The sequence below is a fragment of the Esox lucius genome, chromosome 12 (assembly GCF_011004845.1).
Source record: "Esox lucius isolate fEsoLuc1 chromosome 12, fEsoLuc1.pri, whole genome shotgun sequence".
In the NCBI taxonomy this organism is placed as follows: Eukaryota; Metazoa; Chordata; class Actinopteri; order Esociformes; family Esocidae; genus Esox; species Esox lucius.
In genome coordinates, this window is record NC_047580.1 from 34,142,569 (window position 1) to 34,286,548 (window position 143,980).

At 44.6% G+C, this 143,980-nt stretch overlaps 2 protein-coding genes across 2 annotated transcripts; both read right to left on the bottom strand.

The window, feature by feature from the left end:
* Positions 1 to 16,327: 16,327 nt before the first annotated feature.
* xkr7 (XK, Kell blood group complex subunit-related family, member 7) lies at positions 16,328 to 86,985 on the bottom strand. Its single transcript, XM_034295738.1, has 4 exons — positions 86,095 to 86,985; positions 28,063 to 28,262; positions 18,418 to 18,605; positions 16,328 to 18,191 (listed from the first exon to the last, which is right to left on the bottom strand). Exons 1-4 carry the CDS (start codon positions 86,715 to 86,717, stop codon positions 17,406 to 17,408), a joined length of 1,797 nt encoding a protein of 598 aa, XP_034151629.1. The 5' UTR covers positions 86,718 to 86,985; the 3' UTR covers positions 16,328 to 17,405.
* Positions 86,986 to 121,478: 34,493 nt separating this feature from the next.
* sox18 (SRY-box transcription factor 18) lies at positions 121,479 to 125,715 on the bottom strand. Its single transcript, XM_010897148.5, has 2 exons — positions 124,901 to 125,715; positions 121,479 to 124,152 (listed from the first exon to the last, which is right to left on the bottom strand). Exons 1-2 carry the CDS (start codon positions 125,286 to 125,288, stop codon positions 122,816 to 122,818), a joined length of 1,725 nt encoding a protein of 574 aa, XP_010895450.2. The 5' UTR covers positions 125,289 to 125,715; the 3' UTR covers positions 121,479 to 122,815.
* Between the last annotated feature and the right edge of the window lie 18,265 nt (positions 125,716 to 143,980).

The window sequence follows — 143,980 nt, forward strand, 5'->3', positions numbered from 1 at the left end:
GGATTCCCCAGTCAGAGCTGGCAAATGTGGCTTGGGAAAGGGAAGTTTGGGGTCCCCTGCTGGAGCTGCTGCCCCCGTGACCCGATACCGATAAGCGGATGAAGATGAATGAAATAATGAATGTTTATGTAAGGTCATACACTTCACAATACACGTCAGAACATGAAGCCATGATGTCCAAGGAACCTTCCGTAGATCTCAGAAACAGAACTGTGTTGAAGCAGATGGAAGGTTATAAAAATTTGCTAAAGCATTGAAAGCTTCCCAGGAGCACTGTGGGCTCCATCATTGTGAAATTGAAGAAGCAATGACATTGGTCAGAGATTGGATAGACAGAAGACACTGAGTAAAAGGCATATAATATGCTATCTGATAGACTCTGAGAGCGTGAGGAAAACTATTCTCTGGTCTGATGAGACCAATATCAAACTATTAGGCTTGAATGCCAGTCTATAAGGCTGGTGAAAACAAGGTACCGCTCTTCACCTGGCTAATACCATCCCTACGCTGAAGCATTAGTGGAGGGACCATCATGTTGTGGGGATGCTTCTCCACAGCAGAGACTGAGAGACTGGTTTGGATTGAGGTTAAACAGAATAAAATACAGGTAGGTCCTTGAAGAAAACCTTATACAGAGGGCAAAGGACCACAAACTGGGGCATAGATTATATTTTCAGCACAACAACGATCTGAAGTACACAGCCAAGACAATGCAGCAGTGGCTTCAGGATAAGTCTGTAACTGTCTTTGAGTGGTCCAGCCAAACCCTAAACTTAAACATCTGTGGGTATCCTTAAAGATCACAGTTTACTGAAGCTCCCCATCCAATCTGGCAGAGATTGACAGGAACTCCAGTTAGGAATGGGGAGATCTGCCCACATCCAGGTGTGCAAAGCTGGTGGAGACATCGAAGAAGACTGAAAGCTGTGATTGCTACCAAACGTGCTTCAAGGTGCTAATCAATTATAAAGACACTCTATTACACAAGAAAAAAAATGAATTCTTATTGAAAACCTGGTACATTTCCTGTAGAAGTAAAATAATTATTTGGCTAGAATTAGGATGTGTCTTCTTAGTTTATCAAACTGAAAATGTAACTAAATAAAAATTTTATGTTGCAAAATGCTACATTTTCTGTTTTGGAACAAAGTATTTGAATGAAGACATGCCCTCTACAGATCATTCTAATGCTATGTTTTTCCCTGCTTCAGATGCGAATGAGAAATATCCAATCCTCCCGACCTAAATCATACTGCTGTGACCCAAATGGAGATGGATCAGCGTGTGATTAGGAATGTACTCTCAGAACTCACAAGCCTCATCTCACATGTTCAGGATGCAACCCATTGCTTACAGTTTTTGCTGATTGCTTACACACTGAAAGTGAATGCTTAGACAAAAGCATCAAAACCATAACTTTTGTAGCCATGCCTTAAACAAAGGCACCAAAAGTACAAACACATTTTCTGCTTTGCTCTTTATTTACAATTCTGCAACACACTTTGCAAAACACTACTTCTTACATTAGACACTTAGACGTTCAAGAATGAAATCTCTTGCAATCATTGGGAAAAACATACCTGAAATTAGCAAAATCCTCCCACACACACACACGAAAACACTTATACATTAATTGAACTAGTCTGACCCTAAGCACTACAAATATACCTCAGGTAAACTCTCCCATTTTGTGAGATCGTCACAAACATGGACGCAATGAGAGGAAGAGGAAGAGAGAGAGAAAGAGAGAGAAAGAGAGAGGAGGAGTAGGAGGAGGACGAGGACAAGAACAAAGAAGAACAAATACATATTTCCGCTGACATTAGGGCCACTTTGGTGAACCATGTCAAAAATCATGACCTGAAGATGGGGGAGGCAGAGAGTCTTTAGTGAACCATGTCATAAATCATGACCTGAAGATGCGGGAGGCAGAGAGTCTTTGGTGAACCATGTCATAAATCATGACCTGAAGATGGGGGAGGCAGAGAGTCTTTAGTGAACCATGTCATAAATCATGACCTGAAGATGCGGGAGGCAGAGAGTATTTGGTGAACCATGTCATAAATCATGACCTGAAGATGGGGGAGGCAGAGAGTCTTTGGTGAACCATGTCATAAATCATGACCTGATGATGGGGGAGGCAGAGAGTATTTGGTGAACCATGTCATAAATAATGACCTGATGATGGGGGAGGCAGAGAGTCTTTGGTGAACTATGTCATAAATCATGACCTGAAGATGGGGGAGGCAGAGAGTCTTTGGTGAACCATGTCATAAATCATGACCTGATGATGGGGGAGGCAGAGAGTCTTTGGTGAACCATGTCATAAATCATGACCTGAAGATGGGGGAGGCAGAGAGTCTTTGGTGAACCATGTCATAAATCATGACCTGAAGATGGGGGAGGCAGAGAGTATTTGGTGAACCATGTCATAAATCATGACCTGAAGATGGGGGAGGCAGAGAGTCTTTGGTGAACCATGTCATAAATCATGACCTGATGATGGGGGAGGCAGAGAGTCTTTGGTGAACCATGTCATAAATCATGACCTGATGATGGGGGAGGCAGAGAGTCTTTGGTGAACCATGTCATAAATCATGACCTGAAGATGCGGGAGGCAGAGAGTATTTGGTGAACCATGTCATAAATCATGACCTGAAGATGGGGGAGGCAGAGAGTCTTTGGTGAACCATGTCATAAATCATGACCTGAAGATGGGGGAGGCAGAGAGTATTTGGTGAACCATGTCATAAATCATGACCTGAAGATGGGGGAGGCAGAGAGTCTTTGGTGAACCTTGTCATAAATCATGACCTGATGATGGGGGAGGCAGAGAGTCTTTGGTGAACCATGTCATAAATCATGACCTGATGATGGGGGAGGCAGAGAGTCTTTGGTGAACCATGTCATAAATCATGACCTGATGATGGGGGAGGCAGAGAGTCTTTGGTGAACCATGTCATAAATCATGACCTGATGATGGGGGAGGCAGAGAGTCTTTGGTGAACCATGTCATAAATCATGACCTGATGATGGGGGAGGCAGAGAGTCTTTGGTGAACCATGTCATAAATCCCAACCTGACGATGGGAGAGGCAGAGAGTCCAGCCCAAGCTGAGTCTCTACACGGTAGGATCCATCACACAGATATTTAGACTGGAGAACAGGGAGGTCTTCAACTTTCTACACTAGACTGTACCTATGTAATTGTTGCGTATCATTCTGCATCACAGTACAATACTATGTAGTACTACAATACAGTTTTACCCAGTTGGGAGACTGGGCAGAGCTCAGTTGCATCTATCATCCAAACATCTAGAAATGAGAACCGGTAAGTTACCTGCCATCTATGCTCTTTATGTATGTATACAGTTGTATACTGCAGTCCGACACATCAGTAGACCTATGTTTCTCTGTGATTCTTGGCATTGAAAGATTATAGATTATTTTAGCTTACTGTAACCAATCATATCATATTTGTGGATCTAATGCAGAACTGAGAGACGGCCAGGCCATGGTGGAAGACACCGACTGTTCACACCAGAACAGGAGACCGCTATTTTGAATTTGGTGGTGGCAAACAATACCATTAGACTATCCAGTGCCACTTAATTGCAAACCACACAATATTCAATAACATTCACCAGGTGGGCTTGTCTACATGGGGTTGTGGATTACCATGCAACCAAATCCGAATAAAACAGGTCTAGAAGGGTGCCATTTGAACAAAACTCAGAGAGGGTTTAAGAACAGCGCTTTGAATATGTGAAAGTAAGTAATATAGTAATATATTGTGAATACACCATGTGAATGTCTCTGGACGGCGTGGAGGGAATATCACAGTGTGAACGTCCCTGGACGGCGTGGAGGGAATATCACAGTGTGAACGTCCCTGGACGCCGTGGAGGGAATATCACAGTGTGAACGTCCCTGGACGGCGTGGAGGGAATATCATAGTGTGAACGTCCCTGGACGGCGTGGAGGGAATATCACAGTGTGAACGTCTCTGGACGGCGTGGAGGGAATATCACAGTGTGAATGTCCCTGGACGGCGTGGAGGGAATATCACAGTGTGAACGTCCCTGGGCGGCGTGGAGGGAATATCATAGTGTGAACGTCCCTGGACGGCGTGGAGGGAATATCACAGTGTGAATGTCCCTGGACGGCGTGGAGGGAATATCACAGTGTGAATGTCCCTGGACGGTGTGGAGGGAATATCACAGTGTGAACGTCCCTGGACGGCGTGGAGGGAATATCATAGTGTGAACGTCCCTGGACGGCGTGGAGGGAATATCACAGTGTGAACGTCCCTGGACGCAGTGGAGGGAATATCACAGTGTGAACGTCCCTGGATGGAGATATGTTGTCATCTGGGACAACGTGAGATTCTACTGGACTGATCCGGTCCGCAACTGGTTCATTGGCCACCTACAGTTTATTGACCAATCCCACCCACCATATTCCATACCCAAACTGAGGAGTTTTTCCGGGCATAGCAACTTGTCCCTGTCCTTGTCCACCTGGTCATACTTCTGACCTAGTCTAAAATCAAATAGACTCTGGATTTAGCCCAGAGAAATGTATTTATTATTCCAATTGGACTCTTAATATCTCACCCGGCACAGCCAGAAGAGGACTGGTCACCCCTCTGAGCCTGGGTCCTCTCTAGGTTTCTTCCTAAAATTCGACCTTAGGGAGTTTTTCCTAGCCACTGAAATTCAACACTACTGTTGTTTGCTCCTTGGGGTTTAAGGCCGGGTGTCTCTGTAAAGCACTTTGTGACAACTGCTGTTGTAAAAAGGGCTTTATAAATAAATTTGATTGATTGATTGAGCAACAGAAGGTTACTGACCGCAATCCCCTCACACCTAAGCCTCTTCTCCAGGCGATGGAGGATGCATGTGATGAAGTTGTGGGGGCTGTGGGGGCTTTCGGAAGCCGGATCCGTCACTCCAGAAGATTCTTTCCCCACTGTTTAACCAGGGAGAACATCGCTTCTGATCTAAATGAGACGCTGTGGCTAGACCAAAATAGGAGACAGGATGCAGCCTAATTTCTATTTTCTTAAATTTCGCACGTGTTTTTATCTTTTTGTGTTTGGAGTTTAGAAAGAATGGGCCAATTTCACTTTTGTGCAGAAAACACGTTCTCTTACTGAATGTTATTCCTGGTTTCCTCTTGTTGGGTATGGAAAGCACTACATACAAACACATGTGTTCAAAAATACTGCGTTTTGTAAATAAATGACTAGTTTTTGTTACTGTTTTGTATTTGTGTGTTTATTTACAATTGTGCTCATAAGTTTGCATACCCTAGCAGAAATAGTGACATTTTGGCATTGATTTTGAAAAATGATAGATCATTCAAAAATATGAAGCCATTTATTATCACATAGTTTTTTGGCTCCTTTTTAAATCATAATGATAACAGAAACCACCCAAATGGCCCTGAACAAAAGTTTACAATCCATTGAATGTTTGGCCTTGTTACAGAGACACAATGTAACACACACAGGTGAAAATGGCAATTAAAGGTGAATTTCCCACACCTGTGGCTTTTTAAATTGCAATTAGTGTCTGTGTATAAATAGTCAATAAATTTGTTAGCTCTCATGTGGATGCGCTGAGCAGGCTAGATACTGAGACATGGGGAGTAGAAAATAACTGTCAAAAGACCTGCGTAACAAGGTAATGGAACTTTATAAAGATGGAAAAGGATCTGAAAAGTTATCCAGAGCCTTGCAAATGCCAGTCAGTACTGTTCAATCACTTATTAAGAAGTGGAAAATCCAGGGATCTCTTGATACCAAGCCAAGGTCAGGTAGACCAGGAAAGATTTCAGCCAAAACTGCCAGAAGAATTGTTCGGGATACAAAGAAAAACCCACAGGTAACCTCAGGAGAAATACAGGCTGCTTTGGAAAAAGACGGTGGAAAGAGACGAAAGCTGCGCATGGGACGCTCTTGGACTTTCCAGCACGACAATGACCCTAAGCACAAAGCAAAGTTGACCCTCCAGTGATTACAGTAGAAAAAGGTAAAGGTTCTGGAATGCCCATCAGAGTCTCCTGACCTTAATATCATCAAGCCACTCTGGAGAGATCTGAAACGTGTGGTTCATGCAAGACGACCAAAGACTTTGCATGACCTGGAGGCATTTTGCCAAGATGAATTGGCAGCTATACCACCTGCAAGACTTCAGGGCCGCGTAGACAACTATTGCAAAAGTCTGCATGCTGTCATTGATGCTAAAAGGGGCAATACACAGTATTAAGAACTAAGAGAATACAGGGGTTAGTTCATTTTGTTCTTTGTTTCCATTTGGGCCATTCTGTTATGACCTGCAGTTGAATGTGAATCCCATAAGAAATAAAACATTTGTTTTGCCTGCTCACTCATGTATTATTAGTTTTTTTACAATGTTACATATATCACCAATTCTCCAAGGGTATGCAAACATTTGAGCACAGCTGTATGTCTATTTGAGTAGGTATACATTATATTTTACAACTGGCTGCAGTGTAAAACTGACAGTGAAAAAGGCATGAACCCACTGATGCGATGTTCATAGTAGTGTTTCGTGTTGAACATATCTGTGTGTTGTTTGTTGGTAGACAGATCTATTCATATGATGCATGTGTGTGTCATTTGGTTGCAAACTATTTTGAATGCAGTGTTTGCTTTTGCTAGAGATTTGTAGAGTTTTGCATTTTCTGTTTTTGATGAATATGATGTAATCAATTACATCATATTCTGGCATTTTCTGCAGAACTGACAGACAACCTCCAGAGCGTGGAAGGCAATGTCTGCTCACCTATGAACAGGAACTGTCTATTGTCAGTGGTTCACCAACCACAATAACTTCAATAACTTGTATTCTTCACCCCTTACTCCCCATTTCTCAATCCGATTGAGGAATTGCTTTCAGCTTGGCATTTTGTTTTCAGCTTGTCCACCAACCACACGCCCTCCTGCCTCTTCTACAAGCATTGGAAGAGGCAGGCGGAGACATTGAGGTGGGGTCACTCCAGGGTTGGATACGGAGCGCCGGACGATTTTCTCCTCGTTGCCTAGCAAGGGATGACATTGCCTGTGATGTGGATGAGGTGATGTGGCCAGACACTAACAGAGGGCGGTATCCATGAACCATCCACCCCATCCCTGACAATGCCATTTTTTGTTTACCGTTGCCCTGTAATTTTACTGTAATTATTTTTGTGTCTGGGAGTTTACAGTAACATTTTGTATTGATTATTGTACTCTAACTCTTTTCTATGTGTGTGTTTTTTGTTGTAAAAACCTGCGATGGCAAGAAATAAGCTGCATGTATTGTTTTTCTGAAGCCTTTCTATTATGTGTTCATCAAAATGTGAAAAGATGTACTGTACTGGAACAATCTTTCACAGAATCCTATATGAGAAAATTCAAAAGGTATACAAAGTACTAAAGACCTCAGTCTGTTGCATGTGTGTATCATTCTGTTTCAAACATGCCATTTTGAAAAAAGATTGTTTTGGAAGTGAGATGTTTATCTCTTATTTGGCTTGTGTGTGGAGTTTTGACACAATGAGCCAAATTCCGCCCCAAGTGTGTAAACAATCGCATAAGACTGCAATATCTATAGCTATCTATAGTTGTATACACCCTACCTAGTGTAATATGTACCCTAGGGTCTGTTGAATACACCCTACCTAGAGTAATATGAACCCTAGGGTCTGTTGAATACACCCTACCTAGAGTAATATTAACCCTAGGGTCTGTTGAATACACCCTACCTAGAGTAATATGTACCCTAGGGTCTGTTGAATACACCCTACCTAGAGTAATATGAACCCTAGGGTCTGTTGAATACACCCTACCTAGTGTAATATGTACCCTAGGGTCTGTTGAATACACCCTACCTAGAGTAATATGTACCCTAGGGTCTGTTGAATACACCCTACCTAGAGTAATATGAACCCAAGGGTCTGTTGAATACACCCTACCTAGAGTAATATGAACCCTAGGGTCTGTTGAATACACCCTACCTAGAGTAATATGAACCCTAGGGTCTGTTGAATACACCCTACCTAGAGTAATATGTACCCTAGGGTCTGTTGAATACACCCTGCCTAGAGTAATATGAACCCTAGGGTCTGTTGAATACACCCTACCTAGAGTAATATGAACCCTAGGGTCTGTTGAATACACCCTACCTAGAGTAATATGAACCCTAGGGTCTGTTGAATACACCCTACCTAGAGTAATATGAACCCTAGGGTCTGTTGAATACACCCTACCTAGAGTAATATGAACCCTAGGGTCTGTTGAATACACCCTACCTAGAGTAATATTAACCCTAGGGTCTGTTGAATACACCCTATCTAGAGTAATATGTACCCTAGGGTCTGTTGAATACACCCTACCTAGAGTAATATGAACCCTAGGGTCTGTTGAATACACCCTACCTAGTGTAATATGTACCCTAGGGTCTGTTGAATACACCCTACCTAGAGTAATATGTACCCTAGGGTCTGTTGAATACACCCTACCTAGAGTAATATGAACCCAAGGGTCTGTTGAATACACCCTACCTAGAGTAATATGAACCCAAGGGTCTGTTGAATACACCCTACCTAGAGTAATATGAACCCTAGGGTCTGTTGAATACACCCTACCTAGAGTAATATTAACCCTAGGGTCTGTTGAATACACCCTACCTAGAGTAATATGTACCCTAGGGTCTGTTGAATACACCCTACCTAGAGTAATATGAACCCTAGGGTCTGTTGAATACACCCTACCTAGTGTAATATGTACCCTAGGGTCTGTTGAATACACCCTACCTAGAGTAATATGTACCCTAGGGTCTGTTGAATACACCCTACCTAGAGTAATATGAACCCAAGGGTCTGTTGAATACACCCTACCTAGAGTAATATGAACCCTAGGGTCTGTTGAATACACCCTACCTAGAGTAATATGAACCCTAGGGTCTGTTGAATACACCCTACCTAGAGTAATATGTACCCTAGGGTCTGTTGAATACACCCTGCCTAGAGTAATATGAACCCTAGGGTCTGTTGAATACACCCTACCTAGTGTAATATGTACCCTAGGGTCTGTTGAATACACCCTACCTAGAGTAATATGTACCCTAGGGTCTGTTGAATACACCCTACCTAGAGTAATATGAACCCTAAGGTCTGTTGAATACACCCTACCTAGAGTAATATGAACCCTAGGGTCTGTTGAATACACCCTACCTAGCGCAAAAATAATCAGATTTCCATAAAAAATCCAACCTGACATACCACTGCAATCTTCATTCCAACATTTGAATGCTGTCTGCCAGTTTCCTGCTATGGACAATGTACTGATCCTCCAACGGTTGCAGTTCCTCTGTCATTCATTACCGGCTACAGAGGTTTGGTGTCAGCCGTCACTACCCCCTTTTCATTCTGGAACAAACAATGTCAATCACAGGAACAGGCAGCTGCCAGGATAATCAGCACTTGTGTGAGCGCATGTTTGAGTGTGTTTTTGTGTGTCTGCATTTGCATGTGTGTGTGTGTGTGTGTGAGAGAGAAAGAAAGAAAGAGAGAGATTGTATTTGCACGTGTGTGTGGGTGTGTTTTCATGTGTTTTCTTGTGTCTGTTTTAATGTGTGTGTGTATTTGAATGTTTGTGTGTATTTGTGTTGGTGTGTGTGTGAGAGAGCTTGTATTTGCATGTGTGTGGATGTGAATTCACATGTTTTCTTGTGTGTGTTTAAATGTGTGTGTGTATTTGAATATTTGTGTGTGTTTGTGTTGGTGTGTGTGACAGAGCTTGTATTTGCATGTGTGTGTATGTGTATGTGTGTATGTGTGTGTTTATGTGTTGGTTTGAATGTGTGTGTAAGTGTGTGTTTGAATGTATGTGTTTAAATATGTGTGTGTTTTCAAATGTGTGTGTTTCAATATGTGTGTGTGTTTTCAAATGTGTGTGTTTGAATATGAGTGTGTGTGTGTGGGTTTAGGGTTGTTTTTAACCCCAGGTCACACAAGTGGAACTAACGACAGGTCAAACTCATCCCTCTGTCTGAAGAGGGGTGTGTGTTTTGTGTGTGTGTGTACGTGTGTGTGTATGTACGTGTGTGTGTGTGTATCGGCAGTTACCACACCGACACAGACCAAGGGACCAACCTAACGATCGCCCTGCAGTTACCAAGGAAACCGCAGGAGAAGATGGCACATTTGTCTTGGAGGGATCTGGCATTCCTTCCTCTTCTCCCTTTTCTTCTCTTCTTTTCTGTCTCTTTCACTCTTTCCCTTTCTCTTGCTCTCCCTCTTTCTGTCTCGTTCTCTCTTTTACTGAGTCTGTCTTACTTGCTCTTCCTCTGGCTTTCTTTTTCACAATCTCATCCCTCTCTCTTTCTGTTCCTCTAATTCCGTCCTTGTATTCCTCGGTAGCTCTGTCTATGTGAAATATACTTGCCTGCTGGGTCCTGTTCACCTCAGGACCCTGCAACAAGAACAGAGAGGAGAAACTGGACTATAGACTCATATTATCAGGCTGCTCTGTGAGAACCCAGGCTGATATAGATTAGACTCATGTTATCAGGCTCCTCTGTGAGAACCCAAGCTGATATAGACTTGTTTTATCAGGCTGCTCTGTGAGAACCCAGGCTGATATAGAATAGACTCATGTTATCAGGCTGCTCTGTGAGAACCCAGGTTGATATAGACTCATGTTATCCAGCTGCTCTGTGAGAACCCAAGCTAATATAGACTTGTTTTATCAGGCTGCTCTGTGAGAACCCAGGCTGATATAGACATGTTTTATCAGGCTGCCCTGTGAGAACCCAGGCTGATATAGACTTGTTTTATCAGACTGCCCTGTGAGAACCCAGGCTGATATAGACTTGTTTTATCAGGCTTCCCTGTGAGGACCCAGGCTGATATACATTAGACTCATGTTATCAGGCTGCTCTGTGAGAACCCAGGCTGATATAGTCTCATGTTATCCGGCTGCTCTCGGAGAACTCAAGCTGATATAGACTTGTTTTATCAGGCTGCTCTGTGAGAACCCAGGCTGATATAGAATAGACTCATGTTATCAGGCTGCTCTGTGAGAACCCAGGCTGATATAGACTCATGTCATCCAGCTGCTCTGTGAGAACCCAAGCTAATATAGACTTGTTTTATCAGGCTGCTCTGTGAGAACCCAGGCTGATATAGACTTGTTTTATCAGGCTGCCCTGTGAGAACCCAGGCTGATATAGACTTGTTTTATCAGGCTGCCCTGTGAGAACCCAGGCTGATATAGACTTGTTTTATCAGGCTTCCCTGTGAGAACCCATGCTGATATACATTAGACTCATGTTATCAGGCTGCTCTGTGAGAACCCAGGCTGATATAGACTCATGTTATCCGGCTGCTCTGTGAGAACTCAAGCTGATATAGACTTGTTTTATCAGGCTGCTCTGTGAGAACCCAGGCTGATATGGACTTGTTTTATCAGGCTGCTCTGTGAGAACCCAGGCTGATATAGACTTATTTTATCAGGCTGCTCTGTGAGAACCCAGGCTGATATAGACTTGTTTTATCAGGCTTCCCTGTGAGGACCCAGGCTGATATACATTAGACTCATGTTATCAGGCTGCTCTGTGAGAACCCAGGCTGATATAGACTCATGTTATCTGGCTGCTCTCGGAGAACTCAAGCTGATATAGACTTGTTTTATCAGGCTGCTCTGTGAGAACCCAGGCTGATATAGAATAGACTCATGTTATTAGGCTGCTCTGTGAGAACCCAGGCTGATATAGACTCATGTTATCCAGCTGCTCTGTGAGAACCCAAGCTAATATAGACTTGTTTTATCAGGCTTCCCTGTGAGAACCCAGGCTGATATGGACTTGTTTTATCAGGCTGCTCTGTGAGAACCCAGGCTGATATAGACTTATTTTATCAGGCTGCCCTGTGAGGACCCAGGCTGATATACATTAGACTCATGTTATCAGGCTGCTCTGTGAGAACCCAGGCTGATATAGACTCATGTTATCTGGCTGCTCTCGGAGAACTCAAGCTGATATAGACTTGTTTTATCAGGCTGCTCTGTGAGAACCCAGGCTGATATAGACTCATGTTATCCAGCTGCTCTGTGAGAACCCAAGCTAATATAGACTTGTTTTATCAGGCTTCCCTGTGAGAACCCAGGCTGATATGGACTTGTTTTATCAGGCTGCTCTGTGAGAACCCAGGCTGATATAGACTTATTTTATCAGGCTGCCCTGTGAGAACCCAGGCTGATATAGACTTGTTTTATCAGGCTTCCCTGTGAGAACCCAGGCTGATATACATTAGACTCATGTTATCAGGCTGCTCTGTGAGAACCCAGGCTGATATAGACTCATGTTATCCGGCTGCTCTCGGAGAACTCAAGCTGATATAGACTTGTTTTATCAGGCTGCCCTGTGAGAACCCAGGCTGATATACATTAGACTCATGTTATCAGGCTGCTCTGTGAAAACCCAGGCTGATACAGATTAGACTCATGTTATCAGGCTGCCCTGTGAGAACCCAGGTAGATATAGACTAATGTTATCCGGCTGCTCTGTGAGAACCCAATCTAATATAGACTTGTTTTATCAGGCTGCTCTGTGAGAACCCAGGCTGATATAGAATAGACTCATGTTATCAGGCTGCTCTGTGAGAAACCCAGGCTGATATAGACTCATGTTATCCAGCTGCTCTGTGAGAACCCAAGCTAATATAGACTTGTTTTATCAGGCTGCTCTGTGAGAACCCAATCTAATATAGACTTGTTTTATCAGGCTGCTCTGTGAGAACTTTTTGAACTTGATAGCGTTTGACCTTCATTGGGCCATGTCGTTTGACCGTCACTGTGTCATGTCTTTTGACCGTCACTGTGTGTAGTACTGTAGAGAATGTGTGTGTAGTGCTGTGGAGAGTGTGTGTAGTGCTGTGGAGAGTGTGTGTAGTGCTGTGGAGAGTGTGTATATTGCTGTGGAGAGTGTGTGTGTAGTGCTGTGGAGAGTGTGTGTAGTGCTGTGGAGAGTGTGTGTGTAGCGCTATGGAGAGAGTGTGTGTAGTGCTGTGGAGAGAGTGTGTGTAGTACTGTAGAGAATGTGTGTGTAGTGCTGTGGAGAGTGTGTGTAGTGCTGTGGCGAGTGTGTGTAGTGCTGTGGAGGGTGTGTGTAGTGCTGTGGAGTGTGTGTGTAGTGCTGTGGAGAGTGTGTGTAGTGCTGTGGAGAGTGTGTGTTGTGCTGTGGAGAGTGTGTGTAGTGCTGTGGAGAGTGTGTGTTGTGCTGTGGAGGGTGTGTGTAGTGCTGTGGCGAGTGTGTGTAGTGCTGTGGAGGGTGTGTGTAGTGCTGTGGAGTGTGTGTGTAGTGCTGTGGAGAGTGTGTGTAGTGCTGTGGAGAGTGTGTGTTGTGCTGTGGAGAGTGTGTGTAGTGCTGTGGAGAGTGTGTGTTGTGCTGTGGAGGGTGTGTGTAGTGCTGTGGAGAGTGTGTGTAGTGCTGTGGAGAGTGTGCCTTGAAGATTCTTGGGTGACCTTGTTTAGGGAGCAACTATTGATAGATTAGGTCACACCTCCTGCCTCCCTCTTCCTGCTGTCTCCCAAACTGGAGGAAAAGTCGCAGGCCATTACCCGTCATGTCATTGGCTACTGCAACCTTTCCCCCAACACACACTCTCTTTCCTTCACTCTCTTAAAATGTCCAAATTGCAATGGGCTTCAACACATTTTTTTTTTGAAAGAAGGTATACAATCTCAAAGTACGCATTACACACAAGTGTTACAAAAGGATTAAGACATTTCAAGTGTTATATTATCAATTCTGCACAGTATCTGTGGCAGCCTCCCCTGATAGCAAGGTCATGGTCACTGAGTCTGTATGCAACCAACACCTTTCATCATTTTGGGTAGGGAACGGTTGTAAGCTAATCCACCCCTGTAAATTTTGATTGCGATTTTGAGAGTAAATGTGTTTTGAACACTTTGTTACAAAATGGTTATAAAACAAGACAGTCAAGAAGCACCAGATCATCGGCCAACAGCAGACATTTGATTTTGGGGTCCAGAAGAGTTCTGCAGACTGCCAATTCATTCATATATTTTTCTAAAGAGTGGGGCTCAAGCTAGATGTTCGTCTTGCCTTGCCTTATTATTATTCATACAAATGGACTTAAAAATATTCTTTGTTGTTCTCTTGACAACCCTTTTTGTTAATCGCTGGTCGTTTGGGTGTGTGCTTTACTGCCATCTCCAAGGCAAGTGGCAAATATAAAAGCTACGGCATAAATAAAAAAGTAAGATAAACAAAAATTTTTTTTTTTTATAAATATTGAAAAAAGGATAAATTCATGTTATGGACTGTGGTGTGTGATTCTGGTCTAGCATATCATGTGGGGCCGACAGTAAAAACCTAACAGATTGGTCCCAAACAAGGTTTTGTTTGCAGGTCCCAAAAATGGAACAAGGCTATTCCCGGCTTAGGGATTTGGTTTAAGGTAAAACTACAATTAGGGTTAGAGAATAACATGCTGTCTGTACACTGAAGTCTTTATAACTTTGTGATATTTAAATCTGATTCTGTATTAATATTAAGTCATTAAAATGTGTGCTGAGTAGTGCAGAGACTCATCTCATTCTCATGGCCTGTTTGTCATTGACTTGCTTTTTATTGTTTGAGAAAATTACTGGCTGGAAAAAAGGGACATGAAATAAACAATGTTTGGTGCATTTCCAAAAGTGATGCAGAGGTGGAAGAACAAAACCAAGTGAAAGAGAGAGAGAAAGAAAAAAGAAAGAAAGAGATGGAAAGAGAGAAGACTAATACGAGAGAGGTTGAAGACATTACAAGTAAAACCTAAAACATAACCACCGGCCGTTCCAATTCCCAATCCTATTCAAGCTTCAGAAACGAAATTACAAAAACAAATGTAAAACAAAATTGTTTTATATGATCTTGGTGCTTTGATTTTCTCTCTCAGGGGAGAATCTGTTGATCCAAGTCTTTAGATTAGGGCTGGGTTTTGAGGATTATAATTCAAAAATTACTACAGAATTCGAAACAAAAAAATGCAGCCTAAAACTAAATAATTAAAATCATTCCAGCAGAAGATATAGGGGAAAACTCAAGATGTCCTGAAAGCCAAGAATGAAAATGTCTAACTATTTCCTTTTATAGCAATTATCCAATTTCCCAAGATAGGTGTGTAGGGGAGGTGTGTATGTGCTGTTTTTCTGCTCGGAGATCACTCAAACTAGGACAGTCATGTTTGGATGTCAGAAAATCACATCTGTCTCCTAATCCCTCGTCCCAGTCCCAGTATGGCTGTATACTGGTCTTTATCAGACAGTTTCATCCCAAATGTGAATACATTTCTGATGGTGAACTGAGACCTCAGGCTGGTATAAGCTCTGTGTGCCAGGGTCAAAGGAAACCACAGCTGTAGACAAACGTAGAGCAATTAACTAAATGAGCAAACGCATTGGACGGCATCCTGGTTGCAAAGACCTTGTGAGAAATGGCAGTATTTCTATGTGAAAACCGTTACACTGGGCTATGGGCTGCTTCGTCACCACATCACAACTGCTCCCAACCCCAGTAGCCATGACGACACCTCTTGCGCCTGTCAAGTGACAACACTCCTAGTGACAGCTGTCATTCATGGGGGTGCTCGGGCACCGTCGCCCCTGAGGAAATCGGAACGTTCAAACCCTTTTGGTATTTTGGGGGTGACATGTGCTGCAGGGAGAGGACTTCTGTTGGTGACTACTGTGTTAGTCTCCTCACTCCAGGAGCAGCTATTGTTCCCAGTCTGCTCCACTGTAATTATGACCTCAATAAGCTTGTCAGTCATGACCACAGGTGAAACTACTCAACCATCATTAAACAGGTAAATCTGTATATACCAGTGTGTGTGTATATATATACACGTTAAAAACATCCTCTGTGTTACTGTAACTCTGAATGTCGATTTTTCTTCACAAAACCCAGTGTTATTTAAATCCCACCGGAGATTGTTAACATCAGATATAAGACTTAATTGGTTACTGGAAAAAACAACAACTCCAAGTGTGTATGGTTGTAAAGGCTGTTCAGTCAGCCGTTTTACTGGGGTATTTTACCAACTACATGTGTATCACAGCTTTGCATTTTTTTGTCTTTGAATAAACCTTTTATCTGCTTGTTCTCTCTAGTGATAGAAAAGCGGCATAACCAAATGACCAGTCAAGCAAACAAACACACATGCAAACACTCTTACACGCACGCATTAACACACTCGTGCACACGTACACGCACACGTACGCATGCACGCACACACCCACCGACACACAGGCACACACACACACACAGACACACACACACACACACAGACAAACCTAAAATACTATTACCCACCCAGAATCGGAATCTCTAGTATATACATATCATGAATAAAAAACAAATATACATTTATATATATTATGATTACACCTCGATAAGAAACATTATCAAAGACATGGCCACTGATCGAGAAAACAATATAAAAATATAAAAAAGAAACAGAAAGAAACAATAAATACATACATATTGTTTATAAGGTAATGGATGATTGAATTAGCTAAACTCCAAGTTTTTAACAGGCCTCTTTCACAGCACTGATACTTAACTAAAACCTTAACACCAAGGTTTCAACCAAACCACCTCTGAGTCCTCATTTCAGCTGAACGGTGAATAGAATCTTATCAGTGTTTATACATGACCATCATTGTCATCATCATTATCATCCTGTTCATCATTATCATCTTTATCACAATCGCCATTATCATTACCGTCATTATCATCACCGTCATTATCATCACCGTCCTTATCATCACCGTCATCGTAATCATCATTGTATAAAGTTGAATATCAGGATCATTATTTACAGAATTGCGTTCCCTCTTTTATTGTGTCATCTGTGTTTTCCCAGTGCTGAGAGACACGTTCCGGCTACCATCCGATACAGTTTTCCATTAGGTCATAGATGACCTAACCCGAGTTCTGAATCTCCCACCCTTGAACTCGGCCACAGGCTTCTGCAGGACTCACAGGAAGTGACACTCAGCAATGGTGAGTTACACCTGCACATGTCATATACGGGTACATACTGGGTCTCCAGTAGATTCTATAGCCACAAAGTAACATGCCACAGCCACAAAAATGTATTCCACATCGACAAAGTCAACATGTTTTTGAGTCTTAATTCAAGGGTTAGGTTAAGCACCACGGTTTGTACCTTCACCTTGGTGGTGAGTGGGCCCCCTGCTGACCCGGTGGAGGTAGCGCAGCTATGTTACATTATAAGGTGGTCCGCTCGTCGTCGTCCCAGCCCACAGAGGGAGCAGGCGGAGTGGTGAGGTGGGCGACGCCCCCCGGTGGCAGGCGTGGAGCACTACACGGTAGTCTCATACTCCATTACCTCTTTGGCGCTGCCGAGGCTCCGGTACTGGATTCTGGGCGTCACCGGCGACGTGTTCTCCAGGACCAGGATGGTCTTTCGTAGCCGCCGGTCGATGAAGTGCGCGTCCCAGGCAGGGTAGCTCTTCCTGGGAAGGTCAATGCGGATCACCGGCCCCTCGGTCCTGGAGGTCCGGGCGGCCAGCGCCATGGAGGTGTGGGTAACGGACCGGACCTGGAACACCGCCAGATCGCCCGGCACCACCTCCCCTCGGTCCGCCCCGCCGGTCCTAGTCAGGGTCCTGGGGGGGGAGGTGATTACATCCGGAGGGGGGAGTGGGGAGGCCTCGGCCGGGGTCACGCAGGACTCTACCATCACCCCGCCCTCCTCCACACAGCCCTTCCACTGGGCCCCGAACACTGGGCCGTCCGGGTGGAGCAGACAGTAGTAAACGAACATGAAGAACATCCCGAGGGCGTAGCTGCAGACCACCACACACACCACAATGAGGGCGTAGAAGTCGGAGGTTTGCGGCCCGCGGTAAAGGTACCACGCCGCGATGAGGGACACGTTCTCCACCAGGGACACGGAGTAGTAGAGACACATCCGGAATCGGGTGCGGCCCGCCTTCACATTGAACCAGCAGAATATGTAGATGATGCCCACCACCATGTTGTAGATGATCTCCTCCCACTTGGACATGCAGAAGTCCGTCTCGCCCTGGATGACCCAGAACGTCATTATGCACCAGTGGGTCACGATGAAGATGCCAAAGTAAAGCTGCAAGGCCCAGACGGACAATGGTTAACTTTCTGAACATTTCCAGTTTCCTTTTCTACAGAATCCCATCTGGAGGGAAAAAAGCAGAATAACCAGGAATCCTCTAACTATGATTTGTGAAAACAGAATATAAACCCTTTTTGGGCAGGATAAACCTAGCCATATGTACAGCCTCTGTGTAACTGTGCTTTTGTCAATACGGGTTCTGGACGGCGTGCCACATCACCTGGAACACAGAGGCAAAGAGGGCGAAAGCGATGGTCCGTGCTCCGATGGTGAAGAAGTGCCAGAACATCTGGACGATTACAGCCTTGTAGGACATGGGAAGCTTATCGTCCCTGGAGTCCCTGAGCGTCTTCTGATAGGATGCTATCATCCACGCCAAGGAGACCAGCGAAGCAGAGGCAGACAGGCCTGGGGGGGGGGGGGGGGAGAGGGATGAGAGAAAGGATTAGAAGGAGAAAGATAGCTGTGAAGAGAGGGATTTGGAGGGGGGGTGAGAGTGCTCCAGTTCTCTCATCCAGGCTGGAGAGACCTAGGAAGAGAAGGGAAAGGATGAATACATGTGAATGACCGAAGTTGGATGGAGAGCGGATATTCTGACTTTCATAGTCCTTAGAGCTGGATCAAATTCCCTGACTGTTACACACACACACACAAAGACAGAGACACACAAAGAGTCACACAAACACATAGTCCTGACCTCTGACCTTGACATAAACGTTATACCTAAAATTAACCAAACCCTAATGCTGAACCCTAACCTGTAATGCCTAAACTAAACCCTACCCCTAATTGGAATTTGCACCCTAAACCAGGATGTACAGTTTTGTCCTTGTGGGGAGATCCCCACATTGTAAATTTGTCATGTTTTGCTTCCGCCGAATTTTAGTCCCCAGGAGGTAGGTAACACATGACAGACAGAAACACACATAGAAAAACAAACAAATAAACAAACACACAGTTACCGGAAAAGTTTACTTTTGACTAATGCGTGTGGCGTAATCTCCTACATTTAAAAATTACATAAAAAAATACATTTTTGAGTTTTGCTTTTCAGTTTTTCATAACTTTTGATGTGATTAATTTCTAATTGGACATGGGATTAAATTATTAAAATTTTCCAAAATTAATATTTTATCAAGATAAATGAATTCTCCCATCCCACTGCCTTTGGCACCCGGCAATGAGCTTATTAATATTTCCACAACTTCAACTGAGAATAATTAATCCAAAAAAGGACGATAAATCTCAGACAATCTCAGACAGGGAGGGAGATGCACGTTTTTAATAATGTAGCTAGCTAATTGTTCAAAAGTCATGTCAGAAAATAGAAATATAGCAGATGACAAGAACATTAAAAACTATTCAAAGACAATAACATCAACAGTAATGATAATAATTTGTAAAAATTGCATCACGCTTTTCTTACACCAAAAGTAGTAAAAATAAAAACAGTGACAACACAGAGACAACCCACAGACTGTTTTTCTTTGAGAATCCTAAGACTCCTCCCATGTTCTGTCTATGTATCTCTCTGTGTGTATGTCTGTCTCTGTCTGGATATGTCTGTCTCTGTCTGGATGTGTCTGTCTCTGTCTGGATGTGTCTGTCTCTGTCTGTGTTGAAGGTGTCTAACCCGACAGACTGGGGTTTGTTGGTTAGGAAGTCCAAAGAGAGACGGATATCCCCACACAGAAATTGAAACCTATTTCCAACTTAAGGGTTATGTTTAGATAAAGGTTAGGTTTAGATTGTGGTTAGGTTTATATAGGGGTTATGTTTAGGGCAAATCTTACAATTGGGATTTACTGGATTTACTCTTGGGTTTCAATATTAGAGGTTTGTCTTATGCATCAGAGTTAGGTTACATTGAGGTAAAGAGGTTATGTTATAGTTTGGTTAAGATAGGGGTTAGGTTTAGATAGGGGTTAGTTTTAGATAGGGGTTAGGTTTAGATAGGGGTTAGGTTTAGATAGGGGTTAGATTTAGATAGGGGTTAGGTTTAGATAGGGGTTAGGTTTAGATAGGGGTTAGGTTAAGATAGGGGTTAGGTTTAGATAGGGGTTAGGTTTAGATAGGGGTTAGGTTTAGATAGGGGTTAGGTTTAGATAGGGGTTAGGTTTAGATAGGGGTTAGGTTTACCACGGAGAAACAAATGTGGTTTGTCAGTGTCTGTCTCTGTGTGTGTATGTGTGTATGTGTGTGTGTGTGTGTGTGTATGTGTGTGTATGTGGCTGTGTGTGTATGTGTCTGTGTGTGTATGTGTCTGTGTGTGTATATGTCTGTGTGTGTATATGTCTGTGTGTATCTGTGTATATGTCTGTGTGTGTATGTGTCTGTGTGTGTATATGTCTGTGTGTATCTGTGTATATGTCTGTGTGTGTATGTGTCTGTGTGTGTATATGTCTGTGTGTATCTGTGTATTTGTCTGGGTGTGTCTGTTTGTGTGTTAGCTACTTATTTAAATAATATCAGGAGGATCAGCTAGGAGGCTGTGAGATAAAGGCTGTTTAAACACGATCAGCCTGGGATCATTTGGGTCGTACTCATGGATTTGTCTCTGATTAACGGAGGAGGCGCTAAATATTTGTCTTTAAGAGAAAAGCTGATCTCTGAAAATGAATGAAATACATTCATTTAAAGCTGAGACTCTCATGACCACATACATGTAAAAATGATTTGTTATTTGAAGCTCACAATTAGATGCAATGTGTCCGTCTTCCTTTTGTGTCATTTTAACAGATGTTAATCTCCATAGAGACATATAGTAGTGAGTTCATATATTTTCATTGCTTTGGTCGGTTGGTCTTTTCATTGGTCTGTTGGACTGATTGTTGGTCTATTGGTTTGTTAGTTGGTTCAGATGGTTGCTTGGTGTATTGTTGCTTATCTGTTGTATATGTTGCTTGGTGTGTTGGTCTATAGGTTTGTTCATTGGTTGGTCTGTTGCTTGGTGTGCTGGTCTGTTGCTTGGTGTGCTGGTCTGTTGCCCAATTTGTCCCATCCAATCAGAAACAGGAATGTGGTAAATAATGTGTTTGTTAATTTGTTGTCATCCGATCAGAAACATGGATGTCCTCATATATTTGTTTGTCATTGGCTCCCATCCGGTCAGAACCAGGAACGTGGCAAAATGTTTTGTAGCATCACGCTATCACATTTTTCCACCACAATCTCATGTGATTTTGTCCTTGTCAGTCATTCTCTCCAAGCGAGGCCGAGGATGATGTGTCGTCATCAATGTTTTCTCAGTGTCCTACTCCCAGAATTGTCCTTCTAATCTTCGTTCTGTACGCAGGCAGACTTGTGGCGCTCTCCATGATGCTTGATTCAATTAAGATAGTCTCTCTCCTCGCGGGCACGCTCGGTCAAGGCATATCGCAGTCAGTGTGGAGGAGAAGTGTGTGTCTCTGTCTGTTGTCTGTGTGTGATAGTCACAGTGTGTGTGTGTTCGTCTGTCTGTGTGGGAGAATGCCAACGAAGCACAAGCAGACCCAAGCAGGGCGGAGAGCCGAGGACAGCAGAGAAAAAGTGGTGACTAAAAGCTTCCCGACTCTGTCTGGCCCGTGGCTAATTAAGAGATTCTGGCATCAGGATCAGATCCCAGTGGAAGTATGTGTGTCTGTTTGTTTCAGCTATTTGAAGAAAGGTTCTTAACTCACTATGAGATGGAGTCACCCACTCAAACATTCAGACTACAGAGAGCTGTAGAGGGTACCACTTTCAGCACTTTTACAAATATCATCCTAGGAATAGTGTTCCTTATGTATTCAGTATCTTAAACAAGTTCAATAGGACAAGCTGTTTTGGAGAGAATTAACTGAGATGTGAGTTATCCACAGTTCTTGGAAAAATCTCTAGAAAGGAAATTAATCGGGAAGTGTGAACAAGACGGCCTTTACATTGTCTTGTGCTCACTAGGAGATGATTAGGTTCTCCGTGCTTCAGCTTCCAAATGCCCCACCGACAGGTGTTTGTGACCATGGGACTAGTGGGTCAGAGAAGGCCAGTGGGGGGTCCGACAGGAAGGCCTGGGGTCAGAACGCAGAGAAAAGAGAAAACCCAGCAGACACACACGAAACAAATAATTCTGCGTACAGCCGGGCCATGTTAGAGCCATCTGGTGTGTTACCACAGCCCGTTTTAATGTTTTTGCCAGACCGCGTAAGCAGAGCCAGCGTAGAAGAGTGAATGTCTCTTATTGAGTCTGTCCGACTGACTGACTGACTGACCGGCTGAGTGCCAACCCCCTGTTAAATAGAGTTGTGGTTAGAGACACAGGCTCCGGAACATCAGGTCGCATGTGGTGGATATTAGGATTTGTTCAGGATAGACAAAAACTTAGCTGGCTACAACCTTCAGTAGCTACGTTACAGGAAGCCTAAAATGAAACTCTGTACTGTTATATTGCGACTGTTTCTGGTGGATTTTCGAATTATGTCTCCGGATTTGTTCAGGGTAGACAAACACCTCGCTGGCTACACGATTCTCTCGTCTTTTCACTTGACAAAAAAGTCAGTTATCATCACCTTTATTGATACAGTAGTTATTGTATCAATGTCTTTCACGAATGGCTAATAAGCTGTTAAAACAGCCAGTGACAAAAGCCATAGAGTTCATAGATGCTATTTGTGGTGGAGGTAAACTTAATTAGAAACGTTACTCAGTTTAACTCTAGTTAATGGTGTGTAACAAAATATTCAAACTTGGTGTGATGTTAATGAGTGAAAATTATATAATGTGAAGAGGCTATACTAATGCCCCGCACGTGTGCAGTTTGGTGGCATGGTGCTTGATGACAATGCCTTTCACGTGGGTGACCCAGGTTCGATTCTCAAGATTCTCAAGACAACTAAGCTTGCCTGTTTTCTTGTTTATTTAGGTCCATGCTCATGTGATTTTGGAAGGAACCGGCAAGGTGTTTGATATTCTGTGAGGAAACACTAAAAGAGGTTTTATAAAAAATTATCCCTTTATAATGACAGTCCCTCCAGGGGCTTAATAGTATATACTGTATACAGTAACACAGGTTGAACCTTTTTTGACTGTTATTCCAGCACTTCAGATTTAAAATTATGGTGAACCATTTACAGAGCAAAGCATATATTGTACAGCCTCCTCCAAAGGTAGTGTTTTGTACCTGCATATTCTTTACATACAAGGTGTGCCGTGTGTAGACATCACCAGATGCCAGGAAACCCCAGTGAACCTCTGCCAAGCAGCAATCCTCAGGCTTGTCTTTAACATATGAAAGCCACTCTCAGTTGGATTCAGATTGGGTAACTGACTTAGCCACTTTTGGCCCAGGAAAACTCCTTGGCAGGGTGTTTGGGATACTGTCCTGCTGAATATAGTATTGTCAAATGGGTTTGGATGCATTTGGTGGCAGCTTAGTAGACAAGATGTTTCAGTACACTTGGGAATTCTTCCTGCTACTGCTGTCAGTAGTTTTGTCGTCAATGAAGACAAGTGAGCCAGTTGCAACCATTCATGCACAAGCCCTTCCAGCTCTTCTCCATTTTACTACATTGTTCAGTTATTCACTGTAGAGGACCTCCTTGGTCTATTATCATTTGCCTTGGCTGAGCTTGCCACTAGGTTCTTTGTGTGCCAAACAGTTAATTTTGGCACGCATAATGTTTTGTATCAATTTATTTCCGATTTGTCCGCCTCATGATGGCCATCTTGACAGACATTAACACTTCTTTTGACCTTGTGTTCAGACACCAGCAACAGACATCGGCAGCAGGCTCCCATATACATGCAATATTAATGAGCAAGGTTCCCACTGAGTACAATTACTTAATTCTCCAGGAAGTACCTTCCTACATGACAAGGGACAGCGACCGGTAACCACAACAACAGAGATAACTAAAATTATCGACATGGGACATGGTAAATAGCCATATGAATATGTAGTCATGCAAAACAAACATGAAGCAGAAATTGATTAATCCAAGTTAGAAATTTGAAAACAATAATATTTATTGTTAAACATGGCTCTTTAAACTGATATAGTTCGATTGATCAAGCCCTGCTATTGGACGTACTCTGATGACATGGAGCTGTGCAGACACCATGCCTGAGCCTGTTTGATTGACAAGGAGGAACCGGGTCTGGGGGTCAGGGTTTACAGACCCGGTGTTGTTATTTAGGGGAATGGTCTCTGCGCGACTTAGGGTCGAGCTGAAAAGCGTATTGACAGGTCTGTATTTGTGTGTGGTGTGAGATGTTTGTGTAGGAGGTATAGCAGCACACCATGTGTTTTTATGGGGGTTGGGTTGTGTGTGTGCTGGAGGTGGGTGGGGATTTCTTAATGTAATGTAGGCTTATTAAAGAAGGATAAAACATCTAAATCTCTCCCTGCCTCTCTCTACTTTTCTCTCCCTCTGCCTCTCTTTATCTCTCTCTCTCCCTGCCTCTCTCTCCCTTTCTCTTCCTCTGCCTCGCACTGTCTCAATCTGTCTCCCCATCTCCCTTTTCCTCCAACACCTTTTTCTCTCTCTGTGTCCGTCTTTCACTCTCCATTTGGCTCTCTTGCTGACAATTCAATTTGAAAAATATTCTTTGTTGCCAAAGCAAGTGGACATTTTTTTAATAAAACATAATAATTGAATAAAAACAAAATGTTAAAACAAGTCTGAAGTTCACAAGTCTTACAAACAAAAGGATAGAGGGATTTACATTATTAGCTAAAGTGAAACAATTAAACATGGGAAAATAAAGAGATTTAGTCAATATTAGTCATGTTTACAAAGATGTTTTTGCTCCATTGGTTATACTTTTCTAATGGCAATGATTGCACAAATATTTATCAATGCTTGATTGAATTTTTATATTTCTGTGAGTCTGTATGATCTGATGGAAAGATGTGTCTCTACTGTGATCATACATTTGGCAGATTAGGAAGTGCAGCTCAGATTCCACCTCATCGTTGGTCAGTGTGCACATAGTCTGTCCTTTCTCTACAGCTAGTTCTGCCTTTCTCTCAAATGTTGTGGTCAGTCACGATGGTCAGGTATTCTGCCTCTGTTTAGGGCAAAGTAACATTCCAATTTCATGTGTTTTGTTGTTAATTCTTTTCAGTATGTCAGTGTTCTCTTTTCCCCCCTCCTTTTTTGGTTTTGGGTTATTTGGTCTAATTGCGTTGCTCGTCCAGGTCTCGGGGGGGCCTGTTACCGTCTCACTCTCTCTTTCAGTTAATTACAGATTAACCAGTCAGTGGTTCCTCAAGATGATCACCCTCTAATGACCAGCAAAGTGTGTGAGTGTGTGAGTGTGTGTTTGTGGAGTGTGAGAAAAAGGTGTGTGTGTTTTAGACTGTGTGTGTGTGTGTGTGTGTGTGTGTGTATGTGTGGGCGTGTGTCTCAGGGAGGGAAGGAGAGTGTGTCTCCCTGTCTTGTGGTGATGACCTCATAGCCTCCAGCCAATGGACTCAACATTAATGACTCATTATACAGGGATATTAGGAAGCTGCTTCACTCCTTACAAAGGACATGGAGGACGTGAGAGGGAGAGACACAGAGAGGGAGAGACACAGAGAGGGAGAGACACAGAGAGGGGGAGAGACAAAGAGAGGGAGAGACACAGAGAGGGGGAGAGACACAGAGAGGGAGAGACACAGAGAGGGAGAGACACAGAGAGGGGGAGACACAGAGAGGGAGAGACACAGAGAGGGAGAGACACAGAGAGGGGGAGAGACACAGAGAGGGAGAGAGACACAGAGAGAGAGACACAGAGAGGGGGAGAGACACAGAGAGGGAGAGACACAGAGAGGGAGAGACACAGAGAGGGAGAGACACAGAGAGGGGGAGACACAGAGAGGGAGAGACACAGAGAGGGGGAGACACAGAGAGGGGGAGAGACACAGAGAGGGAAAGAGAGGAAGGGATGGATGGATGGAGAGAGAAATAGAGGAAAAGAAAAAAAGAGAGGAAGGGAGACGGTGAGGAAAAGGGAGAGGAGGACAAAGGGGGAGAGAGAAAGAGAGACAGCGTAGAGACTGAGAGAGTAGAGACTGAGAGAGTAGAGACAAAGAGTAGAGACTGAGAGAGTAGAGTGAGAGAGTAGAGACTGAGAGAGTAGAGACAGAGTAGAGACAGAGAGAGTAGAGACTGAGAGAGTAGAGACTGAGAGAGTAGAAACAAAGAGTAGAGACTGAGTGGAGACAGAGAGTAGAGACAGAGTAGAGACAGAGAGAGTAGAGACAGAGTAGCGACAGAGAGAGTAGAGACAAAGAGTAGAGACTGAGAGAGTAGAGACAACAAGTAGAGACTGAGTGGAGACAGAGAGTAGAGACACTGAGTAGAGACAGAGAGAGTAGATACTGAGAGAGTAGAGACAAAGAGTAGAGACTGAGTGGAGACAGAGAGTAGAGACAGAACAGAGACAGAGAGAGTAGAGACAGAGTAGAGACAGAGAGAGTAGAGACAAAGAGTAGAGACTGAGAGAGCAGAGACAACGAGTAGAGACTGAGTGGAGACAGAGAGCAAAAACACTGTGTAGAGACAGAGAGTATCCTTAGTCTGAGGGCAAACAGCTGACAAGAGAGCTAGGTGATATGGACACAAAGTCCATACTGCAATAAATGTAACAACAACACATTTTTATCACTAATGCACACTATAGTTTAATATCAGCAAAATGCATGCTTTAACTGGTGGGTAGGCTGTGAGGATTTGGTTTCCCAGATAAAGACACAGATGCAAGATTACACAAAAAAACAGAGAACAAAGGGGATGGGTAGAGAAGTGAGAGAGCTGGAGAGGTGCAGGGAGAGAAAGAGAGATGAAGAGTTGGAGAACGGGAGAGAGAGAGTGTTTATCATGTTATCATTATCATTCTCTTGATAATTGTTCTACTAATTGTCCTGTTGACAGTCTTAATTAACATTATTACTTTAATGATGTTATATTGTAAACATATCATTATTTACAGAGAAAGCTTTGGAAAAAGGTATATACTGTTACATCATCACAATAAAAATAGAATAATTTAATATATTAAGAGAGAGAGAGAGAAAGAAAACATTACAAAATCTCGAACTAAACCTCAACGGCATTTGTCTCTAAACACAGACCACTGTGACTGGTAAAAAATGTCAAGTAAAAAAAAACGGACAACAAACAGATTTAGTTACAGTCGCACAGCCTGTCCAGAGTCTGGTCATCACAGGCATACCTGGCTGCCAAAACAGGACCGGTTGTGCTCATTCTCCACTTAGGGAGAGGCAGATTGAGACCTGCATTTCCTATTACACAGTGAAAAATACCAAGACCTAAGAGAGACTTTATAAAAGCAAATTGAAACACTACCTTACCCTAAAAGGAGAGTACAGTACAGCGTCAGATCACCTGACGACAGTGACAGACCTAAAACAAAAAATAGTGACTATGCATGGACTCTGCTCTTGCCATCGATATGCAGACCTGGTTCTTGAGAAAAGGCTAGATGCACATAAATGACGTAAGGAGGTGGAGACTGTAAACATAAACACCATGGACAGCTAATAAAATAACACAGAATATGTTTTTTAAATGGTAAATGCCTCAAACCTTTTGAAAGGGGGTAACATTTATATTTATAAAATGTCGTAATTCCATTTGTTCTTCTTTATTTTATCACTGATATTTTACACTTTTTTGTAAAGCAATGCTTCACGTGTCAATAAATGTCAAAACAAGAAAAAAACAAGAGGGAAAGAGATAGAGGGAAAGAGATAGACACAGAGGCAGAAAGTGATGGAAGAAAGAAAGAGAGAGCAAAAAACAGAGAACTACAGAGAGGCAAATAAAGAGAGAGAAAGGAAGAGGAGAGAGAGCGAAAGAAAGGGAGTGACAACTACACACACACCCCCCAGGCCACTGACCCTGCAGTGGTAGAACCTGGTTTCCGTGGATCATGATGCTGAGCTGTAGCACCAGTTGCGGGGCGCTCTTCAGGAAGGCCTCCAGCAGACGCAGCATGTTGATGTCAGCGCACTCGAACATCAGCCGCCAATGGAAAGGTCGGTGGGCGTGGTCACCATGCCAGCGGCTCTGGGCGCCCAGGTACAAGGTGTGGACGTACCTGCAGGGAGGGAGGACGAGTCCATTTGTCATGGCGACCGATCGGTCAATCATTAGATTGATAAGACCACTGATTGTTCAGCTGATCGGCGAAACCAACTCACAGAGCGTCCTAAGAGAAGCACTACGAGTTTAAACAGAGATTTACAGGACAAACATGACAGGAGAGGGTAGAGGAGATGACTAGGTACTATACCAGCTATCATCACGATGTCAACCAGAGACACTCTGTCAGGAAGACAGGAACCAACAGTGTTTAACAGCTTCCTCTGAATCATGTTGGTGAAGATAAACCATCTGATCACACGACGGAGGAATCGGTCGTCTGCCCCCTAGTCAAGTCTCAACACATCTGACGAACACATCCATCACCAATCACACCTCCTAGAATACCCGATGCATATGGCAGCGGCTGAGCGCGGGAACTACTTCCCTCCTAAGTTGTGCCACTGAATTTCACTAAGACTAGTGGGCAAAAAAGGGCAAATATACGATAAAGACAATCTGGATTCTCTTTCTGTCTCTCACACTCTCGTTTGTCTCTATCCCTCTCTCCTCCACGGTCTCTCTCTCCCCTCCATCTCCCCTCAATCTCCCCCTCCATCGGGCCTCCCCCATCTCTCCTTCATCTGTCCTTTCCATCTCACCCTCTCTCCCCCTCCGTCCCTCCCATCCATCTCCCCCTACATTTCCCCTCCTCCCTTTCCCCTACATCTCCCCTCCTCCATCTCTCCCTGTTTATCTCCCCCTCCATCCCTCCCCTCCATCTCTCCCTCTCTCCCCCTCCGTCCCTCCCATCCATCTCCCCCTACATTTCCCCTCCTCCCTTTCCCCTACATCTCCCCTCCTCCATCTCTCCCTGTTTATCTCCCCCTCCATCCCTCCCCTCCATCTCACCCTCTCTCCCCCTCCGTCCCTCCCATCCATCTCCCCCTACATTTCCCCTCCTCCCTTTCCCCTACATCTCCCCTCCTCCATCTCTCCCTGTTCATCTCCCCCCTCCATCCCTCCCTCCATCTCTTCCTCTCCCCCTTAATATCCCCTCCCCCTCCCCCCACACGTCGCTACATTCTCGTAAAATCCTATTTTAGGAGGACAGGATTCACAGTTTATGGATCAATGTAGTGGTTCCACTGGACTAGTTAAAGACGCATCCAACACTTTTTTGAATAACCAAAAAGAAAGAATAGTCTCTATCGTACCTCAGACAGCCGTGATCACATGGGGCACATACATGACATTTTGCAAACAGTGGCCAAAAATCACGGACTGCATCTTTAACCGTTCAAGGGCACGTCAATCAGTTCCACAATGCCAGTTAAGCCCAATCAAGCACTACTGCAAAACAATACATTATGAATTGGAACCCTGGTCTGGTGAAAAGAGCGTGCATGTGTGTGTGTGTGTGTGTGTGGAGAGATCCAGGTATGTATGTATATATGTGGGGACCTGAATTCCCTAGGAGACAGTAAAACCTGAATGATTTCTGGATTTCAGGTCCTTACAAGCATAGAAACATAAACAGGTATGTGTTTGTACATATGTGTGTGTGTGTATATGGCTATGTGTGTGTTTGTACATATATGTGTGTGTATGGCTGTGTGTGTGTTTGTACATATATGTGTGTGTGTGTATATGGCTATGTGTGTGTTTGTACATATATGTGTGTGTGTGTGTATGGCTGTGATTGTGTTTGTACATATGTGTGTGTGTGTGTGTGTATGGCTGTGATTGTGTTTGTACATATGTGTGTGTGTGTGTGTATGGCTGTGTGTGTGTTTATACATATGTGTGAGTGTGTGTGTGGCAGTGTGTGTGTTTGTATGTATGTGTGTGTGTTTATACGTAGGTATGTGCGTGTGTGCATATATGGCTGTGAGTGTGTGTGTGTGTGTGTGTGAGAGAGAGAGAGAAGTGGGACACAGAGATGCGAATTGGTCTATAAATACTGTCTCTTCCGTCGTCTCGTCTGGTCTGATCAAAGAGCAGTCTGGGACCTCATGTGGTTTCCCCCATTGGTGTGTGTGCGTGCGCGCGTGTAAGCCTCTTGCAGAACATGGAGCAGCTTGCTCATTAGCAGTGATGTCATCGCACAAGAGTTGCTGCTAAAATACTGAGACAACACCTTTTGTAACACCGCTATAACACCCTGATGAAACACTTCTCAAACAAACTGAGACAACCCTATGGAAACACACTGACATTACACCTTTGCAACACCCTGAGACAGCACCTCTGTTACATCCAGAGACAGAACCTCTGTTACATCCAGAGACAGAACCTCTGTTACATCCAGAGACAGCACCTCTGTAACACCCAGAGACAGCACCTCTGTTACACCCAGAGAAAGCACCTCTGTTACATCCAGAGACAGAACCTCTGTAACACCCAGAGACAGCACCTCTGTTACACCCAGAGAAAGCACCTCTGTTACATCCAGAGACAGAACCTCTGTTACATCCAGAGACAGAACCTCTGTTACATCCAGAGACAGAACCTCTGTTACATCCAGAGACAGCACCTCTGTAACACCCAGAGACAGCACCTCTGTTACACCCAGAGAAAGCACCCCTGTTACATCCTGAGACAACACCTCTGTTACATCCAGAGACAGCACCTCTGTTACATCCTGAGACAACACCTCTGTTACATCCAGAGACTACACCTTTTCTGTCAGCACACTGAGACCAGACTTTCGTAACACACAGAGGCAAAACATACACAGTGACGGTGAAGTTGAAGTACCCAGCCAAAAGACCAAACCCCTGCTAAAGCTGTCACACTCTCATGAAACCCCTTTTTACTTCATCAGACTGGATCTCTCTTCACCTCTCTTCTTCTCTCTCTTCTCCTCTCTTTTCTCCTTTCTTTTCCTCTCTTCTCCTCTCTTTTCCTCTCTTCTCCCCTCTTTTCTCCTCTCTTATCCTCTCTTTTCCTCTCTTCTCACTTCTCATCTCTCTTCTACTCTCTTCTCTTCTCTCGTCTCCTCTCTTCTCGGCCTTTGTTTAAGTCAGCAGCTGGTGTCATTATGCAGCTGCCACATAGGATTATTTTGTCCCTCACCAAGTTCTAGTTAACCAAACGCTCCAGTGTTTTAGACTCAGCTGACTGGCTTGTCAGATAATCAATGAGCGGTGTGAAGAGAAGCGTCCGCCGTTCTCAGGGCTGAGGCTGCACAGAACCCAGAATCCTCCCTGTTCATACACTGGTGGAAACATTTAATAACATTTTCATATTTCAATCAGCCAGAATGTTTTGATTTACTCAATAGAGAACATCATTCTAGTCTTACAGAGAAATTCACAGAGGAGAGACAGAAAGAGTGAAAAATATAGAAGGGAGAAATGAAAGGACAGAGGGAGAGGAAGGAAAGAAGAGAGAGAGAAAAAAGAAGGAAAGGAAAGATGGGATAAACGCCCAAAGAAGGCTCTGCATGAGAAAACCAAAGTATTCTCAGAGTAGGCCTACAACACAAAACCTCAACTAATGCATGCAGAGTTGAATGATCATCAAAATAATCATCAAGATCCAGAAGAAAAACTACTACATTTCACACTAATTTAAAGGAAAGCGACACTGAAACCTTCAACAACAAAGTTCTCCTCCACACAGAGAAGAGTCAGCTTGTTTTGGGGCTCTGTTTACAAACTCTAACAGACCCCAACCAAATCATGAGAGAACAAAAAGAGAACTATTTGCCCTCGACAGAGAACCCAGCGGCAGAATACCTGACCACTGACCGACCAGAAGTTAAGAAAAACCTTGACTATGTACAGACTCAGTGAGCATGGCCTTGCTGTCGTGAGATGCCTCGGAATAGAAAATAACCTTAACTGGAAACTGAGCTGCACTTCCTAAACTCATGACAAATGTATGACCACATCAGAGACACATATATCAGTCAGATCACACAGATCCCAAATTAATTTGAAATCAAACCCAAAGTTGATAAACCACAGTATCGACAGCTTTGTGAATCTGACCAACACTGATGTCATTCACAATCTCTTGTAACAATTTGTGTGGTTTTACGACACTACATAGCTTATTACGTAACATCCTCAATGCATTTGCCCTTGTTAAAATGTGTGTGCCTTGTTATTAATTACAGCCTTCTAATTTTTACAAATGTTTGCCCTGGCAATAAAGCCTTTGAAATTGAAATGAAAATGAAACAGAGTCCCACTTCAGCGATGTCTCACTGGCAGTTGTCATCCTGGTTTTGAAGGTTAACACACAAACATGGTTGTCTTGCTGTCGTGGCATTCCGGTGAGTCCATGTGCCTGAATAAGCGCCGGTGAGTTGAATCGAGGTAGAACGCCGGGGAGTGTGTTCTTTACGCCTTAGATTCCGGTTAGACTTCCTGGTTGAGAGAGCAGCGCGATAAGAACGAAAACAGATGTCGGATGTGCTTTGTAAAACACATCTCAACATCAACAGTCCCGGGTACGCTGGGATGAAGCCGAGCCCTTGTGAAATTGGGGAGGATAACAAGGTTAAAGCAACCAAAAAAGGTAAAGAATACATTTAATTATGTGAAAAACAAAGACAGACAGACGAAAGGAGAAGGGGAGAAAGTGAACAAGAGACAAAAGGAGAGAGGGAGTTAGAGTTAGTAGATGCATGTTCCCCTGTGTCCTGTCTGTCTGTTTGGGTCTGTCTGTCCAGTCTGTCTGTTTGGGTCTGTCTGTTTGGGTCTGTCTGTTTGGGTCTGTTTGGGTCTGTCTGTTTGGGTCTGTTTGTCCGGTCTATCTGTTTGGGTCTGTCTGTCCGGTCTGTCTGTTTGGGTCTGTCTGTTTGGGTCTGTCTGTCCGGTCTGTCTGTTTGGGTCTGTCTGTTTGGGTCTGTCTGTCCGGTCTGTCTGTTTGGGTCTGTCTGTTTGGGTCTGTCCGGTCTGTCTGTTTGGGTCTGTCTGTTTGGGTCTGTTTGTCCGGTCTATCTGTTTGGGTCTGTCTGTTTGGGTCTGTCTGTTTGGGTCTCTATGGAAGTCTTTGTGTCTCTGTCTATTTTCATCCTTCTGCCTGTCTGACTGCCTGTCTGTCTGGCTTGCTGTCTGTCTGCCTGGCTTGCTGTCTGTCTGCCTGGCTGTCTCTCTCTCCAACTGTCTGTCTGCCTGGCTGTCTGTCTGCCATTCCGTCTGTCTGCCTGGCTGTGTCTCTCTGTCTTATCCTTGTCTGATGTATGTGAAGCACGAGTCTGGCAGAACTGCAGTGGAGCCGTCAGCCCGTGGATGATTGACAGGCCTCCTACCAAGGATCCTCTGCCTTCTGTGAAGCCTGTCATTCAGACAGTCTGTCAATTATAGAGCTGTCTCACACAGACGCACACACACAAACACACAACACAGCAAAGTTCCTACAGTTCAAAATGCGTCTTTGCTTCAGATCACACAGTAAATGTGGCAGCTAGAGGGCTGGAACACTTCTGGTTTTAATAGTCTTTTTCCAATCAGGGACAAACTCAGAGCTGCGGCACCAGGTGAGACACATGACGCACCGGGCAGAAACCTAAATGACAAGCGTTTCGGCCCCTCCATCGGGTCCACGCTGACCGACGCCCGGGGATCGAACGTCCCGCCAAACATTTAGCCGTGAGACCCGGAGTCGTTCAGACGCTCACAGCACTACCGCAACACAGCCTCAGTCTGTCCTTCAACCCACGCCAAGTCCCGCCCACCGGGATGTCTGTCACTCAACCCAGGCCAAGTCCCGCCCACCGGACCGTCTGTCACTCAACCCACGCCAAGTCCCGCCCACCGGGCCGTCTGTCACTCAACCCACGCCAAGTCCCACCCACCGGGCCGTCTGTCACTCAACCCACGCCAAGTCCCACCCACCGGGCCGTCTGTCACTCAACCCACGCCAAGTCCCACCCACCGGGCCGCCTGTCACTCAACCCAGGCAGGCAGCAGAGGCCGCTCCAGGCTGAGGCGGTTCCCCCAGCAGACACCAGGGCTTAGAGGCGGAGGGGGTCCCGTCATCCCCCTGCTGATGGATGGGGGAGATGAGAACGTACAGGTGGCAGCTGGCTCGGATCACGGCGTGACAGCTCTCTCCCCCCTTCACGTCTCCGTACCTCCCATCTCCTCTCTCTCACCCTTCACGTCTCCGTACCTCCCATCTCCGCTCTCCCCCCCCCTTCACGTCTCCGTACCTCCCATCTCCTCTCTCTCCCCCCTTCATGTCTCCGTACCTCCCATCTCCTCTCTCTCCCCCCCTTCACGTCTCCGTACCTCCCATCTCCTCTCTCTCCCCCCTTCATGTCTCCGTACCTCCCATCTCCTCTCTCTCCCCCCCTTCACGTCTCCGTACCTCCCACCTCCTCTCTCTCCCCCCCTTCACGTCTCCGTACCTCCCATCTCCTCTCTCTCCCCCCTTCACGTCTCCGTACCTCCCATCTCCTCTCTCTCCCCCCCTTCACGTCTCCGTACCTCCCATCTCCTCTCTCTCCCCCCCTTCACGTCTCCGTACCTCCCATCTCCTCTCTCTCCCCACCTCTTCCTCACTCTGTTCACCACAGCATCCCTCTCTCTCTCTCTCACCACCTCCTCCTCTCTCTTTACACCTCCTCCCTCTCTTCACCTCCTCTCTCTCACTTCATCTCCTCCTCTCTCTTTACACCTCCTCCCTCTCTTCACCTCCTCCCACTCACTTCTCCGCTCCTCTTCCTTTATTCACCTCTTCATCTCTTCATCTGTCCCAACCCCTTCACTGCGCTCTTCCTCTTCCTCTTCCCTTGCTGTAATGGCTAGTGTGGGTGAATGTCATGGACAGATGAAGGGGTGGGGGATAACGAGGGGGAGTGACTAGTGTGTCATTAAACGCACATTTATCCACATTAAATCTGAATGAAGATGATTACTTTGTCTGGAGGGAGAGATGACTGAGTTATGAGAGGAGAGAAGGACGAGACAGAAGAAGAAAAGGGGAGGAGACAGAGGAGGGGAATGGGAGGTGAGGGAGGTGACAGATAAAGAGGAGAGAGTGTTGGATTCACATTGGTGCAGTGCCAAGGGCCCTGCTCAAAATGACTGATACCATATCTTAATTCAAGACAGTTTCACACAGCAGGAAGAAAATCCAGCAGCAAAATAAAATGATTTTGTAGAAAATAATTATTGAAAATGTTTTGTAGGAGTTGATAAATGCTTTTTCCGGGCAAATCAAGTATGGTGAAAGACCCAGAGAGGAGTGAGGAGACAGAAGAAAGAGGAGTTTATTTGTGGTGCACCAGCAACAAGGGGAATTTTCAGGGTTAAAACGAAAAAAGGGTTTGAAACTTCAATCAGAATTTTGTTAAATGATCAAATACACTGCTCAAAAAAAATAAATAAGAGAACACAAACCACACATGAACAAGATATATTAAAGATTTAAATCTTTACTGTCCATTGTGCAATTAGTTGAGAACAAAATGGGATAACAGCAAAATTGCCAACCGATTGAGGGCTGGATTCAAACTCACACCTAAAACCAAAGTAAACAATTGAATTCACAGGCTGTTCCAACTTGAATTTCATCATGACAACTCATAATGTGACTCAGTAGTGTGTGTAGCCCCGAAGTGCCTGTATGCACTCCCAACAACGTCTGGGCATGCTCCTGATGAGACAGCGGATGGTGTCCTGGGGGATCTCCTCCCAGACCTGAATCAGGACATCATCGAGCCCCTGGACAGTCTGTGGCACTACTTGGTGGCGTCGGATGCACCGATACATAACGTCCCAGAGGTTTGGGGAACGTGAGGGCCAGTCAATAGCATTAATTTCTTCGTCATCCAGGAACAGCCTACACACTCTGGCCACATGAGGCCAGGCATTGTCCTGCACCAGGAGGAACCCAGGGCCCACTGCACCAGCGTAAGGTCTGACGATGGGTGGTGAGTGTTTGAAATGGGGTGGTGGGAAAATGAGCATAATATTTTATTACCAAGTAAGAATTAGTAGGAAAATAACATTAAATGGCATCCAGGTCGTCACTGAAAATAAACTGTCCTGCTCCGGGATTCACAGGCTGTTTTCGTCCGGGCCGTGGAACACTGGACCAGCTCTATACCCTCTACAGGGTGTTGGAGGGTTCATGGGAGTTTGCCCAACCAATCCACATGTGTTTTGTGGATTTGGAGAAGGCATTCGACTGTGTCCCTCGCGGCATCTTGTGGAGGGTGCTTGGGGAATATGGGGTCCTGGGTCCTTTGCTAAGGGCTGTCAGGTCCCTGTACAACCAAAGCAGGAGCTTGGTCCGCATTGCCGGCAGTAAGTCAGACTTGTTCCCAGTGCATGTTGGACTCCGGCAGGGCTGCCCTTTGTCACCGGTTCTGTTCGTAATTTTTATGGACAGAATTTCTAGGCGCAGCCAGGGGCCGGAGGGTGTCAGGTTTGGGGACCACACAATTTCGTCGCTGCTCTTTGCAGATGATGTTGTCGTGTTGGCCCCTTCTAACCAGGACCTTCAGCATGCGCTAGGACGGTTTGCAGCCGAGTGTGAAGCGGTGGGGATGAAAATCAGTACCTCCAAATCCGAGGCCATGGTCCTCAGTCGGAAAAGGGTGGCTTGCCCACTTCAGGTTGGTGGAGAGTGCCTGCCTCAAGTGGAGGAGTTTAAGTATCTAGGGGTCTTGTTCACGAGTGAGGGAAGGATGGAACGGGAGATTGACAGACGGATCGGTGCAGCTTCTGCAGTAATGCAGTCGATGTATCGGTCTGTCGTGGTGAAGAAAGAGCTGAGCCGCAAGGCGAAGCTCTCGATTTACCAGTCAATCTACGTTCCTACTCTCACCTATGGTCATGAGCTTTGGGTCATGACCGAAAGGACAAGATCCCGGATACAGGCGGCCGAAATGAGCTTTCTCCGCAGGGTGGCCGGGCGATCCCTTAGAGATAGGGTGAGAAGCTCGGTCACCCGGGAGGAGCTCAGAGTAGAGCCGCTGCTCCTCCACATCGAGAGGGGTCAGCTGAGGTGGCTTGGGCATCTTTTTCGGATGCCTCCGGAACGCCTTCCTGGGAAGGTGTTCCGGTCCCGTCCCACCGGGAGGAGACCCCGGGGAAGACCTAGGACACGCTGGAGGGACTATGTCTCCCGGCTGGCCTGGGAACGCCTCGGTGTCCCCCCGGAAGAGCTGGAGGAAGTGTCTGGGGAGAGGGAAGTCTGGGCATCCCTGCTTAGACTGCTGCCCCCGCGACCCGGCCCCGGATAAGCGGAAGAAGATGGTATGGTATGGTATGGTATGGTATGGGATTAGAACCAGCTACCTTTCATCACTTGGCCCAACACTCTGGACCACAAAGCCAGAGCTTCTCAAACTGGCACATCAACCTGGACCACAAAGTCAGAGCTTCTCAAACTGGCCCAAAACTCTGGACCACAAAGCCAGAGCTTCTCAAACTGGAACATCACCCTGGACCACAAAGCCAGAGCTTCTCAAAATGGCACATCACTCTGGACCACAAAGCCAGAGCTTCTCAAACTGGCACATCACCCTGGACCACAAAGCCAGAGCTTCTCAAACTGGCCCAAAACTCTGGCCCACAAAGGCAGAGCTTCTCAAACTGGCACATCACCCTGGACCACAAAGCCAGAGCTTCTCAAACTGGCACATCACCCTGGACCACAAAGCCAGAGCTTCTCAAACTGGCACATCACTCCGGACCACAAAGCCAGAGCTTCTCAAACTGGCACATCACCCTGGACCACAAAGTCAGAGCTTCTCAAACTGGCCCAAAACTCTGGACCACAAAGCCAGAGCTTCTCAAACTGGAACATCACCCTGGACCACAAAGGACCACAAAGCCAGAGCTTCTCAAACCCAGCCCGACGCCGGTCCACGGAGAAACGCCTGTCGGTCCGAGTCATATCATAGCTAATTAAGTTTACTGCAGGGATGACTCCTTCATAGAACCAGAGTTACAAAAGTAAAGGTCAAAGTTGGCAAATACAGATTGCTTTCTATTTCAGTACAATTAATTAGAATCTTGACACTAGCCTTTAAACGGTCTGAGCCATTAGCAGTTACAATCCCTTAAGTTAAAGGCAGGACTCCCAGGAACACGCATGTGTCCCTCTATGATGGCCACAAGCCATGTAGGACATATTAAAAGGGACTCCGGAAAAATCGGTCAATTATTTCTTAATGGTCTTCCCTGATGTTTTCATTAACTTCCCCAACCATTCTGGAACAAGTCAGTCACTACAAACCACAGACCTAAATCCTTCAGATATACATTTGGCTTACCTACCTATACATATTGACATGTATTCATTAACATTACGGGAGGAGGCTAAAGGCTATATCTTTTTGGAATCACCTGATAGCCCTAATGCTTCTCGAAATAGAGAATGACATTGCTTGAAGGACCATATTTTACAGAAAAATACATTGTGTACTCTGGGTAGTACAAAATAAAAGTTCCTCTTGTTTCTAACGAAGATGTGATGGTCAAACTTATTTTTTTCTTCACACAAGCGGTTCCCAGAGGATAAGGCCCAGGGAGCAGACACCAAAAACATTTGAGGAAGGCCGCAGTAGGACAGCCTGCTGCCTCAGGGAGAGAGGGGGAGGGAAAGAGAGGGTAGGGGAGAGAGAGAGGGGGAGGGTGAGCCAAGCACCGTGCCCTATCCCACCTGGACAACAGGAACACCTAATGAGAATGCGTTCATCATCCTCAGGTGGGAGGGGTAGTGATGAACATACCCACCGTGATGACCTTTAACCTCCAGGGTCTAAGCCAAATCCTGTACGCCCGATTCACCTATGACTGTGTGAACAACACCACACCGTAGTGGAAAGGCTGGTGAACAACACCACACCTTAGTGGAAGGGCTGGTGAACAACACCACACCGTAGTGGAAAGGCTGGTGAACAACACCACACCGTAGTGGAAAGGGCAGGTGAACAACACCACACCGTAGTGGAAAGGGCAGGTGAACAACACCACACCGTAGTGGAAGGGCTGGTGAACAACACCACACCGTAGTGGAAAGGCAGGTGAACAACACCACACCGTAGTGGAAGGGCTGGTGAACAACACCACACCGTAGTGGAAAGGGCAGGTGAACAACACCACACCGTAGTGGAAGGGCTGGTGAACAACACCACACCGTAGTGGAAAGGCTGGTGAACAACACCACACCGTAGTGGAAAGGATGGTGAACAACACCACACCGTAGTGGAAAGGCTGGTGAACAACACCACACCGTAGTGGAAGGGCTGGTGAACAACACCACACCGTAGTGGAAAGGCTGGTGAACAACACCACACCGTAGTGGAAAGGGCAGGTGAACAACACCACACCGTAGTGGAAGGGCTGGTGAACAACACCACACCGTAGTGGAAAGGGCAGGTGAACAACACCACACCGTAGTGGAAGGGCTGGTGAACAACACCACACCGTAGTGGAAAGGCAGGTGAACAACACCACACCGTAGTGGAAAGGGCTGGTAAACAACACCACACCGTAGTGAAAGGGCTGGTGAACAACACCACACCGTAGTGGAAAGGGCTGGTGAACAACACCACACAGTAGTGTAAAGGGCTGGTGAACAACACCACACCGTAGCGGAAAGGCAGGTGAACAACACCACACCGTAGCGGAAAGGCAGGTGAACAACACCACACCGTAGCGGAAAGGCAGGTGAACAACACCACACCGTAGTGGAAGGGCTGGTGAACAACACCACACCATAGCGGAAAGGCAGGTGAACAACCAGGACTCACTGGCAGGCCAACGGACCATATAAGTACCTGTTCAACGCATCAAGGGAGGAAGGCATTGCTCCTGCCTGTTTCAAATCCTCCATCACCTTTCCAGTTTGAAAAAAACACTACGTGTCCAGTCTGACCTGCATCCCTCGTTCCATCATAAAAATGCTTAAGCGCCTGGTCGTGTTTCCCCCGACAACATCTGGGGAAGTCTCCCTGGACCAAGGACAGCAGGACTGTGGACGATGCCATGAGAATAGGCTTCCACAACCTCCACTGAACACACAGTGAATGCTTTTGGACAGTTATTTGATTCTGGGGATATTTATTGAAGCACTTTGGATTGGAAATGATACAATGAATGAGGCCAAATATCAGGCTGTCAGATATAATATGGGGGCATTATCATCCACACTGGACAGAGATACTGAGAAGAAAGAAAAGGAGTGTGAGATAGGATACTGATGAAGAAAGGGAGAGAACAGACAATCAGGAGAAGAGAAAGGCATTCATCCCCAAAATCCATCTCATCCTAAACCACGACACGTAATCAGAATCTTTTCGCCGTCTTGTGCCAAACCACCCCTTTAAACATATCACAGAGATCAGCATGTTGTCAAACCACCCCTTTAAAAAGATCACAGATATCAGCATATTGTCAAACCACCCCTTTAAAAAAGATCACAGAGGTCAGCATGTTGTCATACCACCCCTTTAAAAAGATCACAGAGATCAGCATGTTGTCAAACCACCCCTTTTAAAATTTCACAGAGATGTCAGGGAGTTATCAAACCACCTCTTTAAAGAGATCACAGATCAGCATGTTATCAAACCACCTCTTTAAAGAGATCACAGAGAGGTCAGCGAGTTATCGAAGAATACGGAAATGAGGTGCAGAAGGATCAGGATATATTCATACTGCACCGACTCCTCTGAATTGTTTGGGCTATAAAATATTCAATCTGAATGACTCCTGTGAGTTGTTTGAGCTATAATATATTCAAACTGCATGACTCCTGTGAGTCGTTTGAGCTATAATATATTCAAACTGCATGACTCCTGTGAGTCGTTTGAGCTATAATATATTCAAACTGCATGACTCCTGTGAGTCGTTTGAGCTATAATATATTCAAACTGCATGACTCCTGTGAGTCGTTTGAGCTATAATATATTCAAACTGCATGACTCCTGTGAGTCGTTTGAGCTATAATATATTCAAACTGCATGACTCCTGTGAGTCGTTTGAGCTATAATATATTCAAACTGCATGACTCCTGTGAGTCGTTTGGGCTATAATATATTCAAACTGCATGACTCCTGTGAGCATTCTGGCAGTGGAGGAATGGATCCAAGCAGATGTAAGAAAACAGTAAAAAACACTTGTAAATACCTCTAAGGGGTTTTTCCTGAAGGGATGTAAAGCTTAAGACATCACACAAACATTGCTGAGCTCAAAACACATTTGCCCAGTGTCTTGTCAGCAAACGTATTGGCTCATAACTCTGAAATATCTTCACTGAGCACTTTGCCGACAGCCCTTCAGGACCAACATCCTGCTGGTATTAACAGCCACACCTCTCCCAGCTCTTCTCTCCTTCCTGTCTTCCCTCAACAGGAAGCCAAGTTCTGATCTGCTCATGGAGAGCTACTGTTAGTTGAAACCTGCTGCTATGTCAGTTCCACAGAGACAGTAAATGTAGAAGCTAGCTAGCTTGCGCTCTCTCTCTCTCTCTCTCTTTCTCTCTCTCTCTCTCTCTCTGATTCAAAAGAATATTGACATGGTCAAAGTATAGAAGTCGAAAAACAATGGCAAAACAGGCAATGATAATATTTAGCTGTTTTCATTATTAACAAATACTGAGAGTGGTACTACAGCATCATACTAAAATGGCAGGGCGCTCATGTTGGAATGGCTGAAAAGCCTCACGGCGTGACACTGGCTATCTCTCGGATAGTGGCAGGAGGCCATCGATTTGAATGTCAAACATACACATTGAGTATTTTCAGCTAATACATTTTAGATTTTTTCTTCCTCTTTTATGGTTTCAAATCCATTCTAGTAAGTCAGAGGTTCGGGAGAGAAAGCTTCTCTTGGGTCTGGGTATTTGTGACAGGAGTAACAGGAAATGCACCTCTGTCTCAGCCTCTCTCTGAGAGCAGAGGGAGAACAAGCAGTTCTCTCTGGGGAACCAGGCCCAAAAGCTACAAATATTTTATTTTTGTTTGGTCACAGTCTGTTTGGGGCAGATTGCCTGCTTTGGGTTAACAGTGGTTTTTGAACTTGGCCTGAGTACTAATTGGATGTGGGAAATGCTGATTTCTTGGCATTTCAAGGCTTTATAGTGGTAGTAGTGAGGGTCACGCTTGTTTCTCCCTGTCTGTCTCGCTATCTCTCTTTGTTCCATGGGGGGAAGAAATTACCCAAATCTGCAATTATAAGTATACATTACACACAAGTTCCAAAGAGGACGAAGACATTTTGAATGTTATATTATAGGCCACATAAAGTCATCACAGAATTTGCAAATAGTTGCGGGTGAATGCCAAGGTAAAATAAATATTGATTAGGGGTTGTGTTTACAATGGCATTTGTGCTCCACTGATTTCCTCCCCCTCAAGACAGTGGGTCAAAATCATGCTGCTGTGATTGGACATTGCAGTTTTTCACCGAGCCAATATGGGAGTTTCTCTATGTTTGATTTGATTTCAAAAACTTTGTGGGTCTGTTTGATCTGAGGAATATATGTGTTTCTTATGCGGTCTTTCTCTCTGTTTCTTTTCTCTCTCCCTGTCTCTCTCTTCTCTCCTGCTGTCTCCTCTCTTTCTTTCTTTCCTTCTTTCACTCTCTTTCACCCCAAGCGTCTTTACAGAACAACTAAAGCCAAACACAGCTTCGTATTACCAAACTGATTATAGAAGTTAGCTTGTGAGACTTTCATCAACTACACAAAAAGGGATCCTTGGGTTATTTAATTATTGTTCCCAAGCTCCAATAATCCCTGCTGTCAAATGTCTGCGTGCAAGGGAGGAGCCATCATGGTAATCTACATTTTTGGTTGTTCCTGACTCACGACCATGCAGGACCCAAACAGGTCATCATCATTCTCTACACTAGAGACCTCTATCATTCTCTACACTAGAGACCTCTATCATTCTCTACACTAGAGACCTCTATCATTCTCTACACTAGAGACCTCTATCAATCATTCTCTACACTAGAGACCTCTATCAATCATTCTCTACACTAGAGACCTCTAGCGATCATTCTCTACACTAGAGACCTCTATCATTCTCTACACTAGAGACCTCTATCATTCTCTACACTAGAGACCTCTATCAATCATTCTCTACACTAGAGACCTCTATCATTCTCTACACTAGAGACCTCTATCATTCTCTACACTAGAGACCTCTATCAATCATTCTCTACACTAGAGACCTCTATCATTCTCTACACTAGAGAACTCTATCATTCTCTACACTAGAGACCTCTATCATTCTCTACACTAGAGACCTCTAGCGATCATTCTCTACACTAGAGACCTCTATCAATAATTCTCTACACTAGAGACCTCTATCATTCTCTACACTAGAGACCTCTATCAATCATTCTCTACACTAGAGACCTCTATCATTCTCTACACTAGAAACCTCTAGCGATCATTCTCTACACTAGAGACCTCTATCAATCATTCTCTATACTAGAGACCTCTATCATTCTCTACACTAGAGACCTCTATCAATCATTCTCTATACTAGAGACCTCTATCATTCTCTACACTAGAGACCTCTATCAATCATTCTCTACACTAGAGACCTCTATCATTCTCTATACTAGAGACCTCTATCATTCTCTACACTAGAGACCTCTATCAATCATTCTCTACTTGTTCATTATTACCCCCCCCCCAGCAACCCACCAACATATACGAGTAGCAACTATTTCACTTTAATGACTGACCACTTATGTAAACAGTGCACACACACACACACACACACACACACACACACCCTCCTTGACGCTGTTAATTACAGAACACTGGGCCAGTGTGAATGTCCGCGTGTTTCACAGGTCATTAGACGTTCACCAGCCCGGGCTTCGTTTTGACAGCACACCACCCGAAGGGGAGAACTACAACTAGTGGAAAGAGAAATCACTTGTCTGTGTTTGTGACGGGCCGACCCCTCTTCTCAAGTAAAACATACATGAAGTGGTTAATCCCGGCGAGGAGTGAGGGAGGGAGGAGTGAGTGAGGGAGGAGGGAGTGAGGGAGGAGGGAGTGAGGGAGGAGGGAGTGAGTGAGGAAGTGAGGGCGGAGGGAGTGAGGGATGAGGGAGTGAGGGAGGAATGAGTGAGGGAGGAGGGAGTGAGGGAGGAGTGAGTGAGGAAGGAGTGAGTGAGGGAGGAGGGAGCCGTTCCAGATCCTGTCCAGGCATAATGGATTCAGGACTCTGAGGGGTGGGGGTGCCTGGAGTAGAGCGCCAAATTGAATTTGGCCACCCTGGCTGCTATGGTTACGGGCGATGGGATGTTGGCGCCGTTGGGAGGGATGTCTGTAGGATGTATCTGTACACAAAGACAACTTGGTGTTTATGTGGTTCACTACCCAGGGCAACACTCCTCCTAGATACTCTAACCTCCCTCTTCTCTTTCTATCCTCCCCCTTTCCTTATAGATACTCTCTCTAACCTCCCTCTTCTCTTTCTATCCTCCCCCTTTCCTTATAGATACTCTCTCTAACCTCCCTCTTCTCTTTCTATCCTCCCCCTTTCCTTATAGATACTCTCTCTAACCTCCCTCTTCTCTTTCTATCCTCCCCCTTTCCTTCTAGATACTCTCGCTAACCTGCCACTTCTCTTTCTATCCTACCCCTTGCCCCTTTCCTCTTTCCTCTGCCAATGAGGAAGCCTCTTCATAAACCTTGTCTCCCCATTGCTCCCCTTCCTGTATCTTCTTTCCCTGTCTGTCCACTTCCTGCCTGTCCTCTGACCATTGTTCCTCTCCTCGTCTTTTCTTTTCCTGTCTGTCCTCTCCCTGTCTCTCCACTTCCTGCCTCTCCGCTCCCTGTCTCTCCTCTCCCGGTCTCTCCTCTGCCAATATAAAACCCTCTTCCAGGCGGCAGTGAAAGGGCTTAATTAAACAGAACTAATGGAGACTGGGCCAATCCCTGATAGCAGTTCAGCCTCCTCCCATCCTGTCTTACACCTGATGTTCCGATGTTGCCGTCACGCCCTCATGTGTGCTGATGTGGACGAAATTACAGATACATGTGCCTCATCCGCGATGTCGTTGTTTGTAATCAATGTGTTTGTTTTACAACCTTGTATCTCTCAAACACACGGACACGCGAACGCACACTGGTTTAGTTCCATGTGAATTATCAGTCTCTCCTGCAGCCACGGCCCACAAGACCGTTCAGCTGAGAAGTGTGTGTTTGTCCCATTAATTAACCTCATCTGCACTGGCCTCTATGGAAGACACTCTGGTGAAGGCTCTTCCAACCATACTGGAGATCAAATCACTCCTGACCTCTCCCTCACTCCTCCCACTTTCATCAAATCAAATGTAATTTCTGAGGTATGCACTTCACGTTGGGTATTTATCGTAATCATCAAAATTAACTTCATCATCAGACACATACATGACTTGGTTGCTCAAATCGGCTTTCAAACGCCTCTGTAGACTCCATTGTGAACTCTGAGGAATTGATGCATTGGCCCCCACCAGTCTACCACTAGTCCACTGATGTCCCCCACCAGTCTACCACTAGTCCACTGATGTCCCTTCTACCAGTCTACCACTAGTGCACTGATGGCCCCCACCAGTCTACCACTAGTCCACTGATGTCCCTTCTACCAGTCTACCACTAGTCCACTGATGTCCCTTCTACCAGTCTACCACTAGTGCACTGATGCCCCCCACCAGTCTACCACTAGTCCACTGATGTCCCTTCTACCAGTCTACCACTAGTGCACTGATGTCCCCCACCAGTCTACCACTAGTCCACTGATGTCCCCCACCAGTCTACCACTAGTCCACTGATGTCCCCCACCAGTCTACCACTAGTCCACTGATGTCCCTTCTACCAGTCTACCACTAGTCCACTGATGTCCCCCACCAGTCTACCACTAGTCCACTGATGTCGCCCACCAGTCTACCACTAGTCCACTGATGTCCCCCACCAGTCTACCACTAGTCCTCTGATGTCCCTTCTATCAGTCTACCACTAGTCCACTGATGTCCCCCACCAGTCTACCACTAGTCCACTGATGTCCCCCACCAGTCTACCACTAGTCCACTGATGTCCCCCACCAGTCTACCACTAGTCCACTGATGTCCCTTCTACCAGTCTACCACTAGTCCACTGATGTCCCCCACCAGTCTACCACTAGTCCACTGATGTCGCCCACCAGTCTACCACTAGTCCACTGATGTCCCCCACCAGTCTACCACTAGTCAACTGATGTCCCCCACCAGTCTACCACTAGTCCACTGATGTCCCCCACCAGTCTACCACTAGTCCACTGATGTCCCTTCTATCAGTCTACCACTAGTCCACTGATGTCCCCCACCAGTCTACCACTAGTCCTCTGATGTCCCTTCTATCAGTCTACCACTAGTCCACTGATGTCCCCCACCAGTCTACCACTAGTCCACTGATGTCCCCCACCAGTCTACCACTAGTCCACTGATGTCCCCCACCAGTCTACCACTAGTCCACTGATGTCCCTTCTACCAGTCTACCACTAGTCCACTGATGTCCCTTCTACCAGTCTACCACTAGTCCACTGATGTCCCCCACCAGTCTACCACTAGTCCACTGATGTCCCTTCTACCAGTCTACCACTAGTCCACTGATGTCGCCCACCAGTCTACCACTAGTCCACTGATGTCCCCCACCAGTCTACCACTAGTCCACTGATGTCCCTTATCCCAGTCTACCACTAGTCCACTGATGTCCCCCACCAGTCTACCACTAGTCCACTGATGTCCCTTCTACCAGTCTACCACTAGTCCACTGATATCCCTTCTACCAGTCTACCACTAGTCCACTGATGTCACTTCTACCAGTCTACCACTAGTCCACTGATGTCCCTTCTACCAGTCTACCACTAGTCCACTGATGTCCCTTCTACCAGTCTACCACTAGTCCACTGATGTCCCTTCTACCAGTCTACCACTAGTCCACTGATGTCCCTTCTACAACCAGTGGGCTACAGTTTGACCCTTATTTTTAGCAGTATGATACTATTAATTTTGTGAATGTACAGAACTATTATAATGACAAATGTCAAGCACTACTGACCACACCCCCTTGGTGAGAAACCATGGAAACCAGACCATTTCCCAGAGACATGCAATTTCACCCTTGAAGAGGTAGAAAACGTTCACACTTCACCATCTAATAATAATATCCTTCTGCACAACTTCAATGCAGGCCTAATTAATAGAAAATACTCATAGAGGTGCTTTAACCCAGAAAATAACCCAAAAGGCCCCCATGAGAAGACTACACAGACCCGTTTCACCCTTCAGAAAGCCATAGAAACAAGCTGCCCATGGAGTGACCAGTGACTGACATAGTTCTTGTACATAGCACTGTGTGTTGATGAAAAAAGTTCCATGGTAGCCATCACACTAAATAATTTGCTAGAACCCTCAAACTCAAATATGGACCTTGAGGCCAGAACAACTACATTTTTTTTATTTCAGCCCCCTTTCAAAACCATTACAGGACACATATGGGTTTCCTGCCATTTGGAGGAAGGCGTGTCCACTGGTAATTCAACGATGAATGCACCGATAACACATTTTTGGTTGATACCGACAAGCAGTGTACACTGTCCAAAGAATATCTGGGAACACTGAAATCACACATCGGGTCTCGATGAATGAAATATATTAAAGATCAAAATCTTTACTGTACATTGTGTAAATCTTTGAGAAAAAATGTACGTAACAACAGTCAATGGAAACCAAAATCACCAACTGATTGAAGGCTGGATTCAAACTCACACCGAAAATCTAAGTAAAGTTCACAACAACTGAAATCACAGGCTGTTCCAACATGCGTGAATTTCTTCACGGCAACTCATAATGTGACTCAGTAGTGTGTATGGCCCCCACATGCCTGTATGCACTCCTGACAACATCTGGGCATGCTCCTGATGAGACAGCGAATGGTGTCCTGGGGGATCTCCTCCCAGACCTGGATCAGGGCATCAGTGAGCTCCTGGACTGTCTCTGGTGCTACTTAGTGGTGTCGGATGTACCGATACATAACGTCCCAGAGGTTCTGAATTAGATTCGGGTCTTGGGAATGTGAAGGCCAGTCAATGGCATCAATGCCTTGGTCATTCAGGAACTGCCTACACACTCTGGCCACATGAGGCCGGGCATTGTCCTGCACCAGGAGGAACCCAGGTCCCACTGCACCAGTGTACAGTCTGACGATGGGTCTGAGGATTTCACCCCGGTACCTAACAGCAGTCAGGGTACCGTTGGCTAGCACGTGCAGCATAATTTTCACCCTGGCGTCTCCAGACTCTTCCACTTCTGTCAGACGTGCTCAGTGGGAACCTGCTCTCATCTGTGAAGAGAACGGGGCGCCAATGGTGGACTTGAAAATTCTGGTGTTCTCGGGCGATGCCAACCGAGCTGCTTGGTGCTGGGCTGTGAGCACAGGTCCCACTAGAGGATGTCGGGCCCTCATGCCACCATCATGGAGTCTGTTTCTGAAAGTTTGGTCAGGATCGTGCACACCATTAGCCCACTGGAGGTCATTTTGTAGGGCTCTGGCAGTGCTTCTCCTGTTCCCCCTCGCACAAAGGAGCAGAGACTGGTCCTGCTGCTGGGTTGATGCCCTTTTACGTCCCTATCCAGCTCTCCTCGTGTAACGGCCCGTCTCCTGGTATCTTCTCCATGCTGTTGAGACTGTACTGGGAGACACAGCAAACCTTCTTGCAACGGCACATATGGATGTGCCATCTTGATGGAACTGGACTACCTGTGCAACCTGAATGGGCTGCAGGTACCGCCTCATGCTACTAGAAGTGACAAGGAGAAGAATCCGTCAGGAAGGATAAGGAGAGAGCAACTGTCTGTGGCCACCACTCCATTCCCTTTTTGGGGTTTGTCTTGCTGTTGCCTCTCCAGTGCATCTGTTGACACTTTCATTTGCACCAGAACTTGCTTATGCTTCCTAACTGGACAGATTGATATCCCTGAAATGTAGTTCACTTGGTGTTGTACTGTGATGTAATTACCTGTTCCCTCAATTTCTTTGAGCAGTGTACATATACCATTATCAGCCGATACAGCTAAGACTGTTTGTCATTTCTGTTCCTGGGTACCCTGGCATAAATTAAATTAAAATCTTGCTTCTGATAATGTTTCTTATTTCAACAAATGTATATTAAATCTTCCAAAAGTTATCTTTCTATAGATATTAAAATCAAAAGACTCCCCAGAATAAGCCTGATAATGAATGGAATATTATATGATAGATACACATTCCCTTTCTGTAATTATACATTATACTATGCATGGGTATACATGTAGTAAATAATGCAGGTAAGGTATTTAACTCTCAAACATCTTTAACAAATTCCATTGTTGGCCTTGGGATAGGAGATAATTTATTTGAATTAGCTGTATTTCAGAAGATCATTAAGTGCTCTGAGAGTTTGCAGCGAAAAGCTCTTAGCATTCTTCAAGGCAGGGCTTCAAGTTCACTTTGTGTTTCACCAACAAACACGCCAGGTTGATGGAAAATCCAGCCTACCAGCCTCCCAGTTTTGAAGCCAAATCCCATGCCTTCACACCATAAAACAAAAGACCAATGACTAAGTACACTGTGTAGTGATTCAGAACAATAATGCAGGTTTTTTCTAGAAACAAGTACCATTGAAAAACCTTGTTACCTCATCTGAGTCCACTCTCTGCCAAAATATCACTGATCGGAAATGATCAGCAGCTCCAGAAAGGAGGTATAACTGTGGTTACAGAGAACACAGCACGTGCATGCATCTGTCTGTCGCTGCTCGCTAGCTGAATACAATCTCACTGTCCTCAGGTAATTTTACGTTGTTGCTAGCAGCTGCAGTATAAACTCACACAAAAATATGTAAACAACTGTGAGTGTGAACAACACAATTAAAATAAACACAAACGCCTGCTTCAGGAGATTTTAGGGTGAAAAGTATTTTGCTGGAAATTAATCTTTCAACAGTCCAGTCTGGTAAACTACGATACTGCACTCGTTGTTGCAGCACGCTCTCTCCAGCTTCTGTACTGAAGCCTGTGCACACTTTGAAGTAGCTCTGCATGGCTGGTGTGCATAGAGTGCTTAGAGTGTGCTGGATTCATTGGCTGGCTCCGATTGCGAAGACAGTATGCTCTGTTTCTTGAATTGCACATCAGGAGCTCAATATCCTTAAGAACATTGTTGTAACTCGAAAGATTATCTATATCGATTAAATGAAATTCTTGTGTCTAACAAAAAGTTAAGGTCAGCAATGAATATTTTTCTTGCTGTGGCAGCTATGGTTTTTGACATGCTGGAGCTCCATGGTAAAATAAACGCATTGGAAACTCGGGAAAACACAATCGATCTGAAATAATTGGGCACATTTACGCTAGCGCTACCAAGAGGCACAGTGGGAGGAGCTACTCTCTGAGATAAAATCTCCCAGCGGCAGCGACAGTTGAGAAATGTTCAACTTCATGCTAATTTACAGTGAGAGGGCAGTGACAGAGTTCAGCATCTACCAATGGCAGGGCAGATGTTCTCTGCATTTTGAAGTCCCTTTTCTTTTCTATTTGCTAGCTAGCTTTAAACATGGACAAGGCATTTCATTATTGCCGTGTCTGGTTTCCCCGTTATTTATGATGCTTCTCTGGTTTCATACAGAGATTCAAAAGATGTATGCATGGAAGTATGTTTCAGAGATTGTTGTAATGAATACACAGGAGAGAAGGTAAGCCAAGCGCAGAGCGCAGCAGCTTTATTAGTTAACTTCCCAGGAGAAGGCTGAAATCGTGGTCCAGAGGCAGGCAATAGGTCATACACAGTAAACACAGGATGGAGAGGCGACGGCACAGGTAAGGGCAAGGCAATAATGGAGTAGAAGCTAAATGGGCAGAAACTGGTCGGTACACAACAATAATAATAAACTGTGGGCGGAAATAAACTGTCTCAGTAGACAAATAATACCTCACGAAGACTAGGGAGAACTGAACAGAACTAAATAGGGCAACAAACCAGACACTGGTGGGGAAACAGGTGATTAGAATGAGGGTGATTGGGATCTGATGACTGAGGTGTGTTGAGGTGCATTGGAGCTTGAGGTGCGTTCATGGGCGTGGGAGCTTGGTTGCGGACCTGAACCAGATGAGGACGTCACAGTTGGGATCACGGGTGAGTTATACATGCATGATAGTTTTAATGGAGTATTTTTTCAGTTTTTCACAATCGCTAACATATTAAAACTGTTTCTAGGAATAATAAACACCCAGTTTCAAAGAAAGGACAATTTACCTGAACCAATTATAAATTCAAATATCTGACTGACTACTACTGTGTACTGTGCACACCACCCTCTTTCCTGTATTCTGAATTTGTACTGGCACAACCCGAACTGTATAAGAAAAATGAATGAACTTGAGACAAAACATTATGTATTCTATAAAATGTGCCTACTGTGGTAGCATTACATATTTTAGTTTCTTAGTTTAGTGGAATTGAGAGACACCCGTTGATTGTGGCAGATCATGCTTTAACAGGGGTCAGTATCTGATCAACTATGGAGGGGACAATTACATGACATTTTCTCAAGCACAGTTCTCGAGGGGGACACCAAAAGTAGTGCTGTAATACTGTTTTAGTTAGCACCATTGGTTTGGCTCACTACGGTAGCTCTGCAAATACAGCTGTTGTGTGTGAACCCTACCAACATAAACTTACTGGATTAGCCTCACAATAGCTATGTGCATTGAGTGCCTTTCAGATGGTAGACACAAACACCTGCCAGCTAAGGAACGCTACATACATTGCATTGCAAGACTTTCTTATTGACACAAATTCAATAAGCTGCAAACACTGGTTGACGTTGCAGTAGCTTGCTAGCAAACGCCAGCTAACATAAAGTGTGACCTGCAATTCAATGCAACAAAAATGAAGGCTGGTGATGGTTTGAAATGCGTTTTATTGTACTGAAGGTAGAAGTAAAGAAATGTTAAACATATTCTTTGTTTGAACTACTTACTGAAAGTCAACCACCAACAACAAACTGTCAGATTCCCACACATGCACTGTACCTGTACTTGTTTTTCTTGCAAACAGTTTCCTTAAATGTGGAACCAAATATGTTTAATTGTGTGACATATAATATGGTTTGTAGTTTATCATTTTGTTTTGTGTGTAAAGTCGGGTTTTTAAGTGATATGATGCTACTTTTGAGAAGTGTGTTTAGTTTTGAGAAAATGTAGTCCACATTCAGGAAATATATGTTAGCAGTTGAGAAACAATAATTATTGATAAAATCCCGGAAATAGGTACATGGTCAAATATGGACATAGAGAAGTTTTTGCCTTTTTATGTATCTACAACCACTTTCAGACCTGCGGACTGTGGTGCCTCTGAAATTCTTTGGTTATGGCATAGTTGTATATTTGTAATTGTACACTACGGCTTATTGAAATACTGGCACGAGACCTTATCCAGAGATGATTTGAAATCAGCATTTCGGTACAGAAATGCAGTATCTGAAGTGGGGCAATTTGTGTAATTATCTCATAGGTTTTCAAGTGCTGCTGTCAAAATATTCCTGTAGCGGTATCGTATTTCTAAAGGGCATAGCATTAAAAACACAGTAACGTAGATGGCGAGGTGTTCTCCGTTCTTTCAAATACACCTGATGGTGTTGTGGGGAGGAGTCCACAGGGAGGTGCAGATTCTGGATGCTCATTGGACCATTGCCTCGACCACGCCTTTGCTGAAAATCAGTGTCAGCCCCTGGGGTTATGCCAGAATGGCCTGGGTTATTAGCGCAAACATGCATTTCCTGCTGTTCACAGGCTAATGGTACTCTGCGGTGGTAAACTGCCGACCTATGTGAGCCAAGGGCGAAGCAGCTAGCGTGATCTGCTCTGTTTCATTGGTCACGGGCAGCCTGGCAGTGTGGAGAACAAGGTGTTGTCAGTACCTTGTAGAGGCCTTTGCATTCAGAGACCTTGAACTGTCCTTTTGAAATTGAAAATGTATTTGTGGGTTTCAAGAAAGTGTATTTAAACATGTTTGTCTAAATGCACTAAACAAACACTACAGCGATTAAGCCCTGATTTATATGTTGTCATTAACAACATAATTACCATGGTTACTGTGTTGTAAAACAATGTCTAACGACATTCCTTCTGGCTCTGCAATGTGCTCTGCAGCAAGAGTGAATAAACAGAGTGTGCATTCGCTCCCCGCCTGAGATTGCTGGCATAGTTTAACCTTCTTCTCCACCCAACAGTAGTTTGGGATTATTAACATCATAAAACTGGCATTGCATGCAAACACTGTCGTAAATACCCTGGTACACATTAGAGTATCTACTTATTTGCATCTCTGTGAGTCTCTAGTTTATGGCTCTATAAAATCCCACTTCTGTTCACCGAGTAGTCAGTAGTCACTGGAACTACATGTTTCAGATATACTAATATAACATTATCTGAGAAGAACCCACTGTGTCAGATATTCACCACAACATTGTCCTACATGAACCCACTGTGTCAGATATTCACCACAACATTGTCCTACATGAACCCACTGTTTCAGATATTCACAGCATTATCCTACATGAACCCACTGTTGTGTGATATGTACTACTGCATTATCCTACATGAACCCGCTGTTGTGTGATATGTACTACTGCATTATCCTACATTAACACACTGTGTCAAACATACACTGCTACATTGGAACTACTATTGGAACATGATTTGCCAGGTAAATACTACTACATTATCCAACATTAACACATTGTGCATTATCCTGAAATCCAAATAGAGGAAGAGCATTCAACATGAAACATGTCCTTAAGAAACACAGCTTATTACCATGTTTATACATTTCTTTCACTCTCTCTTATTCCCTTGCTCTGTCTCTCTCACTCAGCAGTTTGCTTCATCTCTATCTCTGTCTCGGCAGCCAGCTTCGTGTGGGATGGCTGAATCGCCACAGCATTTTCACAACACCTCCTGAAATGTATTCATACAGCACCAGGCAGATCGAACACAGTGGGAGACATGTCAGTATTTGAAGGAGGGGGAGAAAGTGGGGAACAAGCGAAATGCACAAAAAAAACAACAGGCACACAGAGAGGAAGAAACAAGCACTTATTTTTCCAGTCTGCTTTGACAATATTACAATGTTACATGATAGTCAAGTTGGATTCAATTTAGTTGAGAAGGGGGAGGAATGTAACAAAAGAAAGAGGAACAGAGGGTGAAAAAAGAGAACAGAGAACAGAGAGAGACAGATAGAAGGACGTTTTAAACGTTGGGGCACATCAATGGAACCCATTAGACAGCTCTGCTACACACAGGGACACACAGAAACACAGACACACACACACACACACACACACACATACACACAGAGAGACCAAGGAAAACGTTATGTTCCAAATTTCCAGCTTATGATCAAGATGCCCAGCTCAATAGTTACCATCGATAGTCCCCATCTCTGTACTCCTCTGTCCCCTCATCCTACGCTCCCACTTCCCATCCATGCCTCCTCTCTACTATTCCCCCTCCTCTCTTGACCTCCTTCCTCCTATCCTCTAGTATTAAGGTTCTGCCACAGGGGTTACAGATAAGGCTAAATCAGAGTAAGTAAACATAGATACATAATCTGGGTCCGGAGGTCCCCTAGGTCCTACTGGTATACAGCAGGACAACTGACTGAATCTTGCTGACAACGCAGGAACAGCCATCTCCAACTGTCTGACTGAATCAGGCAGACAACGCAGAAACAGCTATCTCCAACTGTCTGATTGAATCAAGGTGACAACGCAGGAACAGCCATCTCCAACTGTCTGACTGAATCAGGCAGACAACGCAGAAACAGCCATCTCCAACTGTCTGATTGAATCAGGCTGACAACGCAGGAACAGCCATCTCCAACTGTCTGACTGAATCAGGCTGACAACGCAGGAACAGCCATCTCCAACTGTCTGACTGAATCAGGCGGACAACGCAGGAACAGCCATCTCCAACTGTCTGACTGAATCAGGCGGACAACGCAGGAACAGCCATCTCCAACTGTCTGACTGAATCAGGCGGACAACACAGGAACAGCCATCTCCAACTGTCTGACTGAATCAGGCGGACAACGCAGGAACAGCCATCACCAACTGTCTGACTGAATCAGGTGGACCGCACAGGAACATACAGTAATTGCAATGCTGAGTGGACATTTATACAGACTAAGCTCATATGTGCTGTGACACTGAGATCCTGAAGCCCGACTCTCACTTGGGTGAACCAATAACTAAGTGGGGATTCGAAACCTGCTAGGCTGTTTGGGTTCCAAGATGCATAGCCAGATAGCTAGGTCAATAGTTTACGCTAAACTGTAAACTAAGATGGACTTCTTTCAAAAGAGCTGTAAAGTGACATTAAAGGTTTGAGTTTCATCTCAACTCAATTTTCCTCAAACAGCTAATAGTTAACCCCAAACTGTGCTGTAATACATGCTTAATTCAAGCCCAGAACCAAAAGTATTTGCAAGACAGCTACTAATTCAGCAGCTGGCGGAAAACATTCACGTGCAAATGCACACGTAACGTTAAAAGTCATTGCACCGACATAACCCAATATGCTTTCCTTATGCATTCATAGCTAGCTAGATAGTAAACATACAGTGAAGTTGCCTGCTTAACTTTGTAAACATGCTGCCCCAGAATTATCCGAAATTGGAAAATCTGTCCTTGCATCAGCATTTCTCTCCATAATGCATATTGATTGTTGAGGTGCAAAACTCCTTAGCAAAATGTACAATGGCACAGCTGAAACTTGCTGGACAAAGAATGACAACATTCAAAGTCAAAAGTCAAAGTATTTCTTTTGTCAAGTTCACTGAATTAACATGCGTCATTCTGAACACTGAAATTCTTGTGACATGGCACGCGACATCTACATAGTAAATAATAAAGTAACTATATAAAGCAAAAATAATAACAGAAAATACAAAATATACTTAACAATAGTGTCCAAAAGCAATTTAAAATGATTTAGGAATAGGACTGCGGTCAGTAGGAATAGACATCTTAAATATTATAAATATAAGTGTACCTAATGGCAACTGAGTCATGTCACTGCGGCACTGGAACTACTATTGGAACATGATCTGCCAGGTAAATACTACTACATTATCCAACATTAACACACTGTGCATTATCCTGAAATCCAAATAGAGGAAGAGCATTCAACATGAAACATGTCCTTAAGAAACACAGCTTGTTACCATGTTTATACATTTCTTTCACTCTCTCTTATTCCCTTGCTCTGTCTCTCTCACTCAGCAGTTTGCTTCATCTCTATCTCTGTCTCGGCAGCCAGCTTCGTGTGGGATGGCTGAATCGCCACAGCATTTTCACAACACCTCCTGAAATGTATTCATACAGCACCAGGCAGATCGAACACAGTGGGAGACATGTCAGTATTTGAAGGAGGGGGAGAAAGTGGGGAACAAGCGAAATGCACACAAATAGGAATATGGACAGTATGAACAGAAATCTTAAATATTATAAATATAAGATAACACCACAACTGAGTCATGTCACTTGAGACCCATTTATTGACCATGCAAAACTCTGCAAAACTCTTACACCCCCTTTCCTAAACAAGTTGGGATGCTGTGTAAAACTTAAAGAAAAACAGAATGCAATGATGTGCAAATAATTTAAACCCTATATTCAATAGAAAATTGTACAAAGACAATTTATCAAATGTTGAAACTGAGAAATATTATGGTTTTTTGAAAAATAGATGTCCACTTTGAATTTGATGCCAGCAACCCGTTTAAAAAAGCTGGGAGAGGGACTGTAAAAGTTGAGTAATGCAAAAAAAAAAAAAACCTGGGGGAACATCTCACAACTATTCAGGTTAATTGGCACCCGGTAAGTAACATGATTGGGTATAAAAAGAGCACCCCAGAGATGATGAGCCTTTCAGAAGTAAAGATGGTGAGGGGTTCACCCCCCAGTGAAAGACTGCACAGACAAACCGTTTACGAATAACGTTTCTCAACGTAAAAAACAATATTGGATGGCTGGGATATTTAGGCCCCTCGGGTGGCACTGCATTAAAAACAGATACAATGTAGTGAATGCACTCGGAGAAACAGAGAGGTTGTCGGGCCCAAGCGCAGGATGTTTATTCAAAATCCAACCGAACCCATGGAGCAGGCTGGCACGTCATCGATGGGCAGGCAGAAGGTCAGCACACGGCAGTTAGATAGAGAGGACCCGAAGGACCAATACGATGGTCCACAAAACAGTGGTCAGAAAAAGGCAGGCACAGATCAGGACACTAGGGAGGCAGTCAGAATTTCGATAACGAGGAAAACATGCGCTTAGGAAATGTGCCCACAAGACAAACAATACCTCAACTGAAAGGAAACACAGACCTGAACTAAATAGGGAACACAGAACAAACACGGGTGGTTAGAATTCAGGTGATTGCGACCTGAGTGGAGAGTTGCGCACACGGGCACCATGGTGTAGTCTGCGGCAGGGCCAGAACCGGAGAACGACCTCACGGACGTTTCTGTAGTGGAAATCACTGCATGGGCTCAGGAACACTTCTGAAACCATTGTCGGTGAACACAGTACGTCGCTGCGTCCACAAATGCATGTTAAAACTCTACCGTGCAAAGAAGAAACCAGATATAAACAAGATCCAGAAATACTGGCGCCTTCTCTGGGCCTGAGCTCATTTAAGATGGACTGAGGCAGGCTGTCTGGGTACCAACGGTAAGTGCTGTGGGCTGTTGGCCGATTAAGTTGGAAAACAGGGTAGAATAGTTATCTGTTTGTGAGTTTAGAATTACAATGTCATTCTACAGAACAACAACATTAACTACCACAGCTATGCCGATGATACTCAAATATATATGGCTCTCGAACCGTATGACAACAGCTCAATAGACTCTCTGTGTCACTGTATAGAGCACATAAATGCCTGGATGAACCAAAATTGTCTACAATTAAACCAAGATAAAACTTGATTATTGTGTTTGGCAATAAAAATAAAAGAACAAGTATTAGTAAAGAGCTGGATTCTCGGGCCAGCTCTTAGATCCATAAACACAGATCAGCTAGTAGAGCCCAGAGTCCAAACTCTGGGCTCTAGAGCAGAAGCTGCGTTTAGCACTTATGCTGTACACAACTGGAATAAACTACCAGAAGATCTTAGACGTGCCCCAAACATAGAAATGTTTAAATCCAGGTTAAAAACTCTTCTCTTTTCATGTGTCTATGACTGAGCTCTTAAACTTAACCACACTGTTTAACCTTATAGCTTCCTATGTTTTATACCATTTTTAATCTTTATATGTCATCTTATTGTACTTTTTTATTATTATGATGTATTCATTTGCTCTGGTGTTTTCATTTGAGTATTTGATTTTATGTTATTGTACTTTCATAAATGTTTCTTTGTAAAGCACATTCAATTGCTTCGATGTATGAATTGTGCTATATAAATATAAACCTGCTTGCTTGCTTGCTAACATATGCCTATATAGGAAAAGTCATGGAAGGAGGAGGGTGTAGCTTTCAAAATGGCAGTTTTATTGTAATTACAAACTCAAACGCCAAATCCCATTGGCTTTTGGCAGTCCTAGTGTTAAAGGGAACCCTGGAAACATCTAAAACATTTCTTTGTTAAAATAAAGTTGTTTTGGTCTGAAGATGTACTCCTGTGAGAGACCTGGGTTCAATTTCCCTGTCACACAGAGCACCAGATTAACAGGTAGAGCTGTCAGGGAACTAGATTCTGTACTTCCTCCTCTCTTCTTCTTTTTAAATATTTACATTTTCTCCTTCTTATCAAGCACTCTTCAAAATCCATCTTTCCTTCCCACCTTTTCTGTCTCTTCTTCTCTCCTGTCTCCCCCCTCTCTTTTTCTAATTTCTCCCCCTTTTTCCTCCTCACCTGTCTCTCCCTCTCTCCTTATCTAATGTCTATCTCTCTCCCCCTCTTCAGTCTCCCCTCTCGCCTCCTCTTCTACTGTCTCCCCCTCTCATTTTCTTTTATCTTGTCTCTAATCCTTTCTCTAGAAGTCAAGTGCCTATTATTGTCACAATGTGGTTTGATCCTATAGAAGTCTGTTGGAGCAATGGGACCGTTTTTAAAAGGTCGAGCTCAAGGTTAGATGAGCTCAGTTCTTCCTGCTGCTGTGTGCATGGCTGTGTGTCTGCAGGTGTGTGTGACAGTTTGTGTGACTGTATGTATGTGTGACAGTGTGTGTGTGTGTGTGTGAGTGTGTGTGTGGGTGTGTGTGTTTCTGCGACAGTGTGTGTTTGTTTTTGTGACTTGTCAGGACATTTTGTCCCCATAACTATACTAAAACCTGAACAATGTGACTTGTGGGGACATTTTTCATGTCCCCACATTTCAAAAGTCATTTTCTGGCTCAGGGTTTAGTTTTAGGGTCAAACTTACAATTAACTTTAGAGTTAGAATTGGGGTTTCTTTAAGGTCCAGGTGTTGTTGGTTAAGTTTAGGGTTAAGGTTAGGCATTACATCTAGGTAAAGTTTAGCCATAAATGTTACTTTATTGAGGTTAAGGTTAGGGTTAGGTTAAGGTTAGGGTTAGGGTTAGGGTTAAGGTTAGGGTTAAGGTTAGGGCAAGGGAGCATGGAATTTTGTTTTTCTGGTCCCCACATTTCACAAAAAACAGTCTGTGTGTGTGTGTATGTGTGTGTTTGTGCAACAGTGTGTGTTTGTGTGTGACAGTTTGTGTGACTGCGTGTTTGCGGGACAGTGTGTGTGTGTGTGTGTGTGACAGTTTGTGTGACTGTGTGTTTGTGTTAGCATATTAAGGACAAAAAAGCAGGGAACACTTTAGTGTATTTATGGGACAACTTGAACTTATTGGATTCTTCAATCACACTGAATGGGCTCAGATAGACCAGTAAACCCACAAGGACCCATGATGGAACACTCAACTATATTATAAGTTACAGACCACAATTTTAAAATAGCCGTTCTCAAACTCCCCTATCTGTGGAACTATGGTCTGGTTACCTCAAACCCCAATACTGATTAACGGGGAGTCTGTGTGAACAGCCTCCTATGACCATCATCACCGCGCTTTTTTACAAAGGTTATGAAGTGTGTTAATTGCCCAGGCTAGGCTCATTAGACAGCCTCCACCTACCGCTTTCAGAAATGAAATGTCAACTGGTTGCAGATGATGAGCAGGATTCAGATCTTCTACAGCAATTCTGTCAGACTTGGGACCGACGAGAATCTCAGTGAGACAAAAAAGATTCAGATGCCAAGAACTTAAAGAAATAAATTAAATCTAGATGCTTTAGCACTAGAGAATTTAAAACATGATCATACTGTAATTCTGTCTAAACATCAACAACACAGGTAAATCTTAGGAGGTTGTGAATTGTTTGAGGTACGAAGAAAGAAGGGCCTTGAAATGTTACTACTGCAAACAGACACCCACTCCAGACTGCATGTAGAATACTGCAAACAGACACCCACTCCAGACTGCATGTAGAATACTGCAAACAGACACCCAATACAGACTGCATGTAGAATACTGCAAAACAGACACCCCCTACAGACTACATGTAGAATACTGCAAAACATACTAACGCAAAACCCAAAATAATGACTACAGAGCAGAATTTGGATGAAATCCACTGATAATTAAAATCCAGAAAAAAGACCCATCTTAAGGAAAGTGACTCAAATGAGTAAGCTGGTTTTGAGGCTCTGTTCATTAACTTAAAATCATGAGAAAACCAAAACACAACTATTTACTGCTGTTTTCTCTTTATGTTGGGCAAAAGGTTCTCTTTTTGTTTTCACATTTTTAGTTCGTAAAAAGAGCCCCAAAACCAGCTGGCTCATTTGGGAGCAACTTTCCTTAAGATGGTTATGAAATTTAACATCTCTTTTCTGGATACCTTACAGCTGTGACCAAGCTTAAGTAAAGAAAAACCTTGACTGTGTACAGACTCAGTGAGTATGGCCTTGCTGTCGGCAAAGGCCGCCATAGGCAGACTACCTGGCTCTGGACAAAAGACAGGCTACTGTATGTGCATACTACCAACAAAGTTAGATGGAATCTGAGCTGTACTTCCATCTGCCCTACATATGACCACATTAGACACACATTTCCCAAGAATCATATACCTCCACAAATAATTGTAAAATCAAATCAAACATAGATTTGCTCCCCTTTATATACACTCACCTAAAGGATTATTAGGAACACCATACTAATACTGTGTTTGACCCCCTTTCGCCTTCAGAACTGCCTAAATTCTTCATTTGCTGAAAGCATTCTTTAGAAATGTTGGCCCATATTGATAGGATAGCATCTTGCAGTTGATGGAGATTTGTGGGATGCACATCCAGGGCACGAAGCTCCTGTTCCACCACATCCCAAAGATGCTCTATTGGGTTGAGATCTGGTGACTGTGGGGGCCATTTCAGTACAGTGAACTCATTGTCATGTTCAAGAAACAAATTTGAAATGATTCGAGCTGTGTGACATGGTGCATTATCTGGCTGGAAGTTGCCATCAGAGGATGGGTAAATGGTGGTCATAAAGGGATGGACATGGTCAGAAACAATGCTCGGGTAGGCCGTGACATTTAAACGATGCCCAATTGGCACAAAGGGGCCTAAAGTGTGCCAAGAAAACATCCCCCACACCATTACACCACCACCACCACCAGCCTGCACAGTGGTAACAAGGCATGATGGATCCATGTTCTCATTCTGTTTACACCAAATTCTGACTCTACCATCTGAATGTCTCAACAGAAATCGAGACTCATCAGACCAGGCAACTGAGCAGATTGTGAAATACTCAGACCGGCCCGTCTGGCACCAACAACCACGCTCAAAATTGCTTAAATCACCTTTCTTTTCCCATTGTGACATTCAGTTTGGAGTTCAGGAGATTGTCTTGACCAGGACCACACCCCTAAATGCATTGAAGCAACTGCCATGTGATTGGTTGATTAAATAATTGCATTAATGAGAAATTGAACAAGTGTTCCTAATGATCCTTAGGTATATATAAAAGTATATACTTTTGGTGGCTTTTTTCCAGTTCTTTCTCACTATTTCTCTACCTGTCTCACTCTAACTCTGTCCCCTCATCACATTACTAATAATAAAGTAAACGTTATAGTTTTCCGCCAGCTTGGAATACAAGTGGTCTGTGGGGAGAACAGTTTATTCTTTATTCTCCTTTTGAGAAGATCTGAATGCCCCATGGTGTGTCTTGTCTCAATGGGGGACCCGGCAAACACACAGACTACACCCGCCTTCTCCCTGTTTTAGTAAAGTGTCATGACAGATTTGGTAGTTGTCATGACAGCGTGGGAGGAGAGGAGCTTTGTGCTTTAGGGGCTAAAAGATTATGGGACCTTTACGCCCTCTGTAATATGTCTGGCAATGTAGACCTCTCCCTCTCCTCCTCAGCTTTCACTTCTCTTTCCCACTCCTCTTATTTTCCGCTTTCCTTCTCCTTTCCCATTCTCAGGCGTCTCCTCCTCTCCTCCCACCTCTTCTCTTGTAATTCAGTTAACCATTCATTATAAATGACTGTCAGTCTGAGCCAGAATTACTGACCATCCAAGGCAGAATTACTAAAAGTCTCTACCTGAATCTCTTTACTTTTATCTGCTTTGTGGTACTTCTAAGTCTGAATTACTCTGAGTCTACTCTGAGTCCTCCGCTCTGGCTAGGTTCCTCTTATGATGACTCAACTCTGCTGACCCACAGTCTTACACATAGAACTAGCTACCCAGACCGAACTCTTTCAGACAGAACTAGCTACCCAGACCAAACTCTTTCAGACAGAACTAACTACCATGACCAAACTCTTTCAGACAGAACTAGTTACCTTGACCCAATTCTTTCAGACAGAACTAGCTACCCCGACCAAACTCTTTCAGACAGAACTAGCTACCCAGACCAAACTCTTTCAGACAGAACTAGCTACCCCGACCAAACTCTTTCAGACAGAACTAGCAACCCAGACCGAACTCTTTCAGACAGAACTAGCTACCCAGACCAAACTCTTTCAGACAGAACTAACTACCATGACCAAACTCTTTCAGACAGAACTAGTTACCTTGACCCAATTCTTTCAGACAGAACTAGCTACCCCGACCAAACTCTTTCAGACAGAACTAGCTACCCAGACCAAACTCTTTCAGACAGAACTAGCTACCCCGACCAAACTCTTTCAGACAGAACTAGCAACCCAGACCGAACTCTTTCAGACAGAACTAGCTACCCAGTCCGAACTCTTTCAGACAGAACTAGCTACCCAGACCAAACTCTTTCAGACAGAACTAGCAACCCCGACCGAACTCTTTCAGACAGAACTAGCTACCCAGACCAAACTCTTTCAGACAGAACTAGCAACCCAGACCGAACTTTTTCAGACAGAACTAGCTACCGAGACCAAACTCTTTCAGACAGAACTAGCAACCCAGACCGAACTCTTTCAGACAGAACTAGCTACCGAGACCAAACTCTTTCAGACAGAACTAGCTACCCCGACCAAACTCTTTCAGACAGAACTAGCAACCCAGACCGAACTCTTTCAGACAGAACTAGCTACCGTGACCAAACTCTTTCAGACAGAACTAGCTACCCCGACCAAACTCTTTCAGACAGAACTAGCAACCCAGACCGAACTCTTTCAGACAGAACTAGCTACCCAGACCAAACTCTTTCAGACAGAACTAACTACCATGACCAAACTCTTTCAGACAGAACTAGTTACCTTGACCCAATTCTTTCAGACAGAACTAGCTACCCCGACCAAACTCTTTCAGACAGAACTAGCTACCCAGACCAAACTCTTTCAGACAGAACTAGCTACCCCGACCAAACTCTTTCAGACAGAACTAGCAACCCAGACCGAACTCTTTCAGACAGAACTAGCTACCCAGACCAAACTCTTTCAGACAGAACTAACTACCATGACCAAACTCTTTCAGACAGAACTAGTTACCTTGACCCAATTCTTTCAGACAGAACTAGCTACCCAGACCAAACTCTTTCAGACAGAACTAGCTACCCAGACCAAACTCTTTCAGACAGAACTAGCTACCCCGACCAAACTCTTTCAGACAGAACTAGCAACCCAGACCGAACTCTTTCAGACAGAACTAGCTACCCAGTCCGAACTCTTTCAGACAGAACTAGCTACCCAGACCAAACTCTTTCAGACAGAACTAGCAACCCCGACCGAACTCTTTCAGACAGAACTAGCTACCCAGACCAAACTCTTTCAGACAGAACTAGCAACCCAGACCGAACTTTTTCAGACAGAACTAGCTACCGAGACCAAACTCTTTCAGACAGAACTAGCAACCCAGACCGAACTCTTTCAGACAGAACTAGCTACCGAGACCAAACTCTTTCAGACAGAACTAGCTACCCCGACCAAACTCTTTCAGACAGAACTAGCAACCCAGACCGAACTCTTTCAGACAGAACTAGCTACCGTGACCAAACTCTTTCAGACAGAACTAGCTACCCCGACCAAACTCTTTCAGACAGAACTAGCAACCCAGACCGAACTCTTTCAGACAGAACTAGCTACCGTGACCAAACTCTTTCAGACAGAACTAGCTACCCCGACCAAACTCTTTCAGACAGAACTAGCTACCCCGACCAAACTCTTTCAGACAGAACTAGCAACCCAGACCGAACTCTTTCAGACAGAACTAGCTACCGTGACCAAACTCTTTCAGACAGAACTAGCTACCCCGACCAAACTCTTTCAGACAGAAATAGCTATGCTGCTATGCAAGCAGTGATCACTGATCAGCATTTGATGTGTGAAAACTTGAACAATATCACATTAAGGGGCAATGAACATTTGCTTCTGCTTGTCAGTTATCTCTTCCTATTAGAAAAATAAGTATTTACTCAATTCAGAATTCGTTTTTTAATGAACTGGTTTGGATTTTTGCATTTTAAAAAGAAAATATATTATGAAAATACACCATTTTATTTTATTGAAGCTACAATTTCATATATTTGCAGCTAGAAATGTCTTCATTCATCAATTGAAATCGGACAAGTAGCTAGACAGATTAGCACCTAGCCACAGGGGTTCCTAGCTTAGCTAACCAAGCCATAATCCTAGCTTGCTATGTGAATATTTAATTAATCAATGCTGATAAGGTTTGCAATTTTACTTACATTTTTCAAAAAGTTGTTTAGAGGATTAATTAGATATTAAATGATATTGTGGTGATTGAAAAAGAACATACTTTGGGAAATAATACATTCTATAATGCAGTAATGAACTAGTAATGAAGCACTAGTAAAGCTGGAATGAAACAGTAGTGACGGCATAAGGAAGCAGTAGTTAGGTTGAAAAGAAGGATTAATAAAGCAGTAATGAAACATTAATAAAGCAGGATTGAATCAGTAGGAAGGCAACAGTGAAACAGTAGTGAGGCAGCAGTGAATCATGAATAATGCAGCAGTGAATCAGTAGTGAGGCAGCAGTGAATCAGTATTGAGGCAGCAGTGAAACAGTAGTGATGCAGCAGTGAAACAGTAGTGAGGCAGCAGTGAAACAGTAGTGAAGCAGCAGTGAATCAGTAGTGAGGCAGCAGTGAATCAGGAATGAGGCAGCAGTGAATCAGTAGTAAGGCAGCAGTGAAGCAGTAGTGAATTAGTAGTGAGGCAGCAGTGAGGCAGCATTTAATCACTAGTGAGGTAGCAGTGAAGCAGTAGTGAATTAGTAGTGAGGCAGCAGTGAGGCAGCATTTAATCACTAGTGAGGTAGCAGTGAATCAGTAGTGAGGCACCAGTGAGGCAGCAGTGAATCAGTATTGAGGCAGCAGTGAGGCAGCAGTGAATCAGCAGTGAAGCACCAGTGAGGCAGCAGTGAATCAGTATTGAGGCAGCAGTGAATCACTAGTGAAGCAGCAGTGAGGCAGCTGTGAATCAGTAGTGAGGGAGCAGTGAGTCAGTAGTGAGGCAGCAGTGAGGCAGCAGTGAATCAGTAGTGAGGCAGCAGTGAGGCAGCAGTGAATCAGTAGTGAGGCAGCAGTGAATCAGTAGTGAGGCAGCAGTGAGGCAGCAGTGAATCAGTAGTGAGGCAGCAGTCCTGGGATACAGGAGTTACCATCTGTAACAATATTAAAACACAGAGAACAGTGTTGACCCAAGACACAAACATTCATCCACTGTAAATACAGCCAGAGGTTTAGACAGCAGGCCCTCAGATTTGACACAGTCTACATGTTCAGAAAAATATTTTCAAACCAGCCTGGAAATTACTCAGACAACCTAGGATGCCATGTCTCTTGTATACGATATGGTGGTCAACAGAGCCAAAGGGTTTATCCAAATCAATCCAAACCGAGACACACGACAGGCACGATTTTGTTTGGTATTGTCAGCGTTACCGAAGTACACCCTTGGCCACCTCTGCAGCCCGACTGCACAGCAGAGGAAACTCTGCGGGACTCAAAATGGCAGGTTCACAGCAGGCGTGATGAGAACGCGGTGGTGACGCCACCAGGCTCCAATGAAGGGAGATAAATGGAGACTTATTCTGTCGAAACTGGAGGCACAGCTGAGCTTTTGTCAAATGCGAAAGGAGCACTCTGCAAACCAGTAAACGCCAGGGACAGAGATAAGTGAGCAGTGATCTGGAAGCTGGGGCCAGGAAGGGAGGAGGTAGAGGGAGCTGATAGAGTGGTAGAAAGGAAGAGAGGAGGTAGAGGGAGCTGATGGAGTGGTAGAAAGGAGGGGAGGAGGTAGAGGGAGCTGATGGAGTGGTAGAAAGGAAGAGAGGAGGTAGAGGGAGCTGATGGAGTGGTAGAAAGGAAGAGAGGAGGTAGAGGGAGCTGATGGAGTGGTAGAAAGGAAGAGAGGAGGTAGAGAGAGCTGATGGAGAGGTAGAAAAGGAAGAGAGGAGGTAGAGGGAGCTGATGGAGTGGTAGAAAGGAAGGGAGGAGGTAGAGGGAGCTGATGGAGTGGTAGAAAGGAAGAGAGGAGGTAGAGGGAGATGATGGAGTGGTAGAAAGGAAGAGAGGAGGTAGAGGGAGCTGATGGAGTGGTAGAAAGGAAGAGAGGAGGTAGAGAGAGCTGATGGAGTGGTAGAAAAGGAAGAGAGGAGGTAGAGGGAGCTGATGGAGTGGTAGAAAGAGAGGTGGTAGAGGGAACTGATGGAGTGGTAGAAAAGGAAGGGAGGAGGTAGAGGGAACTGATGGAGTGGTAGAAAAGGAAGGGAGGAGGTAGAGGGAGCTGATGGGGTGGTAGAAAGGAAGGGAGGAGGTAGAGGGAGCTGATGGAGTGGTAGAAAAGGAAGGGAGGAGGTAGAGGGAGCTGATGGGGTGGTAGAAAGGAAGGGAGGAGGTAGAGGGAGCTGATGGAGTGGTAGAAAGGAAGAGAGGAGGTAGAGGGAGTATAGAGAATGGTGGCAAGGAAGTCTAGTTGTCAAGAACGTACGGCCAAGAAAACGAAAGGTCACTGGTTTTTAACCACAGAGCTGTTGTGGTCAAAAACCCTGGCATTCTGTCCCTGAGCAAGACAGTCAACCAAGGTGTTGCTGTAAAGAATCTGTCCTTATCGTACTTAAATGGTAAAATACGGTAAACGAAAGCAAAGATGAAAGAGGGGTGATGAGAAACCCACCGTTTACCGTCACAAAAAGAGGACAGGAAGAGTGTTAGAACATCATCAGCCCATCTAGAACATTCCACAACTTGAGGCAGAATTTATGGGAAAGAAACCTTAACGCCAATGCTGTGTGGGCAACTGGTCAGAGTAGAAATGCCTTTCAAAGATTATACAGATAGAGAGCGAGAGACAAGCTGACGTGTTTACTAGGAATTTCAGATTTCAGTGTTGTATTTTTCTTTCAATTTGCCTTAACAATGTAAACATGTTTCCCATGAATCCTCTTGAACGTGAATTGAATCAACAACAGAGAGAATTTTGTTCTTGTGTGCGTGTGTGTGTTTGTCTGTGTTTGTGTACTGAGCTTTTATAGGAAATAAATAGTATGAGAAGGGAACCAGCAAAACCACAAAGACACAAACAATCTGTAAACGCTCACAGGGCGACTGAAGATTATTAAATTAATGGATTCAGAAATAAACAGTTCAATTCATTTAAAAATAATGTGGTTTGCTGGTGTCTGCCAGGATTCCTCACTCGTGTCTTTCCTTCCCCCTCTCGCCTCTTTAGACCTCTCAGTTTAATTTAATTTTGATTTAAAGGCATGAGAAACATTTCTTTACAATGCCAAAGCAAATGGAAAATAATTCATACAGTGGGGAGAACAAGTATTTGATACACTGCCAATTTTGCAGTTTTTCCCACTTACAAAGCATGTAGAGGTCTGTAATTTTTATCATATGTACACAAAAAAATCTAGAAAATCACATTGTATGATTTTTAAATAATTAATTTGTATTTTATTGCATGACATAGGTATTTGATCACCTACAATCCAGTAAGAATCCAGACTCTCACAGACCTGTTCATTTTTTCTTTAAGAAGCCCTCCTGTTCTCCACTCATTACCTGTATTAACTGCACCTGTTTGAACTTGTTACCTGTATAAAAGACACCTGTCCACACACTCAATCAAACAGACTCCAACCTCTCCACAATGGCCAATACCAGAGAGCTGTGTAAGGACATCAGGGATAAAATTGTAGACCTGCACAAGGCTGGGATGGGCTACAGGACAATAGGCAAGCAGCTTGGTGAGAAGGCAACAATTGTTGGCGCAATGATTAGAAAATGGAAGAAGTTCAAGATGACGGTCAATCTCCCTCTGTCCGGTGCTCCATGCAAGATCTCACTTTGTGGGGCATCAATGATCATGAGGAAGGTGAGGGATCAGCCCAGAACTACATGGCAGGACCTGGTCAATGACCTAAAGAGAGCTGGGACCACAGTCTCAAAGAAAACCATTAGTAACACACCACGCCGTCATGGACTAAAATCCTGCAGTGCACGCAAGGTCCCCCTGCTCAAGCCAGCGCATGTCCAGGCCTGTCTGAAGTTTTCCAATGACCATCTGGATGATCCAGAGGAGGAATGGGAGAAGGTCATGTGGTCTGATGAGACAAAATAGAGCTTTTTGGTTTAAGCTCCACTCGCCGTGTTTGGAGGAAGAAGAAGGATGAGTACAACCCCAAGAACACCATCCCAACCGTGAAGCATGGAGGTGGAAACATCATTCTTTGGGGATGCTTTTCTGCAAAGGGGACAGGACGACTGCATCGTATTGAGGGGAGGATGGATGGGGCCATGTATCGCGAGATCTTGGCCAACAACCTCCTTCCCTCAGTAAGAGCATTGAAGATGGGTCGTGGCTGGGTCTTTCAGCATGACAACGACCCGAAACACACAGCCAGGGCAACTAAGGAGTGGCTCCATACTGGCCTTGCCAGTCTCCAGACCTGAACCCAATAGAAAATCTTTGGAGGGAGCTGAAAGTCCGTATTGCCCAGCGACAGCCCTGAAACCTGAAGGATCTGGAGAAGGTCAGTATTTAGGAATGGGCCAAAATCCCTGCTGTAGTGTGTGCAAACCTGGTCAAGAACTACAGGAAACTACAGGAATCTCTGTAATTGCAAACAAAGGTTTCTGTACCAAATATTAAGATCTGGTTTTCTGATGTATCAAATACTTGTCATGCAATAAAATGCTAATTAATTACTTAAAAATCATACAGTGTGATTTTCTGGATTTTTGTTTTTGTTTTCACAGTTGAAGAGTACCTATGATAAACATTACAGAATTCTACATGCTTTGTAAGTGGGAAACCTGCAAAATTGGCAGTGTAGTAAATACTTGTTCTCCCCATTGTAGATAATGAGTAACATTCAGTGGGTTTTGTACCCACTGCAAGAAATCAGTCTGAAGCGTAAAATCAGTTTTTTGTCATTGTAATATCTTTCATGACTACATTTTTAAAGATCTCCAACCCAGTGCTTAACTTGGGATTTGTAGTGGCTAATCAAAAAACCTTGTTGTTCTGACCCTGAGCAAGACAGTTAATCCTACTTGCTCCCAGGTCGTTACTGATAAAAATGTGTTCTTAGCATACTGACCAGGTAAAATAAATCAATAATATTAGAACCCAGACTTACTGTAGTCTAGGGGTTCATAATTGCTCAATTGTACTGGATCATTAGAGCTCTAGTCCAGTGGATCATTAGAGCTCTAGAGTAGTGGATTATTACAGCAATAGTGTAGTGGATCATTACAGCTCTAGTCCAGTGGATCATTAAAGCTCTAGAGCAGTGGATCATTACAGCACTAGTGAAGTGGATCATTACAGCTCTAGTCCAGTGGCTCATTAGAGCTCTAGTGTAGTGGTTCATCAGTGCTTTAGTCTAGTGGATCATTAGAACTCTAGCTATGAGGACCATTAGAGCGCTAATCTAGTGGATCATTACAGGTCTAGTCTAGTGGATCATTAGATCTCTAGTCTAGTGGTTCATCAGCGCTCTAGTCTGACGGATTATCGTGGTGGTTCATTAGATACGTTCATTTTTGAGTAGTATTGTTTTGTACAGGCAGTTGACAGGAAGGTTGAGGAGAGGCGGCTGTTGTCATGGATTAGAGGAAAGGTTTAGAATGCAATCGCACAACCAGTCCTAAATGGAAGCTGAGGAAACAAAGAGAGCAGAGATTAGGCTGTGATTGGCTCACATTGTCTCACTCTGGTCTTGACTGGTTCTACTGATTTGTCTATTCACACACGGACAGTTGAACTTGTATGAACACAAACAGTGCTCTAAACACAGACGGACACAACAATTCAGTTCATATGTGCGTCTGGATCTGAAATCAATGATTCTGAAATCAGGCTTTACGAAAGGCTCTTCCAGGGAAATAATACTAAGACTGAATGAATTGTGTGGACATTCATAACGGATGTGTATTATTTAGCATTTCAAACAGTTGAATTGAAAAATGGTCATGCATTTCGAGCTGAGGACACCATAAGACTTAAGAGAAGCTGCATGTCTGTGAATAGTGATTCAGAACACTGGACAAATGATTGAGTTCAGCCAGGAGGTCTTCTATTACAGTGGTGCTCATTAGTATGCATACCCTGGCAGAAATTGTGACAATATCCAAAGCCTTGCAAATGCCAGTCAGTACTGTTCAATCACTTATTACTGTTTTTTTTTAAATTGCTTAAGCACAATTTTGAAAACAGGGCCCGGTTTTTCAAACCCCTGCACACAATTAGCACAACACTACACCAAAGTAGCACAACACCTCAGATCATTTGCAAAATGTAACACTTTTGTCAAAACGATACAATGTCTTTTAAGAACCTTATTTTGTTGTCATAACATAAACCCAACCATCATATGGTCTGGTTCTGTTTGAATCAGTCAAACACTCCTCTGCTCAACCTAAAACACTTTTAGCATTTACAGAGAGAAAGTGGAAAAATGTATTCACCAGCACCACATGACACCAATTGTTCAGACTAATGAAAATATTTATTTATTTTCATGTACTCAAGTCAGTCAATACTGAACATTACAACAAAACATTCATAACATTTCCCAGTTTTCATACAGTATTACTGAACGTGCCATTGTACTGTAAGCCTACAGTAATAATGTATCATAAATTACATACCCAGTTCAGTACCGAAAAAATAAACATAATCTAAACATCTCTCCGCCTAGCTGGATCTGACCACAGGGCCTTGTCAACATCACAGGATATATTTTCATTTGCAAGGCAGCGTGGGAAGAATCTTTTGGAGTGATGAATCCACCCTTGTATGGATACTGCTTCAATTTGATCACATGCTTCCTCCATAGCTTGAATGAGGGCCATCTGGACATCGGGCCGGAGATCATAAACCTTCCACCGCCATTCTGAGATAAACTCCTCGATGGGGTTTAGGAAGGGGGAGGATGGTGGAAGGTGTTGAACTGTAAATTGTGGGTGTTGATGAAACCAGTTGTGGACCAGAGCAGAACGATGGAAAGCTACATGGTCCCAGACGACAATTTATTGCATCTGGTCCCTTTGGTTTGCTGCTGTGATAATATTGTGTAATCAGACAAAAAATTTAGGAATGAGGTCAGTGTTGTAAGGACCCAAGTTGGCATGGCGGTGGAGGACCCAGTTCTGTGTAATGGCAGCCCAAAGGGTAATGTTACCCCCACGTTTCCCTGGTACATTGACAACAGGTTTCTTCCCCTTCTTCACACTGTTGTCAGGTTAAATCCAGCCTCATCAATGTATAGAAACTCATGCGGGACTTCCTCCGCATCCATTTGCAAAACTCTGAAATAAAGCAAAAGATCACATTGTGTAGATCAATTTACTGTAGGTCTGCTATACAGTAAAGTTACATGTACAGTAAAAAGGTTGTGTGCAGTACACAATACTACAGTCAGTGAACAGAACGTACCACCACATATTCACACCGCAGGACTTTCAGCCTGTCTGAATGTCTTTCACATTACACTTTATACAGTTGTTTCATCAGAACTGGATGTTTTTTAAGGATATAGGCTATTGTTGACAGAGAGACCTGTTGGACAGGTCTGATTGCATTATTGGCCAAAACGAGGTTTATGATCTCTCTCTCTTGCTCCTGTGTGAATATGGGGCCCCTCCCTCCTTGGTATTCTGGACGTTCAGTCCTATGTTGGCCAAACAGAATACATGTAGCTTACTGTAAAATGATACAGGAACAGATACCAAAACTGTTGATATAGTACATGCAGTAAGATATGGATTTTCTGTTGACAGAAGATACGTTTCTCACCTGTGCTCTTGACGAAATGTCTATTGATGCCGCTGTTTACCTGCTTAGGTTAGTCTGTACTCTCAGTCCAGTCTCCCTCAGTGTTAGTCTGTACTCTCAGTCCAGTCTCCCTCAGTGTCAGTCTGTACTCTCAGTCCAGTCTCCCTCAGTGTTAGTCTGTACTCTCAGTCCAGTCTCCCTCAGTGTCAGTCTGTACTCTCAGTCCAGCCTCCCTCAGTGTTAGTCTGTACTCTCAGTCCAGCCTCCCTCAGTGTCAGTCTGTACTCTCAGCCCAGTCTCCCTCAGTGTCAGTCTGTACTCTCAGTCCAGCCTCCCTCAGTGTCAGTCTGTACTCTCAGTCCAGTCTCCCTCAGTGTCAGTCTGTACTCTCAGTCCAGTCTCCCTCAGTGTCAGTCTGTACTCTCAGTCCAGCCTCCCTCAGTGTCAGTCTGTACTCTCAGTCCAGCCTCCCTCAGTGTTAGTCTGTATTCTCAGTCCAGTCTCCCTCAGTGTCAGTCTGTACTCTCAGTCCAGTCTCCCTCAGTGTCAGTCTGTACTCTCAGCCCAGTCTCTCTCAGTGTTAGTCTGTACTCTCAGTCCAGTCTCCCTCAGTGTCAGTCTGTACTCTCAGTCCAGCCTCCCTCAGTGTCAGTCTGTACTCTCAGCCCAGTCTCTCTCAGTGTTAGTCTGTACTCTCAGCCCAGTCTCTCTCAGTGTTAGTCTGTACTCTCAGTCCAGTCTCCCTCAGTGTTAGTCTGTACTCTCAGTCCAGCCTCCCTCAGTGTCAGTCTGTACTCTCAGTCCAGCCTCCCTCAGTGTCAGTCTGTACTCTCAGTCCAGCCTCCCTCAGTGTCAGTCTGTACTCTCAGTCCAGTCTCCCTCAGTGTTAGTCTGTACTCTCAGTCCAGTCTCCCTCAGTGTCAGTCTGTATTCTCAGTCCAGCCTCCCTCAGTGTCAGTCTGTACTCTCAGTCCAGTCTCCCTCAGTGTCAGTCTGTACTCTCAGTCCAGTCTCCCTCAGTGTCAGTCTGTACTCTCAGTCCAGTCTCCCTCAGTGTCAGTCTGTATTCTCAGTCCAGCCTCCCTCAGTGTCAGTCTGTATTCTCAGTCCAGCCTCCCTCAGTGTCAGTCTGTACTCTCAGTCCAGTCTCCCTCAGTGTCAGTCTGTACTCTCAGTCCAGCCTCCCTCAGTGTCAGTCTGTACTCTCAGTCCAGCCTCCCTCAGTGTTAGTCTGTATTCTCAGTCCAGTCTCCCTCAGTGTCAGTCTGTACTCTCAGTCCAGTCTCCCTCAGTGTCAGTCTGTACTCTCAGCCCAGTCTCTCTCAGTGTTAGTCTGTACTCTCAGTCCAGTCTCCCTCAGTGTCAGTCTGTACTCTCAGTCCAGCCTCCCTCAGTGTCAGTCTGTACTCTCAGCCCAGTCTCTCTCAGTGTTAGTCTGTACTCTCAGTCCAGTCTCCCTCAGTGTTAGTCTGTACTCTCAGTCCAGCCTCCCTCAGTGTCAGTCTGTACTCTCAGTCCAGCCTCCCTCAGTGTCAGTCTGTACTCTCAGTCCAGCCTCCCTCAGTGTCAGTCTGTACTCTCAGTCCAGCCTCCCTCAGTGTCAGTCTGTATTCTCAGTCCAGTATCCCTCAGTGTCAGTCTGTACTCTCAGTCCAGTCTCCCTCAGTGTTAGACTGTACTCTCAGTCCAGTCTCCCTCAGTTGTTAGTCTGTACTCTCAGTCCAGCCTCCCTCAGTGTGAGTCTGTACTCTCAGCCCAGTCTCTCTCAGTGTTAGTCTGTACTCTCAGTCCAGTCTCCCTCAGTGTTAGTCCGTGGTTTATTACATGGTCCACAATTGTAGCATGAATTTCGTTACACAGATTTGGTTGTCTTCTTCTTTGTGCATGTCCTGCCCCTCCTCCAGGTCTCCCTCTTCCTCTTCATCCACCTTGTTCTCTCTGGATTAACCCTCTCACCCACACTCTCCCTCTTCCTCTGACACCGTCCATTTTATTTGAAGGCAGGTGAACTTACCTGTTGCCTTTTTATGGTGCTCAAACCTGATTGGTGTGTCTACATTTAAGCACCTGGTGGCTGTGTTTAACCAATTGGTTCAAGCGTTGAATTTGCAGTGGTCTCTTAATCTTAACCCTTCTTTTCCTCACTCAAAACCATCATTTTCAACTTTTTTGGAAAGGAAAGAAAAAGGTGCAGTGGTCTCTTAATTTTTTCCGGAGCTGTATATTACCAATTCTCCAAGGGTATACACATGTTTGAGCACAACTGCACCACAATACATGCGCTCCCCCATTAGAATCTGGTCATTGGTCAGGCCGGTTGGTGATGCTGTTGGTTTGTCTGACTTGGCTCCTATTTGTGAAACCTGCCAGTCTTCCGCATCGGTCTGTATTGTACAGGTCGAATACTATATGATTAGCAATAAACTGTTCTAAATAACCATATTGTGTGTTTGGAGAGTTTAAAAAAAAACACAGGCGTGTCTTTGAAGGTTATCTGTTCGCTGCTTCTGAAATGAGACAATTGACTGTTTATCATTTACACTGAGTTTTAACTAGGTTTCTCTTTCAAATCCAATGTAGCACTGCCTCCAGAGATTCATTCAAGTTAACAACCAAATGATTTATGCAGAAAGACAGCTATCATAACTTGTATGCCTCAGTTCCATCAGTACCTTATATCGGTTAGAAGGATGGCCTTCCTTAAGTGAACGGCAGACCCACTGGTCAGAGCAGTAGAGAGCATATTTCAGGCCCTTTATTCATATAAGTGAATCGTGGACATTACAGGCTAACATAATATATTTAATCTATACCAAATACCAGAACAGCGTCTAGTTTTTAATTGTAACTCTCAAAGGTGTGTTTTTATTTTGCTGTTTTAAACACCCCCTATACACCAGCTCTATTGTAACTCTCAAAGGTGTGTTTTTATGTTGCTGTTTTAAACACCCCCTATACACCATCTCTATTGTAACTCTCAAAGGTGTGTTTTTATGTTGCTGTTTTAAACACCCCCTATACACCATCTCTATTGTAACTCTCAAAGGTGTGTTTTTATGTTGCTGTTTTAAACACCCCCTATACACCATCTCTATTGTAACTCTCAAAGGTGTGTTTTTATGTTGCTGTTTTAAACACCCCCTATACACCAGCTCTATTGTAACTCTGAAATATGTGTTTTTATTTTGCTGTGTCCTGTGTTTTAAAATGCTACTGCCTGTGTCAGAGCTCAACAGAAAAATATATTCAATACTCAGTTATGAGAAAGATGCTTGCAGGAAAAATGTATTGAACAATGATTGACATTTCAGCCGGAAGATGACAGACAATCTGTGGACAGCTGGACTCTTGAACTACAGCCCCTAGTTCACACCAGAGAAATCCATAAATATTCTATCACACTGTGCCATCTCAAGTCGTACGCCAAAACTGAGACTAGGGAATCGCGTTGAACGTGTCTCGTAAATCTCAGTGATCAGTGTGCTCCAGGAAAACTGTGACCAACCTCTTAAAAGTTCTCAGCGGGATCTGAATTCACAACACATGTAACAGGGTCCCCTGTTTGATACCGTCTTGCATTACAAGCTTCTCCCAACTAATCAAGCGCCATTCCATTGATACAGAACACAGTCAGTGCTGGAACAGAAATACATCTACAAGAGAAACTGTGCGCTGAAAGCGAGTGGGGGGGGGGGTGGAGTGAAAGTTGAGATTCCTAAATCTACAGTTTTTAAGCTTTCTTTTATATCTACAACTCTTGATGTCGCTGCTGTTTTCATTTTTAGTCGTTCACTTTTGGGAACAGTAAAGAGTCATGGATGCCATTAAAGCATTTTCAATTTGAATAAATTTGAATTTGAGAGTGGAGAGAAAATGAGGAGAGAGAGGGAGATAGGAGAAGGGAAAGGGAAGGAGAGTTAGACAAAGAATAAGCGAAAAAGTGAAGGAGGAGAGAGAGGAGAGTGTAGAGATTCTTATATCTGCTATTCTTATTGTTGTTGTATATCTACTATTCCCACTGTTGTTTTCAATGCAGTTTCAGGTTTTATGTGTACAAACTGATTAGTCATTCAGGACACTGAAGCCGACTGAATTTGAATTCATTAGAATTTGAGGGAAAGAGACATCGAGACACACAATGCCACAGAAGACAAGTGGAGTGTTAACAAACAAAGAGAAAACCCTAAACCTGCCTCTTAACCCTAAACCTGCCTCTTGTAATGAATACAGAGTAGGGAAGTCGGCGCTAAGCACAGACGCGCCATTTTTTAAACCAAGGTACAGAATGCAGGGCAGGAGTTGAAGTCAAGAGACAGGCGGCAGGAATCAAAGAACACAGGCAGACAGCCCACAGAGAGCAACAGTACGAAAGGGGCAGGCAGGAGACAATGTCACAAATTAGACAAGGTGAAGCTCATAACCAGAAAAATCAAATATAGAAAACTACTTCAAACGCCCAGAATGCAGATAAACTGGCAATACCTCGCAAACAAACAGGGGGACTAAACTGAAATATATAGTGTGGTGACTAGGGGCAGGAGTGCATACACAGCTCTTCAGAATTCAGGTGACTGATCTAAGGAGTGCGCCGTGTTCGGGTGAGTCAGGTGGGTTTTTTAGTATGATGAGACCTTCAATGCAAACGCATTATTGAATTTTCTTAACCATTTAACACAAACAAATTCTGTAATTCATTGTTTTTTAGACTATTCTATATAGATTGATAATCACCCAGTAGATGAACTGATGCTCTGGCTGGATGGTGATGCTGTGGAGGAGAAGGTCCATGCTAATAGGGACGATTCGTATGCTGATGACGCCAAACATCGTTCAGCTCTGGCGGTTACTGAAGGGGTCATAAAGGCCTGGCGATTCGTGTTAAACCATAACCCTGCCCCTAAACCCTATCCCTGTCTGTTAAACTCAACCCTGACCTTTAACCCTGCCCCCATAAACCATAAACCTGCCCCTAAACCCTAACCCTTGCTTTTAACTCCCTGTCACCCTATGTGGTATGACTAATACTCTGAATGTGTGTGTGTGTGTGTGTGTGTGTGTATATTTAAAACAGAACAACAATCTGTCTCCATAGAATTCAACTGGAAGGAACATTGTTTCTTTGAAAGACGAGATGGCAAGAGGAGAGAGTGGAAGAGAGAAATGGCATTTCTGATTGATTCCTTGTGACAGCATCAGTCAGAACAATATGTGTGTGTGTGTGTGTGTGTGTGTGCCGGCCGATTCATGTTTGTGTACTGTGTTAGTCTCAATTAATGGGTGTGAGTGTTCTGTTATGCGTGTCTCATTGTTCATCTATGTTAGTGTGTCTGTCACTGCAAATGTTTGTGTGTTTTTGTGTGAGACAGAGTGAGGCGTGCCTGGTCAGGCTCAAACCACTCTGCAACCTTTCCACAACTAACCACTGTACCAACATTAGTTCATCACAATGAACATGTTTAAATAAAGCAGATGCCAGTTGCCTTGCAGTTTCTAGACAACTGTTCCAGAACAAAGTTACCACACACTGATTGGTCCTTAAGAAACGTGGCAGAACATGTTGTGTGAGATGATTGGTTGATAGACCAAATGCGTACCAGTTAATCCAGTACCAATTTTGCAGGGGATTTTTCAAAAGCATGAGAAAAGCACCAAGTATGAGAAACTATTCCACTAGGCCATCTGTGCTTGTGTCTGGGAACGACATGAGATTGGGTGTAACAAAAGAGCATATGAATTGGACTGGAAGGAACATTCTTTTTAAAAAGAGAGGGGGAGAGAGAAATTGAATTTTTGATGGAGTCTTTGTAATAGCATCAGTCAAAACAGTGTGTGTGTGTGTCTTTGTGTGTGTGAATGTGTGGGTGCACATTTGTGTGTGTGTGTGTCTGTGTGTGTGTGTCTGTGTGTGTACTTCAGTTCTTCGAGTGTTCGGAGGAGACACTAAAGAAGGGCAGAAAAACTGCCCTAACCAATCAAGGAGCAGTAAATGTGTAATACTGCCACTGAGCAAGGCACTTAATGCTAATTGCTTGAGATCGTCCCTCTGGACAAGAGTATCTGCTAAAGGACTAAAATGAACAATTCAACCTTGTGACAGAGGATGTACTGAAAATCACGCTTCTCTCAATCTGAAGAGGATGTACATGTATTGTAAAGCATGCTTCTCTCAATCTGTAGCAGGGGACACACAACCACACACAGACACATGCACAAACCCAGGCACACATACAACCACACACACTCACCATACACAATTACAATATGTAATAGAAAGGGAATTGATGCACGAAAGAATGAGAGAGGAGAGAGATTGATAGAGAAGGAGAGAGAGAGGGGGTCAAGGGACATTTGAGAGATAGAAAGACAGACTGATAGACAGGCAGGCTGGCAGGCAGTGAGACAGGCAGACTGATAGACAGGCAGGCTGGCAGGCAGTGAGACAGGCAGACTGATAGACAGGCAGACTGGCAGGCACTTTGACAGGCAGACTGATAGACAGGCAGGCTGGCAGGCAGTGAGACAGGCAGACTGATAGACAGGCAGACTGGCAGGCAGTGAGACAGGCAGACAACAGAAAAACAGACGGTGTGAAAGACATATTGAGAGATCAAAAGACAGAGAGATCCCTAGACAGTAACAGACAGACAGACATGCAGACAGACAGGCAGACAGACAGGCAGACAGACAGGGAGAATGTCCACCACTGAACAGACAGACAGACAGACAGGGAGAATGTCCATCACTGAACAGACAGACAGACAGGGAGACTGTCCACCACTGAACAGACAGGGAGACAGACAGGGAGACTGTCCACCACTGAACAGACAGACAAACAGACAGACAGGGAGAATGTCCTCCACTGAACAGACAGACAGAGGCTGATGGACAGACAGACATGGTAATGGACAGGAGGACCGACAGACATGGAAAAGGACAGACCAAAATATGGACAGTTGGACAGACAGCCATACAAATCTCTCAGGACAAATGAGAAAGAGAAAGAAGGGAAATTGAGAGGCAGGAATCAGATGACAGCTCTCCCACCCCACACACACACACACACACACACACGTACACACACACCCAATCGCTGAGCGGCAGATTCCTCAAGGCCTGGTGTTAATAATTCAGCAGCCAACAGCAGTCAGAGAGAGAGAGTGTGTGTGTGTGTGTGTGTGTGTTTGTTTGAGAGTGTGTGTGTGTGTGTGTGTGTGTGTGTGTGTGTGAGTGAGTGAAACACTATTATGGTATATCCAGATGGTTTCCATTCTTCCCATTGCTAAATCTACCTACACTTACAGTACCTCTGTAAATACTGGGGGAGTGAAGAAATTTTTCTTTTGTTATTTGGCCTCTACACATTAAATGTGGACTTGAAATTACTATGACTTAAAAATGTATATTACATATAACTACAACAACAGTGGAAACAACAACACTTTCCATATGACCATGATAGTACCTTTCCAGGTGACCATGATAGTACCTTTCCATATGACCATGATATTACCTTTCCATATGACCATGATAGTACCTTTCCATATGACCATGATATTACCTTTCCAGGTGACCATGATAGTACCTTTCCAGATGACCATGATATTACCTTTCCAGATGACCATGATAGTACCTTTCCAGGTGACCATGATAGTACCTTTCCAGATGACCATGATATTACCTTTCCAGATGACCATGATATTACCTTTCCAGGTGACCATGATTGTACCTTTCCAGATGACCATGATATTACCTTTCCATATGACCATGATATTACCTTTCCAGATGACCATGATATTACCTTTCCATATGACCATGATATTACCTTTCCAGATGACCATGATATTACCTTTCCATATGACCATGATATTACCTTTCCAGATGACCATGATAGTACCTTTCCAGATGACCATGATAGTACCTTTCCAGGTGACCATGATAGTACCTTTCCAGATGACCATGATTGTACCTTTCCAGATGACCATGATATTACCTTTCCATATGACCATGATAGTACCTTTCCAGATGACCATGATTGTACCTTTCCATATGACCATGATATTACCTTTCCAGATGACCATGATATTACCTTTCCATATGACCATGATATTACCTTTCCAGATGACCATGATAGTACCTTTCCAGATGACCATGATAGTACCTTTCCAGATGACCATGATAGTACCTTTCCAGGTGACCATGATAGTACCTTTCCAGATGACCATGATAGTACCTTTCCAGATGACCATTATTGTACCTTTCCAATGTGTCTCTCATTAAACCAGAAAACCGGAAGACATCTGTACAAGGAGAGGGTCACTCAAAAACAAGTGTGCAAATAATTTTCACTAAAATACAGAACAGCTTATTGTCAATGCTCTTCATTGATACAGATTTTGTATACGTATTTTGCTCAAAGGTGCCAGCAATATTACTGCAAACGTCTCAGATAACAGCAGCGCTTGGCTAAAATGAGTACAGGAACTGCCAAATCGCATATTGGATTATGTTCATCAGAATGTATGTGTTAATAAAGTGTGTTCCAATAAGGCTTGCTCTTTTGCCCAAAAAAGGAACCGGAACATTGTTTGCCTAAAATTAGAAGAACTGGAACGGTGTTTCGGACCGTTCGAGTCAAGCACTGGATTTTAGGATCGAGCTCCTTCACATGGAGTTCAGACCAGACAATTATTTAGGTACGGAAAATGCCAATATACAAACCAGCCACTAGGGGAGATTTTGTGAGTGGATTTAAATAAAGGGGAAGTCATTCACACGTAACGCTGAAGTCCGACATTAGACTGAAACAGAGAGACAGAGGCATTGTGGGAGAGAGCTCTGGACACACATGAAGCATTACAGTAAAAGTGCCTGATCTTATATCGTTCCAGGTCACTTGGGACATGACAAAGTCTCCTCAATATGGATCAATGCAACATACATGCACACACACACACACACACACATACAGTTGGAATTGCTTACAAGATTCTAGAGTCAAGATAGTAATGACATATAAGATGTTGGAATGGGCTTTTCAGAGAAAATATAAGCACTAAAGACAAGTACAGTGGGGAGAACAAGTACTTGAAACACTGCCGATTTTGCAGGTTTTCCCACTTACAAAGCATGTAGAAGTCTGTCATTTTTATCATAGGTACTCTTAAACTGGGAGTGACGGAATCTAAAACAAAAATCCACAAAAACACACTGAATTATATTTTAGTAATTGATTAGCATTTTATTGCATGACATAAGTATTTCATACATCAGAAAAGCAAAACTTAATATTTGGTACAGAAACCTTTGTTTGCAATTACAGAGATCATACATTCCTGGAGTTCTTGACCAGGGATTTTGGCCCACTCCTCTATACAGACCTTCTCTAGATCTTTCAGGTTTCGGGGCTTTCGCTGGGCAATACGGACTTTCAGCTCCCTCCAAAGATTTTCTAATGGGTTCAGGTCTGGAGGCTGGCTAGGCCACTCCAGGACCTTGAGATGCTTCTTACGGAGCCACTCCTTAGTTGCCCTGGCTGTGTGTTTCGGGCCGTTGTCATGCTGGAAGACCCAACCACGACCCATCTTCAATGCTCTTACTGAGGGAAGGAGGTTGTTGGCCAAGATCTCACGATACATGGCCCCATCCATCCTCCCCTCAATACGGTGCAGTCGTCCTGTCCCCTTTGCAGAGAAGCATCCCCAAAGAATGATGTTTCCACCTCCATGCTTCACGGTTCAGATGGTGTTCTTGGGGTTGTACTCATCCTTCTTCTTCCTCCAAACACAGCGAGTGGAGTTTAGACCAAAAAGCTCTATTTTTGTCTCATCAGACAACATGACCTTCTCCCATTCCACCTCTGGATCATCCAGATCATTGGCAAACTTCAGACAGGCCTGGATATGTGCTGGCTTGAGCAGGGGGACCTTGCGTGCGTTGCAGGATTTTAATCCATGACAGCGTAATGTGTTACTAATGGTTTTCTTTGAGACTTTGGTCCCGGGTCTCTTCAGGTCATTGACCAGGTCCTGCCGTGTAGTTCTGGGCTGATCCCTCACCTTCCTCATGATCATTGATGCCCCACGAGGTGAGATCTTGCATGGAGCACCAGACAGAGGGAGATTGACCGTCATCTTGAACTTCTTCCATTTTCTAATAATTGCGCCAACAGTTGTTGCCTTCTCACCAAGCTGCTTGCCTATTGTCCTGTAGCCCATCCCAACCTTGAGCAGGTCTACAATTTTAACCCTGATGTCCTTACACAGCTCTCTGGTCTTGGCCATTGTGGAGAGGTTGGAGTCTGTTTGATTGAGTGTGTGGACAGGTGTCTTTTACACAGGTAACGAGTTCAAACAGGTGCAGTTAATACAGGTAGTGAGTGGAGAACCAGAGGGCTTCTTAAAGAAAAAACAAACAGGTCTGTGAGAGACAGGATTCTTACTGTTTGGTAGGTGATCAAATACTTATGTCATGCAATAAAATACAAATTAATGATTTAAAAATCATACAATGTGATTTTCTGGATTTTTTTTTAGATTCAGTCTCTCACAGTTCAAGTGTACCTATGATAAAAAATTACAGACCTCTACAAAGCTTTGTTAGTAGGAAAACCTGCAAAATCAGCAGTGTATCAAATACTTGTTCTCCCCACTGTAGATTCAAGACAAACATTAAAGACACACTAAAGCATATAAACACTAAAGACACACACATTTAAGACACAATACAGACACACACTAAAGATACACATTAAAGACACACAATAAAGACAAAAATCAAAGCCAAACACTGACGACACATTATGAGACACACTGAACACACAAACACACACACACACACACACACACACTAAGGGCACAGTATAGAAAAACAAACATTCTCACACACACACACACACACACACACACACACAATGGACTGACACTCACACTGATGCATTTATTGACCAGGACCCCAGGCCTGGGGTTAAAAGACTACTCAGCTAATTCTGAATTGACCAGACTGCAGGAAATATGTGGCCAAAGAGGTTGTATAGGCTTTGTCTACTTACAGTACATTCAATATGTATGACGGGGGTGGAGTTATTATTTGGTTCCATTTATCAATGAGTGTTCTTAAGTTCTCTAATAGACAGGTCCTAAATACTAACGTCTGTTTCATAATCATGGTGCAATTTTCTGGTAAAAAGTTACGGCAAATCTAAAGAAAATCTTCATAGGCCTACTATCATGAACCAAACCAAAGCAAAAATAAAATAAAAATGTATACCAGGAACACACACACACGCGCACGTCAAAAGAGCGAGACATTGGATGCTACATCACTCGGCCGACAGCAGAATGTCATCCCAGCCACCCTACCAGGCAGAGAAAGGGCAACGGGCAGAGACAGCCTTTGGGTCGACAAAACCCTTTCAGTATTGCCTAATACTGTGCTGTCTCTTTCTGCCATAATGACACGTTTCTTCTTTCACCGCTCTCTTTCACAAACAAGACCGCGTGCGTGCATTCACGAACTTGACCGTAATGGTTGCACTGGACTGAATTTAGTTTCACGTTTGATATACGGAGGTTGCTCCTCAATAGCTCTTGCAAAGAAAAGTCCAATAAAGACTACAGTGAGGTGTTTAAAATTACCATTTGATTTAATCAACGATTGAATATGTCATTTTGCAGAGCGCAAAAGGTTACGGTATGCTGGTTTCTGGCACGTCGGTGGTTTAGGGACCGTCATGAAAGTGCAAGACTGCTGTTTGCGTATTAGCAAAATAAATAATATTTTGTGTGTACCTTTTAACACCTTCCCCATCCAAAGGAGAAATATATGTACAGACACGTTTCTGTATGCTTATGCAATAAAATATATTCTGAATATATTTCTGTTGTTAAAGCTGTTAACTAATTCATAATCTGATATTTAGCAAAATATTTCCTTTATTTTTTCATAGATTAGATGAAATATAGTTGTAAAACCACTTTTTGTCAATGCCCTTCTTGTTTCGAGTATACACATTTGATTTGTCATTTTACATTTCCTCTGTTCCATACAACTATGTCTAAAAGCTTACTACCATATGAGCTGCAGGTCTACTAACAGGTGTGGTATGTTCATTTAACTCAAAGCTACTCTCAAAGCTACAAGCTTATTATTTGTGTACCATTCAGAGGAAATGTATGTGTACTTTGGACAAGTAAGGTCATTGATCAAGTACAAGTTGTTTTAGTGCTACACTAATTTTTTTATTATTATTTTCCATAATATAATCTATTTGTTTTTTTTTTTATATTATTTGGAAAAACAAAATGTATAACATTTTATAATTGTAAATCTGGTGAGAAATTTGAATTTTTAAGACGGTCCCTTACCCACAACAACTTAATATTCCTCCATCGAAAGTGTAAAATCTTTTCCCGAAAACAGCAACGAAACGGACAAGCGAAATTGTGTGGGCTACTTAGCTCTCTACCCGTCTAGCCTACTTTGTGAGACGTTTCGTTGGAGAGCTTATGACGAGCCAACTCTGATACTCGAACATGAAACCAAATTTCCCGCGATGACGTTTGCAGTAGATTTGGTGCTTGCCGTCCCACTGTGTCTCAGACGTCCCTAAAAATGCTAACATCCTAACAAAAGATTACTGATAACCATCTAGAACCGAACCTGACGGCTTCAGCAAAATATGTATGTCAATGAGGTCATAGGCTAAACTAGAGTTTCAGAAACGCTGTCCGGGGAACTCCGCATGTAGTGTGAGGTTTGATATTTGCCTTATACCGCCGTTCTTAGACTGGCGATGGCTTCATCATCTGAATCAGCGGTTGACTAGGGAAAAATCAAAGGCGCCCACATTGAGACCAAGTTTAGAAAATAACTTGTCTAAACCATCTTCTCCACCACCGACTGATCAGTGGACTAGCTGTCAGTTGTTGCCAGTCATGTCCCATTTGGGAGCCAACCCAGAGCGCAGAGCACCGCTGGCTGTCTGCCAACATGCACGCTCAACTCACACATGTGTCTCATAAGCTATTGATCACCTCCCTCTACCCAGGTGGCCACTATGCAGCCGCTTTGTATTATATGTGGGCTTTATCTTACCTCCAGACCTGGCCCAGTTGTAGGATGTGAAGGACAGTCTGGAACAGCCACATGCACACCCTGCAACACCTCCGGGTGCCCCTCCCAGTCCCAGACCCGGCCGCAGCCTGCCCCGCGGACGAGCATCCAACCGCGGCAGCGGTAGCAGCATTGCCGCCGCGTTGTTCGTAGATGTTCGCGCTGCCCTTGGTGCTGAAATTGCACTCGCCTCCCCTGGAGGAAGACGCCGCGGCTGCCGCGGCCGCACTCACTGCTGCGACGGCCCCGCTGCTGCTGCCGCTGATGTCAGAGTAGTCGTAGACGAACCACCTGAAACTCAACACCTGAACCACGGCGGAGGGAACCACCACGAAGACCAGCGTCAGCCCGAACCACCAGTAGTCCCGCCTCAGGTAGTAATCCGCGGCAAGCCACAGGTCGGTGGCCCCGTCCGAGAAGAAAACAAGCAAGGCGCACAGCACCCAGCAGCAGTCCAGGAGCGAGTAGGGTTTGGAGGCGTAGCGGTACGGAGAGGCGCCTAGGTCGTGCTCGGGTGTACCCAGACATCTTAACGGTGGCGGTGGTGTTACGGGGTTCTCGTCACTCTGCAAAGACACGGCTGCTCCGTCCGATTTAGCAGCCATGTTTGTTCTAGGAAAGCGAGTGAGGGAAGGGAAAGGGAGAACCGGAGAGAGTGAGAGGGGGCTGTCGGTATGTGACAGAAGGAGAGAGCGTGTGGGAAAGAGACATAAAGCGATAGAGAAAGGAGAGAGAGAGAACTCAGGCAGGCAAATCTTGTCGTTTCACTAGATATTGTGTGGCACGCGTTGTTTTAGTGGTCTTGTTTTAAACTAAGTGAATAACACACGGATTGCCAATCGTTATTTTTTTCCTAAATGCGGAGGATGATCCTTTTTTGCCATCCAATAAATCGATACTGCTAGGCAAGACTGGGCAGAGGCGCCGTACAGCGAAAGCTGTGTGGGCTAATTACGTCATATAAATACCGCGCATTAATCGGATAATCAATACACACCAAGCACATTGTATTGCAAGAAATTCAGGGTTTGTTTGTGGGGCTGGACTCCTGGTTTAACCGACTACAATGATTGCACTCTAAGATCCAGTCGTTGGTAATCATTCAGACAGCCAATTAAATCATTTTATGTTTGCGAAATCATAGCCCGAAGGACAATTGGCCTACTGGGCTAAATGGTTGTCATGCCAATCACAGCATGTTTTCCAGTTGGCTAGCGTGCCGGGGGGATAATATTTCACCTTTCTCAACATAGCGGCGGTGTGCGTTTTCTGTCTGATCACCTAATGACGCGAGTGTGCTGTTCGTTGGTTTGAAAAGTCAATACGATTGTTTTTGAATCGGTCGAGACCAGACTAAAAAGAGTCCATCACATTTAATATCATTATCACTGTCATTAGTATTAATATTTTGGAATACAAGAGGCCGAATAGTTACTGGTGATGTAATTTGTCCCTAAAGTAGGCTACTTCCTACTTGAGTCAACGTGAATAGCCAATTCAATCACATATGCCTAAGTAGGTATTTCTTTTACCTGCTCGTCAGCCAAACATTTGATTGTCTTTATGGATGTTTTGGCCTTTAAAGGTATCCGGCACAATCAGAGGACTGGCCGCACCCAGGGGCACAGTTCCTGGCTAGGTTCCTCCCCAAATCCCTACCGTTCTAATGAGTTCTTCCAAGCCAATGTGCCTCGACATCTTATATCTTGCGCTTTGGGGTTTCAGGGCTGGGTATCAGAGGAAGCACTGTGTGACAACTGCTGATGTAAAAACATTTGTAATATCAACTTGATTGATAGATCTTGTAATTTATGTATAGGACTGAAAAGAGCCGAGTTTCATAAAGGCCAGCTCAATCCGCCTTGACTTCAATGGAAACAGGGCCTAAAGGAAATATACATTAGACCTATTAGTATTGATGATCTACTCCACTTGAAGCCCACTCTCCATTTGATTTACATAGACGACGGTCCAAATGATGCCCTGATTCCAACGAGACCCAATCAAAAGCAGTGTACTACACCGGCTGCAATTTGGGAAGAGTCCTTACCGTTTTCCCCCCTCCATCCATCTGTTCATTAAGGAATGGCTACTTTGCGTTGAATCGCTGATGAGGAGAATTGCCTGTATTTATTTCCATTAAGCCCCGCGAGGCCGCTGGACAGGCCATGTGCTCTGGAGAGGCTGGCAGCAGCAGCCCAGCACTAAGCTCTTTAACTTCCGAAAAACATAAATCCAGCTAAGCGCTGTTCACTCTTTCAGACCGATACGGAGTGTGATCCGATATAAAAACCTTAACAGTAAGGTAAAACGGCGGAGCATCAGCGTCCGTGTCAATATCAGCAGATTATACGCGTTGGCCACGCTTCGCGGCCTATACATCCTATCAGGTCTTGCAAGGCCCGGGTAGCATATTTTATATTTAGTGCATTACTTTTCACCAGCGTTTGTGTTAAAATGACTTTACTGTGTAGGTGTTTAATTCAGGATGGAGACCAGACCGAAGTGAAGTCAGACGGGGCCACCCGGGAACGCGTGGTGTTGTTTTTTTTATGACCTCAAAAGAGAAAAACAATGTGGGACCACACGCGTGTGGTTGTGTTGAGCCCTATAAGTTGTCAATAATTAACAGGAAAACTTTAACACCCCGGACAGCGCTACACAGAAATGAACAGTGGAGCAGCGTAGACAGTCCTTAATTACTTAGAAGAACCTCTGCAGTATGGATAGAACCACACTTGATGGGCAGAATGTAACACTGGAGCCACGGACAGTCGGAAAGGAACAAGAGCACTTCGGCACCAGGAACAGCGCCACACACCAGTAAATGGAACAGGAGCCACCCACTGCCCGTAATTGACACGAGAACCTCGGCACCAGGCAGGACCACATTCACGACAATGAATGAATCAAAACTGCTCCCAAAGCTTTGTGCGCAGTATTGGTCAGCAGCACACGTGACAGCACGGAAGCTACAAAACCTACGAGCATACGTATATATAGTGCTTTCCGGAATGTTTGGCACCCTAGGTGAATATGAACCAAAAGGCAGTGAATAAATTGTCATTGTTGTTTATTAGGTGTATCTAACACTCGAAAAAACATGAATCTAATCTTTAATGGATTGAAAACTGAAATAATTGTTTCATTAAAAAAACGTGTGCCACAATTATTGACACCCCTGTTACCTTGTGCAACCTCCCTTTGCGAAGATAAAACTTCTGAGTAATCTCCTATTAAGTTTGATTAACTAAAGGTTAGATTCATGACTCAGATGTTGTTGTGCCACTCACACACCTGACTCAGATGTTGTATCACTCACACACCTGACTCAGATGTTGTACCACTCACACACCTGACTCAGATGTTGTTGTGCCACTCACACACCTGACTCAGATGTTGTATCACTCACACACCTGACTCAGATGTTGTCGTACCACTCACACACCTGATTGACATTATCAACCTGTCATAAGTCTTTAATTTGAATTTAATTTGAAAAAGAAAAACGTACACCCCATGGGGACCATCAGGACCAGGGTTGGGAAACACTGTTACAGGTCACCTCTTTAAACCTGGGTCCACTCTCCCAATGTAACGCACTATTACTGACTGAGGCCGTCGGGCCCTGGTCAAAAGCCGTGCCTAGTGTGAAGGAGGGGATGCGATTTGGGACACGGTCTGCTCGTCAGGTGGAATAGCAGCCAGGGGGCCTCTTTTCAGCTGGTCAGGTGGTCCATGCAAGGCCAGGATCTGCCTTAACCACTAGAAACATACAGTGGGGTCAGAGGATACAAGTTGTCCCATTCATTCTGTTTTTCTAGTAGTTAGCTGTTACTCTTATTAATCACATTTTCAATCAATATTTTTTTTTATGAAGCCCTTTTTACATAAGCAGTTGTCACCAAGTGCTTTTACAAAATTCCTACTTTTTTCTGGATAGGAGCTGTACTACCGTGTGTGTGTGTGTGTGTGTGTGTGTGTGTGTATGGAGTGGGTCCATCATTGTTTCCCAAGGCAGGCTGTTATTTGGTTTCAAGGGGCCCTGAAACTATTCTGCTGGAGAAATACTAATTTAAGGTCACAGACAACAGATCACCCACTGAGGCCAATGAGGTGTGTCTGTGTGTCTGTCTGTGTGTCTGTCTGTGTCTGTGTGTCTGTGTGTCTGTGTCTCTGTGTCTGTGTGTCTGTGTGTCTGTGTGTGTCTGTGTGTCTGTCTGTGTCTGTGTGTCTGTCTGTGTCTGTGTGTGTGTCTGTGTGTCTGTCTGTGTCTGTGTCTGTGTGTCTGTCTGTGTGTCTGTCTGTGTGTGTGTGTGTGTGTGTGTGTCTGTCTGTGTCTGTCTGTGTCTGTGTGTGTCTGTGTGTCTGTCTGTGTGTCTGTCTGTGTGTCTGTCTGTGTCTGTGTGTGTCTGTGTGTTGTTTGTGTGTGCTTGTATGTGTGTAGGTCTGTGTGTGTGTCTATCTGTATATATTTGTGTGTGTGTCTGTGTGTGTGTCTGTCTGTGTGTGTCTGTCTGTGTGTGTCTGTGTGTGTCTGTGTGTCTGTGTGTCTGTGTGTGTCTGTGTGTCTGTGTGTCTGTCTGTGTGTGTCTGTGTGTGTCTGTGTGTCTGTGTGTCTGTGTGTGTCTGTGTGAGAGGGAGAGTGCATACAGATGAGTTTTCCAATGAATAAACAATATAGATGCAGTTGCCCATCATGCTGATATTGTCACCTGCAGTTGTTGGACCACAGTCCCCTAAGGGACCTTTATGTCAAGGCAGTGGCCTGCTATTGTTTAAAAACAATGCATTGAGCATCTAAGTGGAGCGCGGGTTTTCAATGTGCTGCACTGAACCTGTCAATCAATCAATCACATTTATTTATAAAGCCCTTTTTACAACAGCAGTTGTCACAAAGTGCTTTACAGAGACACCCGGCCTTAAACCCCAAGGAGCAAACAACAGTGGTGTTGAATTTCAGTGGCTAGGAAAAACTCCCTAAGAGGGACGAATTTTAGGAAGAAACCTAGAGAGGACCCAGGCTCAGAGGGGTGACCAGTCCTCTTCTGGCTGTGCCGGGTGAGATATTAAGAGTCCAATTGGAATAATTAATACATTTCTCTGGGCTAAATCCAGAGGCTATTTGATTTTAGACTAGGTCAGAAGTATGACCAGATGGACAAGGACAGGGACAGCAACGGGCCCCCCAAACCAGGTAATCCGCAGGTGTGGACCAGGACCTCATCTCCTCCTAAAATTTAAAACTGGAGGAAACTGAGAAAAGTTAGAAGTGCATTCCTCATATCCCCCAGCACAATAATATTGTATATTAATTAATTGTCCATTTAAATGTATGTCATCTGATAATGTATTGTAATTGTAAAATAATGTAATTCCATAAAAATAATACATTTAAATATGTGTTATTTGATAATGTATCTTCAAATTAAATTAATGCAGTCCAATTAAGCACCATCAATTTAAATGTAATCCAATAATGTGTTTTCAGCTGAAATATTATCCAGTAACATAGAGTCAATGTAATAAGGCATGTAATTCCAATAATGTACTGTTGTTTCAAGCGTGTGGACTTTGGTTTTGTCTCTGGATTGTTCATGTTCTTTAGTTTGTCAGGTTTATATTTTGTGTTGACCCTGGTTGTGTAGTGTTTTTAGTGTAGTGTTTGTTGTGTAGTGTTTGTTGTGTAGTGTTTGTTGTGTAGTGTTTGTCTGCACATTGATTAACACTTAATTTTGGTTTTGGGTCTATTTGTTTACTTAATGTAAATTAAAAATAAAGTAAAGCCTAACTGATATTTTAACCAAGATTGGTATTCATGGAAAACCATGATGTAAAGTGTTTTGGACAGACACACACACACACACACACACACACACACACACAGATAGTCTTGGTGTCAAATAAGGCCATATATACCCACTTCAATTATTGAACAGATACTTCACATCTCTGTCTCCCAAAATGGCACAGCCTCATTAGAACTATAATGATTATAAGTGAAGAGAGAGACAGAGAAGGGGGGAAGGAGGAGAGGGGAGAGAGGAGTGGGGAGAGAGGAGAGGGGAGAGAGAAGGGGGGAAGGAGGAGAGGGGAGGGAGGAGGGGGGAAGGAGGAGAGGGGAGGGAGGAGTGGGGAGTGAGGAGGGAGGAGTGGGGGTATATTTTTATCAGTTAGAATATCAAACCTTTTTGGCAAAATGATGACAGGCTTTGGACTGGAGAGTTGAGTTGTCATGTTAAATGAAATCATACACACATTGGTGTTTGTTTGCTGTGACTGAAACACAGCACTGTCAGTGGAAGCACACACTCTGGAGGACTGATAATGTACAAATCCAAATTCTGTGGAAGACTGTTAATTTACAAATTTGGAGACTCTGGAGGACTGATAATGTACAAACCCAGGGAAAACAACCGTACTGGCAGAAAATTGTGTCCAGTCACCATCTCCCAGCACTTCTCAGAATTTATATTTGGGAACCTTTAGGAGGAAATAACCCGGGGAAATGTATTTATCTGTGAGGACACACAAATCACGCACAGGGAACTTCCCTGAGCTAATGAGGACACAAGATTGCTATTATATTTCAGGCCATATTTCTGTTTTAACAACATTGACAGCCCCATCAATAACATGTCAGGGATCTTTTCCAGCTCTGTGGAAGCCTGGTTTTGTACTTGGTCAATAGTAGAATACAGCAGGAAGATTAACCTATTGCTCATCTCTTGGCCGCAACTCTGCAGACTATATGATTACAGAAGGTAACCCATTTCTCTCTAAGCTCATTCACTGTCAAGCCTCTAACACCTTTGTCTGATTCCTCCTGAATATTTTTTTTCTAAAAAGATCAGACCTAAAACAAAAGACAAAGAAAAAACAGCTTAGTAAGATGTACAATATCAAAAACATATTTAGATCAAAACAACATCACCTTACCAAAAAGCAATCAGTAATCAATATATCGACTCAGTACTAGATACTGTAACTTGATCAATACCATACACACAGAAAAGAGGAATCAGTCTTGCAGGAAATAACATTGTGTTATATATTCTGACAAACAGCAAAAGAAACACCTTGCACCATAATTATCAAAAAGATCACTATTAAACCAAAATCACAGAGAAACAAATAATAGCAAGTTACTGATAGGATTTAATAGTCTATAAACAAACAGTTTGAACAAATAGATTGGATTGAATGGATTTAAGAAAAATGCTCTTTTGAACAGAGTCGATTGGACTGTCACAGTTGTGGTAGGACACAGGCGCAGAGTCAAAATGATGGAAACAATCCATATTTAATCAAAAAGGAAGCCAAAACAAAAGCAGCAGCCAGTGATGTGGGGTATCCAATAGTAACACAAAAACAAAATGAACCACACCAGGTGTGGCAACACAGGGGACATAAATAGGGTCCCCAATTGGAGGCAACGATCTACACCTGCCTCAAATTGGGGAGACCAAAAGGATTGGAGGTGGCTAGAGGCGCCACCTTCTGTCCTGTCCTGACTATGCCCCCAGCCCAGTGCAGAGATGGCCAGGGGGCATAGCCAGGACGTGACAGGACTCCACAGCTACCGGTTCGGAAACATCAGACCTGACAGCTTTCTAAGTGAGATGCTGAAACTCAAAATGTACAATGTGTTCCCTGACATTTGGATCCGAGGAACTCCAATCGAGAAGTTGATTGTCTTGCCCTTGAGGCAGCATGTCGTCATCAGGGCAAATGCACAGTAACCAAATATGCATGTGGAATTCTCAGAGCATAATGCAAGCCCCCAAATAATGAATGCAGAGTTGGATTAGAACGACATCAAATCATTTTTGGATCCAGACAACAGAGTTTAAAGTACTTTATTCACCCACCTGAATAAAGTAATTCTACCCGATAGAACAGAGTCTGAAGTCAGCCGAACTATGGGGCACTCCTCACAAACAAAAACAGACCCCTACAGAGCCCCTGGACAACAACAGAGTTACGCAACCAAATACTGAGAAAACAAAAAAAGAGAACTGTTCGACACACTGAAAGGAAACCACAAAAAAAGGAGAGCATTTGGAAGGCTGCCTTGCCCTGAGCAGAGAAGGCAGTGGTTCCTTTACACTGACTGCATCTGGTGTGGTAGGTTGAAGGCCATAGATGAGAGGATTAATGGAGTCTGATTAATTGAGTCAGAGGGGGAGGGAAGGGGAGAGAAGGGGAGGAGATCAGCGGGAGGTCGATGACGGAGGAGGCAGAGCGGGAGGTGAAGGGGGGAGGGACGTGTTTCTTTCTTCTCTCCACGGCAGTGGGACTTGGCGTCAGTGTCTCACCGTCAGGCGTTCAGCCTTCTAGATGTATTCATGCTGCCAAAGCACTCCCTCTCTGTCAAGAACCTACTGACCACAGGCTCTGACAGCCAATCATCTGCCTCATGGATTCATCTGTTATCTCACTTCCTCTTTCCGCCCGCCCTCTCTCCTCTCCTCTTAGTAGGTGCAGAATGCTGTTGAACAGGAGTGAAGGACGTGCCCTGAGTGGCACCTCTCAAGTAGACTAGATAGGGAACTCCAGTCCGGTACGGCTGAGGAGATGGCAACAGCTAGTCTCCACCTGTGGTTCAACGCTTAACGGACCAGACATTCTGATTAAACAGCGGAGTGAGAATTAATCGCCAAGACGCTGTGTGTCTCGTCTCACAATGCTGTCCTGTTGTTGGTACTTGTCAGTGGGTGTGTGTGACTGATTTTACCTGTGTAAACTGTTTATTTGAACCGATTCTATTTCAGGTGCTATGATGACATTTCAGAAAGGTTACCGGGGCAACATACGCGCTGACCCCCCGCTGGTCCTCCCCCTGTTCTGCGGTGGCCTGAGATAATCTTGTTGTGATGGTGGAACTTGGTTTCCATTTCCTTCTCTCTGTCTTTTAGATTCAACACTGTGAATGTCACATTCCAGCTCAACGTCGTTGTCCTCTTCTGTTTACCAGGTGTCCGTGGAGACTTCTTCCAGAAGCTTGACTCCTTGTTGCGCTCATTTGCTGATGATGACTGACCTCTGGTAGTGCTGGTTGACCTCTGGTAGTGCTGGTTGACCTCTGGTAGTGCTGGTTGACCTCTGGGAGTGCTGGTTGACCTCTGGTAGTGCTGGTTGACCTCTGGGAGTGCTGGTTGACCTCTGGTAGTGCTGGTTGACCTCTGGTAGTGCTGGTTGACCTGGTAGATGATGCGTTTCACCTTATCAGCACAAGAAGCTGTTTGTCTACGAATCTCACCAAGACAGAGAATATGGGGATTCTCATTTGGTTAATAAATACTGGAACATTATCATGTTTGGGGGATGAAAGGTATTCTTTGTGGTGATGAAGGGATGGGGGTTTAGTGCTGACAAATTTTTCCATATTCTTGGTCTGGGTGATCTGGGAATGAGTGTGGATTTTGTTTGTGGTTTTACTGTATTTCTATTGTATTAGAATATGTTTGTATTTTGTATTTCCTTGTATTAGTGACCAGTGACATGTTTTTGCCATTATAGAATTGTTTCAATTTGTGCCATTGAATAATTGTTTAAAAAATAATTTTCCACCAATCCATCCTTTCAGCTTCTACGCAAATATTGTTTACGCTACTACCCACAATCCTTCTCTCTTCTATCTACTGATTATGCTTATTTGACCATAATCTCTCTCCACCACATTCTGTGACCCCACCCACTCTGTGGTACGGTCCCAATCACATTTTTCTTTACCCCTCTTGGCACCAAGGTGGTGACACAGATTGCCGTGTGGCAGGCAACCATTTGCGATTGGATGTCAGCCTGCAGCCTCAAGCTCTAACTCAACCAAACAGAGCTGCTCTTTCTGCTGATGATGATCTGCCACCTTCAATAGCTCTCCATTACAATTAAAAGGTCCTGGTATAAAGAAGCTTGATCTGCAACAAAAATCCATACAATGTACAAAAAATGTATTCATTGATTTGCATTATAATGAGTGAAATAAGTATTTGATCCCCTCTATATCAGAAAGATTACTGGCTCCCAGGAATCTTTTATACAGGTAACGAACTGAGATTAGGAGCATACTCTAATCTCAGCTTGTTACCTGTATAAAAGACACCAGTCCACAGAAGCAATCAATCAATCAATCAGATTCCAAACTCTCCACCATAGCCAAGACCAAAGATGTCAGGGACAAGATTGAAGACCTACACAAGGCTGGAATGGGCTACAAGACCATCGCCAAACAGCTTGGTGAGAAGGTGACACCACACCATCCCAACCGTGAAGCATGGAGGTGGAAACATCATTCTTTGGGGATGCTTTTCTGCAAAGGGGACAGGACGACTGCACCGTATTGAGGGGAGGATGGATGGGGCCTTGTATCACGAGATCTTGTCCAACAACTTCATTCCCTCAGTAAGAGCATTGAAGATGGGTCGTGACTGGGTCTTCCAGCATGACAACGACTCGAAACACATAGCCAGGGTAACTAAGGAGTGGCTCCGTAAGAAGCATCTCAAGGTCCTGGAGTGGCCTAGCCATTCTCCACACCTGAACCTAATAGAAAATCTTTGGAGGGAGATGAAAGTCTGTATTGCCCAGCGACAGCCCAGAAACCTGAAGGATCTGGAGAAGGTCTGTATGGAGGAGTGGAACAAAATCCCTGCTGCAGTGTGTGCAAACATGGTCAAGAACTACAGCAAACGTATGATCTCTGTAATTGCAAACAAAGGTTTCTGATGTATCTAAATACTTATGTCATGCAATAAAATGCAAATTAATTACTTAAAAATCATACATTGTAATTTTTTGGATTTTTGTTTTAGATTCCATCTCTCACAGTTGAAGAGTACCTATGATAAAAATTACAGACCTCTACATGCTTTGTAAGTGGGAAAACCTGCAAAATCGGCAGTGTATCAAATACTTGTTCTCTCCACTGTACATTGTTCCTTTACACCTAATACAGAGCAATGGTGGTAAATGACTCACATGGCTTTCTCTGTGTGTGTTTGTGTGTGTGTGTGTGTGTGGGGGGGGGGGGGGGGGGGCTGCATCGTGGTGTAGTGTGTGTGAGGCTAGTGTGCATGCCACAAACTCCCATCAGAGCATTGGTGTGGAAGAGAATAGTAATTTTCAACCCACCAGAGACTACAGAGAGAAAGAGAAAAGAGAAAAGGAAGACATTTTTTTGTGAAACTGAAACGGGAAAGAGAAACGGAATACATAGAGAGGTAAAATGGAATAGAGAGAAAGAGAGGAAGAAAGGGAGAGAGCAATAAAAACTAAGGAAGTAAAGAGATTTGGGGAGAGATGGGGAATGAAGGACATTAAATAGAGTGGGGGGAGGGGGCACCAACACAACTACTGCCAAATAACCAAATCATAAAAAAGAACAAAAAAAGAACAATTAGACACACCAGAAAAAATCTGCAGGTTCTGAATAACCTTCACTATGAACAAACTGAAAAGGTAAGCTACAGTGGGGAGAACCAGTATTTGATACACTGCCGATTTTGCAGGTTTTCTGAAACCAAAATCCAGAAATTCACATTGTATGATTTTTAAGTAATTAATTTGCATTTTATTGCATGACAAGTATTTGATACATCAGAAAAGCAGAACTTAATATTTGGTACAGAAACCTTTGTTTGCAATTACAGAGACCATACGTTTCCTGTTGTTCTTGACCAGGTTTGCACACACTGCAGCAGGGATTTTGGCCCACTCCTCCATACAGACCTTCTCCAGATCCTTCAGGTTTCAGGGCTGTCGCTGGGCAATACGGACTTTCAGCTCCCTCCAAAGATTTTCTATTGGGTTCAGGTCTGGAGACTGGCTAGGCCACTCCAGGACCTTGAGATGCTTCTTACGGAGCCACTCTTTAGTTGCCCTGGCTGTGTGTTTCGGGTCGCTGTCATGCTGGAAGACCCAGCTACGACCCATCTTCAATGCTCTTACTGAGGGAAGGAGGTTGTTGGACAAGATCTCGTGATACAAGGCCCCATCCATCCTCCCCTCAATACGGTGCAGTCGTCCTGTCCCCTTTCAGAAAAGCATCCCTAAAGAATGATGTTTCCACCTCCATGCTTCACGGTTGAGATGGTGTTTTTGGGGTTGTACTCATCCTTCTTCTTCCTCCAAACACAGCGAGTGGAGTTTAGACCAAAAAGCTCTATTTTTGTCTCTTCAGACCACATGACTTTCTCCTATTCCTCCTCTGGATCATCCAGATCATTGGCAAACTTCAGACGGGCCTGGACATGTGCTGTCTTGAGCAGGGGGACCTTGCGTGCGCTGCAAAATTTTAATCCATGATGGCGTGGTGTGTTACTAATGGTTTTCTTTGAGACTGTGGTCACAGCTCTCTTCAGGTCATTGACCAGGTCCTGCCGTGTAGTTCTGGGCTGATCCCTCACCTTCCTCATGATCATTGATGCCCCACGAGATGAGATCTTGCATGGAGCCCCAGACCGAGGGAGATTAACGTCATCTTGAACTTCTTCCATTTTCTAATAATTGCGCCAACAGTTGTTGCCTTCTCACCAGCTGCTTGCCTATTGTCCTGTAGCCCATCCCAGCCTTGTGCAGGTCTACAATTTTATCCCTGATGTCCTTACACAGCTCTCAGGTCTTGGCCATTGTGGAGAGGTTGGAGTCTGTTTGATTGAGTGTTTGTACAGGTGTCTTTTATACATGTAATACAAGTTCAAACAGGTGCAGTTAATACAGGTAATGAGTGGAGAACAGGAGGGCTTCTTAAAGAAAAACTAACAGGTCTGTGAGAGTCGGAATTCTTACTGGTTGGTAGGTGATCAAATACTCATGTCATGCAATAAAATGCATATTAATTATTTAAAGATACACATACAATGTGATTTTCTGGATTTTTGTTTTAGATTCCGTCTCCCACAGTTGAAGTGTACCTGTGATAGAAATTACAGGCATCTACATGCAAAATTGCCAGTGTATGAAATACTTGTTCTTCCCACTGTTTATCTCCTCATGTGGTGTAATTTATTGGTGTAATCTATTCATCTGACCACTTCGCTTTTGTTTTTCTCCATTTAATGTTTCATATTTTGTGGGTAACTGACTATCTCACATTGTCATGCCTTTTGTCAGGTCTTCAATGCAAATGAGAATTGTATCTCAATGAGTTTACCTGGTAAAATAGAAGGGGGTAAAGTCATTGGGTTATAGACTTAATTTGTAATAGATTTCTGCCATCAATCAACACACAGTACCCCATAAGGGCAAAGTGAAAGGAAAAATTATTATTTTAACCATTTCTAATTAAAGATCAGTCTCTCCCTCTCTCCTTCAATAAGAGCCCGCTCCCTCACCCCTGATTAGAGCACACCCTCTCTTCCTCAATTAGAGCTCGCCCACGAACCCTCCATAAGAGCACACTCTCACTCCCTCAATTTGAGCACAGACACCTGCTTCGTTGCCCTCAACTTTGTTCCTCATCACCATCCTTTTGTTCCGTTGAGTTTCTTAATTAAAGTTCTCTGTTCTCCCTGTGCCTGTGTCCTGTCTTCCTGAAATGCATGTTACACCTGTGTCTTTTGATCATTCATGGGATGTCTCTAGAGTTTGATTGGAGTCCACCTGTGTACAACGAACATACCTTAGTGTACAAGGAAAAATACTATCTGGTCTGATGTGATCAAATCCCAACTTTTAGGCCTGAATGCCAAGTGTGCCGTATGATAAAAACAAAGAACCTCTCATTGCCTGGCTAATATCATCCCTATGGTGAAGAATGGTGGTTGAGGACACACTGGGTCTCTGGAGGTGGAGGACACACTGGGTCTCTGGAGGTGGAGGACACACTGGGTCTCTGGAGGTGGAGGACACACTTGGTCTCTGGAGGTGGAGTCTCCCAGTTGGGTGTAGGCACTGCTGAAGTGACAATAGCTAAACCACACTCAGTGGCTTCTTGTTCTTCCCTCTGTGAGGAAACACCCAGCTGTAATGCTGTGGTGAAATAAGCTCTCATACTGGATCACTTCCGCTCTAACCCAGTAAAGAAGTGTTTTGAAAAAAACCTGAACAACTTTGTTTTGTATCGTGTAATTGCTGCTGAGGTTTTCATTCAAAGCCGCTGCCTCCTTGGTATGAAGCGAATTTAGAATAATTAGGCCCTGAAAGCACCTTTTGAATGTGAATTTTTTGTGCTGGCCTCACCCCCTAGCCTAATCCTACATCCCTGATGTGACATCACCTTCCTGATACCATGATATTATACACATTCATTATGTCATAGTGCTCCAAATATAGGTCACAAGGTCAGGTGACATGACACAGAACAAGCCTTCTCTCTGAGGTTTTGTCTCCACTGAGTAACACCAAGACAGGACTGAGGTAAACCTCATATGACAAGACAAGACTGAGGTAACCATTATATTACAAGACAGGAACTAGGCAAACTCATATAACAATACAAGACCAAGATAGACTTAATATAATAAGACAGGAACGAAGTAAACCTTGTATAATAAGACCGAGGTAAACATCATATAGCAAGACAGGACTGAGGTAAACCTCATATAACAACACAGGAATGAAGTAAACTTCATATAACATGACAAGGCCAATGTGAACATGAAATAACAAAACAAGACCTAGGTAAACCTCATATATCAAGACAGGACCGAGTTAAATCTCATATAAGAAGACAAGACCAAGGTAAACATATTACAAAACAAGAACTAGGTAAACCTAATAAAACATGACAAGACCAAGGATGAGGTTAACAACATATAACAAGACAGGAATGAGGTATATTTTTTAGAACAACACAGGAGTCAGGTAAACCTCATATAACAAGACAAGACAGAGGTAAACATCATATAACAAGACAGGAATGAGGTAAACCTCAAGTATTAAGATAGGACTGAGGTGAACCTTGTGCATCAATACAGAACAGAGGTAAATCTTATAGATCAAGACAGGGTCGAGGTGAAACTCATATATTTTAACACAGGACTGAGGTGAACCTCATACATTATTTGGGTCACTATAGTTACCTTTCATGGTCTGAATTCCATTTGGACAAAGACCACAGAGTACTTTAATGTTCTTGAAGGAACACTGTATTCTTACAGTCATGACGGTGAGAGCCAACAGGAGACATCCTTGCCTGGTGTTTCTACATACACTGCTCTTCTGACATCTAGTGGTTATCTGCAGAACCTACCCAACATATTCATTAAAAAAATAAATGTTTTAGGCCTTTTTGCATTATCTAGACGAATATGAAGAGGAAGAAGAAGAGGGATCAAAATATATCAAGCAGCAACATGTCAAATCATAATAATACAATAAATCCTTACAGTTTGAAAATGATATTTCTGTGTTCAGACTGCGCATCCATCTGTCACTATAACAACCTTCCTCTTCCTGGCTGAGCACCAGATAGCAGCCCCGTCCTGATGTGAAGAACATGGTACTGACAGACAGGCAGACAGATAGACAGACAGACGGGTAGAGACAGACAGACAGGTTCAGAATGAGTACATAGCAGACAGACACATTCAGAATGAATACAGAGCAGACAGACAAGTTCAGAATGAGTACAGAGCAGACAGACAGGTTCTGCGTGAGTACAGAGCAGACAGACAGGTTCTGCGTGAGTACAGAGAGGACAAACTGCGAGACAGGTGTTGTATGAGTACACAGCAGAGAGACAGACAGGTACAACATTAGTAAAGAGCAGTCAGACAGGTTTTGTGTGAGTACAGAGAGGACAGACTGACAGACAGGTGCCAAATGAGTACCCGAGCCGAGAGAGAGACAGGTGCAGCATTAGTACCGAGCAGACAGACAGGCAGACAGACAGTGTGAAAACAATACATGAATAATGAAGTGAAGGAAAACAGGGTAAATAAATGAACAGCTGTGGTGTGTTTACACCTGCTGAAGGAACAGTTCCCCTGGCAGAGTGTGGACAGGAAGCTCACAGTTCAGAACATGATATCATTCACGGAGTATCCATTCTCTCTCTATTTCTCTCTCTCTCCCTCTGTCTATTTCTCTCTCTCTCCCTCTGTCTATTTCTCTCTGTCTCTGGCTTTGTTTCACCATCTCTCTTTCTTTCTCTCTCCACATTTATCTACAGAAGCAGATATCCCCTAGCCATTCTTTCTCTATATATATACTGTTTACATGTCCAGAACAGACCTCAGGCATTCTGTCCATATGCCCAGAAAAACCCCTTCCCTCTCCAGGCACTTTGTCTCATTGACAGGCCACCTTTGACCCAAATCAGCTGAACCTTAAACAAAACGTAGGCAGGATGCTGGAAAGACATGCAAGCGGGGACTAAAAGGCATGACACATGCTTCGCTGGTCTGTGTTGCATGAAATCACTGATACATCTGAGGCCTGGTTCCATAGGGTTCTGACTGGCTGTTCCGGTCCAGAGTTCTGACAGGCTGCACCGGTCCAGGGTTCTGACTGGCTGCACCTGTCCAGGGTTCTGACTGGCTGCACCGGTCCAGGGTTCTGACTGGCTGCACGGGTCCGGGACTGCCTTCCTGGATGTGTCTGTGGTCAGTGGGCTGTGTGATGGTTTCTGGGGCCTGGACTCTGCCAAGCCAACAGGGCTGCAGTGGGTCTGTGGCTTGTAGATCCATCCTCCAATGGTTCACCAGACCCATGAAGGCCACGAGGAAGTAGACGGTTCCAGACGTCCTTAGTTAACCAGACCCAACGAGGCCGGGAGTACCAGCACCCACTACTCCCACATTTATTTAAATGTTATTAAATATGTAGAAATGGGTTTTACAGAACTGAAATGAATGTGTGGAACAGGGAATTTATTCCTTCACCTCACTGGTTTGATTTTATGAAACTGCACGATCCGTGTGTTCTCCTTCCCTCTCACAGGAGATGAACATGCATTTATAAAATGTAGAGGCAGGAATCAAACCAACAACCTTGGCGATGCAAGACATGATCAGAAGACATGATCAGAAGATCCAGATCCTTCAGGTTTCGGGGCTGTTGCTGGGCAATACGGACTTTCAGCTCCCTCCAAAGATGTTCTATTGGGTTCAGGTCTGGGGACTGGCTAGACCACTCCAGGACCTTGAGATGCGTCTTACGGAGCCACTCCTTAGTTGCCCTGGTTGTGTGTTTGTTTGCAGGATTTTAATCCATGACGGCGTGGTGTGTCACTAATGGTTTTCTTCGAGACTGTGCTCCCAGTTGTCTTCAGGTCATTGACCAGGTCCTGCCATGTAGTTTTGGGCTGATCCCTCACCTTCCTCATGATCATTGATGCCCCACGAGGGGAGATCTTTCATGGAGCCCTAGACCGAGGGAGATTGAACGTCATCTTGAACTTCTTCCATTTTCTAATAATTGCGCCAACAGTTGTTGCCTTCTCACCAAGCTGCTTGCCTATTGTCCTGTAGCCCATCCCAGCCTTGTGCAGGTCTGCAATTTCTGGTCTTGGCCATTGTGGAGAGGTTGGTGTCTGTTTGATTGAGTGTGTGGACAGGTGTCTTTTATACATGTAACGAGTTCAAACAGGTGCAGTTAATACAGGTAATGAGTGGAGAACAGGAGGGCTTCTTAAAGAAAAACTAACAGGTCTGTGAAAGTCTGGATTCTTACTGGTTGGTAGGTGATCAAATACTTATGTCATGCAATAAAATGCAAATTAATTATTTAAAAATCATACAATGTGATTTTCTGGATTTTTGTTTTAGATTCCGTCTCTCACAGTTGAAGTGTACCTATGATAAAAATTATAGATCTCTACATGCTTTGTAAGTAGGAAAACCTGCAAAATTGGCAGTGTATCAAATACTTCTCCCCACTGTATGTATGTATGTACTGTATGTTTTTTTAAACTTTGCCAACCAATGAGCTGGAGCTGTTTAGAACCACCCCTTGATCTTCAGACTTCCTCACTAGATGTTAAAGAGCACCACAAAAATACACAAAACATCTGATTGTTTCTAGTTTTCTTCCAGACACAACATATCATGTATTTTTTTCTCTGTAGTTATTGTAGCCTAAGAAGGTGAAGAACAGAGTAACAGACAGACTGAAAAGTGGACCGACCGACAGACAGAACCGACAGACAGAACCGATAGACATGATGACACTCTGAGGGTGTGGTGGAATTCGGATCGGTGGAATGTTTCACCGTCACTATGCCAACAACGACAATGATGTCACTGATGGTTTAATGGGATTCATCTGAGATGTGTCTGACAGCTGACATCCGTCTTTCCTTCTTTCCTTCCCTCTCTCTTAATCCCTCTCTCCTCACATCGTATCCTTTTCCCTGCTTTTGTCTCTCCCCCCTCTGTCCCTCTCTATCAGTCTTTTTCAGGAGATCGTTTGAGATGGTAAGATTTGGTGTGTGTGTGTGTGTGTGGAACAGGATAGATCTGTACAAACAAAGGTGAGGAAGCAGGACCAGGCAGCTGAGAAATCAGAAAGAGACTGAAATGGAGAGAGATAGAGGGACAGAAAAGGAGAGTGAGGGAGAGATAGAGGGACAGAAAAGGAGAGTGAGGGAGAGATAGAGGGACAGAAAAGGAGAGTGAGGGAGAAATAGAGGGACAGGAAAGGAGAGTGAGGGAGAGATAGAGGGACAGAAAAGGAGAGTGAGGGAGAGATAGAGGGACAGAAAAGGAGAGTGAGGGAGAGATAAAGGGACAAAAAAGGAGAGTGAGGGAGAGATAGAGGGACAGAAAAGGAGAGTGAGTGAGAGATAGAGGGACAAAAAAGGAGAGTGAGGGAGAGATAGAGGGACAGAAAAGGGGAGAGATAGAGGGACAGAAAATGGGAGATATAGAGGGACAGAAAAGGAGAGTGAGACAACAAGGGAGACAGTGAGAGAGGGAGAGAGCGAGTAACAGAGCGTTTCTCAAGAATAAACTAGGTACAGCCTGGGCATTGTCAAGCGCACACACATGTGCACATGCACACACACACAATGATATTGCTTAACCCAGTGAACACACTGAAAGCATTACTGGGAGAAAGTCAGATTTTATTGATCAATCAAAGTAATACAGGTATGTAATCCCAGATGGAAAAATGCTTTGGCACTAAACTAGTCTCTTGGTTAATAAGCATAAATCAAATGTGTGTAAATTCTTTATCATCGTAGATCGCAATCCTATAGTTATTCATCAATTGAAGGTATAAAGTCATTACCCCAGCCCCAGGCTCCCAGGTTCCACACTGCCCCTGGTTCCACACAGCCCCATGTTCCACACAGCTTCCCAGGCTCCACACTGCCCCAGGTTCCCAGGTTTCACACTGCCCCAGACTCCCAGGTTTCACATTGCCCCAGACTCCCAGGTTCCACACTGCCCCAGGCCCCCAGGTTCCACACTGCCTCAGGCCCCCAGGTTCCATACTGCCCCAGGTTCCACACTGCCCCAGGCCCCCAGGTTCCACACTGCCTCAGGCCCCCAGGTTCCATACTGCCCCAGGTTCCATACTGCCCCAGGCTCCCAGGTTCCACACAAATGTGTATCTGGTGTGCTGCCTCTGCTGTATTACATAGTGACTCCTGTATGTTACATAATGATTCCTGTGTGTTACATAGTGACTCCTGTGTGTTACATGGTGACTCCTGTGTGTTACATAGTGACTCCTATGTGTTACATAGTGACTCCTGTGTGTTACATAGTGACTCATGTGTGTTACATAGTGACTCCTATGTGCTACATAGTGACTCATGTGTGTTACATAGTGACTCCTGTGTGTTACATAGGGACTCTTGTCTGTAACATAGTGACTCCTGTGTGTTACATAATTATTCCTGTGTGTTACATAGTGACTCCTGTGTGTTACATAGTGACTCCTGTGTGCTACATAGTGACTCCTGTGTGTTACATAGTGACTCCTGTGTGTTACATAATTATTCCTGTGTGTTACATAGTGACTCCTGTGTGTTACATAATTATTCCTGTGTGTTACATAGTGACTCCTGTATGTTACATAGTGACTCCTGTATGTTACATAGTGACTCCTGTGTGTTACATAATTATTCTTGTGTGTTACATATTGACTCCTGTGTGTTACATAGGGACTCCTGTCTGTTACATAGTGACTCCTGTGTGTTACATAATTATTCCTGTGTGTTACATAGTGACTCCTGTGTGTTACATAATTATTCCTGTGTGTTACATAGTGACTCCTGTGTGTTACATAGTGACTCCTGTGTGTTACATAATTATTCCTGTGTGTTACATAGTGACTCCTGTGTGTTACATAGTGACTCCTGTATGTTACATAATTATTCCTGTGTGTTACATAGTGACCCCTGAGTGCCACATAGTGACTCCTATGTGCTAAATAGTGACTCCTGTGTGTTACATAGTGACTCCTGTGTGTTACATAGTGACTCCTGTGTGTTACATAGTGACTCCTGTGTGTTGGCCCTGGACAGGCTATCTATTACAGGTTGTTACAGCCTCATTAGCCTGTGATGGAGTCTAATGAGGTGGCTTGCGTACCTGATTAGCTTAATGAGGTGGCTCGCGTACCTGATAAGCTTAATGAGCTTGTTAACTACTGTCTTTCCATGCAGGCCATGAATACATTAGAGTTGACAAAGTGCAATGGCATTAAGAAATTAGCTAAACATCTCCTGCCCAGCTCTTAGACAAACACACACACTCACACACAATCACACACACTTCCTGGTTTTTGTATCTTATGGGGACAAGAAAAACAAAATTGCATGGTCCCTTGCCCTATTCTTAACCCAAACCCTAATGCTAATCCTAACCTTTATCTAAACCTAACCTGAATAAAGTATTATTTATGCCTAAACCTTACCTAGATGTAATGCTTAACCTTAACCCTCAACAACGCCTGGATCTTAAAGAAACCCCAATTCTAACTATAAAATGTATTGCATGTTTGACCCTAAACCTAAACCCTGAGCCAGAAATTGACTTTTGATTCGTGGGGACCGCGAAACATTTCCCACGAGTCACATTATTCAGGTTTTACTATACATAGGGGGACACACAACACACACACACACACAACACTCACACACACAACACACACACACACAACCCACACACACACACAACACACACACAACAGAGGTCCCAGGGTGCAGCTCTAGGGGAGGGAGGGAGGAGTAACCGTTTGACAACCTATAATAAAATACAAACTGACAACATTATTCTTGTGAATGGCAACTATGGCTGAAATGGTTCTTGTTCTTTGTCTAGGCACAGGATTTTGAGAGAAATGAGACATTATATGCCTAGTTGAGTAAAGGATTGTGTGTTTTAAACTGTCAAGCATAAAACATTTAACCGAACTAACGACGGCAGAACAGACAACAATGTGTTTTACTTTTACTGTGTGTGATGCCGACACAATGTATATGTGGAGAACTTCTACCACCACAGGAACAACTCTGTCTTCTCTCTGGAGTCCCTCCTCAGTCTGCCAGCAGGGCCAGCAGGCAGGTTCAGGAGTCCCTCTTCAGACTGACAGCAGGGCCAGCAGGCTGGTTCTGGAGTCCCCCTTTAGGCTGAGAGCTGGGCCAGCAGGCTGGTTCTGGAGTCCCTCCTTAGACTGACAGCCAGGCCAGCAGGCTGGTTCTGGAGTCCCTCTTCAGACTGACAGTCGGTCCAGCAGGCTGGTTCTGGAGTCCCTCCTCAGATTGACAGCCGGTCCAGCAGGCTGGTTCTGGAGTCCCTCCTCAGATTGACAGCCGGTCCAGCAGGCTGGTTCTGGGGACCCTCCTCAGACTGACAGCTGGGCCAGCAGGCTGGTTCTGGAGGAGCTGAATGAGCCGGATGACTACAACACGGCCCGTTTCCTGCTTCCTTTCACCTGAAATTAAAATAAGGAATCGTTAGAATCCGATACACACTGTGGTAGTTCAGCAGACTCAACATAATAATAGGGCGTTGAATGTGCTGTTTATACAACATGCAAGAGCCACACAAGCTAAGCGTCCTAGCGTCATGGCAGTCATTCCAGCAAGATGTTAACATCAAGGGAATTACGAAGCCATCAAACACGGGACATAGGTGGACATAGGTGGACATAGGTGGACATAGGTGGACATAGGTGGACATAGGTGGACATAGGTGGAGAGGTTGTCAAATACGCTTCTAACTCTTGCCTTTAAAGCTCCTAACACTGCCTGCAGAGCTCCTTCATTTCCAGTGAGGAGGACGGAGATTATGAACAACAACAGGAAGTGCCTGTATTTCCATCCAGAACTATAACTCTTCCTGAAGTGTCCTGTGGTGTGTGGGTGGTTGGTGGACGAACACACACACAATAAATGACGTCCTTCTACCCCTACTTGCGCCACCGCTTTCTCTTTTCTCCCACTCTGCCTAATGTTGTCATACATTTGGCAGAAGATTAGCAAGTGCAGCTCAGTTTCCATCTCATTTTGCACGTAATATGCACAAAGTCTGTCCTACATTTACACTGACATCAATGAGTAAATGCTCCTATCCAGAGAAACGTAATGCAATGAGTGCATAGATTTCCTTTTTTTGGAAACTAGCAATGTTTAGGAATAAAATGCACAACCCAGGCACTGTAAGCACCACACTCTTCCAAATAAACTACATGGGACCTTCCACTGGGAACAAGGACATGCTCTTTGAATCTGTGCATAGTCAGGGTCTTTCCTGAAGTCTGTCACAGTGGTCAGAGTGATCTCTGTTCGAGGCAAAGTAGCATTCCAGTTTGTTTTCCGTTTTTGGTTGATTCTTTCTCATGCGCCAGATAGTTGTCTTTTTGTTCTGTCATAATTTGGTTGGGTCTAACGAGGTTGCTTTGCTTTGGGCTCTGTTGGGTCTGTTGGTTTTTGTGAACAGAGACCTAAAACAAGTTCAGGAGACTCTTCTGTAGCTTCTCATTGTAGATCAGGGCTTTGTTATGGAAGGTTTGAGAATCACTTTCCTTTAAGTGGGTGTGAGTGGAGCTGCTCATTGTTAATTGCCGGGGATTGTCCTACTTCAGATATAAACACTTTATTTGTTTTGCGTTGTGTTGTAGTACGAGTCATTAATGTCATTTAGAAACATTGTGCAAGCCTTCCTCTTTGTCACTTTCTCTGAGTCTCAGTCTTCAAATGGGTTTAATATCACGGAAATAAGTGATTACAGTGCCAAGTGGGAAAAACAACTAATTATAATATCTCAGTATTCACTCCCTTCACCTCTTCATTTTATTTAGTTTACACCCCCCACCCCAACTCCTTCTCTCTCTTTGCCCTCATCCTCTATGCACTCACTCACCCCTCCCTCCTTTCTCTTTCTCTCTTTCTGCCTCCTCTTGCCCGGCTCCTCTTTCTTCCCCACCCTCTCATGGTCTTTCCATGCCTCTCTCTTCTCTTTCCTCACTGGAAACCATCCTGTGTTTGTGTGTGTGCGCCTGCTTGCATTTCTGTGTGTGTAAACCACTTAAGGCAAACAAAGAGGGATTTTTGTCTTTAGTTCTCAGAGTGTGTCTCAAATTTCCCTCTATTCCCTGTGTAGTGCCAAGCCAGCCATGCGTGTCCTGGTCAAAATGAGCACACTTCATAGGGACTAGGATGCTGTTTGGGACCGGCCGTTAGTTCTCATAGCTCCTCTGCCACATGGTGAGAGAGGCTGTCATTTAGCGTGGTGAAGATAAATCTGGTGTGTGGTGCTGTCCTCCACACACCAGAACGAAGAAATCAGTCACCAGACGATGTGTTGTTGTTTGTAATTACATGGATGGCAGATAAATACGTCGCGGCATAACAGAGAGAAGGAGAGAGAATGCAGAGGAGTAAAGGAATAAAGGTTTTACACAATAACTGCTGGCCTCTGTAATAAAGTGGGCTGCTCTTGGGAACCTAAGAAGGCTGACTGAACTGGCGACCGTTTGTAGTGGTGATGCAGAGTCTTGGAGAAAGAAAACAGATAGGAACTGTGCAATGAGAAAACCAAATAACGAGAAAACCCAAAGAGAAATATTTGACACACTGAAAGGAATCAACCAGAAAATAAAACAAATCAGTATGCTTCCTAGCCCTTAACAGAGAGCACACAGTGGCAGAATACCTGAACAAAACTTTGATTACGTACAGACTCAGTGAGCACAGCCACAAGCAGAAATGGCTCTGGACAGGACACAGACTACAGTATGTGCACACTGCCAACAAAATGAGATGGAATCTGAGCTGCACTTCCTAACCTCCTGACAAATCTATGACCACATTCGAGACACATTTTCCCATCAGATAATACTCACCCAGAAATACACTACGGTTCAAAAGTTTAGGGTCACCAAGAAAGTGAAGTTCTCGTACAAAACTGTGTACTACTGCCTTCACAGAACAGCACAAACTGGCTCTAACTAGAATAGAAAAAGGAGTGGGAGGCCCCGGTTTACAACTGAGCAACAGGAAAAATACATCAGAGAATCTAGTTTGAGAAGAGACGACTCACAGGTCCTCAACTGGCAGCTTCATTAAATAGTACCCACAGTACACCAGTCTCAATGTCAACAGTGAAATGAAGGCATTTGCAAAGAAAAAGCCAAATCTCAGACTGGCCAATAAAAAGAAAAGATGAAGAGGGGCAAAACAACACAGGCACTGGACAGAGGAAGATTAGAAAAATTATAATGACTATAGATCCTTTTAATTTTGCTTTATTTCTTATTCAAACAAATGTCATGTATTTTCTCATGGAAAACAATTACATTTCCAAGTGACCCAACTGTTTCGAACAGTGGTATACACTGAATTCAAATCAAACTTTGACAAACTCTGTTTCCGTTAACGGAAACACATCAATATGCACCCACATGCACGATGTGTGACCCGTTGGCATGAAGAAAGGGCAACCAGTGGAGCTCCAACAACACTGTGAACATGACTCATATTCTTTTCTTTATTTATCTGCCCATGTCGTTCTCACTAGTAACTATTTGCACATTTCCAACACTGCACAAAGCCCATAATATAACATCCAAAATGCCCTTGTCCTTGTTTTACTTCTGTACTTGTTTTCGAGTTTTTGATATTTGATCTTTTTTATTCAATGTTTTCATTTATTATATGTTCCTTCTTTCCGCACTTGCTGTGGCGGTGTAAACAATAAAGCCCTTTAATTGAAATGGAATTGACAAAAGGAGAGAGGAACAGGAGAGACAGAGGCGTGAGAATGGAGAGAGAACAGTGATTACAGAGATGGTGACACTGCCCCCGTGTCCCTGGTCTTTCCTCTCTTCTCCTTTACCACACACTCTGTCTCAAGGACTCAGTGGTTGTGCGTGGGTGATCACACACACACACACACACACACACACTTCACACTGCGGAAGCCCAAATTATATGTTATGAAAAGTGAAAAAAGGGGAGGGGAGGAGAAAGGAGGGGAAGGAGAGATAGAAGAGATAGAAGAGATAGAAGAGGGGAGAAAGAGGTAGTGTGGTGAAGACAGAGATTTGTGTCAAATCTAAAATAGCAACCAAAACAATCCCAGAAAAAGACTCTAAGGAGAGGGGTGGCCATTTCTGTCTGTTGGCATCAAAAGTGTGATCTTTACTCTGACCTCTCACACACACACACACGTCCACACCTACACCCACACACACATACCGAAACACACACACTTAACACTGGCATCACGTCAAGTCACCTACTACCACAGACTGAGACAGGGTGAACCTTGGGAATGTTATTGAAATGTTATTGAAATGTTATAGGAAAGAATTAAGAATGGGACTGAACAGGGTGAAACTGACTCACACCGCCAGACGAAAAAAGGGCTCCAAAAGATGTGTTCTGCTGTCCCTGTTGGCGAAACCTTCGAAGAGTTCTTTTTTATTTCCTTGGTGAACCCTGTTGGATGCCATGTAGAAATGTTATGAGTTTTATTTAGAACCTTACAGAGCCTTATACAGAACAGAAGAACCCTTTTGGAACCCTTCTTTGGTAGTCAACTATATATTTGCTTTAAATCTCCTTATCTTAGTGATCATTGCAAAAGGTATACATTTTGTTTTGGAACACTGTTAAATAGGAGTTGATATTGGGGCTTTGCTTTGGATTCTGTTAACATGGTGTCAAATCATTCCTTGCATGAAAGTACATTTTACAGAACTAAGGAATTCTCAGGAATTGTATAATTCGGTAGGCGAGCCAAATAATTTCTAGGCCCTACTGAAGTGAAGATCTAACATCAGGTACTTCCTGTCCATGTCATCTTGGCAATTAGAATTTAGGTGGCAAAAACTGAGCATATAGAAATCAAAAAGTTTAAAATGAAGTGCTTTACAGTCCTTTGAATTTAAGAGCTCTTAAAACGCATGCTGTACCAATCAATGGTTTGGACACACTAACCTATACACTTGAATCTCTAAACTGGTATTATACAGCTCTGGAAAAAATGAAAAAACCACTGCACCTTCTTTCTTTCCTTTCCAAAAAAGTTGAAAAGGAAAGTATTGGGTGAGGAACAGTGTTCAATTTGCCGTGGTCTCTTATTTTTAACCCTTCTGTTCCTACTTTGAACCTTTCAAACTGTTAGTTCCGGAAATAATTGGAACCTGACAAATGTTTTGTTATTTGGGCTGTTTACCAAAATATATTCATGTTACAGTTAAATAATGACTATGAGCTTAAAGTGCAGTCTCTCAGCTTTAAGAGGAAGGGTTTAGGAATGACAGCCCTTTAATAGGTAGCCCCATCTTTTTCAAGGGACCAAAAGTAATTGGACAATTGACTCAAAAGCTGTTCCATGGACAGGTGTGGGCTATTCCTTCATTATTTCTTCATCAATTATGCCGGTAAAAGGTTCTGGAGTTGATTCCAGATGTGGCATTCAGATTTGGAAGCTGTTGCTGAGAACCCACAACATGCGGTCAAAGAATCTCTCAATGCAAGTGAAACAGGCCATCCTTAGGCTGCTAAATAAATCCATCAAAGAGAAAGCAGGAACATTAGGAGTGGCCAAATCAACAGTTTGGTACATTCTGAGATAAAAAGAATGCACTGGTGAGCTCTGCAACACAAAAAGGCCTGGACGTCCACGGAAGACAACAGGATCATAGGATCCTTTCCATGGTACAGAAAAACCCCTTCACAACATCCAGCCAAGTGAAGAACACTCTCCAGGAGGTAGACATATCATTATCCAAGTCATGAAGAGATGACTTCGCAAGTGCAAATACAGAGGGGGTTCACCACAAGGTGAAAACCATTCATAAGCTTCAAGAATAGAAAGGCCAGATTTGACCCCCCCCCCCCCCCCCCCCCCAAAAGAAAAAAGAAAAAGAAAACTAGGATTAAACTAAGATCAACCTGTACCAGAATTATGGAAAGAAAAAAGTATGGAGAAGGCTTGGAACAGCTCATGATCCAAAGCATACCACATCTGTAAAACACGGTGGAGGCAGTGTGATGGCATGGGCATGCATGGCTTCCAATGGCACTGTCACTAGTGTTTATTGATAATGTGACAGAAGACAGAAGCAGACAGATTAATTTTGAAGTGTATAGGGATATATTGTCAGCTCATATTCAGCCAAATTCAGTGAAGTTGATTGGATGCTGCTTCACTTAACAGATAGACAATGACCCAAAACATACTTTGAAATCAACCTAGGAGTTTTTTATGGCAAAGAAATTGGATATTCTGCAATGACCGAGTCAATCACCTGATCTCAACCCGATCGAGCATGCATTTCACTTGCTGAAGACAAAACTTAAGGCAGAAAACCCCACAAACAAACAATAACTGAAGACAGCTGCAGTAAAGGCCTGGCAAAGCATCACAAAGGAGTAAACCCAGCGTTTGGTGATGTCCATGCGTTACAGACTTCAAGTAGTCATTGTTTGCAAAGGATTCTTGACAAAGTATAAAAAATGAACATTTTATTTATGATTCTGTACATTTGTCCAATTACATCTGAGCCCCAGAAATATGGGGACCATGTATGAAAATGGTTGCAATTCCTAAACAATGTCACACAATATTTTTGTACAACCCCTTGAATTACAGAGCCAGAAATATGAAAGTTGTGTCAGTTTCCAAATATTTCTTAACTGTATATAGAGTGAAGGGCAGCCTAAGGTGCTGGGGGAGTTTCTGATTTTTAGGTTTCACACTTACAGTTCTCAGTCTAAGTTGCACCAGCTGCCCAGGATAGGAACCCTCAGTCCACAGACTCAGTCCACACCAAACCAAACCAAGGCCACTAAACCGCAGTGGCTTCTTACAGTCACATGGCCCCTACATTATGGTGACAGCAAGAAGAAGGCAGAGAGAGGTGGAGAGAGAGAGGTGGAAGGAGAGGTGGGACGAAAGAGGGGGTTTTGAGAGGGGGAGGGAGAGCGGTAGAGAGAGAAATAGAGGACAGAGAGAGTGAGAGACAACAGGAAAAAAATATTTACATTTGACCTTAAAAATGGACATCAGAGATTTCCAGAGAAAGACCAAACGAAAATCAGAATTTTTTGCGTAGTAGAATAATTACAATTTTACATTTGAATCATCCAGCAGACAGGGGTTGCAGATTGTTGCTTAAGGGCACTACCACATATACTATTTTAACATTGTGGCTCAGCGACACACCTGTGGTCAGTTGTTTACTGGGTTATTTATCTCACCAGTGGTCAGTTGTCTACAGGGTTTTAATATCACCTGTGGTCAGTTGTCTACAGGGTTTTAATATTACCTGTGATGGTTTAACAGGGTTTGAGAAAAAGAGAAAACAGGACTCTCTGTACTACTGTCACCATTAAGAACCTCTACCTCCAGGCAGACATTGGGGATCTTAAAAATCATGTGGGGTTGTTATGGTGCCTCTGGTACTGTGACAGTAGAACATTTGAAAGGCCACACGATTGTAAAAGTGTTTTTATGCACAATGTTCAATGTAATGGCTCTGGCAAACATTGTGGGTCTTTCTGCAGGAATCATATCCCAAACCTACCTCAAAAAGCACTGAGGAATGCTTTTCTTTTATGCTCTGGAGTGGTCAGTGATTTTTCCCAAAGAAATCTCACCAAACATTGTAACTGGAAAAGTTTTCAGCTGAAGAGTTGGCAAAGTAATTCAATGGTCTGAATATTTCTGACAAATACCTAGTTATATTTATTCATTCATTGTTTAATAATTTATAATTTTGGTCGATGTTCAAAGCCTCCATTGCCGAAGTTGCGGCGGGGATCTGTGGTCTAAAGGTCTTAGGTGCATCAAGGGGCGGTAACCCTCAAACACCCTGGTGGACACCGTTGGTCAGGGAAGCCGTCCGACTGAAGAAGGAGGCCTTCCGGGATATGTTATCCAAGAGGACTCCGGAGACGGCTGCAGTGTACCGACAGACCCGAAGGGCTGTGACCTCTGCTGTGAAAGAGGCATAACAGCGGGTGTGGGAGGAGTTTGGGGAAGCCATGGAGAAGGACTTTCGGTCAGCACCAAGGTGTTTCTGAAAAACTGTCCACGACCTCAGGAGGGGAAAACGGGGAACTATCTAAGCTGTGTACAGTAAGGATGGGACACTGTTGACCTCAACTGAGGAGGTAATTGGGCGATGGAAGGAACACTTTGAGGAACTCCTAAATCCCACTAACACGCCCTCTATAGAGGAGGCAGAGCTGGAGGCTGATGGGGAAGCATCGTCAATCTCCATGGCAGTTGTCACGGAGGTAGTCAAACAACTCCACAGTGGCAAAGCTCTTGATGAGATCCATCCAGAAATGGTGAAAGCTTTGGGTGTGGAGGGGATGTCTTGGATGACATGCCTCTTCAACATTGCGTGGGAGTCGGGGAAAGTGCCTAAGGAGTGGTGGACCGGGGTGGTGGTTCCCCTGTTCAAAAAGGGGGACCAGAGGGTGTGTGCCAATTACAGGGGTATCACACTTCTCAGCCTCCCTGGGAAAGTCTACTCAAAGGTCCTGGAAAGGAGGGTTCGGCAGATAGTCGAACCTCAGATTGAAGAGGAACAATGCGGATTCCGTCCTGGTCGATTCCATCCATCTCTTTACTCTTGCAATGATCCTGGAGGGGGCCTGGGAATATGCCCATCCAGTCTACATGTGCTTTGTGGATCTGGAGAAGGCGTATGACCGGGTCCCCCAGGAGATACTGTGGGAGGTGCTGCGGGAGTATGGGGTGAGGAGGTCCCTTCTGAGGGCTATCCAATCCCTGTACGTCCAAAGTGAGAGCTGTGTTCGGGTTCTCGGTAGTAAGTCGGACTCCTTCCAGGTGGGGGTTGGCCTCCGCCAGGGCTGCGCTTTGTCACAGGATATCGAGGCGTAGTCAGGGTGGGGAGGGGTTGCAGTTCGGTGGGCTGGGGATCTCATTGCTGCTTTTTGCGGATGATGTGGTCCTGATCAACGGTCTGTGACCTTCATCACTCACTGGACCGGTTCTCAGCCGAGTGCGAAGCGGTTGGGATGAGGATTAGCACCTCTAAATCTGAAGCCATGGTTCTCAGCAGGAATCCGATGGAGTGCCTCCTCCGGGTAGGGAATGAGGCCTTACCCCAAGTAAAGGAATTTAAGTATCTCGGGGTCTTGTTTGCGAGTTAGGGGACAGTGGAGTGGGAGATTGGCCGGAGAATCGGAGCAGCGGGCGGTATTGCATTCGCTTCACCGCACCGTTGTGACGAAAAGAGAGCTGAGCAGGAAGGCAAAGCTCTCAATATACCGGTCAATTTTCGTTCCTACCATCACCTATGGTCATGAAGGCTTGGTCATGACCAAAAGACCTAGATTGCGAGTACAAGCGGCTGAAATGGGTTTTCTCAGAAGGGTTGCTGGCTTCTCCCTTAGCCATAGGGTGAGAAGCTCAGTCATCCGCGAGGAACTCGGAGTAGAGCCGCTGCTCCTTTGCATTGAAAGGAGGCATTTGAGGTGGTTCGGGCATCTCCTAAGGATGCCCCCAGGACGTCTCTCGAGGGAGGAATTCTAGGCACGTCCAGCTGGGAGGAGATCTCGGGGTAGGCCCAGGACTAGGTGGAGAGATTATATTTCAACACTGGCCTGGGAACGCCTCGGGATCCCCCAGTCAGAGCTGGCAAATGTGGCTCGGGAAAGGGAAGTTTGGGGTCCCCTGCTGGAGCTGCTGCCCCCGCGACCCGATAACGGATAAGCGGATGAAAATGAGATGAGATGTTTTATAATCCTTTCTAAAATTGTTATCTGATTCAATCTCTTCTGTTTGGGTTTTAAAGTGTTATAGTGGTTTTTTTGGTTGTGTCTGTGTAGAAATATCTAGACAGTTCAGGCAGCTATTTGCTAGGCCCTGAGAATCTCCACAGGAGGCATCTGCCATTCAAATAAATAAGAGCAAAATCTTAGATGGGCAGTAGAATCATTGTGGATTACAGGAAGGCTAAAGGCTGCAGTCACACCCCAGTTCTCATCGATGGAACTGAGGTGGAGCGTGTCCAGCTTCAAATTCCTGGGTGTCTGAGGACCTCTCCTGGACCCTCAACACATCAGTCCAGGTCAAAAAGATACAGCAGCACCTGTACTTCTTGATGAGGCTGAAGAAGGTCCGCCTGTCATCCAAGATCATTATGCACTTTTATCACTATACAATCGAGAGCATTCTGACTGTCTGCGCCACAGTGTGGTTTAACGGTTGCTCCGTAGCCGACCAGAAGGCCCTGCAACGGGTGGTGAAAACCACCCAGCACATCACTGGTACCCAGCTCCCAGCCACCGTAGACCTCCAGCACAAGCGGTGTCTGTACAGGGCACGTGGCATCACCAGGGACCCTTCACATCCAAGCCACAACCTGTTTGCCCTCCTACCATCAGGCAGGTGTTACAGGTCTCTTCGTATCTTGTATCTGATAGGATTGATTTCAAGATACTACTACTCTTCTTTAAATCACTGAATGCTTCAGGGCCAAATTACATCTCAGACCTTCTCTCTCAGTGTGAACCCTCTAGACCCTTGGGGTCATCAGGGTCTGGTCTGCTAACCGTTCCCAGAGTAAGGTCAAAGGTTGGCTAGGCAGCGTTTAGTCATAATGAGTTGGAACAAACCGACAGAAAATCCAACAGTTCCCCTTATAAAGATGTTCGTACAGGGTTCATACATAATCCTAAATTAACCTTCGTGATTCTACAGCGTACCACAGGATCCTGCAGTATATTGTATTATTCTCCAGTATCCCACATTACTTTAAATATTCTACATTATCCTGAATTATTTCACATGGTCCTACAATATCGTACACTATCCTACAGAATCCTTCACGTTTCTTTGTAGTGTGTCACCAGAAGTAACCTCCCGCAGATTTCCTTTCCTTTGACTGGCCTTGGCTTAGCACTTCCCTGGTGCTCAGGAGGCCTCCCCGCCCCTCTGCTCCCTGCCTCCCCGCCAGCCTGCCGCCCGAACCCCCGGACTGCCCCACCCGCCCCGCCCGCCTGCCGCCCAGGGAGCCACAGCAGCCTGGCTGTCTCTGCCCAGGCTACAGCCCAAGGCAGCTTCCTCTTGGCCTAAACCTCAGTCCTGTCTTCCACTCTCCAGCCACCCTCGCTTTCCAGCCCCCTCCGATTCTCTACTCTGCCTGCATTTGTTCCTTCTACCCCGGCCCGTAGCGACCAGCCCCCTTCCACCACAGAGCTACACAGCGGCCCGACCCACGCCTACTCTACACACACACACACACAAACACACACACACACACACACACACACACACACACACACACACACACAGGAAGGGGAAGACAAGCAAGGCTCCTGCTCCGCTCCGACAGGGAACAGTGAGGTTATGGAAGGGCCCGAACATCCTGGTTCAGACAGAAAAAGCAGAGAAAACCCCATGACATCATGGTGCCTGCCAGTCCGGTCCACTGGTCCATCAGACTACAACAATAGATATCTGACCTATGTGTCCAACTGCCTACTGAAAACTGTCAGAACATGAGCGGGGACAGCCTGGGTAGAGGATAGCTTAGCAGTCCAGTTGACTGGCTGGTGGTACAGACTGGAGACAGGATAGGCTGGTAGTTCTGTCTAGCCTAGATAGCCTGGTAATTCAGTCTGAAGAGAGGATAGCCCGGTAATTTAGTCGGGGTGTGTTCTATTCAACTCCTTGATGTGGTTGTTTCTTTCCATCACAAATCATGTCAGTAATATTTGACAGAATAGTTGGTTGGAACACAAAGGGTCATTTGGGACACATGGAGAACCCTGAGTGAGTCTATCTGATCCTCTGGCAGATTAACTCCACCACTATACAACCAGACAGTCACCAAGATCTGTCCTCTGTGAGAACGTATTCAGGGTGTTACTCTGAAATGTGTGTGAGAGAGAAAAGGAGAGAAAATAAGAACTAGACTGATAGCAAGAAAGAGAGAAAGAAATAACAGTTTTCAAGAGCTGTTTATATCACTCATCAGTCTTTCATGTCTTGGGGTTTATTGTTTGATTTACTGGAATAAAGTGCCTGGGGGATGTTGTTGTGCAGAGTTTGTGTCTTCATTTTGCCACAGATGGGCTATAAACTATAAACTGGGACAGGAGAGAAAAAGAGGTGAGAGGAGAAGAGATTTCGTTTTATTTACATTTCTGCCTGACTATGGGTCTTAAACAACACCCACACTGAAACACTACACCTATGCTGAAACATTACATCCACACTGAAACGCTAGACCCATTCTGAAACATTACAACCACACTGAAACATTACACCTATTCTGAAACATTACATCCACACTGAAACACTACACCTATTCTGAAACATTACATCCACAATGAAACACTACACCTATTCTGAAACATTACATCCGCACTGAAACACTACATCTATTCTGAAACATTACATCCTCACTGAAACCATCCATCCATTTTGAAACATTAATCCACACTGAAACACTACACCCATTCCGAAACATTACATCTACACTGAAACATTACATCCATACTGAAACATTATATCCATACTGAAACACTACACCCATACTGAAACACTACACCCATTCTGAAACATTACACCCAAATCGAAACACTACACCCATACTGAAACCCTACACCCAAATCAAAACACTACACCCATTCTGAAACACTACACCCATTCTGAAACACTACACTAAAAAACCTAACCCGTACTGAAACAGTACACCAACACTGACATTCGATATCCACTCTCAAACACTACACAGACACTACACACTAACACAACACCCTTACCGAAACATGACACCCATACTGAAATTCTTCACCAATACTGAACCTCAATATACACACACATCCACAACCGTTGTTACTGGTTTCTGATATTATTATTTTACATGCTTACTAGTTTGTTGCCATTAGAGGAGGATACATGAGCATCTTGTCATCATATTCAGATCTCTGCAAGGGCTGATGTTTTTTTTATTTCCAGATGGGACGGAGAATCAAACAGAATGCGAGTTCACCGTTTTTTTTCCACTGCAGGATGCCGGGCCGTGGGTCAGGTACTGTTTGGATACCAAAACACCTCTTTCCTTCAACATCCTTCCAATGTCACACAAACGCACACACACACACACACACATTCCGACCACACACAACATCCTGAACTTCCGTTTGAGTTTCCTGCACATTTACATTCCAACTACTTTTACATTTAAATGACCATACAAAACTAAACCTGTTATGGACTTGCCTGCCATTCTACACAAACACACACAAACATAGACACATACACAAACAAAGATACACAGACACACAGACACACACACACACACACACACATACAACAGCACATCTGTTGAGTTGCCCATGTAGGGAAAGTGCCAACCTCACACTAATATTATAAAACCTGACACATTTTAATAGTTAGATCTTAATGGCGGATTAAGGAATCACATTCTCTTTTTCTTTAATCCAATTCTTTATTGGTTTTTTCTGGAAACAATAATAAAAGTATTTTCTCTCCCTGCATAAAGAAAGCGCTGCGAGATGAGGGACGAGACACCAAATAGCATCCTATTCCCTCATTAGTGTACTACATTTCACCATGGTTAATAGGGATCCAGTTCACTATGCAGGGAACAGAGGGACGTTTGGGATTCAGCCCCTCTATTGTTGTTTAAAATGTTTTGACGTAGTCAGTGGTCTGGGGGAAAATAACTCCATGAGCTGAACTCATTTTGTGGTGATCAAAACTCGACAAAGAAGTATTGAGACAGTCAGTCTTAAAGGTTACACACTGGAGAAATTTTTTCTTTCCTTTCCGTCTCTTTTATCGCTCATATTTCTAAGAGGGAAGGCTGAAGACAAATTCATAACAATGACAACAACACACAAACCACTTAAACACCGACTAAAAACCACATTGGGCTTGGATTAAAATCTGGATCAAACAATCTGGATCAAACAATCTGGACAAACTGACACCATGGGAAAACATATATAAATTCTTAGAAATTACTTTATTTATAATGGAAATATTTAAAAAAGCAATATACAATATATTCATTTACAAAGACCCTCTTTTTTGATGAATAAATGTGTAGAGAAAAATTCTCCCTGTGTTGTGGCCACACTGTTATTACAATGACTTATTGCATGAAATAATTATATAACTGTCCCTGATTTATTCAGTTGCAGTTTTCTCAATATTTTTTCAAATATCTTTTATATTTTATGTTCAAAATAATTATTGCAGAAAGGATTTTATTAATTCAACGTTCTTCTTGGATACAATATTAAGGGTTCAGCCCCTGTTTTCTTTTTTACACAAAGATCGGCTGTACACCATTAATTAAAAATGAACAACAAAAGTCAATTCACACGTGGCTACAGAACCCAAACAATATTCTGTTTAAGTGACAAAACATTTTCATATTCCAGACCTCAGCAATTCACATTGTCTTGATATCTTCATTTGGAAACAACATTTCGTCTTACATTTTATTTTACATTTACTGAATAAGAAAGTGTCTTCCTTTACGCGCATTTCTGAACCAGTGCAAATAAAACAGTTTTCATAGAAACAATTCAATCGACACAAAAATTTTAAAAAACTGCAGAAAAAATAGAACTTGTGTATTAAAATTGATATAATACAAAATAAATTGCTTTATCTTTTTTATTATTCTGCCTGTCTAATTCTTCAGTAGTCTTCGTGATGTGTGGTAGTCTATATTCTAGTCTGTACGGTCGTTTTCCCTGATGCACATTTCCATTTTCTCTTCCCCTGTCGTCAGGGACCACGACTAGCCACGTCAAAAGCAACTTTTTTGAGAGACCTGAGCATAATGTCACTGTCAGGTAGAGTCAGGTGCACTGGAGAAAATAGGACCACTGCAGATATCTTAATTTGAGACCCTACGACAACCCTACGACAACCCTACGACAACCCCGCGGTATGCATAACAAAGTGGATTATAGTGAATAGTCGTTTTCTGTAGTGCTTGATCCCTCTATCTTTAGGACAAATCAAACTTGAGAACCCTTTCTTAAACACGGATTGTTCCTGCGATAAATGGAAAATCCGTGCACCAACAGCACGATCAAATGCAGACACGGCATCTCCTTAAGGATGTGTGCAAAAGCTGGCGGTCTCTGTGGTCAGTCTGAGAAACAACAGCTCAACTCAGACCAGAATACAGTAGAGAGAGTTCAACACGGCCGCTTCCAACCGTCCTTTCACGAGAACGATTTTGTTTCGTTCCTAGGTTGTGGGTTACACGTGCCGCAGAATTCACGGAACCTCGGTAGCCAGGACTCCCTAAATGCTTGGTGGAGCTAGCCGGTTATGCAGGTACTGTAATAGACAGCACTGCTGGCGTCAGATAGAGCAGAGATGAGGGGGCTACTCAGGGTCTCCTCACCAGATCCCCTGACCAAGGGCTTGGACAGGTGCCCACCCCCGTACCCTTCCAGGGGTTTAGAGCTGTACCCCTCTAGAGGTTTGGAAACAGGGATGAAAGCGCCCCCGTAGCCCTCGGCACGAGTCCGGCTGGCGGTTAGGTACTGGTCGAACTCGTGGCGGTCCACCTCCGTCCAGAACTCTGCTGAGGCGACTCCCAGGTGGCCGGGCTGATCCAGGGACGGGGGGGCGAGGGGGTTGGACGAGGCGGCGTGCGGGGAGGAGGAGGACTCAGGGGGCGGGGAGAGCTGCCCCAGGTGGGAGGCAAAGTGGGGTGTTCCCTGAGGGGCGTTTGATGCGGCGACAGTCTGACCACTGTAGAGCTGGCTGTAGAAGTTTGACGGAACAAAAGGGGGCGCAGGTTTGGCCACCTCAGCCTGGCCCACCGAAACCTGCGTGGCGGAGTAGGGACTCAGAGGGTTGGGAGGCTCTAGAGCCTGGCTGGAACACTTCCCCTGGGCCGGATGACAGAGCATGGACCCTCTTTCGCTCTGATTAGGATTGTCATATACACTGTGACCCTGCCTATGACCTTCACTGTGACCCTGACTGTGACCCTGGCTGTGACCCTGCCTATGACCTTCACTATGACCCTGCCTATGACCTTCACTATGACCCTGACTATGACCTTCACTATGACCCTGACTATGACTCAGACTATGACCTTGATTATGACCCTGCCTATGACCTTCACTGTGACCCTGACTGAGAGAGTGAGGGTGGATGTTGTGGTGACGGCTGTTGTAGTGATGGTGGGGGTGGTGGTAGGCGCTCCAAGCCCCCAGGCCAGCGTCCTCCTGCATGTGAGCGGGAAAGAAGACGCCGCCGTCGCCCACACCCTCCTCCACCATGTCTAGAGGGGACATCTCCGGCGTAGGCAGGCCGTAGCTCTCCACGTCCCCGCCGCGGAGGTCCCTGAAGTGGCCCAGCGGAGGCAGGAGATGGTGGTGCACGTGATGACCCATGTAGCCCCCCTCCCTCAGGTGACTGGGGGGGCCATAGCCCTCGCCCGTGCCAGGCCCCCCCACCCCTCCCTGGGATAGGTTGTGGAGGAGGAGACCTGGCTCGACCCGTTTGAGCTTCTTGGCTTGTTTCTTGCGTCGGGGGCGGTACTTGTAGTTAGGGTGGTCAGTCAGGTGCTGAAGGCGGAGTCTCTCAGCCTCGTCTACGAAGGGTCTCTTGTCCAGGGTGCTCAAGGCTTTCCAAGACTGGCCTGTGGACAGTAATACCAGCATTATTGTCAAGGTAACAGCAAGCGTCACCATCGTCATCAACATTAACGAAATTATCATTGTCATCAACATCAACATTATCGAAATTATCATTGTCATCAACATCATCATTATTGAAATTATCATTGTCATCAACATCATCATTATCAAAATTATCATTGTCATCAACATCAACAGGATGCTCAGTGTCAACACCACTGGCATTATCCACATCTTCAACATCATCAACATGGTCAACATTATTCTCATCATCAACATAATCAATGTTGTCAACATAATCCTCATCAGCATCGGCTACATGGATTTCATAATTTCCATAATTGGATGGGACACGTGTAGCTCTGGACCGTGTCAATCATTGTCAGTGTTTGCATAATCTAAGTGACATTGTTTGGTCAAAGAAAAAACCTAATTTTACATCTTAAGTCAAATTATCCACTGTGATCAACATCTTGCAACTTTCGTTATTTAAACCAAAAAGTAATTCAACAATGCAATATTTAGGTTTTGCAACTTTTGCGAAATACCTTGAACATGATATAATCCAAAACAATGATTAAAGTCACACCAGCAAGTGGATTTGATTTATCTAAAGGAATGTGGTTTATGACATGACAAAATATTTATTGATTTCAGTCAAATAACAAAAACAGCATTCCTTCTAAACTAGCTAAATATAAATTCACAATGTACCTCAAAGACACCACAAGAAAACATGAAGTCTCTTACCCAGCATCTTACTGAGGACCGCATTGTGGAGGTCAGGGTTCTGTACAGCCAGTCGTTTCCTCTCGTCTTTAGCCCAGACCATGAAGGCGTTCATGGGCCGCCGGATTCTCGACTCGCCCCCTGGTTTCACTTCTCCGCTGCCCAGGGAAGGAGCTCCTGGGTGGGTAGAGTCAGGGCTGCCTGCGCCGGTCCCTTGGTCAACTCCTGGGGGCCCTATCCTGGCCTCTGTACTTCCCCCAGATCCTGCAGAGAGCGGGGCCTGGTCGAAGGGTCCAAGCCCAAGGTCAGAGCCCGGGCTGTGGGAAGAGACCCATGGACGTCCCCCTGCTCCGTTCTGGACTGGCAGAGAAATGGCCTCACGACAGCAACTAGACTCAGTTATATTCATTCCAGCTAGACAAACTCCTGTTTAGCAGTTGTAGTCCAGTTGTTGTGATCTTTCTTTAAACGTCTGCCTGGGTCCTTTGTGTTTCTTAGCAAACACAGAAATGAATGAATTTGAATTGGCTAAGTGTTTTAAAAAGAGACAGTGTTCAGAGCAGCGGAGTGAGGTGGAGGTTTGAGGAGCAGTGAGCCCAGAGCAACACATTGACCTCTGAAGGATGGGAAGATTCAGCAAAAAGGAGTGTAAAATCCCAAACGTTCCACGACTCTGTCTTCTCTCTCTCTCTCTCTCTCTGCCTGTTTTACAGAGCCAGTTGTTTAGCAGTGTGTGTGTGTGTGTGTGTGTGTCCTGTTCTCTCAGAGCAGCAGAGTTTGAAACTTGTGGTGAGGTTTGATAAACCCGTGGCGTAAATATATACCCAGTCTAAACCAATCAGACGCCAGCCAGGCGAGCGGTGTGAGCAGGAGGGGATGGTTGTGGGAGAGTCTCCCCCTTCACTCCCCTCACCAGCTCCCTCCCTCCCCCCTCAACCCCCCCCTCCCTCCCTCCCTCCCTCTCTCTCTCCCTGTCCTGTCCGCTCAGTGCTCAGAGAGATGTAATCTGAGAGTCCCATTGTTTCTGCTCACACACGCTTTCTCACACACACACACACACACACAGAGTTTTTTTTACACCCCCCCCACACACAGCTTCCTCAGCCACGCAATGTCTCTGTACCCGTTTTCCCCTACTAGTCTCCCCCACCTCCTCCACCTCCTCCCCTCTTTCCTCCCCGTCCTCACCCCAGAGTCCCTAAACAACCCCCTCCTCCCGACTTTCCTCCACTGTTCCCCCCAGAGTCCCTGTCCAACCCCCTCCTCCTCCCTCCTCCCTCCTCCTCCTCCTCTCTCCTCCCATCATCTGAGGCTAGGCCTGTGGTAAGTGGAGACCACAATCAAAGCCATCCTCGTTAGCGGTGCAGCTCTTAACAACAAGAGTTGACTCTGTCTCTCTCAGAGAAAAAGGCAGGGAATAGCTGTGCAAAATGATATGCTGAAACACATGTATTGTACCAGCAGCCAAAGGTATCCAGGGTCGTTGTCATGTTGTACCAGCAGCCAAAGGTATCCAGGGTCGTTGTCATGTTGTACCAGCAGCCAAAGGTATCCAGGGTCGTTGTCATGTTGTACCAGCAGCCAAAGGTATCCAGGGTCGTTGTCATGTTGTACCAGCAGCCAAAGGTATCCAGGGTCGTTGTCATGTTGTACCAGCAGCCAAAGGTATCCAGGGTCGTTGTCATGTTGTACCAGCAGCCAAAGGTATCCAGGGTCGTTGTCATGTTGTACCAGCAGCCAAAGGTATCCAGGGTCGTTGTCATGTTGTACCAGCAGCCAAAGGTATCCAGGGTCGTTGTCATGTTGTACCAGCAGCCAATGGCAGCCATGGTCGTTGTCATGTTGTATCAGCAGCCAATGGCAGCCATGGTCGTTGTCATGTTGTATCAGCAGCCAGTGGCTTCCAGGACCATTATAATATTTTACCAGCGGCCAATTGTAGCCCTATATGTTTATCACATTGTACCAGCAGCCAATGACAATCAGGATAACTATCAGGTTGGGTAGTGAATAAAATGTAGGCTAATTACAATATGTCAAAACTTTTGTAGTCTTAGGTCACAGAACTACACGTATTTCTGTAGAGCAAACAAATAATTCAAGTTATGTGAAAATTCTAAGTACATTTCCTCCAAATTGTAACACTATCTCCTGAAATTACCAGAGGACAACAAAAACCCAGAGTTTCCACACAAAATAATAGTTAATAGCTAAGTTCTAAGCAAAGCCATGCAACATTACATAACATAGTGATTGATGTGTAAAGAATGGAGAAGGGTTTGTCAGAGCTCTGTCGGGGTAATGGCTGTTTTCCTGAGGTGAAGATCAAACATAACAGGACGCAGAGGACACTTTAACATGTTACACACAAAAGATGGGAAGTCCTTCTCTTTGATGCTCATGGCTCATTGCCGGTTAAAGCGTTTAACCTGAGCAGCAGACTGGGGCCGGTCTGAGGATGTATTCCCTCAGCTAACAAAGAACATCGCAAATGTACAAAACTCGCTTTTCTTCTGTCTCTTGTCCGTGTCGTGGGGGGGACTGACCGAAGTGGAAAATGCATGGGCCGACGGCCTCAGTCTCCGGGGGTGAGGGATGAGGGATGACCAGTTGTGAGGACTGGGCCTAAACCGAGCTACCTGACCTTAAAATAACAACAGAAAATTATAGCAATACAGAAGCACCCAGGCACATTCAACAATACAAAAACAACACAACAATTACAGAACATCACACAGGGCCGATCTGAGTCAGTCAGGACCATTTAACGTCCATTTATTGTCAGAAACGTTCAGAAAGGCAGCGCCCTACACAGGTCAATGTCCCCTTCTCTCCTCTGGGGCATTGGAATTTCCTATTAAGACCAAAGACAAGAGTGCCCTCTACTGGCCCACCAACAACACAGCATCTGGTATCCCATATAGGGATGATCACCAACCCTGTTCAACTTCAGAGGCCAGCCGGCAGTGAGAATCAGGCTGCTATACTGTTGGGATATGGTCAGATATCGATATTTAGGCATTCTATCTGAATGGTTAAGGGGTAAGGTTTAGGATGCAGAGATGGCACAATAAAACAAGCCCCATTACCTTTTAGTAGGCTTTAGCATTGTATGGACGGCAATAGTGGAATATGTTTAGGCTAAGAGCTCCAACATTCCCGTTGCTAGGTAGCAGGGTTTGTTGTTGTTTTTCCCCCAGAGTGAATTGTTTTAACCATTATGGAAGCCTGGTTTTGGATGAGGCTACCCCAATCCTCACCATTTAGACCAGACATGTACTGAACAATCCCACAATATAACAAATATAAACGCTCTTAAAAGGAAAGGTGCTATCTAGAACCTACAAGCATTTTCAGTTGTCCCCAGAGGAGAAGTCTTCAAAGAATGCTTTTTTGTTCCAGTTAGAACCCTCTTTGGCTGGAACACATTCCACTCAGGATTCTATGTAGAAAGGTATCCACTTGGAAGCAGAAGTAGTTCTTCTGGAAACCACTTAGTGTTCTCTAATTGCAGAAGAACCATTTTGGAACCCTTTTTTCAATTTGCATTAAAAAGTCTCAGAAATACAAACAGACATCTAGTGAAGAGGGAACCTCCCCATCCAAACCATACAGACATCTAGTGAAGAGGGAACCTCCCCATCCAAACCATACAGACATCTAGTGAAGAGGGAACCTCCCCATCCAAATCATACAGACATCTAGTGAAGAGGGAACCTCCCCATCCAAACCAAACAGACATCTAGTGAAGAGGGAACCTCCCCATCCAAACCATAGATTAGGTTAATACCTCTAGTCCTCTCCTTCGTCCTCTCCCTTTTTCCTTTCAATCTCTCTTCTTCTCTGTCTACTTTCTTATATTCTCTCCTTTCACCTCCCTCTCTCTATCATCCTCTTTCTCCCCTCTTCCCCTTCCTCAAACCCTCTCTCTGCTCTCCCCTTTCCCTCTCTCCCTCTCTCCTCCTCTCCTCCCTCCTCTATATATTCACCTATATAATTCAGCATGCTCATCTAATCTGTTCCACTCCTCTGGGAGATGGTTTTAAAACCCAGAAATAAAGACGCCTTCCAGCTTCTAAAAATAGTCTGTTCTCTGAGTGGCTGATGTCCCTGGAGTCTCTGAATACGAGCCGCGTCCAAAATCACAGCCTACTCAGTACACTACTTTTGATCCACTGAGTAGGGAATCAGGTGCTATTTATACAATATAGAAAATACATATAAAATATACAATATATAACGTTTCAAAAATATATACATTATATAGATACAGCTCTGGAAAGAATGAGGAGACCGCTGTACCTTTTTCTTTCCTTTCCTAAAAAGTCGAAAAGGAAAGTTTTGAGTGAGGAACAGAAGCGTTCAATTTGCAGTGGTCTCTTAATTTTAACCCTTCTGTTCCTCACTCAGAACCTTCCTTCTCGACTTTTTTGGAAAGGAAAGAAAAAGGTGCAGCGGTCTCTTAATGTTTTCTGGAGCTGTATATGCTAAATGCAAAATGCAGTGAGACATTTTGCGGTATTTTAATCATAAAAGTAATTGTCATGTGTGTGTGTGTGTCTGTGTGTGTCTGTGTGTCTGTGTGTGTCTGTGTGTCTGTGTGTGTGTGTTTTATGACTATATTATGTCCTGAATGTGTGTCAACCAGTGATGGGACAGGGAGCCGTGGGATAAGACGGGACTGGCAGGAGGACCAGAGCTCCCTCCTCCCTCCCTCCCTCCCTCCCTCCCGCCTAACTGTCTGCGCTGTGTGGGCCTCACCCTGACATTCTCACACACAGGCTGTCTTAACGACCAGTCCCCCACCTCCACACACACACACACACACACACACACACCATTCTCCAGGCCAGGACAGGAAGTAAAGGATGTTCCTGTAAGCTGTGGAGGGTCAGCGTGATAACATCAACCTCTGGAGAAAGCAGAGGGGAGGGGGGGGGGTGCCATGCCTGCTGTCCGCTAGCATTTCTGGGACGTAGAGCGGGACTCCAAATCAAGGTTGAGTTTTGAAAGCAAATGTCTACATTTGAAATGGAGTAATGTACATTACAAAGACACTTCGTCTGCCTGATAAATTATTGTATAGGCTTCACCCACCTGGACAAACTTCTGATTTTGACCGTTATTGGCAGAGACAAGGCTTGTGTCACAGTGTCTGTGTGTGTGTCAGTATACGTGTGGCTCATTGGAGAGAGTGAGAGAGAGTGAGAGAGAGTGAGAGAGAGTGAGAGAGAGTGAGAGAGCCGTGGAGTGCCACACCTAGACCCATAGGAAACATGTCCTCTAGACTTAGTGGCTGTGAGGATTCTCTCATCGCTAAATCGGAGAGTGACACACACACAGACATACACACACATATGCACAAACACACAACCACACACAAACCTACACACACACACGAGTCACACACACTGATTACACACACACCTTACTTGTGAGGACTTTTTTGGGACCAAAATGCATTTCAAGTAAAAATCGTATTTTCTCTTACCCCTAACCCAAACGCTAAGCCTAACCTTAACACCCCCCAAAAAAAATAACCTCAACCTGACTCTTAAATCCTAACATCAGTCTCAAGCCTGAAAAAGCCACTGACAGGAGTAACATCAAAATCTCCTCATTACCCATGATGCACCAAGGGAAACGAAATATCCTGGCCCTCATAAGCACGATAAAACCTGTACCTGAGAACATCCTGGTCCCTCTTAAGCACGATAAAACCTGTACCTGAGAACATCCTGGTCCCTCTTAAGCACGATAAAACCTGTACCTGAGAACTTGTACAGACAGGTCTTTGTTCATAATCTCTATTCACTATCCTCATCAGCATTGTGTCCTCATATTACTTTCTATTTATTGACTTTGGTCACTCTACTATGTGCTGTTGTTGTCGCACGGTCCTAATGGAGCTGTCAAGCAGACATGTGGAGGTCCGTAGTGTGAACATCCTGTTCACAAGCTCATACACCATGAGACTGCAGGCATGCAGGGACACAATGCAGTAGCACCGGGAGTTGTTTTCCATCGTTTGTTCAGCGTGTGAGCATGTGTGTGTTTGTGTTGTGAGCGTGGGTGTGTGTGTGTGTTTGTGTGTGCGAGCGTGGGTGTGTGTGTGTTTACATGTGTTTTCACAAGCCTGCATCCGTGTGTGTGTTCCTGGATGTGTTTGCGAGTGTGTTGATGCATGGCAGAGGTGCTGTTCACACACACGGTATATTTATGGGGACGTCCTGGAGGGAGGTGGCAGGGGCAGTGTGTTGAAGGGTGAGACATCACACTGCCGGGAATCCCCGGACTCCATCTTGTTGCCTGCATGACCCTTGAACACACACGCACGCACGCGCACACACACACACACACACACGCACGCACGCACGCACGCATATGCACACACACACATTACATGGATGTAAAGTACAGAATATCTTCCAGTGAATTTTACAAATACTGGACATTAGGGGGACTTGGGAGTGCAGTGATTCACCCTGATGAATATAGTACCACTTCAATGAAAGGGAGAAGGGTGTGTCCCAGAGGTCACTTTCCCATGGTGCATCTCACCTCTCCTGTTATCTGCTGGACGCAAATTATTCCACATCTCACCTTCCTGTTCTCCCCTAATCTGAACAGTCATATTTTCATCATGACTTCAGCAAAATGATTATTTTTGACAGTTATTTATTACTTCTAAGGAAGTGTTGCTGTTTTGGAATGTAGGAGAAGAAAGAACAAATCTTTTCTAGATCAGAAAAGGTTCAAAGCGACCTCATATCTCGGAAATGAATACTACACCCTGTCTCTCTCTCAAACACAGACACAATCTCACACACACAATCTCTCTCTAACACACAAATACACACACACGCTTGCACACACACTTTTTATTTCTCACACACACCTTCTAGGAATATTCTATCTAAATTATTATATTTCTATTTCGTTAATTTCCATTTTCCTCTCTTTCCTAATTGTAACTTCAACTTTAATATTTTATTGTTACAGAAAAAACCTAACCTTACCCCTGGGATCTAACCTCGACCCTCAACCTAACCTTACCCCTGGGATCTAACCTCGACCCTCAACCTAACCTTACCCCTGGGATCTAACCTCGACCCTCAACCTAACCTTACCCCTGGGATCTAACCTCGACCCTCAACCTAACCTTACCCCTGGGATCTAACCTCAACCCTCAACCTAACCTTACCCCTGGGATCTAACCTCAACCCTCAACCTAACCTTACCCCTGGGATCTAACCTCGACCCTCAACCTAACCTTACCCCTGGGATCTAACCTCGACCCTCAACCTAACCTTACCCCTGGGATCTAACCTCGACCCTCAACCTAACCTTACCCCTGGGATCTAACATCGACCCTCAACCTAACCTTACCCCTGGGATCTAACCTCGACCCTCAACCTAACCTTACCCCTGGGATCTAACCTCGACCCTCAACCTAACCTTACCCCTGGGATCTAACCTCGACCCTCAACCTAACCTTACCCCTGGGATCTAACCTCGACCCTCAACCTAACCTTACCCCTGGGATCTAACCTCGACCCTCAACCTAACCTTACCCCTGGGATCTAACCTCGACCCTCAACCTAACCTTACCCCTGGGATCTAACCTCGACCCTCAACCTAACCTTACCCCTGGGATCTAACCTCGACCCTCAACCTAACCTTACCCCTGGGATCTAACCTCGACCCTCAACCTAACCTTACCCCTGGGATCTAACCTCGACCCTCAACCTAACCTTACCCCTGGGATCTAACCTCGACCCTCAACCTAACCTTACCCCTGGGATCTAACCTCGACCCTCAACCTAACCTTACCCCTGGGATCTAACCTCGACCCTCAACCTAACCTTACCCCTGGGATCTAACCTCGACCCTCAACCTAACCTTACCCCTGGGATCTAACCTCGACCCTCAACCTAACCTTACCCCTGGGATCTAACCTCGACCCTCAACCTAACCTTACCCCTGGGATCTAACCTCGACCCTCAACCTAACCTTACCCCTGGGATCTAACCTCGACCCTCAACCTAACCTTACCCCTGGGATCTAACCTCGACCCTCAACCTAACCTTACCCCTGGGATCTAACCTCGACCCTCAACCTAACCTTACCCCTGGGATCTAACCTCGACCCTCAACCTAACCTTACCCCTGGGATCTAACCTCGACCCTCAACCTAACCTTACCCCTGGGATCTAACCTCGACCCTCAACCTAACCTTACCCCTGGGATCTAACCTCGACCCTCAACCTAACCTTACCCCTGGGATCTAACCTCGACCCTCAACCTAACCTTACCCCTGGGATCTAACCTCGACCCTCAACCTAACCTTACCCCTGGGATCTAACCTCGACCCTCAACCTAACCTTACCCCTGGGATCTAACCTCGACCCTCAACCTAACCTATCCTTGTTTTACTTTCCGTTTAGCGAAACATGAACACAATCACAGATTCTCCCCATATGTTTCTCTCTTTCTTTCTCTCTCTCTCCAGAAGATGAACAATACTGGCAGACTGATTAACAATAAAGACTAAGAATAGTAGAGCTGACACTGCAGACATGGTTAAGGGTGTGTGTGTGTGTGTGTGTGTGTGAGTGGAATCAGAGGCTTTCTATATTTCAGTGTGAAAGGCAGAGGAAGGCAGGGTGATCCAACCAGATCAGAGATTCTTCATTGTGATCCAACCAGGTCTCACAGTCTCTTGTACATTTTTGAGGTTTGTCCAAGGGTTACAGTTAGTTATTATGGTTAAGGGTTACAGTTAAGGGTTTTTAAAGAGACTAACTATTGCTTGCACCTTTTTTCATCTTTTTTGTGCTGACTTTGCTGATAGCTTCTTCATTGTGTAAAATTCATTAATTACTACTTGGTTTTCTTACTAAGCTGAAGACTAAAAACAAGTGGACTGCTAGTTTCACTGAAGAAGACAATCTGTTAAATTACTAAAATGTAATTTAAAGGGTAACATGTTTAAACACACTGAAACAGATGCACACTGTTCACACAAGCACACACACGCATACACACTAACACACACACACAATTATTTTATCCAAAGCCGGTTAAAGCAACTTACATAATTGAGGACCGGCCCAATGTCCTCACTAGTCATGATTGGGTTACTATCCTGGTAGTCAGAACATGTGGACAAGTATAGTGGTACACACACACACACACGCACACGCACACATACTGTAGCATGTAGTCTGGACAATTCAACAAAGAAGTTAGAATATTTAGTCTGTTGATTTGTTCATTTCAGTCATCCTATTTTATTTGTCCTTTGAATGCTGAAACTTTCTCCAAACATTTCTGTATCGCTCCAACTCATGTTCATTTCCGGACCCACCAATATCTTTTGCCATCAAAATGTGTTTTTGGAACAAAAAGAAAAATTCCCTGGTACAGAGTGAGATGGAGATGGATTGTTTAATGCAGTAACACGGAGGTTAAAGATAACCAACGCGGCCTTTGTGGTCCGTCTGTGGGAACACAAATCAGATGTGCTGATTCGTCATGCTAGCCTCGCACTCAATGCTATCAGCCTCATACACACTAGGGAAGGGTGTATGTGTGTGCGTGTGTGTATGTGTGTGTGTGTGTGTGTTGGCCTGGGGTTCTACTGGTCGAGAGTTCAAGGAAGGCGACGTGCACACACTCGGTAGATGTTGTTGTTTTTAACTTTTGCCTTTGTTTTGGCACCGTTGTTTAATCAGGGTTTTGCCCAGGACAATCGTTTGGCATGCAATATTTACAGCTTCATCAATCGGAATGAAGAGGAATGTAGAAGACATCACAACTAACATGTCAAATGAAGAGCTATGAATCTTCTGGAGGAGACTGATTCGGTTTCACTGTGAACTGGGACTTTAAACCAGAGTCACAGGTGCTGTGGTTTTGAAACAGCACAGCGTAAAAAGTTGAATTGTTTTAGGTAAATGTTCTCCATAGCTATTGGTTTTGTACATTCTGTTGTTTGTTAAGGGCATAGCTATCCGGTCAGTGATTCAGCTGATTTAAGTACCATCCATAAAGATATTGATTTTAATGAAGTGGTGGAGCCAGGGAATAATTCCTACCCAACCACTGTGATGTGTGTAGAGTTAGGATGAAGAAGATTAAGATGAAGTGAGTTAGGGTGAGGAAGGTTAACGTGAGGTGAGTTAGGGTGAGGAAGATTAAGGTGAAGTGAGTTAGGGTGAGGAAGGTTAACGTGAGGTGAGTTAGGGTGAAGAAGATTAAGTTGAAGTGAGTTAGGGTGAGGAAGGTTAACGTGAGGTGAGTTAGGGTGAAGAAGATTAAGATGAAGTGAGTTAGGGTGAGGAAGGTTAACGTGAGGTGAGTTAGGGTGAGGAAGATTAAGGTGAAGTGAGTTAGGGTGAGGAAGATTAAGATGAAGTGAGTTAGGGTGAGGAAGGTTAACGTGAGGTGAGTTAGGGTGAGGAAGATTAAGGTGAAGTGAGTTAGGGTGAGGAAGGTTAACGTGAGGTGAGTTAGGGTGAGGAAGGTTAAGTTGAAGTGAGTTAGGGTGAGGAAGGTTAACGTGAGGTGAGTTAGGGTGAGGAAGGTTAACGTGAGGTGAGTTAGGGTGAGGAAGGTTAAGTTGAAGTGAGTTAGGGTGAGGAAGGTTAACGTGAGGTGAGTTAGGGTGAGGAAGATTAAGGTGAAGTGAGTTAGGGTGAGGAAGGTTAACATGAGGTGAGTTAGGGTGAGGAAGGTTAAGGTGAAGTGAGTTAGGGTGAGGAAGGTTAAGGTGAGGTGAGTTAGGGTGAGGAAGGTTAGGGTGAGGTGAGTTAGGGTGAGGAAAGTTAACGTGAGGTGAGTTAGGGTGAGGAAGGTTAGGGTGAGGTGAGTTAGGGTGAGGAAAGTTAACGTGAGGTGAGTTAGGGTGAGGAAGGTTAAGGTGAGGTGAGTTAAGGTGAGGAAGGTTAGGGTGAGGTGAGTTAGGGTGAGGAAGGTTAAGGTGAGGTGAGTTAGGGTGAGGAGGGTTAAGGTGAGTTAGGGTGAGGAGGGTTAAGGTGAGTTAGGGTGAGGAGGGTTAAGGTGAGGTGAGTTAGGGTGAGGAAGGTTAAGGTGAGGTGAGTTAGGGTGAGGAGGGTTAAGGTGAGGTGAGTTAGGGTGAGGAAGGTTAGGGTGAGGTGAGTTAGGGTGAGGAAGGTTAAGGTGAGGTGAGTTAGGGTGAGGAGGGTTAAGGTGAGGTGAGTTAGGGTGAGGAGGGTTAAGGTGAGGTGAGTTAGGGTGAGGAGGGTTAAGGTGAGGTGAGTTAGGGTGAGGAGGGTTAAGGTGAGGTGAGTTAGGGTGAGGAGGGTTAGTGCCCTATTTAGGGAACATGTTTCCTCTTGGGAATTTTTCTTTGGTAGTACTAGTTGTCCTGTAGTATTACTAATCACATCAGTTGTACCAGTCATCCTTTAGTGAGATGTACTGTAGTTCTTCTAAACACACATCCTGACATGTATCTCCTGTTCCCAACGGTCAGCTACCAACGCCTGAAAACATTCTCACTCAATCAGATCTACTCTCGCTGGTTTTGCGAAGCAATACAGGCGGCCGACAGAGGAGCGCGGTGGTGTGTCCGAGCCCCGGGAGGAGGCAGAGGGAGACAGAGGAGCGCGAGTGGCTCTAGAATTTAGTTTGCCACTAAACTCGGGAAACTATTCTGTGGTCAGTGGAGCTATTCAGAAAATGTGAAGTATGTGAGGGAGGGGATTGAAAACGGCAGTGTGTGTGTGTGTGTGTGTGTGTGTCAAACGGAGAGAGGGGCAGAAGGTTTAGGGGTTGGTAAACACAAGCCCGCTACAGACGCTTCATAACAATTAGTCTTTAAATTTAGACCTTGTTACAGTGGTGTGGGGGGACTGCCCTGCCTCAGACTACCCGTCTCTCTGTCTCAGTGTGTGTGTGCGTGCGTGCGTGTGTGTGTGTGTTTGTGTGTGTGCTTTTGTGTGCAAAGACTGCCTGACTTCTACAGACTGGGTTGTTACTTCTAGAGGGACTGAGAGCCTTAGAATAGCAAAGTCAGCAAACAGTGTTTCATCAGACGGAACACCACACACACACACACACACACACACACACACACAGACACATACACGCACACACTTTTAATTCACACACTCTACACATTCTTTGTGCCCACAGTGAAGGGAAATAGGTCAGAGGGAATTGGATGTGATGAGAGAGAGGGATGCTCCGGTTGGGGTGCTGGTCCCTGTAGGGTGACCCTCCTCTGGGGAGGGAGGCCACGCGACATCGGGGGACTGGGTTTCTGGGAATTGTGCCGCGAGAAAAGGAAGCAGGGGCGCGGTCTGGAGTCAGAGGCCAGGACGACAGCACTGGACTGGATGATGACCGGCGTCAACTGGTGGGGTTGATGAAGTGTGAGGGGAGACTGGTGGGGTGGAGGCTGGGGAGGCGAGATCTGGAGAGGGGAGATCTGGAGAGGGGAGATCTGGAGAGGGGAGGGGAGATCTGGGTAGGGGAGGCTGAGTAGGGGGGGCTGGGGAGGGGAGGCTGGGGAGTGGAAGCTGGGGAGGGGAGGCTGGGGAGGGGAGGCTGGGCTGCAGTCTGTATCGATGGAGGGCATCTCCTCATTGTTCCTGGTCTGCCTTTTACTAGGATGTGATTTGAATGTGTGTGTGTGTGACAATTAGGCCTTTCAGCACTTCTTATCACACATAATGCCAGCACCCAACACACACACACCCCGAACACACACACCCCGAACACACACACACACCCCGAACACAAACCCCAAACACACACACACACCCAAACACACACACCCCGAACACACACACCCAACATACACACACTCAACACACACACACCACACACACCCAACACACAAACCCCAAACACACACACCCAACACACACACCACAAACACATACACCCAACACACACACACACCCCGAACACAAACCCCAAACACACACACACACCGAACACACACACCCCGAACACACACACCCAACACACACACACCCAACACACTCAACACACACACACTCAACACACAAACCACACACACCCAACACACACACCCAGCACACCCACACCCAACACACCCCCAACACACACACCCCAAACACACACACCCAACAGACACACACCCAACACACACACCCAACACACACTCACACACAACACACACACAGGGAACACAGTACCAGCAACAGGGCACTGGACAGGCATGCTGAAAGACAAACACATTCTACATGATTCACTAGTCACACTGTAGACACTAGTAGAGAGTAGTGAAAACTAGCTGAGAATAGCAGAGAATAGTAGAGAATAGTAGAGACTGGTAGAGGCTGGTAGAGATTAGTAGAGATTAGTAGAGACTGGTAGAGGCTGGTAGAGATTAGTAGGGGAATAGTCAATAGTACAGATTGGTAGAGACTTGTAAAGATTAGTAGGGATTTATAGAGATTAGTAGAGACTGGTAGAGGCTGGTAGAGGCTGGTAGAGTTTAGTAGAGATTAGTAGAGACTGGTAGAGGCTGGTAGAGATTAGTAGAGATTAGTAGGGGAATAGTCAATAGTACAGATTGGTAGAGACTTGTAAAGATTAGTAGGGATTTATAGACATTAGTACAGACTGGTAGAGGCTGGTAGACACTAGTTGGGAATCAAGGGCCTGTTTCACAGACACTGATTCAGCATAGTCTAGGACAAAAAAAATCTAGTTCAATAGAAAACTCCATTGAGCTTGTATTTTTAGTCCTAGTCCTTGAGACTACTTGAGACTTTTGTACACTAGTTGAGACTAGTTAAGATATGTAGAGACTACTTGAGACTACTTGAGACTAGTGGAGACTGTTGGACATTAGTTAAAAAGTGCTGAGACTGCAAGAGACAATTTAAGACAGCTGGGGACTAGTTGATTCGTGTTGTGACTAAATGTGTCTCAGGTATTTTAAAAGGCAATTTTAACAACAAAAAAGACAAGAAGATATAAGTTAGAATTATTTCATGATCTAAGCACTACTTGTCTCTGCAGAATGAAGACAGGTTGCCTGGCGACATGCAATGCATTGCATGATCCAAGAGTCCCAGTTCAGTTTTCCTGAATGACGTGTGCCGACCCCAGTTTATAGAACACATTGGGATGAGGCGGAACCGGCTGTTCACAGTATGAATGTACAGCCGTCCAATCAGCAACTGCCTAAAACCGTCATGTCAGCATCGACCAATGTCCCAGAGGAACGTTTCTGACACTTCTATCAATCAACGCCCAGAAAACTCCAGTGTGTTCTGGAGGTAGAGGCCTCTGTCCTGCTGCTAGCTGGGCATTCTCTTTTAACTTGGCCACTGTGTGTATGTACTCTATATAACGACCAAGATGCTGTTAGGGTCATCTGCTTCAGTGAGCTGATTCATTGATTGACTGGTTCAGTAATGGCTCTAATGACGGCCACACCAGAACTGTCTTACCAGGAAAAGTAAAGGGCTTGTTGAAAAACAAGAAGATTGAGATACAGGGGAAGAGAGAGAGATTAAGAAGATTGACAGAGGAACGGAGGAACGGGTGGGCTAGCAGACTCACAGACAGGCTGGCAGACAGACAAGCTAGCAGGCAGACAGAGTGTCAGACAGACAGAATAGCAGACAGACAGACAGTCAGTCAGACAGACAGGATCCCTAAGTCCCTCTGATCACCGACAGGAAGAGTGCACACTCCTCCACTTGTCACCAGTCACCCCATTCTTCTCTTCAACCCCCCCGCCCCCCCCCAGGGACACTGCTTACAAAATAAGAGGTGGAGAAGAAAACAAAACAAAACATAAAAAAATGAATGCATCGGCATTGTATCACGGGCCAGAGAGGGAGGCGCGGGGGGAGCAGAGCAGGTCGTTGGGCAGGAGAAGAAGGAAATGGTTATGGTGGGATGTGGGGGGGGGGGGGGGGTTGTGTGAGAGTCGAGCAGCCCCATCCTTCCCACAGTGTGGTCACACAGAGCACTGGGGAGCCTGGGGGGCAGCTAGCGGTTCACTGTCACACACACACATATGCACGGTCGGACACACACCGCGGTGTGGAGGCCGGAGGCCAGCGTTTCGCCCAACACCAGCCGGTGCATCTGTCCGTCCCACCGTGGTGAGGCCAACAAGGAAGTCCTGCAGACCCCAACCTATCGTGGTCAAGGTTGGAGAGAGGGAAAAGGCAGGAGGAGGAGAGAAAAGAAAAGGGAGAGGAGGGGGAAGAGAGGAGGGAGCCGGAAAGAGAGGAGAGAGATCAGGACAGAGGGGAAGAATGAGATGGGGAGAAAAGAGAGGAGTGAGATGGGAGGAGAGCCAGAGAGGTGTGAGAGAGGTACTGGAAGTGAAAGGCTGGATATGGGCTTGCTTGTTAGGAACTATTCAGAGTCTTACTGGAAGACAGAGGACTGGGTTTTACTGGATATTTAGCAGGGCTAGCTAGTTAGGAATGAGTCTTGTTTTCCTGGCAGCAGGGGTAGCTATCTAGTTAGGAATGGGTGTGTCTTTCAGGCAGCATGGGTAGTTTGGTAGTTAGGATTGAGTCGTAGTCTTTCTGTGAGAGGGGTCTGGGCCTGAGATGGGGTGGATGCTGGTCTACTTGGCCATTGTGTAGCTGTGTTACTGTACTTCCTGCCACTGTCCAGACCAGATCTTTGTGGCGGCGTCCCAAATGCCTATTCCTTTCTGTGTACTACTTCAGGCCCTTAACATGCCGAAAGAGTTCACTTCACGGTGACTAGTGTGTCAAATGAGTTCACTCCACGTGGACTAGGGTGTCAAATGGGATCAAGCCCACATTCTGCCAGAGTGATTCAAATCTCAGTTTCAGAGACAGGAACCTGCTGATGTCATAGAAATGAGCAAGGAGAATGAGAACATCTGTAATGCCAGCTCTAACACACACACACACACACACACACAATGAAGAGAGAGGGACACTCATTAGATGCACACACGTGCACACACACACCTACTAGTCTATCTGTAAGATTTCAACAAACTAAGTGTCTACTAAACCTAACTATTATTCTAAACCTAACTCTAACCATAAAATTAGCAAGTAGTTGCTCATGAATTAACATTTGGACTCTTAAAATAAAGTGCAAAAATTGCTTGTCTTAGGCATTTTGCTTGGTGTATTCTTATCCATGCTCTAAATAGGACAGACTTTTAGCATGTAACTCTTACCTAGAAGCACTAATCCGGACCATTCAGACCCACACAATGTAAGGCAGACAGAGTAAGACTGACCCTTGATCTCAAGCAGTGAGTCAGTATGTGAAACATATCAGGAGAATGGAATTTTCGTAGATCCGCTCTCGTCCATTGATCTGAACGAAGCTATTCTTCGAAAAATACGCTCTTCCTTTGATTGGAAACCAAGTAATTCCAAAGAAAGCTCATTCATTATTCCTTCTCTTACAGTTGTGCATCCGCATCAACTTCGAACTTACTTAAAGAAAAGAGGAAGTATGTATCTCCAAGAAGTATACTGAGTCAATACTTCCTGACCTAGCGCGACTCGACTTAAAACCATACACATCATAAAAAAACATAGATTTCTTGTCTGCTTGTGTTCACTGGCATGTGACCTACTGGTTTTTTGTGAACAAGTGTGCTTGTGTGTGTTTGTGAGTGTTTGTGTGTGTGTGTGTGTGTGTGTTTGTGTGAGTGTGTGTGTTTGTGTGTGTGTATGTTTGTGTGTGTGTGTGTGTGTGTTTGCGTACCATTGTTTTATGTGTTCCAATGAATGTGTTAGGAATCAAAAACATGTTCTCTCCCTTCTCCTTGCACAGAGTGGATCCCAGGCAGAGGATAACTGACAGAGAGCCCCCAGGCAGAGGAAAACTGACAGAGAGGCCCCCAGGCAGAGGATAACTGACAGAGAGGCCCCCAGGCAGAGGATAACTGACAGAGAGGCCCCCAGGCAGAGGATAACTGACAAAGAGCCCCCAGGCAGAGGATAACTGACAGAGAGCCCCCAGGCAGAGGAAAACTGACAGAGAGGCCCCCAGGCAGAGGATAACTGACAGAGAGCCCCCAGGCAGAGGATAACTGACAGAGAGGCCCCCAGGCAGAGGAAAACTGACAGAGGGGACCCCAGGCAGATGATAACTGACAGAGAGATGATAACTTATAGAAAATACTACTTTAAATAACTAGATAAAAAGCTATCGTGACGGACTAGAAATACGACGGACCTTTAATGTGCTAAAACCCCAGAGGAATATAAACTGTATAACAAAGCCAGAACCAATCCACCATCCAGGACTTGAGTTCACAATTCTTCATTCTTGACATTGTTGTCAGCAAATCTCTGTTTTTCATAATTCAACACATAACAGTTGTTGAAAGGCTCTGTGATATACTTAACGTCACACATGCAAAGCATTGCTGAAACGTTTGGCCTTTATTATCATTTACACAAAATTATTTGGCACATAGTCAGTCAACGGAGACTTCACTGTAATCCACAAACTAATCTGTGTTCTAATTTCAATTTACCCAGACTGACTATTTAAAAGATAGAGGGCTCTTGACTTTAAGCCTAACCCGATTCTTAACCCTAACCTTAACCTTGACCCTAAACTTACACCTAATCACTCACTAACACATGACTATGATATTGAATCTAAACTTAAAGAAAAACATGACAGAAAAGGAAACGTTCCTCGTGCTTTCTTTGACATTGCCTATTTTTGGCTACGTGTGTCAGTGTTTGCAGTTGTTTAATCTGAAGGCAAAACAGATTGATAATTTAACGTGTTAAAATTAGCATACACAATGCCCAGCACAATCAGTATGGTTGTATGTGATCGGGAAAAATATGTGTGATGTATGATTGTATGATGCACTGTTAAGCGGGTACCTTTAAAACTAATAGTCAGAAAACACTTCCATCTAGTGGTGTAGTGAGGGCTGCCTGGGAAAACGATCGTACACTAAAACCCACAGACAGCATTGGTTGGTATGGTACAAAATGCTGTCCACACATAAGAAAGTCAATCCATCGACAACATCTGTCTACCCAACCAGTTCACATACTGTGGATATACAGACAATTTAGCAGATGTGCAAAAAGTACAAAATATAGGCGTTTCACTGTGTTTGGCTGGGTTCACCAATGTAGGGAAGTTCCTAATTTTGACCAAAATTACCAGGTGAAGGTAGTTTACAACCAACGTCTGATCAGTGAAATAAAAAAAGAAAACGTGGAAAAGTGTCAATTAAGGTCACTGGTTAGTCATTAAACCCCTCTACCTGGTCTTAATCAGGAACTTCCCAAAACTGGTGAACACAGGAGTACATTACTTTTCACACCTCTTCAAGTTAGGCCACTGTGGATGAAACACTGCGGATGGAGACCCAGAAGCATGGAGGCTGGCAGGACGTGGTCAAAGTGGAGTGTGGTGAAAGGGACTGCTCACCTACAAACGCCCTCGTCACCGGTGAGTAACACCTCAGCCATGACGGCTCTTGGTATGGATGATCCTGAACACGGCTCGCGTGTTCACAGATCAGCCTTGGTAAGACAATGTCCTCCTTATCAGCAGGCCCTGCAGGGACCGTGCTAGGCACAAGAATAAAGATCTAGCCTGGGAAACTGTCTGAAATAAATGACCTCACTGCCGGGCATCCTCCACACATGTGTGTGTGTGTGTGTGTGTGTGTGTGTGTTTGTGTGTATGTGTGTGTGTGCGTGGTTGGGGTGAAGGCTGAACAGTGGCAGAGAGGGACTTCCCTTATTGGTTGAGGTGGAGTTTCCTTATAAAGAAAATACACACACACACACACACACACACACACCTCCCTCCATGTTTCTGTCCTCCCATTGCCAATTCCTACTTGGTTCTGGCAGACCTGCCTTGGCTTGGGGCAAAGGTCAGACCTTTGGTACGGGCATTTATATAACATAACTACGTCACAGGGTTGGGGTCAATTCACATTCAGTTTCAGGTAATTTGGGAAATACACTGAAATCACAGTCCCAATTTTCTTCAGTGCATTTAAAAACACATGTTTTTTTAATTTTACTGTTATTGAAATTACTGTGTTAAATTGACCGGAATTCAAATGGTACTGAACCCAACATGGATT

Excerpts from the sequence above, each read along its gene's own strand:
- xkr7 (XM_034295738.1), bottom strand. The coding sequence starts at position 86,717 with ATGGCTGCTAAATCGGACGGAGCAGCCGTGTCTTTGCAGAGTGACGAG. Across the intron at positions 28,263-86,094 it reads CAACTGGGCCAGGTCTGGAG|GTACGTCCACACCTTGTACC; the intron begins GTAAGATAAAGC and ends CCCTCCCTGCAG. Across the intron at positions 18,606-28,062 it reads CCAGGTTCTACCACTGCAGG|GCCTGTCTGCCTCTGCTTCG; the intron begins GTCAGTGGCCTG and ends CCCCCCCCCCAG.
- sox18 (XM_010897148.5), bottom strand. The coding sequence starts at position 125,288 with ATGAATATAACTGAGTCTAGTTGCTGTCGTGAGGCCATTTCTCTGCCA. Across the intron at positions 124,153-124,900 it reads GGTCCTCAGTAAGATGCTGG|GCCAGTCTTGGAAAGCCTTG; the intron begins GTAAGAGACTTC and ends TACTGTCCACAG.